This window comes from Tiliqua scincoides, chromosome 3 (assembly GCF_035046505.1).
Source record: "Tiliqua scincoides isolate rTilSci1 chromosome 3, rTilSci1.hap2, whole genome shotgun sequence".
NCBI lineage: Eukaryota > Metazoa > Chordata > Lepidosauria > Squamata > Scincidae > Tiliqua > Tiliqua scincoides.
This window is the reverse complement of record NC_089823.1, coordinates 106,565,396-106,709,574: the sequence shown is the minus strand read 5'-3', so window position 1 is coordinate 106,709,574 and position 144,179 is coordinate 106,565,396. Positions and strand designations below refer to the sequence as shown.

Here is a 144,179-nt window from a genome sequence, read left to right as displayed (position 1 = left end):
TGCTAAACCTGAAGGGTTGTTCTAATATAGGTCTGTGGAACAATATGCTATAGGTGTAAACAAACATGAAATAAATTTATCTTAGAATGCAATGCAGCACACTCTTGAAAGTCTGCAAGCAGCAACAAAAACATTGCCAATGTGCAAGGGTATGTCCTGAAAAGCTGAGGTGGCCATTGTTGGGAAAAGGCATTTATATGTGTAAATTTAGTGGAAGTTCCTGTTTCTGATTGCTATTCAAAAAACCCCACTAGTTTGCTTCTAACAGTAAAACAGGAACAGGCAATAAAAAGGTTTCAAAGAAAAATAGTTTATTTACAATCTGCAAATATGTAAATCTCTGATGATAGTACAGGTCCAAGACTTTGGAACAGGGGATCCTAAAAATATTCCCTCTGTGTGTGTGTGTGTGTGTGTGTGTGTGTGTGTGTGTGTGTGTGTCTGAGAGAGAGAGAGAGAGAGAGAGAGAGAGAGAGAGATCATGGAATGGTAGACTTCATGTTACTAGCAGAGCTTCATCAGGGAGTTCTTGCATGGTGCAAGATCAGGAAAAGAGGAGAGGAAGCAAATTAGGGACACATATCCCTAATATGTCGCCTCTGGGGTATCTTATCTATCTCCTGGAAAATACACTGCCCATGCAGTGCATTTTCCTGTAGTGTCCTCCAGATAGCATTATCTCTATTTCCGAACAGCCATTGCTTTTGAATGTCACATTTCTCCCATGTATCAATCTAAAGGTGTTCCTTTCTGGAGGAAAAACATGACACTGAAATTAGCCCTCAATCAACAAATTATTTTTGAGAAAGTTGTTCTGACCTGTAGAGGAAATACAAACGTGCAAACATTGTATGTTTTTCAATAACAGTTGCTGAGATCATAGGCTAGGATCCCAAGAAGTGTTGTGCTGGCACAGTGGATAACTATGCACTCAGATGAAGCTTCATGTGTTGTACTTTTATTGTGAAGCGCATTCCACTGAGGAAGAGATAAACTCACTATGCAACAGGTTGTCTGCTCAGCAGTATTCAGTTCATTTAAACTGAAGACCACCACTTGTTTCAGCAGTGAGAATGGCTACAGTAAAGCTACTTTACATTTTGGCCATAACAGAAAATATATTAAGTCCCCATGCTCTGGATTGTTCCTTAATTGTCAAGGAACAAAACACATATTGTCTTTTATTGAACTCCTTTTTATTTAAAAAAATACCACTAACAAAGCACAAATAATTATATATTTTATATAATTTTACATTTATATGTTTCCAGAAGCTAGAAAATGTTATGTGAATTACTGGAGACAGGTTTCTCTCCCTGCTATGAAGTTCGAATAAGATATGAGGTTTCACTAAAATGCCAAAATTAACAATGCACTACAGCAGAGGTTTTCAGACTGGGGTGTCGTGACACCCCAGCCTGAGGGCCCTGGCCTCTTTCCCCTTAAGGGGCAGGGGCAGCCAAGAGGCAGGGAGGAGGCAGGGGCGGGATCTCCAGGATTGCGCCGCTGAGGGGGCTGCAGGGGCTTGGCTGGATTTACCAGAGCCTCCTGCAGCCTCCCAGGGGTGCAGGGAGCCCTGCACGACCTTCTGCAGGGCTACTAGATGCTTTAGAAGTGAAAGTGGAGTGATCATGCCCCGCCTCCGCTAAACCGGAAGTGGAGCGTGATTGCTCTACTTTCACTTCTAATGGGCCTGTAGGGACTGGGATGCACTCACCAGTCCCTGCAGCAGCTGACCTGAGGTGCACAAGCCTCTGCAGGGCTCCCCAGGTCAGCAGAAGTGAAAGTGGAGTGCTCACACTACACTTCCGGTTTTGCGGAGATGGAGAACGATTGCTCCGCTTTCACTTCTGCTGACCTGGGGAGCCCTGCAGGCACTCACGCAGGGCTCCCCACACCCCAGGACAGCTGCTGCAGGGACTGGGGAGTGCACCCCAGTCCCTGCAGCCCCCCTGAGCGACGCAATCCTGGGGTTCATGTTGCTGCCTTCCCCCTGCCCCCACTGCCCCCCCCACCCCTGCAAGAACTTACTGTGGGTTTTAAACTCCGGGAGAGTTTGAAAACCACAGCACTACAGGATAAGAGAAAATTTTGTCATTAATTATAAGCAACTTATTGAGTTCTTTGAAGCCATGTATTCAATTTCTAATATAAATACACCATTCAAATATCAAATGCTTGATATTTTACATTTTCCATATTTTTATACTGCCCTTTCTCCAAGGAGCTCAGCATAATGTATATAGTTTTTTTCTTTTTGTCCCTCACAACACCCCTATAAAGTAGGTGAGGCTAAGAGGTTCGTCACCCAAGATCACCCTAGGAAGCTTCATGGCTGAGTGAGGATTTGAACCTGGCTGTTCTAGGTCTAAGTCAAAAATTCTTTGAACAAAAAAGTTGTTCAAAAAATTGAACAACACTCACACAACATCATGCTGAATTTCAAACAAAACTCACAATACTGCAGTCCTGATCCCAAACATGCTATCTTGGCTTTCCTCACAGCCTTCCCTTTCACACTTTGTTATGTCAGTTTGGAAATTCACACTGATCCTCTTAGTATTGGCAACCTTCAGTCTCGAAAGACTATGGTATCGCGCTCTGAAAGGTGGTTCTGGCACAGCGTCTAGTGTGGCTGAAAAGGCCAATCCGGGAGTGACAATCCCTTCCACACCGGGAGCAAGTGCAGTCTGTCCCTGGTCTGTCTCCCTGGCTATGGGCCTTCCTTCTTTGCCTCTTAGCCTCAGACTGTTGGCAAAGTGTCTCTTCAAACTGGGAAAGGCCATGCTGCACAGCCTGCCTCCAAGCGGGCCGCTCAGAGGCCAGGGTTTCCCACTTGTTGAGGTCCATCCCTAAGGCCTTCAGATCCCTCTTGCAGATGTCCTTGTATCGCAGCTGTGGTCTACCTGTAGGGCGCTTTCCTTGCACGAGTTCTCCATAGAGGAGATCCTTTGGGATCCGGCCGTCATCCATTCTCACGACATGACCAAGCCAACGCAGGCGTCTCTGTTTCAGCAGTGAATACATGCTAGGGATTCCAGCACGTTCCAGGACTGTGTTGTTTGGAACTTTGTCCTGCCAGGTGATGCCGAGGATGCGTCGGAGGCAGCGCATGTGGAAAGCGCTCAGTTTCCTCTCCTGTTGTGAGCGAAGAGTCCATGACTCGCTGCAGTACAGAAGTGTACTCAGGACGCAAGCTCTGTAGACCTGGATCTTGGTATGTTCCGTCAGCTTCTTGTTGGACCAGACTCTCTTTGTGAGTCTGGAAAACGTGGTAGCTGCTTTACCGATGCGCTTGTTTACTTTACTGATCCTCTACTGTAACGTATATGACCACAAAAGTTCAGCTCAAGACTGAGACATCTTACAGAATTTAATGCACTGCATTTGCTAATCTGACTCCAGGGAAGGGAGAAAGCCTGGAGTAGGATTAGATTTAGATATGATACTATCAGAAATTTCTGGAATAAATTTCTCCTGCCATCAAGTGGCCTTAGGGAAGCCTCTCTCTTAGTACTCTATTTGCAACATGGAGATTCTAATACCCTGCTAACTGGGCAAAGAGGCACCTTTTAAAGTGGTGTCCTTATACATTTATAAGGGCAGGAGGTCTGGTCTAGAGGGTAGAGCCTCTGTTTGCCTGAAGATAACATCCACAGGTCGCCAGTTCGAGGCCACCGGCACCGTGAATGGTGAGACCTTGAAGCAGCTGACAAGCTGAGCCGAGTTATTCCACTTGCTCTTTGGTGTGAGCGAAGAAGCATCTTGGCTGCCCTCCATGTGAGAGATGAAGGAGCTGCTTGTCAGCCTGCGTGGGAGGAAACTGGAGGCCAGAATGTGATACCAGATCAGAAAGATCCATCTGAAATTTTGTGGTTCTTGAAAGATAGAACCTTTCTTCAATTGTAAAAATCCCTACGGGGATTTAGAACAGTCCGCCTTTGTAAACTGCCTTGAATAAAGTCTGAGGAGAAATCTGACGACCAAGAAAGGCGGTATAGAAATACCTGTATTATTATTATTATTTAATTGGGGAAGAGCATCTGCCCTGTCCCTATTCACCCCAATGTGGTGTCTTTTCCAGGGGCTATTGCTGGCATTACTTCTGCAGTATTTTTAGAGCTGCATTGGTGCTGGAAAGTTGGATAGGATTGGGCCCTGAATCCTTTGGGAACAGGGAACCATTTACTATTTCTGTGTAAACAGCTTTGAGCCCAATCCTGGGCTCAGCACCACGGCTTCGTGGTGGGCTCCGCTACCGCCCGTGTTAGAATGTGCTTTTCATTAAACCAATTGTTTGGAAGTCAGACCTCTTACTATTGCAGGAGATTCTCACAATAATGAGGAATAGTATTCAGCATGACTTCATAGGCAATATTCAATGGAAGAGGTTTGCACAGTGGCGCAGACTCCTTCCCTGAGTGTGGCAGCGCAGTGGCATCTCCCAATGCTCAGCAATGACATCATTTGTCATCGCTGGACTTCCAGAAATGTCCAGCTCCATGGCGCTCAGTTTTGAGTTGCTTGGGAGGTGTGATCACACAGCTTAGAGAAAGCACTGTTTATAAGCCTAATTTATTGTGTAATTTTATTTGTATTCAAACACAGAAGAGTCTCAGACAACACTTCTGAGGCATTTATTGGCAAAAAGCAGGAGTAATTGTTAGATTTTGCGGCTTCATAACTTTCCTTTACATAAAAGACTGTAATTCTTCTCTCTTATTTTTTTTTCTTTTCTTTTAAAAAAAATGATTTATTCTTTTGCTGGGTTAGAGCTCCCCTCAATGGCTAATTTGTAGGATGCACCAAGAGTCTAAGAGTTAAGGTTTCCCAGTACAAAATAATGTCACAAAAGCATATTGGGCTATTTTTCAAAATGTATATGGATTTCTAAGACTATCTGTGCAAAATATATTAATGTAGTTTGTCTTAAAATTGAGTCACTTTGACTGAAAATCAAAGCTGATATATTTGCATACTGCTGCCTAAAAGAGTCCATTTTATAATAAATAGAACAATGGAATATTTTTAAAAAATCAGTTGTCCACTGATTAAATATGTTTACAGCATAATTCAGTGCATGTTCACAAAGAAGTAAGTTTCATTGAATTTAAGGGCTTTACTCCCAAGGAGCCATGCACATTGCTTTGCAGCCTCAAGGCCTAATCCTATCCCCAAGTTAGGCAAGTGTATCTCCATATACCCCAGCACAACAACAGTCCTGCCAGTGAAAACAAAAAACAAAAAACTGCTTGCCTGTGGATGCCAGTGCAATGTCAGAAAAATGCTATGCTGATTAGCTTAATGCCACTTGGACAGCAGTACAACTAAGCAGAAAGGGAGATCAGTGGCGGACCTCCCCAGCCCCACACCCTGGGGCAAAGGTCCGCAATAGCGCCCCCCGTGGGTTGCTGCTGCCACCCCCCGTGTGAATCCGCCCTCCCTGCACACTGCAACATTCCGCAGCCTTGCACAACTCCAGGACGCACCAGGGAAGTCTCCTAAGGTTCCCCCGCACTCTTTAACTGTGTTTCTGGCAAACTGGAAGCACAGTTTCCAACCATGTCTGGAGCCCCAGTGAGGTTTCTGCATGGTCCTAGAGGCGCATAAGGCTCCACGCCCAGGGCATTTGCTCCTTTCACTTAATGGCAGGTCCATCACTGAGGGAGATTGGGGCATGATGTGGGAGTGTCGCCCGGGCCCGGCCACCACAGTGTGGGTCTCCTCAGGAGTAGGGGAGCCAAGCGAGTACTGCCCGGATCTAGCCCCCAGGCAGAAGGTCTCTCTGAGGGTAGGGCCCAAGATCCCACCAGCTCTCAGGCTGGTCATATGGGGTTCCTTATGAGCCCAGCAACCAATCCAGCCACCCCTGCCCCTTCTGGCCATTGGGCTCCTTCCTGGAGATGGTGGCAGGGGGAAGGCTTGCCAACCCTCCAGTTGCTCGGGGCACCCCATTTTGTGGCCTCCAGGACAACTGAGCAACCTTCCCAGAAACACTCCAGGCAGCTTTAACCAGATGGGGAGGACCTGGATGACTGTCCTCAGCCCTTGCTGGCTCTGAACATCTCCAGCAATGCCCCCAGGGCACAACCAGCTTCCAGGGGGCACCCAAGCTGCCACAAAGAACAAGCCAAACCTCAAGGACTATGGCCCCTGGGGTCTATGAGGGGAAAATAAGTGGGGGTCTTGCTAAGCACTGTGTACTACCCTGGCTCCTTGATGTAACAGGGCCAGATGAATGTAAAGAGCCTGACCTGAATAGACTGCTGGTGTAGACCACTTTCAAGGCCTCTGCGACTTCTTCCAGGATTGGGTAAGTCCAGAAAACCCTGACCTCTCCCTCTAACATCCCCACCCCCAGAGCCTGCCAGGCAGACGTCTGCCATGGATGTGATAGGGAGAAATGAGGAGTTGCCCAATCCGCCTTCAGGCAATCGGCATGCTCTCAATTACAGAAAAATGCTATGCCAATGATAGAGCTGGTATAGGTAGGGGGAAACTCCATAAAGAACAATGGAAAAGGAAAAGCAGCAGAAGATTGTGTATCCTGCCCACCCTCTGCCCTTTTAACAAAGGGTGTTTTGCTAGCTGGGCTGGGCCATTGCAGTACACACCTTGTGTCACACCTAGCCCAGCGATTGGCCCATGCAGTGCTCCCTTTGATAGGTTCATGTGCAACAGACAGGTGTGCCTGTTTGCAAGGATATAAATGCCAGACAGGTTGTAACATAAACGTTAAATGAAAGGGAGGTTGTTTTTGCCTGTTTTCTGCTATGGCTGGCTGTTTATAGAGCAGCTTTGTGGAGCAGCAAATGTGGATTCTAGACCGACTTCCTCTCTTCTTTTGTCCCTGCAATTGATATTTCTGGCTAATTATGCAAAAGGGGAGTGCCTTGCAGGTGTAGGCAAGTCCTTTGGCTGGGATCAAACACATCTCATTTGGCCTCCAGCCTGGGCCTTTGTGTAGTGAGCCAGGAGCTCCCTGCTTTGCTTACTGTTGTTGAAGTTCCCCTTGTGACTCAACCCAGTCCTTACCCTGTCAAAAGGGCTCCTTCCAGCTGGCAGATGCTGCATGGGGACTCAAACCTTGTGTGCTTATTTCACATGGCTGCCCACTTCCAAGGAAGTTACCTTTCTACCCTTGCTCTAGTCTACTCAAAAGGTATTCCTTGAATGTATGAATGGGATGAAGGCACTTGATCCTGCAGGTCTTTGCTTCTCCCCCTTTTCTGCTGATGCCATTGTGACTCCTATTGGAGGTAGGGTTGCTGTGGTATCTTTGTGTGGAAGGGGTGACCCTGGGGCATCTCCCCATGGTTGAGCTGGTGTCTATTGCTGTTATTCTTTGTTAGTGGCTAGTGGGGTTAGGTGTTCCCCAAGCATTGTCCTCTTATTGCCATGCACCTGCCCAGTTCACCCTGGCAACCTCTCAGTTAGCTTCTCTGGCTGCCAACATAGGGCTGATTGGATGCAGGGTTGGCTACTTGGATGTCACACAGATGACATGCAAACTTCACAGCAATGACAGAAGGATATTACGTGGATGGCCTGCTGATGTCATGGTGATGACATGCTGCTGTGGATACAACACCACTAAGTAGATAATAGGTTGTGTTAGTGTTTCCAGGCACACTGGAAGGCCGAAGCAGTGTTGCTGTGTCTGTACAGGTTTGGCATTTGGCCTTTGTTACACTAGCATCAGTGCACTATTGGTGTGGCATTGCCAGGATAGCCTTACAAAATGGACATTTTGCTAGCATCGGTGCAATGTTGGTGCAGTATCCCATAGGATTGGATCATTAATAATTAATTTTTTTCTTTGACATTGATAAAGGTTTGAAAATTAAACCAAAAAAGCTGCTACCTACATTCCTTTCCCTCATCACTGCTCTTCCACCTTAATGCTTGAACTGTTAATAGGCAAGCCGTAGTTAATATAAGTGGGATGACCAGATTGTTTTCTTTTTTAAATACATAGAAAAATACATCATCAGTGTAGCCCAAAAACATTGTGGCAGGATTAAATCAATGTATCAGTGATATAGCTGGCACAGGTCTGAGAAGACCCAGCAGTTTGGCATGGGCTTCACCCAGATCAAGGAACAAATGTTCCCTTATCCCAAGGAGGCCTCCAGAGACTGAAACTCCCCCATGGGATACAGCGCATGCCACTTTGGTGCAGCTGCACTGCTGAGTGGGGATTGGGTTGTAACTCCATGTATCCACTCTCTGAACATCCCACTCACTTAGCAACCAGACTTCCTGGGAGATGTATCTCCATTGCCTGGATGACAGAATCATGCCCTCTTGTCATCTTGCTCTCCCTCTCAGCTAGCCTTAACTTTTATTCTACCACTGAGGTGAGCATAACATTGTTGGGCTATTTGGTCATAATAATATAATAATAATATACAGTATTTATATACCGCCTTTCTTGGTCTTTATTCAAGGCGGTTTACACAGGCAGGCTTATTAAATCCACGCAGGGATTTTTACAAATTGAAAGAAGGTTCTCTCTTTCAAGAACCACCACATTCAAGGTGTTACACTCCGATCTGGTTTAACATTCTGGCCTAACATGAGTGCAGGTTCCCATGATGTGCCAATAAACTGATCTTGGATCAACATGTGGCATTGTCAGGGAGTCTGACATAATTACGCTTTGCACAATTTGATCCAATTTTTGTTTGCAAAGCAACCCACATCAAGTACTCAAAGCATTTTATCTTGTTAGCTAAGTCCATGTGGGAATAAGGCCTTAAAGAGTTTGTTGTGATTTAATACAGCGAGGAAGATGATCCACAGAGTGGGGTTAAGATGAGGCACATGTGGGAAGGACTGTGGACCTGAGTGCATATTTAGAAATAATTACACAATCAAGTTTTTTCAACAGCTATGTCTTCAGATCACAGAAGTTGTATGATTGAATGCTTCCTCACTGCTCCCTGTGCATAGAAAGCTAGTGTGTCAATGAGAGAAGAATTGGCTAGAATGCTTTCTTCTGACATTCTAGTGGCCCAATCCTAGCTGGGCCTTACGCTATTGGAATGAGGGTTCTGGCAGCATAAGAGTCTTACTGGCTGCTGCAAAATGGGATATGTCTGTGTATGCAGCCTAGTAGCCACTCAAGCCGTGAGTGGTTGGCTTTGCAACGGATGCCTGTGTAATGGTAACGCGCAAGATCCCTCGAAGAGACAGGGCATGGTGTCAACGGTGGCCCCTTGTAGTGGCAGGCAAGCATACGGTTAACACTAGGGGAGGAAAGGGGACCTCTGCAGGTTGAACAGGTGAACTACCCTGGTGGTTGGATCTAGCAGTGCTGCAGGGCAGAACTAGGGCAATTGGGGAAAGAAGGGGAAACTCATTAGCTTAAAGTGGGCACAAGTTCTCTATACAAAGCTTGGAATAGGAATTTGGCAAAACAATCTGTCACCACAGGTAAGTTTGCAGAAGGGGTGAGAGGGAGGCAGTGGTGGACAGAATGGGGTGGTGATGGGGAAGGAAAGAAGATGGATTGGGACCAAGAAGGGGGCAGTTTCAGCAGCAGCAGTGCATGCCAAACCCTAACCCCCCTCCTGGTCTCAGTCCCCCAACTTGGTCCACACAGACCTGTGCCAGTTGTAGAGCTGGTGCAGGTCTGACTACTAGGCCCAGTGGGCCAGCATGAACTTAACCTGGGGCAAGGGAACAAATATGTTCTTACCCTGAGGAGGCTGAAGCTTCTCCACAGGATGCAGCAGGAACCACATTGGTGCCACTGACCTGCCGTGTAGGGAGTTGTGTTGGATTGGGATATAGCAGCGTTATTCAAACTGTGAGGCGCGGCTTCTTGGGGAGGCATCACGAACGCACAGGGGAGGCACAGGTTCTCCTCTTGCAGCGACACAGTCACACCACTGTTCCTGGGCCGAGCCCCTCCGTCTTCTGCGCTTTTTTTAAAGCAGAAGAAACAGGTTGCTCAGCTGCTCCCTCCGAGAGGGACTGCGAGAGTGGCTGCTGCTGCTGCCTGCCCTTTTCTCCCTCCTCTCCTTCTGTGTCCTCTTCACTCCAACCCTCCAGCTGGCAAATGTCGAATATGCTCAGTTTGCAGTCCTTACCCTTGCTGACCGTCAGAAAGAAACCCTGTTGATCCTTGTCTGGTTGGTTCCTAGTTCCCAGCCTGGGATCGCTTTTCACCAAAGAGAAATCTCGCTTTTCAACCCTTCCCTCTTCCACTCCCCCCTTTCAATCTCCAAACCTTCCCGCTTTCCTTCCCCTCCCCAAATAAAACGCTTCCTATTTTACCAATGACCAGGGCTCTTAGAGTTGTTTCCATGCAGTTGGCAAAGGGGGGGGGGGGAGAGAGAGAGAGAGAGAGAGAAGCACACACTTTACTTGGCCAAGAGCAGAAAAAGGGAATAGTTTTGAAAGTGATTTATTAATCTTGTTTGACTGAAGAGGAGAGGCTGTATTTTTGAAGTGATGAATCTTGCAATTTGAAGGGAATACTGATCAGCCTTTGATGAAATGATTGCCAGCCCAATCCTATCCACACTTTCCTGGGAGTAAGCTCCATTGACTCTAATGGGACTTACTTCTGAGTAGACATGCATAGGATTGAGCTGTGCATCTCCTAGTATAGAAGACAAATCACCCTCCTAACCAAACCCTTATCAGCTCTGATATATTTTCATGGTATACTTTTGTTTTCCCCACCAGCTGCTGGAAAAATTTAATTTCATTAAATTAATAAAGAGTTCTATCCAAGGAGAATGGGAGAAATGACTAGTTGGATTGGGGTCCACAGGGTGTGTGTGTGTGTGTGTGTGTGTGTGTAATGTTGGTCAGACTGGTTGTTCACAAAGTTCATTTGATAAAACAATTCTATAGGTATGCTTACAAAGTTTAAAAAAATGAGTCCTCCTGGACCAGACTAAATCTACCAACTCCAGCATCCTGTCTCCAACAGTGATCAGCAGCTGATCATTTATAAAGCATGTATATTGCTGTGTATTAATAATAATAATATATTTTAATATCTGCATTTAATTAATGATATGATTAATATGATTATAGTTAATATTTCTGGCCACTTCCTGTTTACTGATGTCACTTCCAGCTCTCAGGAACACGATGGGGAGTCATGGCCAACAGTCACGGGGGTCAAGGGAGCCACGGGCTGGAAAACTTTGAGTACCATTGGGATATAGGTTATTACTACGTTTGGGGAATTTTAACATGGAGAAAGATTCTAGCAATCCCCCTCTTGCACTGTGAAATGGTGCAGTTCCACAAATGTAGTGGGAAAGGAGATAAAGAAGAAGTAGATTGAAAGAAAAGCTTTGGCACCTTTGAAAAAGCATGAGGTGGCACCCATAAAGTCTTTCTAGCTCTTATGTTCTAATGCTTATCATCTAGCTTACTGTAGAACTTTGTAGAACTTAAAAACTATCTATTTGAAATTCTGTGATTTTTGGGTTGGTGGTAGTCCTCATAATGGCATTAATCTATTTTTTTAAAATTCTAATCAACTAACACAAGACCCAATCCTATACAGTGAGTGCTGGCTTACCACCGTCGCAAACATGCTATAAGGCATGTGCTGGCCAGCTCAGTGCTGGCTGGCGATGGGCTAGTGCTGGTGGACTTCCACCACTCTGTGGTTGCAAGGACTGCCAGGTGGTGCAGAGATCGGTGGGTGTATGGGAGGAGGCGGGGAGGAGGTGTTCTGGGGTGGGGAGAGGGCAGGGATGAGGCATGCTGGGCGGAGAGAGTAGGACGGAAGGAAGGCAGGACCAGTGAAGCTTCGCTCCACCTGATCCTGAACCTCTGTCTCAGTTCACTGGCCCGATACAGAGGCTCTTGATTCTACGGCAACCCTTGGGTCACCATAGAATTGAGTAGCCCCATTGCAGGGCTACTCACCAGAGGAAGAGGATAAAAGTTTCAGGCTGCTGCAGTCCCACACGCCGGGCAGCTCAGGATTGGGCTGACACTCCCCAATAATTTTGTGACTTGCAGAATGCACTGGAGACTGGACTGTGTAAGCTCTCCAATTTTATATTTTCAAAAGATGAGTATATAGCCATTGTTGGTGTTCTTTTTACAAGCAGTCCTCTGTGTGTGTGTGTGTGTGCGCGCCTACACAAATCTATGTATAACTACCTAAACTTCATCTTTAGATTTTCCTATCTGTACTATTGGGGCATTTCCATCATAGTATCATCACCCCCTCTTTTTGCTTACCAGCAAGGCTGAAGAAGAGTTAGATAGGACTAGAAAGCTCATTGTTCGATACTTAGTGAGTTTGGTGGTTGATTTTTTTTCCCCAAAAAGGCCAATGCAGTCATCCAATATATACCGCTTGTGCCTCGTTATCCACTGGGGTTCCATCTCAGAACCCTCAGTGGATAAAAAAATCAGAGGATACCAAATCAGTGGACAAATGGTTTTAAAGACCAGCTTCCAGGTTTCTTGCTTCTCCATTGTCACCTCAGAATGCATTGGTATAGGCGCTATACCACATTTGGCCACTGTATTGGCAACCTTCAGTCTCGAAAGACTATGGTATCGCGCTCTGAAAGGTGGTTCTGGCACAGCGTCTAGTGTGGCTGAAAAGGCCAATCCGGGAGTGACAATCCCTTCCACACCGGGAGCAAGTGCAGTCTGTCCCTGGTCTGTCTCCCTGGCTATGGGCCTTCCTTCTTTGCCTCTTAGCCTCAGACTGTTGGCAAAGTGTCTCTTCAAACTGGGAAAGGCCATGCTGCACAGCCTGCCTCCAAGCGGGCCACTCAGAGGCCAGGGTTTCCCACTTGTTGAGGTCCATCCCTAAGGCCTTCAGATCCCTCTTGCAGATGTCCTTGTATCGCAGCTGTGGTCTACCTGTAGGGCGCTTTCCTTGCACGAGTTCTCCATAGAGGAGATCCTTTGGGATCCGGCCATCATCCATTCTCACGACATGACCAAGCTAACGCAGGCGTCTCTGTTTCAGCAGTGAATACATGCTAGGGATTCCAGCACGTTCCAGGACTGTGTTGTTTGGAACTTTGTCCTGCCAGGTGATGCCGAGGATGCGTCGGAGGCAGCGCATGTGGAAAGCACTCAGTTTCCTCTCCTGTTGTGAGCGAAGAGTCCATGACTCGCTGCAGTAGAGAAGTGTACTCAGGACGCAAGCTCTGTAGACCTGGATCTTGGTATGTTCCGTCAGCTTCTTGTTGGACCAGACTCTCTTTGTGAGTCTGGAAAACGTGGTAGCTGCTTTACCGATGCGCTTGTTTAGCTCGGTATCGAGAGAATGAGTGTCGGAGATCGTTGAGCCAAGGTACACAAAGTCATGGACAACCTCCAGTTCATGCTCAGAGATTGTAATACAGGGAGGTGAGTCCACATCCTGAACCATGACCTGTGTTTTCTTCAGGCTGATTGTCAGTCCAAAATCTTGGCAGGCCTTGCTAAAACAATCCATGAGCTGCTGGAGATCTTTGGCAGAGTGGGTAGTGACAGCTGCATCGTCGGCAAAGAGGAAGTCACGCAGACATTTCAGCTGGACTTTGGATTTTGCTCTCAGTCTGGAGAGGTTGAAGAGCTTTCCGTTTGATCTGGTCCGGAGATAGATACCTTCTGTTGCAGTTCCAAAGGCCTGCTTCAGCAGGACAGCGAAGAAAATCCCAAACAAGGTTGGTGCAAGAACACAGCCCTGCTTCACTCCGCTTCGGATGTCAAAAGGGTCTGATGTGGAGCCATCGAAGACAACAGTGCCCTTCATGTCCTTGTGGAAAGATCTGATGATGCTGAGGAGCCTGGGTGGACATCCAATCTTGGGGAGAATCTTGAAGAGGCCGTCTCTGCTGACCAGGTCGAAAGCCTTTGTGAGATCTATGAAGGCTATAAAGAGTGGCTGTCATCGTTCCCTGCATTTTTCCTGCAGTTGTCTAAGGGAGAATACCATATCAGTGGTGGACCTGTTGGCTCGGAATCCACACTGCGATTCTGGATAGACGCTCTCTGCAAGTACCTGGAGCCTCTTTAGTACAACTCGGGCAAACAGCTTTCCTACAACGCTAAGGAGAGAGATGCCGCGGTAGTTGTTGCAGTCACCCCTGTCACCTTTGTTCTTGTACAGCGTGATGATGTTTGCATCCCTCATGTCTTGAGGTACTCCACCTTCTCTCCAGCAGAGACAGAGGATTTCATGCAGCTCAGTGACGATGATCTCTTTGCAGCATTTTAGGACTTCAGCAGGGATGCTGTCTTTTCCAGGTGCCTTGCCAAAGGCAAGGGAGTCCAGGGCCACGTGAAGTTCTTCTAGGGTTGGTTCACTGTCAAGCTCTTCCAGCACAGGCAGGCACTCAATGTTGTTCAGTGCTTCTTCGGTGACTACATTTTCTCTGGAATATAGCTCAGAGTAGTGCTGCACCCAGCGTTCCATCTGCTGCGCCCGATCCTGGATGACCTCGCCTGTGGCAGACTTCAGAGGGGCAATTTTCTTCTGTGTTGGACCTAGGGCCTGCTTGATACCATCATACATCCCCTTGATGTTGCCCGTGTCAGCTGCTATCTGTATCTCGGAACAGAGCTGGAGCCAGTAGTCGTTAGCACATCTCCTGGCAGTCTGTTGGACTTTGCTGCGAGGAGTTCGGAGGACCTGCAGGTTGCGCTCACTGGGACAGGCCTTGTATGCTGCTTGAGCTCTCCTCTTTTCCTCAATGACTGGTGTCAACTCCTCAGAGTGGGCTTCAAACCAGTCTGCCGCCTTGTTGGTCTTCTTGCCGAATATGGACAAGGCGGTGTTCTAAACGGTATTCTTGAAATGTTCCCATCTGTTGGATGCGTTTGCGTCAGCCGGGCCTGGAAGAGATTCCTCAAGCGCTTGTGCAAATTCCTCCACTTTTCTCTGATCCCGGGTCTTGCTGGTATCAATGCGAGGTCTTCCTTCCTTTTTCGTGTGATACAGTCGCTTTGTTTGCAGTTTCACTCTGCTGCACACCAGGGAGTGGTCAGTGTCGCAGGCAGCACCATGATAACTGCGTGTGATCTTGATGCTGGGAAGGCTGGAGCGTCTGGTGAGGATCAGGTCGAGCTGGTGCCAGTGCTTTGATCTTGGATGTCTCCAAGAGACTCTATGTTGGGGCTTTGTGTTGAAGAACGTGTTGCTGACACAGAGACCGTGATGACAGCAAAACTCTAGCAGGCATTGGCCATTTTCGTTCATCCTCCCAGTGCCAAACTGACCTAAGCAAGTGGGACATGAACTGTTATCAGCACCAACTCTAGCATTGAAATAGCCGAGGATGAACAATGGCTCTTTTACAGGGATTTTCTTGACAGTGGTGGCCAGGTCATCATAGAATTTGTCTTTGGCTTCTGCTGGAGACGACAGAGTCGGTGCATAAGCACTGATGAGAGTGACAGGTACTGCTGATGACTGGAGCTGCAGGGACAAAATTCTTTCACTTCCCACAGTAGGTGGGATGATGGATTTCAGCAGGGTATTTCTGACCGCAAAGCCAACGCCATGTTCCCTGGTTTCGTTTGGTGGTTTTCCCTGCCAGAAAAATGAGAAATTTCTCTCCTTGACAGATCCGGAATCTGGCAGCCTAGTCTCTTGAAGGGCGACAATGTCCATCTGCAGTCTGCTCAGCTCCATGTCGATGACAGCTGTTTTGCATGCGTCGTCTATTTCTTGCAGGTCATCAGAGAAGCCAGGTGTCATTGTCCTAACATTCCAGGTGCCCAGCTTTAGGGCAGTAGTTTTCTGTTTTCTGTTGCATGGTGCAGAGTTGTCGATCCGCTTGTCGGTTTTCACCCTAAACCCCACGCACCCCATGAGGTTAACGGACCGTGGCGAGGCAACACCTTACTGGCTGGGGACTGCCCAGCTTAAGGCGGGCGGTAGCTGCCCAATGAGATGCAATGACCTCTCCCACCGTCGGAAGCAGCCCCTGGCGTCATGCTCTACGCCAATCGAGCAAAGACTTATAACCGGTAAACTGCTGCTTCCTGTGTTGTGCCGACGCCGTATGGCGAAGTTGGAGTTCTAATTTGGCCACTAGATGGGGTGAATAATGGAATGTAATGGAAGGAAATTATGGCTGAATACTGTAGCCATGGTTCTCAAACTGGGGCACTGCAGCTTCCCAGCCAGAGAGCCCTGGCTTCTGCACCCTTAAGGGGCAGGCAGGAGGCAGCAGCGCAATCGCCAGAATTGTGTCACTGTCGAGGGGCACAGGGGCTTGCCTAGACTTAAGCATGCAGGCACTTAAAGTAATGATCACGGCCCACTTCCATTTTTCATTATTTTGACAGTTTGTGTGGTTCGGGGGGCCCTGCAGAGGCTGGTGTGGGGCTCCCTGCACTCCCGGGAGCTCGCTCCAGCCTCTGGTAAGTCTAAGCAAGCCCCGGGGCCCCTCAACAGCCTACGCCCTACTCCCCCACAAGAACTTACAGTGGAGTTCAAACTCCCTGAGAGTTTGAGAACCGCTACTGTATAGCTTTTACACCGATGCTTTCTGGGGCAACAATGGAGGAACAAGAAACCCAGAAATGGGTCTTTAAAGCTATCTTTAACCCTAGTGTGGTTTAACAGCATAAAGGAACGAAATGGGATTTTGGCACTTTTTTCCTTGCAATTAAAGGTGAACCCCAGTATCAATGTGAGTCAGATCAGTGGATAACAAGGCATGACCTGTAGTGTTTTCTAGATTGCTCTAAGCAGACTTCAATAACTTCAAAAACTTTACAGAGTTTCTTAATTAGTTTCTTATGAATTATTTCTATAACAAAAGCATTTTCAGCAAATTTTCTGAAGTGTTATTTTCTTTCAAAAAACAATTCCTCAAGCTCAGTGGTATTCAAACTGGGGCGTCGTGACACCCCAGCCTGAGGGTTCTGGTCCCTTTCCCCTTAAGGGGCAGGGGCAGCCAGGAGGCAGGGAGGAGGCAGCGGCGCAACCCCCAGGATCACGCTGCTCAGGGGGGCTGCAGGGGCTTGATGCACTTGCCAAAGCCCCCTGCAGCCCCCCGGGGTGCGGGGAACCCTGCGCGACCTTTGGCAGGGCTCCCTGGGTCAGGGAAGGTGACAGTGGAATGATTGCGCCCCGCTCCGCTAAACCGGAAGCGGTGCGTGATTGCCCCACGTTCCCTTTTGACCGGGCTGCAGGGACTGGGGTGCACCCTCCAGTCCCTGCAGCAGCCGTCCCTGGCTGCGGGGAGCTGGGTGCAAGCGCCTGCAGGGCTCCTCGGGTCAGGGAAAGTGAGAGTGGGGCAATCGCGCTCTGCTTCCTATTTTGCAGAGGCCTCCCCTCCGCTGCCTCCCCCCTGCAAAGACTTACTGCAGGATTCAAACTCCCTGCGAGTTTGAAAACCGCAGCTCAAGCTCCATGAAGCCAAGCCATACACTGTTCTCATTCCACATCTCCACATTACTGTATTTTCATTTCAGCTCATTCTCATTTTGACGTTTAATGAAAACCCTTCAGCACATCTCTTATTCAGGCAATAGCTTTTGGAAGTCAACTGAAGGTCCTTCACATAGACTGTTTATCTCCATAGTGTGGCAATTTTTAGACAGGTATTTAACAGTAAGAAATACAAGGGGCCACAGGTCAGATGTATACTCTTATGCAAACTCATAAAGTTGTTCTAAATGGATAATTCAGCAATAATCAAATACCTTTGTGTGCTCCAAAGCTATATACTGTAACTACAAAACAGGGAATCGTGTACGGAAAATTCTGCAGCCACCCACTTGATTTATTACTTCTGTGATAAGACACAGCCTTCTGGATGGAAAATATACATTTCGAGTTATTCAGCGAGTCATGGAGCCAGAGCAGTGCTTTCTAAAGCCACTTGTGATTTATTGCTTTCACATTCTCACTGTATATCCATATACTTGGTTATTTGCTCTCCTAAACATACACTTTAAGAGGCGATTTGTCAATTTAAGTAAAGAACAAAGTGTTCTTGCTGTAGCCAAATGAAAGGCAAGCATCTGGCCCCACGGTTTGACTTTGCTGAACGCTACCTTGCACATTCTTGTAGGTGGCTTTGCTAAGGGGAATGGGCAAGGAACATGGGTGGCCCTGCTTGACCTCTGACCAAGCTATGCTCTTTCCTCCTTCCTGCCACATGAAATATTAGTGTTCCATGCACCAGGAATCCTGGGAGATGTCATTTTCTTACTTTGGTTTACCAATCCCAAATCAGCCTGCATTGGGGGTTTCACCCATTACTATAAAGCAGTGCTTCCCATACTTTTTAGTGGTCCCTAGAAGCTGCTGCCTGGTTTATAAATGCCAAGGGGTGTGGCTATATTGGTATTTGGGCAACAGTGCTCCCCCCCCCCAAATAGCAGCTTGTTTAAGCCTTGCTGCACATAACCTAATCTGCCGTCAGTTTCATGAACCAAAAAAATTGGGTCAGGACCCACTGGTGGGTCCCAGACCCATAGTTTAGGAACTGCTCCACTAAAGTAAGATGATTGTATGAACCTCCTACCTAATGTAGAATGCAGTGGTCTTTATCTTGAGAATGGTTAGAAGTTAAATTAGCCTGCAGGTGTTCTCAGAATAATGTTTGCATGCTTGGACAATGGCAGCAATCCAGGAAGCCCATTTAGAAAAGCATATGCTAATTTTGTTTTGCCCATTATAAGCATTCCTCTGCTTCCCTCCTCATTGGGTAACAACATTGCAAACTGCATTTGAAGCTGCCCTGAGTTAAAAAGCAATCTGTGATATAAATGGAAATGGAATGACAATGTCCTCATCCACAATAAATATGTTCACATGCCCAATGTGATCTCTGACACCAGTAACTTCCTCAGAAACTTTGCCTATTTTTGTGCTAGTGCCTCCCCAAATCTCCAAAATGCCCCTGCAGTTTGCAGTCTGCGAAAAGGGTGGTGAAATTTAGAGAAGCATTTTAGCTCAGCTGTATTTGAAACTGGTTTGCAAAAGTCTAGTTAAAGCTAGCCAAAGTTAACATCAACGTAGATTCATGCAGGTTAACATTAATGCAGAGAAAATTTGCACAGAGGACAAAAGTAGGAAGGGAATATGTAAATTGCTTTTCCTTAGCCTAGAATTCTCAGCAGTTAAATGGTTGAATTAAATGTTCTGACATCTGCACATGAAATCCAGCTGTTTGTGACAGAAAGCTGAATTCCTAATAGACTGTAATAGATAACTTGCCACATCTCATAGGAGATATCCTCTAGTGTGAGAAATATCAGAGAAGGGAGGCATTTTCTCCCTAGGAGTCATATTTCCCTTGGTGGAACTGGGCTCTCTTCCGCACTTGGGTGAACCTACAGGGAGGCATCATATGTTAGGGTAATGTAGGGCATCAAAGTGAAATGCTGTTTTACTCCACAGTGTTTGGCTCCTAAGAGGCTTCTTCTCTACTCAACTCAACAAACCTTTATTAGGCATAGATTGGAAGCTTCTTTTCTCTTGATGTTTGGCCGGTATCACCTGCTCTGCCTTGCAGCTCATGTTATGTTTGTTATGCAGACTCCAGATGGTTTAATGCTAAAGATTCAGGCAGGACAGATCTCTTTAACAAATATAGCAAAAGAAGAAAGTTTGATCCTGTAATCTGGATAAAGCAATGGAATACACAGACACAAGAATCTGAGCATACGTAATAGCAACCTGTTAATCTTGATGTCATCAGCCAATAGCACAATTGCTAAAGTGCTTCTATCATAAGAACATAAGAAGCGCCCCGATTGATCAAGCCAAAGGCTCATCTAGTCCAGCTTCCTGTATCTCACAGTGGCCCACCAAATGCCGCAAGGAGCACACAAGACAATGACAAAACCTGCATCCTGGTGTCCTCCCCTGCATCTGGCAATCTGTGGTAGATTAAACCAAGAGCTTGTACATACCTACCATGACTTGTAACCCATGATGCACTTTCCCTCCAGCAATTTGTCCAATCCCCTCTTAAAGGCATCTAGGCAAGATGCCATCACTTCTTCCTGTGGCAAGGAATTCAATTAATTATGGGACAATAATATAATTTGAACCACAGATCTCATCATTCCCCCATAACCATCAGTTCATAGGATTACCAATAACGAGCTTTGGCAGAGAAAAAAAACAGTGTTGTCCGACAGTCTCCAATTGAGTTAGAAGTCAGAATTCCTGCCCTCTCTTGGAGAACAGAACCACCAGGACTTTGTAGAATGCTCAGCCTAGAGCGTTAATAGAAACTCCTGTCTCTATTAACCCAAATGTGGGTTATATCTCCCTCCTTCCCAACTCCCAGTTAGGATACTTTCCATTTTAAACTGCCCTAAAAACCCATGCAGATAAACATTTTATCAAGTGTCTGCAAATGCTGTGTGGTAAAGTTCTCCTGCTTACTTGGCAGAATGATGGAAACAACCAAGTTACAGACCATAAGCTATTGCATGATAAACTTGGTCACTTTTAAATGCTCATGGATCAGTAGGTAGAGGTGAAGTTGCAGATCACCTGGAACTTTAATGGTTCCATCTGGCTCTGAATTTTGCTGGTCTTAGAAATCTTTTCTTTTTTTACTTGGATGAAGAAGAAGATCATTTCTGTGCACATGTGGTGCTTTCAGAGCTCTCCTTTCTGCCACAAAATGCTGGAGGTCCTTACAAGCAAAGTTGATGAGTGGTGTTCCAGTGGGAAGAAGAAGATAAGAGGTATCCATCGCCTTGGCTCTTTGGGGGATATCAACTGCCACTAGCCATGATTAGCAATCAATCTAGATCAGTGTTTCTCAAACTGTAGATCGGGACCCACGAGGTGGGTCGCAGGTCGATTTCAGATGGGTCCCCATTCATTTCAAAATTTTATTTTAAATATATTAGACTTGATGCTCTCATGGTATGTGAATGCATTTGGGGAAATGTTACAGACCTGTACTTTTAACAAGCTACTATGTATATTCTTTTAACAATGGTAGTCAATAGGACTTACGCCTGGGTAAGTGTGGGTCGGACTGCAGCCTAGAATTGTTAAAAAATTTCCTGCTTGAAGATGTCACTTCTGGTCATGACATCACTTCGGGTGAGTCCTGACAGATTCTCATTCTAAAAAGTGGGTCCCGGTGCTAAATGTGTGAGAACCACTGATCTAGATCAATCTTTCCTATCCCAGATCTATTTCCATTTAATGGTGGCAGGATCAGAAAATGGAATGAGGTGGTAATCTCTGGGTCAGGAGTCTACTCCTCTTTCTTGCATGTTCACTACATTTGAAAAAGAGAATAGACAAGGACATTCTAGCCACCACTTTCTTCCACACTCCCTCTTCTGCTCTATCCTCCTTCTCTACAAATACAGAATACTTAAATAGGAGAATGTACTGTTGTCACATTATCTGTATACTGCCAGCAAGCCAGATGATGGAAGAGGGTAACAACTGGTGGTAAGTGAGGAGGTGGTTGGGAGGACAGGGGAAAGCATGTAGCACCATGCTTCAGGGAACCAAGGGCTACATCTGGATGCAGGTAAATAAAAGTATGTGCTTCTTCTGTGGATCTCAATCAAAGTCTATATTCTGCAATATTTTGGATTTGATTCCTTGGTTGTTTACAATGCTATTTCATACACGCCACTGCAGATTACTGTGATTGTTCCATTCTGACTTTACCTAGAAAGCAATTATAGCATCTTAAAATTCCAGCACTAGATGGATGAGAGGCAGCAGGTTGGAGGCAGGAGAGGCACTAAACGCATAGAGCGAAAGAAAAGTTGCACCGGCACATGAAAATGGTGTAACTTATCTACTTTTGTATATTTTTATGAGGCTAGTATCCAAGCAAAATTTCATTTTATTACATTTAGCAATTATGAAAAATCTGTACAGACTGGGAATAGTTAACATAGAGCTGCTTGGTCTTATAAGAGAACAGATGCCGCAATTAAATGTGTTTTCCTCCAAAGCAATAATAAAATTATGTGCAACAGCTGATACTCTCCAGTGTTTCATTTTCAGAAACTGTAATCCCATCGCTATAAAATGCCATGTTTCAAAGAGTAATCTGTGGTGTTCAGCACATTAAAGAGGTCATGTTCCTAACATGTTGGTTATATGGAGCAGTGATTGGATGGAGAAATACATGCCAATCAACAACCCATTTGGAAATGTTGTAGTGGACCAGCTGTGCTGAGCCCAAATACAACAATATTGTTGTCATCAGGGGACAGTAATCGCATCACCATGGGAAAGCCTGCACTTTAAATACATCCCAAACTAGTGCACAAAACTTCAGTGTAGGAAACTACAAGGACATTCCTAACTTTACTGATCATGCATGTTTCTAACTTTTACTGATCAGTACTTTACTGATGAGCATAACTGAGGTCAACATCTTAATATGTTTCATAAGCAGGGATGTGTGAAATTAACTGGTCTTATTGAAAATTAATTCAGAAATCCCTCCAATATAGTGGCCAAGCAGAAACTTCCAAATCCACATTGGCTTTTGTTTTTAAAAAATTCATGGTCTGATCCCTGCCTGTGCCAGTGCCAGTCTCTCTCACGCTGCCCAGGAGATGGCTGTTGTAAGCATGCTGCAAGGCACATCACAGTGGCCAGAATGAGGGAGGAACATCATTAGACCCTAGGCAGGAGGTCTGGTCTAGAGGGTTGAGCCTCCATTTGCCTGAAGATAACATCCGAAGGTCACCAGTTTGAGGCCACCGGCTCCGTGTGACCTTGAAGCAGCTGACAAGCTGAGCCGAGTTATTTCCATCTGCTCTGAGCGTGGAAGGTTGGAGGCCAGAATGTGTGACCAGATCAAGAAAGAAACATCTGAATGTTGTGGTTTCTTGAAAGATAGAAACCTTCTTTCAAATTGTAAAAATCCCTACGGGGATTTAAAAATTGCCTGCCTATGTAAACCACCTTGAATAAAGTCTGAGGAGAAATCTGAGGACCAAGAAAGGTGGTATAGAAATACCTGTATTATTATTATTATTATTATTACATAGATCTATTCAAACCTATGACAGTTATTGACCTGGTCCAGATCTGAGTAGACCCATAGGCGCTGTCAGGGCTCGACAAGAGGTAAAGAAACAACTGTTCCCTTACTCAAGGAGATCTCCAGCTGCCTCTAGGGATGTAATATGGTGGAAAATCCCATTAGGAAAATGTAGCTAGTCTTGTCTAAATTCTTTCAGCTTTCCTCAGAATATTTTCAGATGTTTCACCAAACAAGGAATTCCAAATTTACCTCAAGTTTCATTTTAGGTAGATGCTATTCTTTTTTTTCAGAGAAGTCCAACTAAAGTTCAATTCATAAAACCATGTTTGTTAACAGGTAACTGAACATCATTACTGATCAGATCAGCTTTGCATGTTAAAGTGTTGTGGGAAATTTGCCCATCCTCTTTGCTTCTCTCATGGAGTGAAACGCTGTCCAGCTGTTATTGCAATCATGGACAAATGAGGTTTGTGGGAAGAGTGGGGGAACAGAGCTATGGCGCATGTTGGCAGGACTTGCCAATATGCACTTGTTTAGGCTGTAATCATCAACACAATCTGTGGTTACAAAGTCTTAATAGGGCTCCTATTGCACCTACTGGTCCTGAATATATAGAAAGAGCACTTTTTAACAATTCCTGTCAAACAAATTTCCTTGGTTGTATCCTAAGTGCTTCTTCTGCACATGGAAAGTGTTCTGTTTGCTCAAGAGAGGAGAGACAATTTTTGCTGATCTCCTCCCAGCCCTGCAAACAGAAAATTAGCTAATCATGCAGAATGGGTCTAGTACAACTCCACTATCAGTGCTAGTTTTTGTTTTGCAAAGAGATTGTAAATGGGTAGCATTTAAAAAGACCATTCCCCATCTGCAGTCTGAAGTTATATAGCCCAGTCCACTACCTCAGCATCTCATTCTGCTGCATAAGTAGACCAGGCCACAACCTCTTTATATAAGGACATAATGATGGAGTGCGAGAATAATGATGTCTTCTGTGTTATTTATCATCCTTTCCTAAAAGCCCTGCTTTCACTGAACTGATGTCTTCAGGGACCTCTCTAAGATGATTCCCAAAGCTGACTTTAGTAGATAATAGCTTATCTGCCAATGGATTCCACAATGTCAATCTTGCGTCTCATGATTCATGTGGTACTGTCAGCTCTGAATGTGAAGTGACTCTTAACCTAGCTATGCAAAGCCTGGCAACCCACCACTCTGGAAGAAATTGGAAGCAAAGTCTCTCATGAATGTATCAATAATAAAGTAATAGTTTCCAAAGTACCTGGTGACCTAAGTACTTTGTACCTGACCAGGCTTTGGTGACACAAATAAATCCCCCATTAGAGATGTTGCTTATTTGACAGTCACACAGTTGATTCAATAACTGAGTGCTCTGACCCTGAACTTCTGAGACTGCATATGAAAAGAGGCCAGGGCAAAAGCAGTGAAAACCTTGAAATGGAAAGTGATTTTGTTAACTCTCAGTGGAGCAATGGTACATATCACTTGATGCCTTTGTTGGGGCATTGTACTGAAAATGGAATTTTTCTGCCCTCTTCCAAGAAAAGAAAGAACAAGGTATACAGGAAGATCTGTGGATCCCGTATCCGCGCATTCACTTATCCTTAGATTGGGTCCATGGCCCCCCCCCCACAAGCCTGGAAGTGAGTGGAACAGAGCTCCCCTCACCTCTGGAGAGTCCTCTGAGTCCAACAAAGGCCACACATGTCTGTCTGCAGCCTCTGCTGTGCTCAGACTGAGCCTTGGAGTTTGTTTGTTTTAATCACTTCTGTTTTTTTCATAAAACTGGAAGTGACTCTTTTAATGCCTTATAAGGCATTAGGAGGCCTGGAGAAGCCCTCAGGGTGGGGGGAACATAAATTTCATGATTATTTTCTGACCTTGCAATGTGGCCCTTTTTCAAAGATTCTTTTTTGGAGAGGAGTGAAGGAGGATTATTGCAAAGTGAAGGTGCACCACCCTTTCAGCACAGTTTCAGGTTATCCTGCCCCCCCTCCACATTTGGCATACATATTACACTATCGTGGGCCTCTTTGCAGCCCCAACTTGCTATAGCTTCACTGCCACTTTCTTTTTGAAAAAATACCCCTACTTGTTCCTGGTAGCAGCGACTTCATTCACACAGCTAGTCCCATTTGTCTATAAGGACATTGCAGAGGGTAAGCAAAGTTAGTTCGAGTGAGGACAGTGCTGCCTTTTCAGATAGCCCTGCTCCAGCTTTGAATTAGCTTTATTTGCCCTCAGTGACATTACCACATAGCCAAAACAGATGGGCTGCATGACAATGTCACTCCTGAATTTGTGAGCAAGAAGAGGACTATTTCTCAAACACAAATATGGCTTGGAAGTGACAGCCAATTGAGACTGCGGACATCATTAAATGAGCAGCAGCAAAAACACTCAGGTGTTCAAGGTCTTTTGGGAAACCTTCCTGTCCCATCCCCCCAATGTCCCAACGTGTGTGTGTGTGTGTGTGTGTGTGTGTGTGTTTTGCACTAACAATGTTTGCAGAAGAATATTGGGCTCAGTCATAGAAATGAACATTAATGGAAATGTGAAGAAAATTTAAACACTAAAATCTGTAGAAATCATCTATACTCAGTAGCCATAGCACTAGGATAGCATGAGTCAGAAAAAGAAAAAATAAGTTCATAAGGGGGAGACATCCAGGTATTCAGATCAGAACCATTCAACCCATATAGAGCTGCAGATGATGCTTTGCTCTTTTCCACTGTATTATGCTATTTACTAGTCAGTGACCATTGGACTATTCATGGGTTATTCACATGCCTATCTAGTTAAGTGTCAACAGTGGGAAGGGGTTTTGGTCAGTGGTAGAGTGAATTCTGCGTGCAAAAGGCATCCGGCAAAATCCTGGAGGTGGGCAGACGATCCTGTATAACTGGGCTGGGAAAGTCCCCTCACATAAGATCCTGCCAGAGTAGCTATTAATTGGTTAAAGGAACTATGATCTGATTCAGTACAACTTCAATTATTATCTTCATAATAATTGCCTGATGGCTATCTAATGTTGATATAACATTAGTATCAAAACCTCTACAGAATTGTCAGGACAGCTCTTTACATGGAAATGATAAGCTGAACTTTCAAGTGTATACAGATTTTTTTATGGGAAGAAAATAAATGGTCTATTTTTACCTCATGGTTTTATGCTTGCATGTGTACATGTATGTATGTGTACAATACACATCACCACTCCAGCTTAAAGCAAGGCTCACAGAAGCGTGGACCTCAGGCAGCCCTCTGTTCAGCTGTAGTCCTTGGGCAACAAGGAGTCATTTTCCCAGGGAGAATGATCATCACTCCTTATGGGCAGGGGTAATTCTGCAACACTGCCCAGTTTTCCTTATAACAGGCAGGTCCTCTCCTCAGGAACAGCATTAAATAGATTCAGATTGGCTTTAGAATCTTGGTACACTTTAGAACAACTATTTTCAGCCAGTGTGCTGCGGCACATTGGTTGCTAGAAATGATCTGCAGATGTGCAGTGGGAGTGTGGGGGAGGGTCATATATTATTAGGGCCATTGGGGAATGTGAGCCCCCAGTTGGCAATGTCTTGTGCCTTGTCAACTGTCAAAAAACTCATGGTCTGCATTGACAATTTTAGTGACTTCTTAGTGCAATGAGAGGAAAAGGGTTGAAAATCACTGGTTTAGATGTTTGCTTTATTCAGGAGATTTTTGTCCTCTAAGGAAGCCCCCAAGGCAGCTCATATCAACTGAAAAAGAACAACACCATGACAAAAAAATCAAAAGGCTCTTTTTTTCTCCCTTCCCTTTTTCTTCTCCTCAGGCAGTTGTTGCCCCATAGCCATTTGAGGGGGGTCAGACACCGTCTCAGTGTCAAAAGACAGCAGCAGGTTCCTAGTTCAAAACCTGGCTTAGCTTGAGACCATATCCTGCCAATGGCCTTTATGTTCCAGGTTTATTGAACCTTCTGTCATAAAAACATTAATTTTGTTTGAAAAGAGTCGAACAATTGACATACAAGACATCCTCTCATTGATCTGTGTGGTTAATAAAGCTAAATGTTAGGGAGACTAATGTACCATGCTGATGTTTTAGGAATTTCATTAACGGAGTTGAAAGACTGTCATAATTCACTCACCTCAGCTAGTTTATGAGCCACGGGTTTCTTCTGCTCATAAAATCATCTTGTTTTAACACAATACAGTGAGTGATAGCACCACAGATGACACTTTTTCACTTCAGAAAACAAGGTGACTTTTAAGAAATACAGATAAGATAATGGTGAGAAAAATACAGAATAGCAGTTAAGGATCTAATAAAAAATATGATTGTTCTAGAGTGACAGCTTCATTATATGCAGACGTTGGCACCCATCATTGAACAGACACCGTGATAAAGTTTAAAGTTATACGGTTAGAATAAATTGACTCGGTCCTTATAGGTTTAAAATATAGTAAATATGATTAAAACATTAACATTACAAATATTAATATTGCTATCTCTTGTTCCAGTGGTTGAACGCATATGGTGCCTTCATTCAGCAAATCTCAAAGCAATGAAAGACATCAATGCATTTGACTTCTAAAGCCTTCTTTTGGTTTCAGTACCTTGCTGGCAGGATTGAGTTTATCAGTCCCTACATTCCGAATAAGCAAATGAACATTGCAAAGGTCATTCGTCACGTCTCCATTCTTCTCGTTCAGACTGAATACATTTCTAGGAGAGATTAAAAGTTTGTTTTCTCTTTGAAACCATTTCTTTAGAGAAAAATATCATTCTCTTCACTATCTCCCCCCCTCCTTTCCAAAGCCAAATATTATGTTCAAAGGCATATTGAGTCCCTCCTTGATCCATAAAAAAAAAGAAAGAAGGTGGTCACTCCCATCTCAACCCACCATGTAATATTTTTCACTCTCCATTTTCAGCAACATAAAACTTAAAGCAGCATGCTATGATCCTGAGCAAAGTTTATAATGCACAGATTCCGCTGAGGCGTAGCTTTAGTTTTTTGTATAGAGAACAGATGTTCCCCATATCTAGCCTAATTTATCTCTCATATGTGAGGCAATGCCAGTACAACCCAAAAAAGAAATCATGACTAGCTTATTGGAACTGAACTAGCTTATAGTTGTTTGCACAAGAACCACTGAACAAGTTGAAGGAAAGAACTATATACAATTCTGGTCACTCCATCTCAAAAGGGTTATTAGAGAGCTAGGAAAGTTTCAGAAGGGGCTGGAGTTGGATCAACCAAAATGATCAAGAGGCTGTTGCACCTTCCTTACAAGCATAGACTAGAATGTTTGGGACTTTTGAGCTGGAAAAAGCAACTAGGCCCAGCACCAATCAGCGCTGGGCCCAGAGCCACCTGGACACAGCCCAGAGCACAGGAGGAGCTCCGGGCAGTGAGGCCTTGGGGGGAGGTGAGTGCTTGGAATGGAACCCATGTGAATAATGAGGCTCAACCTGTATATGGATCTGGCAAGATCTCTGTCTGCCCTTCACAGGACTATGGCCTAGACAGACTTTCCAGGTTGTGATTTTTTTCACCAAAAATCACTCCTACACTAATGTGTAGTGACAAACCAGCCTGAGAGAAGGTCTCTGACAACTGTGAGTCTCCCTGACTCAGTTTCCACAAGTCCCTACAGAGCTAAACCCCACCCCTCCATTCCCTGTCCAGCTAAACATCATAAGAACATAAGAACAGCCTCACTGGATCAGGCCATAGGCCCATCTAGTCCAGCTTCCTGTATCTCACAGTGGCCCACCAAATGCCTCAGGGAGCACACAAGACAACAAGAGACCTGCAACAACAACCAACTGTCTCTAAATTTCAGTTTAACTCTCTTTTTCTCCTGCTCTTTCCTCCCTTCCACTACAGAACTTTGAATGCAACTCTCTCAAGCTCTGTACATTCCATCCCCGAGTAGAAGGTGATTGGCTAATCACCAATCCTGCCTTCTGGACAGGCAGGACATTGCCCTGTTCATCACAACGTCCATCCTTGGAACATGCTGCTCCATGTGAGAGCTTTCTTGAATCTCTGCCTGGACAACGGGCAAGTCTTACAGTAGCACATCATGTAATACACAATGACAATTACAATGCAAATTACTCAAAGGGGTGGCCAGAGATATGTAGCTGGCATGTGACCTCTGTCCTTCTGGAGGAGTTGGTGAGATGATACCCTGACTAACTTCCCATGCCATCCTGGCTTTCTCCAGAGGAACAGCAGCATAGACAACAGTAGCGGCTGCTGCACATTACTTTCCGGCTTCCATCAATAGCTAGTTATTGTTGCAATTAACCAATCAACTTCCAATCTGACTTGGCTGGGTAGCTAAATTCCAGTTCCTTTTGTTTTTTGGCCTTAGCTTCTCCTCTCCTCTGGCTGGTGGATTAGTGCTATTGTATTCTTTAATTGTTCTGCAGGAACATTTAGCTGAGATTTAGCTCCATAGGAAAGCAGGCCCAGTCACACAAAAAAGCCTCTGAAGCAGAACTAACAAATTGCTAAGCCTACCTGTCTCTTAAAGTCACAGAACACAGCCTAAACTTATGACACTCTTGGTAGCACATTTGTTACTGTTTGCACCAGGTTTGAATTGTATTTAATAAGTTAGATCTCAGTATGGTTCTATGCATCTCTGCTTGTATCAGAACCCAAAAGGGACTTAGGCCATATGTAGCCAGAGTCTAGTTATGTAGACTCTGACTACATATGTAGTCTTTCACTTAGAATCCTTTTGCTAGGCTGTCTTTAGTGTTGCTTTGAGAAAGTTCCTGTGCACTTGGTGGGAAGTAGAAACAGGAGACACCTTGAAGTCTGACTGCAGGGAAGTGAGAAATGGGTTACTCATTTGTTCCAGCCTTAGAGTCAGGTCTCTACCTGCCTGACCCTTTGCCACCCTGGATGGGACAAGAGCCAATACAAAAAACAGGAAAGGCAGGGAGGGGCTGGAATGAAGAAAAAGGGTTTGCACCCTAGGTTTGGAGTCTCTCTCCTCCAACTGCCAGAAGTCTCACCTTGAGGTCAGGTGTCTCACCTTCTAATGGTGTCATCCCTTCCAAAGCACTGGCTGGTCTTGGTAATATCAATTCTACTTGTCTGTGTGCATGCGTGCTTGTTTCCAAGACCATAAAAAAGCCTTCCTGGCAAAAGATCTTATCTGTCTAACTGGTCTGTGTGATTTGTCTCAATAAAGCTGCAGCTTGCTGGTAATTTGAGTCTTACTGTATGTTTTCCCCACCGAGGCAGGCGCGATCTGGCGGCCTCTTACTTACAGAAGCCACCCACTTCCGTGCAGTGACAAGGAACAAGGGGATGGGGCTTCCTGGCCCACAGGCCCATTCATAGCAGTAGGCCCCATTTAATTCAATGGTGCTTGCTCCCGGATTGGTGAGTATACGATTGCAGCCTTGGGTTGACAATTCTAAATTCAATGATCTGGGGTTCCATTATTCCTCCCTTCTGGGTTAATAATGGAAGACTAGCCTGAGATGCTACAAGCATGTTTCCTGACAACATCCTGTGTGATTTTCTGGTTTGTTGGGGATTTGGGGGTGAAAAGATGTTTGAAGGGTACAACCAGGAGTTTCCCAGAGTACACAATAGTTGGTGGCCAATTTCGCTGGTGAACTTCTCATATTTACCTGTGCCCCCCTTTGTTTTGGCCTAGATAGGTGTGGATTAAAAAAGAAAGGCAGCTGCAGTGGTAACTTTTTGAGCCCCCTGGCCAGCACACTATTGGCCAAGAAGCACAATTGAGGTTTTTGTCTTTCCCTTCCTAGGGCAGGCATGTTTTCACTGGTCACCTATTGTGGGGCCCCCTGGCCTGGCAAGTACCAGTGAAGAACTAGAGGGAAGTTGCTGGTCTGACTCTTGCCAGGGCACACATGTTTTGGTTCCAAAGTGCCATAAGAGTATCTATGGGAAATTGACTCTAACTTAATGTTTTAGAGACAAAATAAATGTTTTTCACCTTGAAGATCCCGTAGAGAAGAAGCTTCCATTTTCTTGTACTTCCTGCTATGTATTTGAATAGGACTTCCCCGGTTTATGTATATCTGGTAGTTTCTTATATCAGTGATGGAATGGGAAGAATAAGGGCTATAGCCACGCAAAATAAGTGGTGTCTAGAAAAATCAGGGAAAGAATAAGAGGCAGGAATCTTGACAAAAATGAAACCAGGAGAGAAAATGAGCACAGAGGAAAGATGAGAACACTCATAATGATTTGAAATAGTTCACTAAATCTTTTCGTTTCATGTGCCTTTTTTTCTTTTTTTTTTGTTTGCACTGTATTGATTGGATCACTTGACACTTAGAATTTCATGATTTGATAGGGGTTGAGAAACTGTTCTATTTTCATCAAGAGTTCTTTTTATGCAAACTTATTGTGGCTAATCAAACAAACTTTATAGAGGGATAATCAGAAGCAGTGAAGTGAGATCTTATTATACCACAAGAATTTTCAGTATTGTAGCTTAGTGTAGAATGCTGGGAGGAGAAGCCCCTAGAAGCCATGAATTGCCATCCCGAAATGGCCTCACCTTTGTCCCTCTCAGGTATGTGAATAGCTAGGTGACTGAATAGAAGCACAAAGAAGAGTACAAAGAAGAGCAGAAGAGCTCAACTACATGATTTTGTAGTTTTTTAAAGAAGGGATTTTGGCAGGTGAAGTATTTTTTGGCCCTGCAATACTAACACATGATGAGTGAAAGATTCAGCAGTTTGATCTTCTGCCTTTTCTGAAAGGGGACTCAGTGGTCAAGTATAGGATAGACAAGTGTGCTGGATGAGTAGAATTTTCCCTTCACCTTTGCTGTCTTCCACCTTCCCTGCTATCTTTCCTAGAACAGTGTTCACTTTGGCACACACACCTTTCTATGTACCTAACACCATCCCACAGATCTCCCCAGCCATGGATGAGGATGGGAACTATGTGCGTGTTTAGGGAACTGGAATAGCATTTGGTGCTTTGCTTCAGCTATCAATGTGTATTGAGCCAGCTGTGCTAGACAGAGTGGCCCACTCTCTATTATTGGCCTGGAATCTCCAGGAATCAGCATCAGATGCCAGGGGGCTATTGAAAGCAATCCCAGAGGTTTTAACAAGGTCTGCTTGGCTTAATGACCTTAGCCACATCTCCAAGAGCAACAGCTATCAGAGTTGCCATTTCTAATGCTAAGGATTACATTTTTCAACAGCCCTGCCATGAATCTGATCTGGAAAATAAGAATTGTCTTTCATGCTAGGGAGAAAAGATGGAAAGAAGCTGGAATAACAATACTATGAGGGACTAAGAGCAGATCCGTGAGGACTGCTGAAGAGATACCAAGAGCTGGTATATCTATTAGCAGATAGAGAACAAACTGTTTCTCTGAACAAGTTGAAAAGAAGTAGCTCTTCGACGGTGGCACAAACTGCTGGAGAAGCCCTGGAACAGAAGGGACTGATATATTGCTGAACTTATGCAAGTCGACTGCTGAACAGGCTATAACACATCCATGTTGGCATCTTTCAGTCTCAGAAGACTATGGTATCGCGCTCTGAATGGTGATTCTGGAACAGTGTCCTCTCCAGTGCGCGAAGCCTGGGTAACGTAGATATGGAGGATAGGCCGTTACCCATACAGCAAATCCCCCCCACGTCGCTGAAATGGTCCAATGGAAAGGTAGAAGCCAATACGGTTGGTTCCAGCAGCGTTGCAGGAGTTGCCAGAACGTGACTGTATTCAGCCATGCTGCCTCAGGGACTCCGGCTCCGGATTTTGCTTTGACGTTGACTCCTGAAGCCTTTTCCATAACTGGATGTAGCCACAAGGCAGTGGAGGTTTGGGATCAGAGTTTTCCTTCTCTCAGATGAGCTGCCTTCCCAGGCTAACGAGTCCCATCTACCCAGTACTATAACACAAAAGTCTGGTTAAAGACTGGAAATATTCCACATTTGTATCTGGTTATCTTGTGCAACCCTCTAGATGGCAGTAAGTTTCCCTGTTTACATATCGGCTGTTTTCTCTCTGTGTTTCAAGGCCAAATGTTAAATGTATAGATTGGCCCTTGGGTTATTGGTGTCTTTGTTAAATATCAACTATGGGCAGGAAGTTCTGATGGGGACCAGGGTTTAGGGAGGCTTTAACCCTTTCCCTCTGCTGCTGTCTCAATCTGGTCACCTTTGTGGCTGCTATTTTCCTTTCAAGACAAAAACGCCCCCCTGGCAAAAGAAGTTATTTTGGTATCTTTTGCACGTAGAGTGTAAAAAGTAGGTGCTGAAAGCATATGACTGTGAATCAATCATGGTCTACAACATTTGGCATGCTTTAAGCACCTGAGAGCATCTGCAATAAAACAGTTTTTCCTAAGATATTTGAAAAGCTTTAAACCTTTTCCAAAAGAGAAAATATTTCCTAACAGCAACATTACTGCTGCCTTCCATGCACTGCAAGGTGTGAGAGATTGCTAGCTCTCAAGAGCAATAAACAAATACATGCGAAGTTATTTACGTCTTGCTTTTGACTGAACCATTTTAGCTGCTGCCTGACATGTACATCACATATTCTGGCTATGAACCTGAAGCAGATGGCAGAAAGGTATTTAACACTGTGTGTTTACTAACACAACATTTCTGCCAATATTGCCTTCTCCATGCTGAGAATAAGGCAGAAGCAATCCATCAATTGATTTTGATTGATAGCTGAATGCAATTCTAAAGAGACATCCCATAATAGCTGTACAGAAGTTTGATTAGCAGGAAAAATTTGTTCCATATATTTTCTGGAGTCCTTTTCAATCACCTGGTCAAACAACGAATACTTACAGCAGTGGTTCTCAAACTTCTAGGGAGTAAACTTCCTGAGATAAGTCTTTGCGGGGACAGAGAAAAAGCAGCAACATGATCCCCAGGATAGCGCTGCTGCAAGGGCAGGGGGCTTTTTAAAAACAGAACATACCTCCTGCCAGGGTCTGGGGGGGAATAGAGGGAGTCCTGCGGAGTGCTCTGCAGGGCTTCCTGCAGCTTGTAAAAAGTGAAAGTAGGTATTTTGACCCATTTCCAGGTTGCAATCATAAAACTAGAAGTGGGTCTTGACCACTACTTTCACTTTTTATAAGCTGTGGAGAGCCCTGATGAGTGCTCCACAGGGCTCCCTGCACCCCCCCCCAATAACCCCACAGGAAATAAGTTCTGTTTTTAAAAAAGCCCCCATTCCTCCTCAGTGGCGCTTACATCACTACTGGGGATTACATCACTACTTTCCCTCTCCCTCCGCCCTTTAAGGGAGCTGAGGCCATGGCTCTCAGGCTGAGGCATCACAACGCCCCAATTTGAGAACCACTACCTTACAGGTTTCTCATTTTTCACATTGATTTTCACATTGAACAAGAAGGCTAGTTCTTCCCAAAGTTCGGCCTAGGTACTTACAGCACAACCCTATGCATGTTTACTCAGATGTACATTCGGCTGTATTCCATGAGCTTCCTACTAAGTATGTATATTATTGTACTGTGCATGCACCTAAAGATCAGCAGTGGCAGCGCTGAATTCACTGTCCCTCCTTGGTGGCCCTGTGGCGTGAGGGGTTGGGCAGATTGTCCCTGGCCAGGACTGCAGGGGCTGCCTCAAAGGCTCAGTGGCATGGAGTGACCCTGAACAGTTCAGTTGCTTCAGCTCCTTTGAGGGATTGATGGGGATAAGCTGGAGTGGCCTGAACAGGGCTTGGAGACAGGTGGTAACGCCCGGCCTGGGGACCAGATGGTATTCTGGCATCTCCAGATGATCTAGCCTCTGCATTACAGTTGCTTCACTGCATTAAGAGCAGCAGGTCTCATGATTTCTGCTTCTCCCTACCTGTTAACATTAGTTAATAAAGTGACCCATTCCCGCATCTACATTATTTCGAGTGTTCATTGGGGGGTACACAAACAAAGTCATGAAACAAGGGGTTGTATCTATGAGGCCTTGAACTTATAGACTGTAACTTCAAAATGGGCCTACATGCAGTCTTGGGGCAACGAGAATATGGAAGCCATAATCTATATGTGCAACTAGATGGCCATGAGACCTAATGAGGCTCCGTGTCTATCAGCTGCATGGAAAGTGACTTTGGGGAATTTGGTCTGGGCATGCATCTATCTGTATTATTTATTCCCTCTTCCCAAGGACCCCTGAGTTATGCTATTATGTGAGCGAGGCCTGATGATGGACGCAATCCAGAGGTTCTCAGGCCGGTGCAAGTCCCTTGTGCCGGCCCAGGAGAGTCACAAACGTGCCATAAGGCACATTTGCGCCTTCTCAGAAGGAAGCCTCAGAAGGAAGCTCAGAATTGCACCGGCCTGCGGAGGCTGACACAAGCCTCCGCGCCAACTTCCTCGGCAAGTCTTGCATCGACCCGGTTGGGAGGACACAAGGCTCTGGGGTGGGCAGGAGGGAGGTGTTCCTGCGTGGGGGGAGGATGGGCAGTGGGTGACCCCAGGGGCAGGCGGGTGGGGAGCAGGATGAGGGGCTGGGATCCAGCAGTTATGCCGGATCCCAACCCCCATTCCCAGAGAGAATGAAGCTGCTCCGCTCTCCTTGGACTTCTGCCACCTCAGGAGGTGGTGCAAGTTCAAGGAGACCCATTGGGGCAGGGGCGCCTTACCCCAGGGTAAGGGGAAAAGTTTCCCCTTGCCTCTGGCTGACCGCCTTGGGCCCCTATCTTGCGCTGGATACAGCACAAGCCTCTTGGCTTTATTCCAGCGCATGGTAGGATTGTGCCCGATGTCTAACAGAGAATTCTCTGAATCTCCACAGCCCACAATTCTCAGGATTCTTCGGGAAACACAGTAAGAGTTGAAGTACTTTAAAATGTGTATTTGTATTTTATAGGCCCAGTGTCTGTGGTTAAAGACTAGGATCAGCACTGACATTTCAAAAAGGTTTGTAAGGGGACTGGGAGTTATGTGAACATTTTGAAGGGAAGACAGCATTGTATATTGGGAGTTATTGCGGTAGTTCTGTTTCTGGGAGGATCATGAGAGCTGCATGTTAGAAATATACATATACAGGTTGAGCCTCATTATTCGTGTGGGTTCCATTCCAATCACTCACGTGGATGGCAAAAAAACTCACTATAACAAATCAATTTAAAAAACAAAGTTTCTTTGCTCCTGTGATTTGAAAACAGCCTTGCTGACCTTTGTGATGTAAGGTAAGAGTCATTAAGAAGACAATCCATCAATCAGTTGTTCTCCAAGTGCTTCACTCAGTCCCTCCCTTCACCAATACAAACCTGCTCAGGGGGAAGGGAGGGGTCGCCTGAAGAGAGAAGGATTGATGGTTTGTCAGCCAGCTGCCCTATCTCTCTCTCATTAAGGAGGCTATTGTTAAAGGACTGTTCAGTTTTTTAAACTGATTTTAAAGGGATGCATTTTTCCCCTTCTCCAGGGATCAGCACTTCTCATTTGCAGTGGCCATTTGCGTTGAATCAAATCCGTGTATAAAAAAATCCATGTATAAATAGGCTGGACCTATTTAAAAAAAATAATCTGTTTTTTCCCTTCATAATGATGCTCCATGTTTTTATTTTATCCCTCAACTCAATGGTGTCTGGAAGGTGATCACAGGTATTGGAAACTTTTATCTGTGTTAAATGGGTTTAATATTAATTCCTGCTTTCCAGGGAATGCTCTAATTTTACTCTCTAAACCATCCTAACAGGCACCCTCTCAAAGTTCTGTAAAGACACATTCAAATCAGAACCCTGAGTTCAGTATTATTTATGTGATGTTGCCAGGAAAAAAAGGCAAAAAATCAGCACGCTGTGATTTAAACATCGTATTAAATTCTCAGCAGCTGCAAATTCAGTTTGTATCCAATTTGTTCCTCACCTCTTCAGACAGAGCAAGCATGTATTCGTATTTTTCCATACCTTAGAAAAATACTGCCTGCTGCCAACATTGTCAGTTACGCTTTACTGCTACAGGCCTGACAACATCAGCTTGTCAGCATAAAAATGAAAAAAATGCCATGCATCTAATGATAGGATGGGTGGATGAGTATCTCACAGCCCAATCCTATCCTCGAGATATACTAGCATATGTTCAAGTATGCCAGTGCAATGACAGCCTTGCTGATGCAGAAGTCTGCTTGCTGATGGATGCACCCTAGACACCGGTGCAATACTGGAAAAATGCCATGTTAGCATAACTCAGATGCTGGTGCAACTTTGCCAACAGAAAGGAGATGAGACAGAATGTGGGAGGGACATAGGAAGGAAGAGGAGGAGTGGTACACACTGGGGACTTGTTGTTGCAGTGTTCTAAGTGCCAGCAAAAGAGGGGACAGAAAAGAAGAGAAATGAGACCTCCTTCTCCCCTCTGTCACCAGTGCATCAGCCAGGTAAAGAGATGGATGTGTTGATGAGGAGGGCAAGGGTCACCCCTTTGCAGGTCCAAAGGGATCACCCCAAACATCTTCCTCTAGCCACCACCCCCTCCCTCCCTCAATCCAATAATGATCAGCTTCAAACTGGAGTGTGAAACTTTAAATACTGTGAAACCAGTGGCGGTCCTAGTGTTGGGCAAACACAGTAAATGCCCCAGGCACTGAGTCCTGCATGACTCTAGGACCATGTGGGAAACCTTCTGAGGCTCCCAACATGATTGGTTTTGGAGTCAAGTGAGGTTCTGTGTGCTAGGTAAGTATGGAGGGGTGGCATCGTGCGGGGGGCAGCATTGCGGACCTTTGCCCCAGAGTACCATAAGGGCAGGCCTGTTACTGTGTGAAGCTACTTAAGTAAGCTTCACACTACTGTGAAGCCTTAAGTAAGCCATGTACTTAAGCGTGAAGCTAATCATTCTCTACTTATTAGCTATTTGCAGCCTGCCTTGAAATCTGGAAGTGCTTGAATTCCGCTTTCAATGGAAGTTGAGCACTTCCAGGTTTCAATGCATGGATGAAGAGCACTGTAAGGGATTGTTTTAACATAAGCGTGGCAGACCTGAGCCTGCATCAAGTGGCGTTTTAGGTTGCTCTGCCCCTGGGAAGAAAAAGTTACAGTAAATTGAAATTAGGGGAAATTATCTTTTATTTAGTTTAAAAAAAAAAAAAAAAAGGAGTTTATGTATAGGCATATTTGTTGACCAAATGATTTTTTATATGAACAAGGAGTGCTCATGCCAGCTTACAAACTAACTTGTGGATGAAAATCTCAACAATGTGACCTTCATGAAAATTGCACATCCAGTAAAGGTAACACTCCAAACAGATAGTAATTTTTTGGTGATGCATAAAAGGAAACAGGAGGTTTCACACAATGCTAATTTTGGGGTCCATGGGGTTATATGCTTCCAGCTTTGACTATCCATAGATAAAGCTTTTCTCATACTTGTAGACATATCCCAGGAAGAAAGAAATTGGAACAATCAGTGTGTTGCTCTTGAATTGAGACGATTATGAAATGAAAGAGTGTGGTCCTCTGCTTTCACAATTTTACCCCTCCCAATAGATTTACATGAAAAAAGGAGATTAATTATGAGATGAGCAAGATTTCTGCAGTCTTGTCTTGAAGAAAAATACGACTTGCTTTTGCTCAATCAGTAAAACAAGAACCCCCCCCCCCTTTTTTTTAAACACATCACTTGTCTTGCATTCAGCTCATAATAATGCAATGGCATATTGAGATTTGGTGAAATTGTGTTGGAAAAGCTATTTACGTTCAATACTTTTATTTTGCTGGTAAAATGTATTCTTAATTATTTCAGTGTATTGACTCAGCCCTGATTGCCCTTTTTAAAAAAGTTCTCCCAAGTACAAATTCCATTTTCTCAGCACCTTTTGTTAACTCTGCAGATTGCAGGCTGTCCTAGATGGCTTTAAATTAGTGCGCTAGAAAGCTTTGAGGTGAACTATAATGGAATAATTGTGCCAGTTTTAAGCAAATGGTAATCTTCCCCTTATGTCATTATTGCATTTCCTATGATTACAGGAATGAAAAAAAAAAAAAAAAAATAAGGATACACTCAGGCACACCTCTTGAAAATGCTGGGGGGGGTGGGGTGAGGAGAAGACCCAGATATTATTTATGTGAGAAGTGGAGAGAGATATATTTTATGGTGGGGTCTAGGGACAAAATGTGTTGTTATTGTTATTATTAACTGAAATAACACCACGTGCTTGGGACTTTGCCAATTTGACTTCCAGCTGGACCCATTGTACTGAGTTGGATATGGCATCAAAAGGTCTTCTCAGGAGGGACCAAGGAACTGCTATAGGGTGGTGGGACCAAAGTCTCTAAGGACATGCAAGCAATCTCATGGGTCTTCCATGCCTGGTACCATCACTATCACTGCTACAGCAAGTATTCTCATGCTAATGATTCCTGTGTCAAGCAGTTATGAAAGTACAGAGCTGGTCAAAAACAAACAAACAACAACCTACAGTATTACAGTTCAATTTAACTAATTTAAATGCAGTACTCACAAAAGAGGAATGTATGTATTAGGCCCAAATCCTAATCAACTTTCCTGCACTGGCATAGCTGTGCCAGTGGGGCATGTGCTGCATCCTGACGTTGGAGGGCAGTGACGGAGGCCTCCTCAAAATAACGAAATGTTTGTTCCCTTTCCTCAGAGCTGCATTGCCCTATGTCAGTGCTGGAAAGTGGGTTAGGATTGCACCCTTTATCACAGGATTGCCCTCAAATATGCCATGAAAAACACTAAAGTCTTAGAAATTCTAATGCAGGGGATCTTCTATTTCCTTTGTGACAAAAACCAGACCACACTCCTTAACGGCCGTGTAATCTCTTTACTGCCCTCAGGGTGATCAAGTGGCCATGAACCCCTATGGTCACTTGGCACCCGCAGGTCTATCCGAGACCAGTTGCCGAATAGCTCTTAAACCGCAGAGCTTCCAATCCTGGTAGACAGGCCAAATTTGGGGAACCCTCCCCTGAGTTGTACCCCAGCCCTCCAGGGTCCACCCCAGACACACTGGATTGTCTCCCACAACCAGTCCCTGTGACTTCCCCAATCCCAATAATCCAGTCAATTGTAATAAATAGGATTTATTGAATAAATGTTTAAAGCATAGTTATACAGACAGCACTGCATCAGTCAAGAGTTTAGGAATTTAGAGAAGAGCACACCAATACAACACCCAGCACTCATAAAACAATAACAACTAACTCCTAGCTCTAACTATCACTCACCAAAGTCTTAGCTTTCCAAAGTCCAATCTAACCCATCTTGCTGCAGTCAAGTTGGGTCGCTCTTGCCAGGGTGGTCAAGGATCTCAGGCCCCCTCAGTCAGAGACAAAGCTAGAACAAAAGAAACTCTTCTCCCTCACCTTTATAGGTCTCCTGACCTATCCACCAATCAGAGCTCGGTTCCAGCCAAACATTCTAGGGGTCGACGTGCCACAAGCCTTCTTACTCATGATGGAATCCCCCCTCCCAACCTGACAAGCTTACAGCTGCACCCTGTTGTTAATCAAGTTGGCCTTGGAGCCCACTTGGTAACTTGGTACAATATCTGAGGGCCCTGTGAAGCGGCCTCCTCCACAGTTCTCCCAGGCCTGGTATGCACTAAGTAGAAGTTGGTTACAGCTGGGGCCCTGCACTTGGGCCTAACGACATGGCTACAAGCAGAAACTTTCCTTGTTCAGATGTTACCTGGTCATTGAATTTTCCCTTTTTTGTCACATCCTTACTCCCCACCTTCCTAATTTGTAAACTGGCTCTCATGGAGGGGGATAGCTAGGTCTCTACATGCCATATTTCATTCTCACAAACAAGGAGCATGAAATTAAAATACTAATATCATGTAGAAAAGAAGTCCAAATGGTTAATGCCCTTTGGTAGTTGCCCACCTAGAAGTCAGTGCTTTTGAATAGCAGGAAGTCTCTCCTGCAGTACAAGTACTTGTGGACTGATCTGTTTACTTGTTATACATTTCAGAAGTCCATACAACTGAAAATTAGGGAAAGATTTGGGAAATCGTTAGTTGTAATGTGTGTGTTTATATGTATGGTATGTGCTTTCCTGCACATGTGATTCTTTGATCCAAACTATTGAAATATGGGAAATGCCAGCTCATTTCTTAAAGCATACACATGATTATCATTCCAACAGCTCACGTTGCCTGGGACAATCCTATAGAATTCTGAACTGCATGTGAATGATGCAACTAAATGAGCAGGACCAATTACCTGGACCTTTTCCACCTATGCAACTCACAGTCCCATGGGATTGCATCCAAGCAGCAACTATGCTGCTATGTCTATAGAACTTCTTCTCATGAAGCCTCCCTGCATTCAGAAAACATACAGTGGAGGAGTGCCAGCATCCCCACTTTTGACATTGACATTCATGCTGACCACAACCCTCAATAGTCATGCATTTGGTTCCTCTCCCAATTCTCACAGTGACTGAATGCTGGCAAGATTTATGAGAGAGCAACCTTCATTTCATTGTATTCCCTCTATTCTTTTTGCTGTACCTGTTTTTGTGAAGCCCAACACTCTCTTTCTGAGTAAGGAATCCATGGCTAAAGATTTCTGAAAATTCAAAGATGCTATGAGAACTACTTGATCTTTGAGTGACTCATATCTATTTGTGATTACATTTATATCCCATCCTTCCTCAGGGTTGGATACATGTTTGTTTTTTTCCAATGTCATCTTCAGAGAAACAACCACTATCTCATGCGATCTCCTAGGTCAGTGTTGGCAAACCTTTTAGAGACCAAGTGCCCAAACTGCAACCCAAAACCCACTTTTTTATCGCAAAGTGCCAACATGTCAATTTAACCTGAATACTGAGGTTTTAGTTTAGAAAAAAACAACTCATACATTAACATATTTTACCTACTATTACTTGTAACCCATAATGAACTTTTCCTCTAGAAATTTGTCCAATCCCTTTTTAAAGGCATCTAGGCAAGTTGTCATCACTGCTTCCTGTGGCAAAGAGTTCCACAGACTAATTACATGCTGGGTAAAGAAATATTGGCAGGGATGGGGTGGCTGCAAGACCTTGCCACTGCTCATTTTCTCAAACAATAATATATATATATATATATATATATATATATATATATATATATATATATATATATATATATTTTTTTTTTTAAAACCCCACCCACAGAAGTGGGCTCTAAGGCTGCAATCCCAGCCACTCTTTCCTAGGAGTACAACTCATTGACTCTAATGGGGCTTACTTCTGAGTAGACACGCACAGGAGCAGGCTCTAAGGCTCTAATCCCAGCCACTCTTTCCTGGGAATAAGCTTCATCCACTGTAATGGGGCTTACTTCTGAGTAGACATGCACAGGAGCTGGCTGCAAGGCCAGTCACCCTTTCCTGGGAGTAAGCCTCATCCACTGTAATGGGGCTTACTTCTGAGTAGACACCCAGGATTTGTCTCTGGCTGCGCTGCTCACCCCCAGCTGCGCCTGTGCTGTGGAGGAAAAGCCTCTCCTGGCGCTGAGTGGGGAGCTGCTCACGGAAAGGCGGGCTGCAAAGGCTCGCAATGGCTGAGGAGGAGGGTGGCTCAGGATTGGCTGGTGGTCAGCCAGTGAAGGGCCCTAAGCCATTCCAACAGAAAAAGCCAGGAGCCTGCTGGATGCTGATTGGCTGAGCCTGCTGGAGAGTTGGGGAAGGGAAAAACAGGGACCTTAAGCCTGCAGAGCAGGCAAAATTGAAAGGGGAAACAAACTTGGAGCAGGTGGGATGATGGGAGAGGAGGGCAGTGAGCTCAGGGGGCGGAGGGAAGCAGCTCGCCCTCCCCACACACGGAATCTCGGAGAGAGCCTCCATTTTCTTTAGAGTGACAGCAGCTTCAGCGCCCCTCTCTAGGCTGCCTGGCTCAGCGTGTGTGCCCACAGAGACAGCTCGGAGTGCCCACTCTGGCACGCATGCCATAGGTTCACCACCACTGTCCTAGGTTGAGAAATAACAAATGGGCTAAAGCTACCCAATGAGCTTCATGGCAGAGAAGAGCTTTGAACCCAGTTCTTTCAGATTGAGGTCCACCACTCTAGTGACTATTTCTGCCTGTCTGCAATCATGTCTGTACTGCCTTTTGTTTTGAAAACTATACCAGTGGGAACTCAAAGCCTCATTTGGGGGATAGCAGCAACTTTTCAAAGCCTGTGCAGGGGAGGGTTTGGATATAATCTGTTAATGGTACTGCCTTATTAAAACTGAGTTCTTCATATAATCCTGCCCAGTCTCTTCATGTTCTCTTGCCCTGCAGCTCTGAAAACTGGCTCTGCTCAGGATGCTACCTCACAGGGTTGTTGTAGGGGGAAACAGGGCAGGTGAGGGCAGGTGGATTGGGTCCTAGAAGGGAATTGGGTTCGGTGGTGGGTCCCTAGTCCCATACTTTATTTATTTGTTTATTGAGGTTGTGGCATGAAAAGGTCACTATACAAAAAGCAGTTAAGCAAGTAAAAAGAAACTACAGTTAAAACAATTTAAATAAGCAGATATTTTCCTTGTCGGTAACATTCAAGGGAAGGTTGAGAAGTGATTGAAGTTTTGAATCAAATGGATGTGGACAGGCTAACAGCAGGGTTTCATTTTGATTGTTGTACCTTTGAAACATCATTCTAAGATGGATGAGAGGTTTCAACTATAAGACCGCTGGCTGTCAGGCAGTTTGAACTGTCAGCATTCAAGACCAGATGCATCTCCAATATTGTAAGATCAATAGGAGCCATTAAGCTTGGATGTCAACCTCTTGCTCTGAAGCATGAACTCCAGACCAGTAGTCATATATGTATCTAACAACTCAGTCCTGTGCATGTCTATTCATAGCCCCATTGAGTTTAACTAGACTTACTCCCAAATAAGTGTGTACAAGATTGCAGCCATACAACCCAATCCTTACAAACCCAACCCATACAAACACTGATCCAGTGTTTCTCAGACTGTGGGTCGGGACCTGTACTTTTAACAAGATACAATGTATATTCTTTTAACAATGATAGTCAATGGGACTTACTCCTGGGTCAGTGTGGGTAGGATTGCATCCTAGTACTGTTAAAAATTTTCCAGCTTGATGATATCACTTCCGGACAAGACATCACTTCTGGTGGGCTCTGACAAATTTTCATTCTAAAAAGTGGGTCCGGGTGCTAAATGTGTGAGAACCACTGCCCTGATCTATGGCAGTAGGACACAGAGGCCTCTGATGACTTTGGAACAAGCTCTGGAATGAGTTAGAATTTTTACAGTTTAAGTTAATCTAATAATTGCACTCATCTGGATATTCATTATATGGTTGTTTTCAGAAACAAATTACGTAGGTACAGTTAACAAGGTTATACTTGGAGTAAGCCATGTCAACCATTTGTCTGAACAATGTGCATAACGAACACTTCAGGGATTTCCTTCTTTCCTATGGTAAGTAAAATGCTCAACAGGTACAATCACAAATATCCATGCTTGCCCAAAGCAGACTGTATGAGTGAGGAGAGGGACTCCCCAGCATTACCACCAATGTATTCAGATGTCCATGCTTGACTCTAATCGCCCTGTTACAGCACAGTCCAAAACATGACTAATCAGAAGTAAATCTTGTTGTGTTCAGTGGGGTTTACTCCTGGGAAAGCATGTATAGGATTGCAGCCTTAGACATATTATGACAAGTTCTGGAATGAAACAGACACCTCTGTAATTCAATTAATTTCTGTACTTCTCTTCTGACATCCTACTACCGAAGAGTTTCAGAGAGGCAATATACTGAGCTAAATGGGCCACTGGCTGGAATCAATATGGTAATTATAAGCTTGTACAGTGTATCTTCTCCATGGGTTTTGTTATTACGTATGTTCATTACAATGTGTTTTTGACAGTGACATAGGGCGCAATCCTAACCCACTTCCCAGCACTGACATAAGGGCAATGTAGCTCCGAGGTAAGGGAATAAACATTCCCTTACTTTGAGGAGGCCTCGGTAAGTGCCCCCAACTGCAGGATGCAGCACATGCCCCATTGGCACTGCTATGCCAGTGCTGGAAAGTTGGTTAGGATTGGGGCCTTAGTTTCTTCCAGTACAGAGATTATTGTCCAAATGTTTCCTCTGATCATCCGACAGAAGAATGAAAGTCCTTGTGTTTGGGATTCCTCACTGCAGTCAGAGATGTTGTGCTCTCGCTCTCTTTCTCTCTCTCTCTCTCTTTCTCTCTCTCTCACACACACAGTGGCATAGTAACACATTAGCAAAATGCAGACTTTGTCACACAATATGTGATAGTATTTGTCACACAATATGAGTTAGCATATGCATACAATTGGAACTTGGACACGAATCACTTTAAGCAGAGAGGGCGGAAATATTGCTGCCAGGTACATAGGAAAAATAATGTCTGAAAAAGCATTAAGCATCTGTCTGGATCTGCCCTTAAAAACAAATAAGATCCAAAATGATAAGTACTAGTTGTTTTCCACTACCCTTCACTTTCCCTACTTAAACTTGTCATTGCTATAGCTCTGTAATAGCGGCATTGTCACACATTGCGCTGATTGTACTGTCTGCCTTTTTCTTTTTAAATGCTAATAATTATAAGCTTCACCAGGGCTTTTATGATCTAGTTCAAGCACTTATGGGTACTCTAGTTTAAATGAATTTTTCTGGAAATGTTTACTTCTACTTGTCTTCTGTTATTTGATTAGCTAGTTGTTATTGTATTTTAATTATGTTTTTATTGTATCTTAATTGGATTTTTTAAAATGTTTGCTGCTTTGGGAGCCCTCAGGTTGAAAAGGTGCATAAAAATAGGAGAAATACAATGAGCAAAAACAATAATAATATATATTTTTTTAATTGTGTTACCTTTGTTCTGGCATGATTTCATGTCTTTACATTGGATCCCCAAGTGCATCTGATATAGTTTTTGTGAACTGTGCCTGCATGATGATCCAAGATTGGCTTTTGCTTATGTGGCATTTCTCATAGCCATCAAACTCCTGAATGTATATATCAGGGGTGTCAAACATAAGGTCCGGGGGTCAGATGTGGCCCGCGGAAGCTTTTTATCTGGCCCTCAGGCTTTCAGCTGCTGAGCAGTGCTAAGGAGTTACTGCTATAAGGACAGCTGTTACGATACGGGTATAGTTTCTGCATCAAGCAGCTGTCCGGCTGCACTCTCCACCTATCTCTCAAGGACAGAGTGTAGGCACTCCCAGGAATAAAGACGACACACGGCAGAAGTCCTCCACCAAACGTCTCTTTACTATGTACAATATATACAGCAACAGTCCGGATAGCACACAATTCACGGATCACACTGACGTAGCCTTCGGCACAAACTCCACTCTGCATCTCCCACAACCCAGCTTGCCCTGGCTGGAGTATATACTTGCCACAGCCAATCAGAGTGAACTAGAAAGTGCTTCATCACTCTGATGGCACATGGGGTGACATACCTGGTGACAGTCACCTGGTATGCATCGCCAGACGTTGCATCATCTCTTCCCATGATGCTGTGCGCAGTCAGGCCAAGGCTTCAGGGCCTGATACTATCCAGCCTGCAAATTACCTGCAGGCCTGGGGATGATCCCTTCACAACAGCCCACATGAAAATTGGGTTCTCCTATAACATGAAATACGATAAAGATTTGTGTATTTCTCTTCTGTCATTTGCAGCTAATGAGTTCCTAAGTGAAAAAGTGCTTATTTTTGGTTATGTCCTGATTAATGACATCATTTCCTGCCTAATGACATCACTTCGGCCCTCAGCAGACACCATGAATGCTGTTTGGCCCTTGGTATGAAACAATTTTGACACCCCTGGTATATATCTTAAGTGAGCCAGAGCCCAATCCTGAGCTCCTGCCGGCGCTGAGTGTCACAAACATGCCGTAAGGCACGCCTGCAACACTCAGTGCCAGGTCAGCGCCAGTCCATTCTGAGCCAGTGCCAGCTGGAGGCCTGCCGCACATAGCAAGGGACGAGCTCCAGGAGGTGGAGAGGTCAGTTGGGGCAGGGGGGAGGCATTCCAGGGCAGAGAAATGCATTCCAGAGAAAAAATGAGAGGAGGAGACAGAAATTCCTAAGAAGAAAGGGAAGAGCAAAGATGGGCAAAACATGAGTAGCAGAAGGGAAAATGGTTTCCCAGAGGAACCCAAGGGAAGAAAGGGAGGGTTTTGCGGAACAGGAAAGCAGGGAAAGGGGAAAAAAGTTTGAAGAGATTAGTAGGAATGAAAGGAGAAGGGTACAGCCAGGCTGTGGCAAAAGGCTATGGCTGGGAAAAACTCTTTGTAGCCTGCAGTTCAGGCTACAGACAAGGGGTGAGTCTAGACTCTATAGACATGCTGTAAAACAATTCCACCCACTTGTGGTGAGGAACTAGTCTCTCCCATCAAATAAGCGCTTTTAACAGATGCCCCAAGTCTCCGGAAGGACTGTTTAAGAGTCTCCCATGTGCAAAGTCCTTGGTGGAATGGGTAAGGGAATTTGGGGAAGAAGGCTATTTTTGATTTTACGTTTTATGTAGCATACAAATCAGTTTAAGCTAAGTTTGCAATCTACCAAGCACTCATGCCAACCCTGTAAAATCAAAATACTAAATGCTAGCCAGATTAAACAATAGGCTTCTCACCCACAGAGATCTGAGGGCCATATGATGCAAGAATTGTTGCCCATATTGTGTCTTCTCATCCCACAAATGTCACTGTTTCCAGATCTGGAAGGGTTCTATAGTGCTTTAAAAAATCTGCAAAATCTCTTTGAGCAGATGCAGCAGTGGAACAAAAGAGATCATATATTTGTGTGTGTGTGTGTGTGTGTGTGTGTGTGTGTACACCATTAATATTAAAAATACCTCTACCATACTATTACCAGCAGTATGAAAAAAGTGTCTGTATCCAAAGTGTCTGTATTTCAATAGAAGTAAATATGGAATCGATTGTACTAATCATCAAGGTAAGAATAGGTGTGAAGGGCTATTCACCAAGCCAGCAATTTTCAGCCTTTCTGATCTCACGGCACACTGACAAGGCGCTAAATTTGTCAAGGCACACCATCAGTTTTCTGATCATTGACAAGGCACACTATGCTGCTGGTAGTGGGCTTAAATCTTCCAATTTCCCTACTAAAAATGACCCTTCCCAAACTCCTGCAGCACACCTGTGGACCATCTGTGGCATACCAGTGTGCCATGGCACAGTGGTTGAAAATATAGCTGCACCATGCTATATAAGGCTGGTCTTCCTTCTATGGGCATTTCAGGGTAGTTCATACCAGGGCCAGCTGAAGCTTTTGGGCTGCCTGAGGCAGCCTAATACTGCTGCTGTTCTAGATGCTGTACACTCCCCAAACCACACACTTCTTACCTAGTTCCCTCCTCCAGAGAGCCCTTTAAACAAAGCAGGAAGTTCAGCCTACTCCACACTTCCTGTTTTGTTTAAAGGGCCCACAGGAAGAAGGTGTTATAGTTCAATCTCTAGCACTGCAATCCTCTGCATGTTTCCTCAGAAGTATGTTCCACTTTGTTCAGTAGGACTTACTCTCAGATACATGTGTGTAGGACTGCAGCTTAAACTGGTTGAAAATCGAGCCCTTGGTTTTCTAAGTTTGCAATTCTATACACACTAACAGCCCAATCCTATGCATGTCTACTCAGAAGTAAGTCCTATTAGAGTCAATGGGGCTTACTTCCAGGAAAGTGTGGATAGGATTGGGCTGTAAACTGAGAGTAAATTTCACTGAACTCAATTATACTTGCTTCTGAATAGGCATGCATAAGATTGCACTGGAAGCTTGTCAGACTATACTAAAATTAGAATCCAGCGTCTTTGTATATAATCTTATTTTCATTTGTTGAACAAGCACATAGAACTTATTGTTCAGTTTCTGAGTCAGAATGCTTAGAGTTTACAAAATATGTGTATGAAATGTGCTGGCATTCATGGTTCTTTTTCAACTTGTTGAATCTTACATGTTTTCCAATCTTCACATATTCTTGCAATTTATTCTCATATGCTACTTAGTTTGTTCCAGAGAGTGTGCCTGATTAAACACATTGCAGATTTAAAATGTAATGGAAGCAGATGATTGTATCACTATATGATACATAATGCAAATGTATGCATGCACACATATAATTTACTTTAATGTTACTGCAGGATGTAAAAAAAAATTATCATTGCAAAGACTGACTTCCAGTACAGAATCTTACGCGCTTTTGTGCAATATGGGCTTACAAACCCATTTGATTTGAAAACCCTTTTCAGACCTCATTAAATTGATTGTTTCCTTTGAGATAACATAGGTAGACTGAATATGGATTTTATCAGCACACCATCCCCCCCCCCCCCACTAGCATCACAATTTTATGAGCAGGCCTTGTGTCAAGGACAAGAAAAATAGGGATCCAATAGAAAATGCTGACTTTATATTTCATGATTGAGGAAGCAAACAAGGAGTTATTGCCTTTGCAGGAATGGTGAAGTAGGATCTTCTTAAAGCTGAGATGGCAATCACCCCCCCCCCCAAAAAAAACAAAAAAACAAAAAAAACAAAAAAAACAACAACCAAGAAATGTTAACCAGAATAATTACATCAATCTCAGTTCATCTAACTGGATACATTAGCAGACATATGAACAGGCTCTGATTGGTTATCCAACCCTGGTACTGGTGTCAGAATGCTAGGGGACCTGGGCAAAGCCAACAATGGTATTCCCTTGATGGTGCATTGGGTACTACTACTTCCACTGGTACCAAGGGTTTGGGGGTCATCCCAGCCAGGTTGGCCTTCTGGCAGGCATCCACTTTGGGTCAATGCCCAACCTGGCTGATTTCCTGAATGCCACGCCTGCCCAGACCAACCCTCTATTCAGAGGAGCACATATAGCCCTGAGCACATAGCCCTGGACACCACAAGTTCTTCAGGATAGAAACAGGGCATTTGATTTCTTTCTTCTCTTTTTGCTAATTGGAGCTAATAAAAGTGTCTGATTGAGCTGAGCTGCATAGCCCTTGGATTGGGGCAATTCTGTCTGTATAATAATTTCCAATCCTAGTGCGGTGTTTTAGTGCTGTTTAAGCAGAAGCACACAGAAAGCCTTGGTGATATGGCAACGGGCAAACCCTCCCTTGTTACGGCATGCCGACAGGGATGCTAGTTCCCAGGCTGAAGTGTGACAATAGCTGATACAGCACTCTGTGAAGAAGCACCCATTGTTCTCACCCCTGTATGAGTTTCTAATGTGGCTTTATCTGAGAACTGAATGTAGCTGTTAATGTTGCAAGTACAATAAAAACGCAGGAGGAGGCTAGTAGAATCAGCTTTTCTCTCTCTCTGCTTTGAATCTAAAAGTCTGTCTCTCGTCTCTTCCTTGGCTCCTTGATTCTTTCCTGCACTTATCCAGCAACCTAGCCTGGGGGCTTGGTTGCTCCCCCAAGGGTCACTGCAACACCTAGTATATGGATCAAACATATTTACCAAACAGAGCAAGTTTAACATATATTTGTTCACTAGTGTTTGCATTAAAATGTAAAAAAGAAAAAGTGAAATTCAAAGTGAATGTCTGGATTCTCTATTGGGGTTGGCCCTGAAAGAGTCTTTCTGCCACTACAGAGGATGAGGTGGGGTCATGCCCTGGCTCATCTGGAGTTGCCCAACAATGCCAACCTGTGACGCTGGTCCTGCAAACCCCAGTTGTGTCTATGCAGACAGTCACAAAACACTTGAGGATTCTTGCAGCAACAATCCCACTTACATTCTGATCACATTTCAATGTGAAAAGTGGCCTGAAAGGAAGCTGTGATCTAAATATTTAATATTTACTGCCCCCAACATAACAATTCCTGGATGCTCTATACAGGCACTCAAATAGCAGATGCTACATGTGATCTATTTGGAAAGGACTTTTGAACAAGGTCCAGAAATTACCACTGCAACTGTAATTGCAGTTTAAAAGCAAAAGCTCTGGAATAGAATACTGTAGTCGTATACTTGAGACTCTTTCTGGAGATTCTCCCTCCTCTGTTCTTCCATTCCCTTTTCATGTTATAGGTTTCACGTTTTTATACAAGGTAATAATATGTAATCATTATACAAATTCTATCTACTCAAGTAATAAGTATAGGTTTTGAAGTGAAATATGTTTCTCTGCATTACTATAGAGAAGAGTGTTCAAAGATAGGGACTTCTGTGATGATGTACCTTGATCTGAGCATGTAATTTGCACATGTAAGATATGCAATTTTTGTATTTGTTTCATTTTTTTTTAAAAAAGTAAATCTATGCACCCTAAGCATTTATGACTATACTCACACAGGAACAGGGAGTATTTGTAGAGTATTGTGTGATTGCTGTGTTCTTAGCCACTAATGTGTTTATGATGTTATTTTCATCTGGGATGAAGGCATGCGTCTGCAACCATGGCAATGCTGATTTAGTAGCCCAGTTCAAAGTGGTTGTCACTTTCTAATTGCCAATTTGCCTCAGTCTCAACATGCATGGCATTGACTCATCTTCCTACCACTTTTCTCTTTTTAGTGTAATCCTTCCTGCGCGCTGTCATTTGGGATGCAGAATCAGCCTCTACGGAAGGGGCAATGTGTTTCCCCCCCAGAGCAGCCTGATTGCTACACTCCAGCTATGAGTCCCTCAGTAAACGAAGGCCTAATTAATCCGTGAATCATTGAAACTTGTCTGAGAACCTTGTGTGAGTAAGCATTTGTTTCCACTGATGTCTTAGAAGCTGTCTGGAGAGACAAGTAGGAGTTGGCCTCTAGATGAAAACAGCGGTAAAATAAAACTGTTTGAGGGAATAATCTTGAGACTCGCCATGGTAACAAACTGTACTTCAGATGAGTCGTAGAAACTGCCACAGCAGTGCTATGTAAGAAAATATAAAGTTCTGCTGGGACAGCATCATGGTTCTTTCATCAGTACATTGGGGGATGGAGGTTCTGGGTAGGGCCAGCCCACCCGTGCAGCCTCTAGAACTGACTCTAACCCACTGACTGTCTCAACCTTGAAGGTTTGAAGTGCAACCTTCATTGGCGGCAGATTTTGAGGGGTCGTAAGGGCAGTAGACGTGGGGTGCCTGTCACCCTGAGTCTGCTGGAGCTGTGTTGTAAGCCCACCACAGGATTGGGCACTAAGATAACCTCCTTAGGTCTTCTTCAAGCCTTCAAGGGTGAGGCAGTCAGTACCCATGCAAAGCCTTCTTAGTTGTGCCGCCCTGACTTTCTAATGTTTATATCAGTGAAGCTAAGACTGTATGGAGCCTTTTAGACACAAGGAGAAGATTTTTATTTGGCTGGGCCTTTCAGATACTGATGTCCCTACCCTATCTTTCATTTGAGACAGTGGGACTTGCATTCCACAAATGGCACACTGCTGCCAGGAGCTTTGGAGCCACTAGGAGTTTTGGAGTCACCATTACCATGGAGTTCACCTCACGCCAACCCTGGTTAAGTTGGCAGAGTGTCATGGGCACAGAGGGGAAATTTCAGTGGAGGTTCAGGGTAGGGAGGGAGAGTGGGGGCCAGAAACTGGCTGGGGGGTGGTGGATCTTATCCCTGATTTACTATTCCATCCCATGAACATAAGAACATAAGAACATAAGAACAGCCCCACTGGATCAGGCCATAGGCCCATCTAGTCCAGCTTCCTGTATCTCACAGCGGCCCACCAAATGCCCCAGGGAGCACACCAGATAACAAGAGACCTCATCCTGGTGCTCTCCCCTACATCTGGCATTCTGACTTAACCCATTCCTAAAATCAGGAGGTTGCGCATACACATCATGGCTTGTACCCCATAATGGATTTTTCCTCCAGAAACTCGTCCAATCCCCTTTTAAAGGCGTCTAGGCTAGACGCCAGCACCACATCCTGTGGCAAGGAGTTCCACAGACCGACCACGCGCTGAGTAAAGAAATATTTTCTTTTGTCTGTCCTAACCCGCCCAACACTCAATTTTAGTGGATGTCCCCTGGTTCTGGTATTATGTGAGAGTGTAAAGAGCATCTCCCTATCCACTCTGTCCATCCCCTGCATAATTTTGTATGTCTCAATCATGTCCCCCCTCAAGCGTCTCTTTTCTAGGCTGAAGAGGCCCAAACGCCGTAGCCTTTCCTCATAAGGAAGGTGCCCCAGCCCCGTAATCATCTTAGTCGCTCTCTTTTGCACCTTTTCCATTTCCACTATGTCTTTTTTGAGATGCGGTGACCAGAAATGGACACAATACTCCAGGTGTGGCCTTACCATCGATTTGTACAACGGCATTATAATACTAGCCGTTTTGTTCTCAATACCCTTCCTAACGATCCCAAGCATAGAATTGGCCTTCTTCACTGCCGCCGCACATTGGGTCGACACTTTCATCGACCTGTCCACCACCACCCCAAGATCTCTCTCCTGATCTGTCACAGACAGCTCAGAACCCATCAGCCTATATCTAAAGTTTTGATTTTTTGCCCCAATGTGCATGACTTTACACTTACTGACATTGAAGCGCATCTGCCATTTTGCTGCCCATTCTGCCAGTCTGGAGAGATCCTTCTGGAGCTCCTCACAATCACTTCTGGTCTTTACCACTCGGAAAAGTTTGGTGTCATCTGCAAACTTAGCCACTTCACTGCTCAACCCTGTCTCCAGGTCATTTATGAAGAGGTTGAAAAGCACCGGTCCCAGGACAGATCCTTGGGGCACACCGCTTTTCACCTCTCTCCATTGTGAAAATTGCCCATTGACACCCACTCTCTGCTTCCTGGCCTCCAACCAGTTCTCAATCCACGAGAGGACCTGTCCTCTAATTCCCTGACTGTGGAGTTTTTTCAGTAGCCTTTGGTGAGGGACCATGTCAAACGCCTTCTGAAAGTCCAGATATATAATGTCCACAGGTTCTCCCGCATCCACATGCCTGTTGACCTTTTCAAAGAATTCTATAAGGTTTGTGAGGCAAGACTTACCCTTACAGAAGCCATGCTGACTCTCCCTCAGCAAGGCCTGTTCGTCTATGTGTTTTGAGATCCTATCTTTGATGAGGCATTCCACCATCTTACCCGGTATAGATGTTAGGCTGACCGGCCTATAGTTTCCCGGGTCCCCCCTCTTTCCCTTTTTAAAAATAGGCGTGACATTTGCTATCCTCCAATCTTCTGGTACTGTGGCCGTTTTGAGGGACAAGTTGCATACCTTAGTCAAGAGATCTGCAACTTCATTCTTCAATTCCTTAATAACCCTTGGGTGGATGCCATCAGGGCCCGGTGACTTATTGATCTTTAATTTATCAATGAGGTCTGAAACATCTTCTCTTTTAACCTCTATCTGACTTAACTCCTCGGTTAGGAGGGGCCGTTCGGGCAGCGGTATCTGCCCGAGGTCTTCTGCCGTGAAGACAGATGCAAAGAACTCATTTAATTTCTCTGCCATCTCTAAGTCTCCTTTTATCTCCCCTTTCCCTCCCTCACCATCCAGAGGGCCAACCGCTTCTCTGGCGGGTTTCCTGCTTCTAACATATTTGAAGAAGCTTTTATTATTCCCCTTAATGTTGCTGGCCATGCGTTCCTCATAGTCTCGCTTGGCCTCCCCTATCACCTTCTTACATTTCTTTTGCCACAGTTTATGTTCCTTTTTATTCTCTTCATTAGGGCAAGACTTCCATTTACGGAAGGAAGCTTCCTTGCCCTTCACAGCCTCTCTAACTTGGCTGGTTAGCCATGCGGGCACTCTCCTGGATTTAGTGGAACCCTTCTTTCTTTGCGGTATACACCTCTGCTGGGCCTCTATTACTGTTGTTTTAAGCAGCCTCCATGCACTCTGGAGAGACTGGACTCTTTTTACCCTCCCTTTCAACCTCCTTCTAACCAGCCTCCTCATTTGAGGGAAGTCCGCCGGTTGGAAGTCAAGGGTTTTTGTTAGAGATTTGCCTGGTATTCTTCCCCCAACGTGCACGTCAAAACGGATCGCAGCATGATCACTGTTCCCCAATGGCTCAGTAACGTTTACATCTCTAACCAGGTCCTGCGTACCGCACAAAATTAAATCCAGAGTCACCTGTCGTCTGGTGGGCTCCGTGACTAGCTGATCTAAGCCACAGTCATTTAGCACGTCAAGAAATCCGGTTTCCTTATCGTGACCAGAACACAAATTGACCCAGTCAATATGAGGATAATTGAAGTCCCCCATGATTACAACCCTGTCCTTCCTTGTCACCTCCCTGATCTGTTTCCTCATTTCAAGGTCCCCATCAGATTTCTGGTCTGGAGGACGATAGCACACCCCCAGTATTACATCGCTGCTCAAGCCTGGTAATTTAACCCACAGAGATTCTACGGTGGAGTCGGACCCACCTTCAATCTCTACTTTGCTGGATTCTATCCCTTCCTTAACATAAAGGGCCACCCCACCTCCAACACGCCCCTGCCTGTCCCTCCTGTAGAGTTTATAGCCCGGGATTGCGGTATCCCACTGATTCTCCACATTCCACCAGGTTTCCGTTATGCCCACTATGTCAATATTTTCCCTTGTCACCAGACATTCCAGTTCTCCCACCTTTGCTCGTAGACTTCGGGCATTCGCATAAAAGCATTTGTACACGGAATGTCCCAGGATGGGCTGCTTATTCGCTCCTTTGTCCCTGCATCCTCTCATTGTGCCAAACCGTCTATCACATCCCATCACCCTACCTTTCCCAATTTCTTCTCCTACCCTGCCTTTGTCTTGTTGTTCTCTAACCTCCCCATCCTCATCCCATAGGGATGAGGAGTCCCGAACCGGATGCCCCTCGGCTCCTGTCGGCCTTCCCCCAGGGATCAGTTTAAAAGCTGCTCTGCCACCTTTTTAATGTTATGCGCCAGCAGTCTGGTTCCATTCTGGTTCAAATGGAGCCCGTCCCTCTTGTACAGGCCCCGCTTGTCCCAAAACGTTCCCCAGTGCCTAACGAATCTAAACCCCTCCTCCCTACACCACCGTCTCATCCACGCATTGAGACCCCTGATCTCCGCCTGCCTAGCTGGCCCTGCGCGTGGAACAGGTAGCACTTCAGAGAACGCTACCTTTGAGGTCCTGGCTTTCAGCTTCCTGCCTAAAAGCCTAAATTTGGCCTCCAGGACCTCCCAGCTACACTTGCCCACGTCGTTGGCGCCGACATGCACCACAGCCGCTACCTCTCCCCCAGCACTGTCTACTAGCCTGTCTAGACGAGAAGTGATGTCCACAACCTTCGCACCAGGCAGGCAAGTCACCATGCGGTCCTCACATCTGTCGCAAACCCCCCTCTCTATGTTTCTAATAATCGAATCCCCCACTACAAGAAGCCCCCGACCCCCCTCCTGCCGAGGAGTATCCCGAGTGCGCTCGGATACGGGCCCATCCCCTGGAGAAGGGATCCCCCCTAGGGGATTGTTTCCCTCCTCTCCAGGATGACGTCCTCCAGTCCCGAGACTTCCCACCCGGGCAGCCGAGGAGCTGCACGCCTGAGGTTGGGACGAAGCCTGATCGTCCCCAGAAGTCTCCCCACGGTCCTCCTCTGGCTGCCTGTGCTTCTCCAGGTCGGCCACCAAGGCTTCAAGGGAGCGGACGCGTTCCCTGAGAGCCTGGAGCTCCTTGCATCGAGGACACACCCATGACTTATGCCCCAGAGGCATATAATCATACATGTGGCACTCGATGCAGAACACTGGATAGCCCCCACCCTGCTGCTGGCTGTCTGACTGCATAGCTTTTTTGTTGTTGTTGTTGTTTTATTTAGGGGTCCTTTTAAAAACCGTACACTGGATAGCAGCCCTCTTCTCAAGGGAAGAGGAAGGGCAGTGTATGGGGCCCTGGCCTCCTCGCCCTGCTGCTGAACTCGCCCAGATGCTAAACTCTTGTGCCTTACCTGGCACTTAGTTCCCAGAGGCACTGGGTTCCCAGAGGCCACACGCGTCTGCAGAGAGCCTCACGCGATGGCCTGCCTAGCTTTATACTCCTGGCTGGCTCCTCCCCCCTCCTTCCTTCCTGATTGAAAGGGGGCTGGCCTTCCCAGGTGAGTTTACAAAAGCTCAGGAAGGCAAATGGCTGCTGATGGGCGTGACCTACTCTGCAGGCTCCTGAATGGACTGCTTGGATTAGCCTAATGGGGCTCTTAATGGGTTGGGAATTGGCCCTTCCTAGGTCCTTTCCCTCCTAGTTCTGTTCTCTTAGGCTGGACTGTTTTTGTAACCTCAAGCTAGTTTTTATTTGGGTTAGTTTAATTATTTATTGCTCTCTAGATCCTGTGTCCCAATTTACTGACCTGTTTAGGTTATGTTCTAACTTAGATTAGGTTTAACCTGGGTTAAGTATAGGTTTAATTTAAACAAGTAGAAAACCTGCTTTTCACTTTATCCTCCTCCCTTCCTTCGATTAAGTGCTACCTTAGGTGCAGCTAACTTTCAATTTTGATTTAAATGCCTGACCCTTGGGCACTTACTCACGAGTAGGACTCTGCTCTTACTCACGAGTAGGACTCTGCTCCTACTCACGAGTAGCCCTATGTACCTCCCTTAGGTGCTAACTTTCAATTTTGATTTAAGGTTGCTTTAAAGGTAAGGTTAAGGTTAGAAGACAGGGAGTTAGAAAGACAAAGCGTTAGAATGAGTACACTTACCTCCTCCTCCTGCTCCTCCTCCTCTCCTTCTCCAAAACTCAGAGGTCTCCTTGCCTTCTCCTTGCCCAGATGCTAAACTCTTGTGCCTTACCTGGCACTTAGTTCCCAGAGGCACTTGGTTCCCAGAGGCCACACGCGTCATGAAGATCTAGCATGTGTTTTTACTGCCAAGATTCACCTCTCCAACCTACTCCCCAATGTCTATAGCTGGCATGTGTCTGAGGAGATTCATAGTCATTCAGACGGCCTTCCAGGAGGTAAGTAAAAACATACTTTTACTTACCTACCACTGGCTGTCTGATCATTGCCATCCCCCACCATAACATGCAGTGCTTGCTCCAGCAGTATGGCTGCATCACATAAGGTGAAGGGGGAGAGGGTTGGACTCTGAGCTTGACAATGTTTTAACTGGTTATTTTGTGTCTCTGCTGCACTGCTTTTTATGCTGTTGCCTTATTACCTTTGTTTTGGTTCCGATTTTAAATGCGTTAGCTGCTCTGGCAAGTTTTTCACCTGGAGAGCTGGGCAAACATTTCCTAAACAACTACAGTATAATAAATATCAGCCACCATCTTGGAGTAGCCTGGGCAATATATTGAAGCAAAGACTGCTCCAGTCACCAGTTCAAGTGACAGAGGATATTTATAGCCAGAGATAGGATGCCCATTAGAACGCACTTAGGTGGGACATCTGTGAACACACAGTTTGACAGAGGGCAGCAGAGTCAACTTTGCCCTCAAAAAGTGTATGAAGTTTTACTTGCACTTATCACCAGAAAGCATCACTCTGCACTTAAAACTCTATTAAGAAGAGAAAAGGCTTGTCTTAGAACAAGACTACCTGTAAATATAACAGGCAGTTAGCAAGATTTCTTGTGGTACAGGGTGCACAAAATAAACTTGCTCTATTCCATAGAAAAGAAAAGTATCTGTTGTTTAAAACTTCACACAAAAATCTATCTCCTCCTTCTCCCTTCTCAGCCTCTTTCTTTCTATAAACAAAAACCATGCTAGCAGTAAGATTCTGTTGATAACTAGGGTCAACCTGAACTTGCTCAAATGTGCCTGAATTTTTAATGGTAGCCTCAAAAAACTGTCATGTCCAGAAATGCCCATCCTCCAGGTTTTCTGCCCACTAGCAGAGGTGTCCCATGGGTACATGTCACCCAGGGCAGCACTTACCTGCTTGAGCTCAGACGCTGCAGAAATTTGGGGATGACATAATAACATGATTATATCTCTCCTGACTTTCTGGGCTATCACATTGGTTTTAATGCGATCAGCCTGCCTCCACACTGCCTCTGTTCAGCAATCTTCAGCCCTCTCCAGGCCCAGTCGCTTCACATTCTTACGAGTGAGTGGCAAAAACACGCTCATTAGCGAGAGTGCAAGGTGAATGAGACCAGAGAAGACTGAAGCTCGTCAAGGTTTGGGTGGTGTGGTGTCATCCCCTCTTGAGGGTAACGCTAGTGACGCAATCTAAACGTATCTCAGAACCCCAGTATTTGTAGGAGGAATATGAACATGTAAGGCGCATGCTGCGTCATAATGGATATTCCCAACAAGAAATCAGGAGGGCGCTAATTCCACATCAGTATCACACGTCTCAAAGGACACAGCAGTTTAACCAAACAAAAATATTCCTGCCTTATAATAAAGGTGTAACAGACCATATTGGTAAAATTCTGAAGCAAGCAGATACAAGACCAGTATTTAAGTCAACATTAAAAAGTAGAACAGGTTTTGCATTCAGTTAAAGACCCTAGGCACCCCCCTTGACACAGCAGGGGTGTATCACATTCCATGCAGCTGTGGAAAAGTCTACATAGGAACCATGAAAAGGACTATAAAACCGAAATTAAAAGAGCACAAAAGACATTAATGGACCGTGGTCTCAAAACCCAGACAATTTTAATTCTAATTTCAAACTAGGAGGTTATGCTTATTTGTTCAAAGCTGTTAAAATCTCTGATCCTAAACCAGAAGCTATACAAATAAGCATTTGAGAATTGAAAGTGAACTGAATATGTTTGATCTTTTACCTCAGCCTCGATTTTTATAACTTGTGTGCATCAGTTATTGTATTAAAGTTTTATTGCTGTTTATGATCTTCTTAATTGTTACAAGTTTTAAGTCATTTCTGCCCCAATGCTGCATATAAGCAACAGCAACCAAATGTGTACACCTGTGGGTCAGGCAAAAATGGGTTAATGTATTTTCTGTTTTAATAGTGTTTTCATTGTGATTTTTATGCTCTTGTATTTTTACATTGAATTTTGTAAGCAGTCTTGGGTCCCTTCAGGGATAAAGGCAGGGTAAAAACACTGTAAACAAACAAATTAATTAATTAAATTTAATATTAATAGCAAGCAGCCTGGTGATAGTAAGTCGTTCTGATTACAAGAGGAGCTTTCTTCTTTCTGTGTCGCTGCGCTCTCCTTACCACCCACTCTGAGCTTCTGACTGCAATCTGTCCATCCTTCAGGTGCTAGGTAGCATCAAAAACAGGAATCTTGTGGTATTTTCTTTCAGCTTTCATAGACTACAAGCCACTTAATCTGATGCATCGGAGTGTCAGATGCAGTAGACATATGTGTATGTCTCACATACACTGCATGTGGGTAGAGAAAAAACAAACAAAATGGAAAACAGGAGAACCAGGTGGTAGGAAGTGAAAGCGCCCCGATCCTAGAGACAAGTTGTATACAGGATAAACATGGTGATGATCCACAACTGAGAAACTGGAAAAAATGTTAAGACTGGCAAAAACAACGTTATAAAGTGAAATTTTTCTCATCGAGAGAGCAATACCTAGTTTGTTTTTGAGCTTTACAGCAACCTTATTGATAACTAGGGGACAAGCAAAAGAAGTACACTTATCTATCCCCCACCTGTTACCAAAAAGGGCTATTATGTTTTAAGGGGAATTATTTATTTACCCTTTTCGGAAACCTCAGGATCGCAGGCTGGATAACAAAACAGCGTAAAGCAGAGAAAATCCCTTGTTTAGCTTAAAGAAGAGACTGGGAGAAAGATAACGTTCAATCAAAGATTATATTTTTATTACAAAACACACAAAGGTAAACATAATACACATTTCTTGGTTCTAGTACCTGAAAAATGTACCTAGTTTTTATGGTGGTTGCATGTGCTATGTATTTGGTGCATCCGAGAAGGAATCAGAAACAGATAGGTTGTAGGGAAGGATTTTAGGGGTCCCTTAATCTGCTAAACCCAGTTTGCTAACTAAAGATGGGGAAAAAGGGAGGAATAGATAGGGAAGAAGGGAAGGAATTTCAGAAACGCAAGATAATTACATGTCCCAGGGAGCAGTAGGGAAGGGGAGAGTCCAGTGGAGGACCTTTTGTCTTGGAGGGGGCAGCCAGAGAGAGAGCCATGTGGCGGAGTTCTCTCTTAAAAGGGGCTTGGCTGACCTGGAAGCTGACCTAGAATGACCGGAAGTATCCCAGAGCTGTGCACATGCTCAGTATACACAATAAGACACGTGGAGCATGCCAGAACATGATGACTGGGTATAAGCCATGACTGGGGGAGGGAGGCAGTTTGCATAAGGAGTTTAAGAGTGATAAAGCTACAACAATAGAACAATAGACTTCTTCCTCTGGAGGTGCATGCTTGTTTTGCATAATCAGGAGACATTCCTTGACTGGAGGAGGGGATGTAATCACCCTGAGCTTTGCTAAACTTGTGACTTTTACCAGGGCCTTGAAAAAGTGTACTGGGGGGAAGGGTGTCCTGTATTCTGAGGTTTGACCTGCATGAGTTTTAGTCCATAATACATACAAAATCACAACTTGGAAGGGAAAAGGAGATTTTCACGTAACACACCCTCCTGCCCCTGTTCCACCCAGAAACCCTCCCACTCCCTCCCCCATCCCTCCCACTGTCTGCCCCACCACATTACCCAGCACCAGCAATGAAGATACTAGCGTCAGGTAAGGCAGCAGTGGAAGGCAGATGGTGGGATGGACCAGGAGGGAATAGGAGGAAGAGGGTATGTTTCTGCACAGGAAGGAGGTGGGGAAGGAGGTAGAATGGAGGCAGGAGGTGTGGGAAAGCTGCCCAGCAGAGCATCAGCACAAGGTCGTCTTTCAGGATAGCCAAGATAGTGGTCAAGATAGTGCTCAACATAATCATGTGGTACCCTGAAGCAGACTCAAGCGCAGATGAAATTCATTTCGTCTTGCTGCACCCAAGCTGGATCCAAAATTATACGGGAAGGAAGATGTCTCCCCTGAATGTTCAATAATGATACTCTCTATTTTAGCACATTAGTGAAAAAGACAACCTCTTCTTTCTAATCTGGTAAGGGGTGGCAGTGAAACATGGGCTCCCAAAGCCTCAGGTCCCAACCACATCTGAACTCTGGTACAAAAAGGATTTTTCAAAAATCATTGCTAATTAGTTTTCTTCCATTTTTTTAAATACATGACTGAGAGATAATGTACCTGTCAGTAATCAGGAATGAAAGGATTCTGAGTAGTGGCTTCATCACTGCTTTGCAAGAACACTAGCAATGGAAGTTCAGCCTGCTCCCCACTGGACATCAATGCCGTTTTTAACCACATGTTGTTCAGGCATTGCCAAAGTGATATCCCTTCTTTATCTTTCCCCCTCACTCTCTTTCTCTTGTGGCTTGTCTTTTAGTTTGTAAGCCTCAGGACAGGGCCTGTGTCTTGCTTTCATTTCTGTACAGCACACATGCACCATGGCAACAGTGTAATTGATGCAAGTTGCTTTAGGAGATGATTTTGCATGAAAAGCCGGAAAAAGTTGATACAGAAGAGAGAGAATAGCTTGTTTTGCATAGCTTAGATGATTCCTCCCTCTTCAACCCCTTCCCTCTGGCAGTAAGGTGGGACCACTGAATACTATGGTCGCATCAACTCTAGATGCTATTAATGACACAATCAACCTGTTCAGTCCCAGAGGCCTCTACACAGAGCTACATATTGCTCCAACCACTGTCAGAATAGAGGAGGACTGACTAGAATCCCTACAATTGTATTTAAAAATCCTTGGGGCCTAAAACCCCAATCCACTGATGAATTCTGGTTTGGTTAAAATGCACCTGCATCCCCGCTTGTGGAACACTTTTCCCAAAGGTTGCCTACTTTTTGGTTTAGGGCAGTGTTTCTCAACCAGTGGTACTCATACCACCAGTGGTACTTGAGGTGGTGTTGGGTGGTACTCGTGGGAGCCCCCCAGACCCCTGTAGCCTAGCAGTGAGACCAGCAATGCATGCAGCAAACAGCAGTAGGACAGCTTGAAGTAGCTTGAGCTTCAGTGTGCGCTTTTCATGTGCTCGAAAAAGCTTTCCTGTCTGCCCTGAGCCTCTTACTGGTGTTTGATGCATTGCATCTGACCTCCTAATCTGGAAGTAGCTGGTGATGACATCATCGCCAGTTACTTCTTGTGGTACTTCCAACAGGTGGGTGATGTGAAGTGGGACAGCAGGTGGCAAACGTTGAGAAATATTTATTTATTTATTTATTTATTTATTTATTTATTTATTTATTTATTTATTTGTTGGATTTATATTTCACCTTCCTCCCCGAAGGGCACCCAAGGCCATTAACAATCAAGATTAAGAATAAAGATCCTATGATAAAAGACAAGATATGGCATGGAGAGCAACTGGGTTCTTGTAGCTATTGTCCAGAATACCATTCTATGATAAATCAGTTTGGCATTAAAAGGGCACAGAATTTGACATTTTTCTGCTACTATTAATTGATATGTTTGCATAATGACATTATCGTTTATAACTGAACTCTTGCTTTTTCATATAGGTCATTCCTTTGCTGGATCTTCAAGTTACTTTTGACATTCCATCTACAATTTCTCTGACGGTACTTAGTGTGTAACTACAGTTCTTGACCAAAAAGAGATTGATTTTCCCCTTCATAGGTTGTCCGCCTTGGCTATTCCATTTCTGAGTCCCACACCCTGTCTATTAACAGCTCACTCCAGACATATTTTCAGTACGTTTTTGGTTTTTTTCTGCCATAGTTCAGTATTCACAGAAAGCAGAGAGAATGTTTCATGCACTTCTAAATAATATAAAGGCCAAGCTACATGATACTAAATACTTCTGTGTGTTGTTGCAGGCTTAAGGCTGCTTGCGTGTAGCAGCCATGCAGGGCCGCAATTTGGACTGGAACTGCAGTGTAGAGGTAGTGAAGGATGAGTAACAGAGAGTAAAACAGGCCCTGCATGGTGCTTAGAAGCAGCCCTTTCTTCCTTGTACTCTGCTCCACTCATCTTACTGGTCACACTGGGAATTACTGGGAAATTGGTAGTTTTCCTGTGGTTGCCACCAACATTAGGGCATAGACAGGCAGTCACCTGCCTCTCCCCCTGTCTAATGAGGATCCTCTCCACTCCATATGCGGCAGGGGACTCGGCTGGCATCTGATTGGTGCCTGAGGCATCTTCTCTCTTTAATAGGCAACCATACATTTTCTCTTAAACTGTAGTCTAGTGGTTAGTGCTAGTCCTTCCTCCTCCTTTCCTTTAAGGGACACGGTAAAGAGCAAGGGCTTATAGTCCCCACACAGTGGTGGCTGAGTGGTTTCCTCAGTGGTGGAGGGATGGTGATAAGTTTGCCCTCCTTTTATTTTGCTCATTTAAGTCTCAGTTGCGGCACCCCTTCATTCACTAGGGCCCGGTGGGGATGAAGCTGTCTGATAAGTGGGGCCTGGGAGCTCTGTTCTTGGTGGTTTTGGTGCCTGGCCATGGCAAAATGGTTGGCAACTTTCAATCTCGAAAGACTATGGTATAAGCCTACAGCAGCCAGTATTCCCAGGTGGTCTCCCATCCAAGTACTAACCAGGCCTGATCCTGCTTAGCTTCCGAGATCAGACAAGATCAGGCATTTGCAGGGTAACAGTTGATGCAATTCCACTTAATAGGGCTTGGGGTTGTGGCTCATTGATGGAACACTGGCTCTGTGTGCAGCTGGTCCCAGGTTCATTCCCTGGCATTCATTCCCCTCCACACTTGAGGGCCAAAGAGGCTACTGCAGCTCTTTGAGCTCCTGGGTACAGTGCTTGGCTCTGCAAATGGCGGCCCCATATGTTCAGTTTACTTTTGCTTCTTTCCAGCCAGCATGGCTTCACAGGGAAGAGTGAGGTTTGCCACGCATGCAATAGCTTCCTCGCATCAGTCAAGCCATCGTTTACGACAATAGGCACCCTCAGATTTGTGTAGTGACAATTTGACATCCATTGCTTTCTGTTGGTCTGCCTGTGCTAATGCTGGTAGGGCATATTGCTAGTGGATTTTTTTTTTTTTTAATGATGAGATAAGAAGGGGGCTAGGGATGTGCAAAAGAGGCATCCACTTTTAATCAAGGAGCATGTGTAATGTGAGCTGTGAGCATTGCACCCTATTGCAGGGCAGGAATGTTATGGCTCGATGTAGTTGCGACAGGGAAAGTGGCCAGAAAGTGTTTTGTGGGTTTCATGGAACGAGATTTTGTGAGTCAGACAGCTTTGAGTGTGCACTCAGTACCCGAGGCTAATGCAACAATAACCATTATCTATTGTGTTTTTCATTTACAGGCTTAATCTCAATCACATTTGACAATTACCCACCTTTCTTGGGCTGCTAAGGTTATGACCACATGAACAACTACCATATGCCAGGCCAGTTTTAACTCTTTTGCCCTGATTCACTGAAATCTACAACCTGCAGTGTGGAAAGCTTTAATTTAGGTAAATTTGACCATGAGAAGGCTTGTATGCATGTGTGGTGGTGGAGACTCTAATTTAACCCTGTGATTGGTGCACTTTTTTGAGTGATAGCACAAACATGCATGAACAAAGAACAGGTACTGTTTTGAATTAACTTGAGTAAACTACCCCACCTTTGGCCACTAGGTGGCAACCACAGCGACCTTAGCTTTACCCATACTAGCCAAGGTCTGCGGCAGTCTGCCTTCAGTTTGGGAACGATTACTTGTAGAAAGAAGGTTTACGTACAAAATATAGATATTGTGCAGATCTTGGTAGCTGGCAGGCAGAGGCCCCGCACAGATTCATATTCTTTTAAATGGGAAGACTGTAAGTGTGCATAATTCTCCTTCTGTAACTGACATTAAGCAGACCAGTGGCTCAAGAATCTAAGGAATAATCGTGCAACATTTAATTAAAGAAATGTGACCCTTTTTATTCCATCACTCTGTCTTATGGGATTGGTGGTAGGGTACCTGGGCAAAGAGACCAGCTGAGGAAAACCCTTCCCCATGTTACCAAAGAGCCCCAAATCTAGTGGAACCCCTTAAAGAAAAACCAGCAGCAGAATTCGTTAATCTAATACATATTGCTCCCCTAGGGGCTGGGGGATAAGAATAGGCCCTCAGTTTGGCTGTACTTGTCGTAAAAGGCGACTAAACAGCCACTGAGTAGATGGGACTCGTTAGCCTGGGAAGGCAGCTCATCTGAGAGAAGGAAAACTCTGATCCCAAACCTCCACTGCCTTGTGGCTACATCCAGTTATGGAAAAGGCTTCAGGAGTCAACCTCGAGGCAAAAGCCGGAGCCGGAGTCCCTGAGGCAGTTCATGGCTGAACACAGTCACATTCTGGCAACTCCTGCGACGCCACTGGAACCAACCATATTGGTTTCTGCCTTTCCATTGGACCATTTCAGCGACGTGGAGAGGGGGAATTTGCTGCATGGGTAACAGTCTATCCTCCATATCTACTCTACCCAGGCTTTGCGCACTGGAGAGGACACTCTGTTCCAGAACCACCATTCAGAGTGCAATACCATAGTCTTCCGAGACTGAAGGATGCCAACAATACATATTGCAAGCCCACTCCCTCCTGAGTGAACTTGAGCAAGGCAGGTAAAACCATGAAACTAAAAAAGCTATATGAAAATGCTGAAGGAACAAAGCGAAGGCAGGGAAGCAAAAGGTCCAAACAACACATGTATCAAAAAGCAAACAGGAATGACAAAGGGAGGTGTTGGCAAAGACTGGTAAGAAGCTTAAAATGCAAGCAGCAAATAAAGCACATTCCCTGACATGATTAACTGAATACAGTCCTAAGTATTACTGATTCTAGGTATTCACACTATCCCTGGTCCCATACCCACAAGGCAACAAGATGAGTGGGTGTGCCTCTCACCAAAATAGCAATGGTTCTATAGCAGTGGACCAGGGTAATACATCTAAGGACTCAATCCAAACAGGCCATAGCTCTGGCACTGAGCTCCAGTGCTGGGTGTTGTAAACATGCCATAAAGCATGTTTATGGCACCTTCTGAGAAGGAGTGCCAACTTAGGGCCAGATGGACACCGCCTGGAGTAAAGTAAGAGCTCCAGGCAGCAGTAGGAGCTTTTGGGGTGGGGAAGGTGTTCCAGGGCAGGGTGGGGGGGGAGGAATCAACCTAGGAGGGAGCGGAGATGGCAGCAGGATCTGTCGCTGTATTCTATTCTCCCTCGCAGCCTGGGCATCACAACATGGAACTCCATGGGACTCTGTGCCTGCTCAAACATGGGTGCAGGGCCAAGTGACCCATTGCTGCTGCCTGCTGTCTGTTCGAGTTAAGGCGACAAATGCTCTCTTGCCCCAAGGAGACCCCTGGCAGTGTGCCGGTACCCAAAGCATTCAGTGGTCATAATTTTGGCACTGCTGGAGCTGTGGGCACCGGGAACCATAGGAATGGGCTGCCTGTATCCTTGGATATAAATGTAAAAGCAACATTAGGGTTACTAATGTCATAGAGCCTTCCAACTAAATGGTTTATGACCACCAGGACATCTCCTTGACCAGCAGAGTAGCTGGAACGTGTCCCATCTCAGGACACAGCTTCCAGGGCCACTCAGATATCTTGGCCACCTCCATGCATCTTCCACATGTGACCAGAGCTGTGCTTTAGTTGTGTCCGGAGGGTGTTCTGGGGCGTGGCCTCCCCATAAGGCCTTAGAACATCACTTCCAGCTTTTTGGCAAAACTAGAAGTGACATTTTAAGGCCTCCTGAGGCCTTCAAACACCATCAAAACACCCTTTGGTCCCTGGGATGAGTGAGGGGGTCCTGTGACCCCCCCAAACTATGCCCTTGTCTTTGTTCAGTGGGTGGGTTTGAATGCCCTTAGAGTCTCTTGCCTTAGCTAGGCCTAGATGATGAAGGCAAGCAATCCACAAAATGACTTGCCAGTTTTCACACAATCTTAGGCATGTCTGCTCAGAAGTTCAATTGAGTTCAGTGATACTTACTTTGAGGTAAGTATGTAGAGGGTTGCTGAATTCAGAGATTCTAAAGGGAGCTTTCCAGAACAAGGGCAACTCTTCAGGATGTCTCAGCAGACACCCTATAATGCTGAGACATTAAAGAAGCCTCTGTGGCTCTAGAGGGGTCACAAATAGAATAGAGAAAATCTGGAGGTTTTCATAGCAGATCACTCTTTACCTCTGTACTGTATTCCCCTGGAAATTATCTCTAGGAAATATGCCACTGATGCAAATGGTACTTTGAGGGCTACAAAGCTCCTTCAGGGAGGCAATTTTCAGTGCAAAACAATATGGAGGGGAAAAATTAAATGCCCTTTACTGTCATATTGCAGTCCCAGGCCAAACAGTGGACTCACAGAGTCGCCACATCAGTAAACTTGCAAGCACACAGTGATGCATTTCCCATTATGTGCAGCTAGATCTTCAGGTACTCTTTGATCTTCAACACCCTACCACGTCCTATTAAACATGAATGTAGGAGTGGACAGAGACCCTGTATTAGAATCCCCAGCAACAAGCCTGACTTTTCCATATCCTGAATAACATCATATACTGCGGTGGAGCATAATAAACCGGTAATGATATCTATAGCTGGGCTTTTGTGAAAAGCCTTGTAATTTACAGATGCTAAGTATGATTCTAACTATTATTATTGTGCTGCTTAATAACACAAATTGTTGCCGCGTTGCATTATTTATAGTCGTTCCACTGTCTAATTAGTGACTTTTCATCTCCCAGCCCCATGTTTAAGGGGCAATTGTGCAGCTATATTTGTCGTCATCACAATTAAGTTGTACTTTTATGATTCAGGCGGCTCTGTGTTTGTAGGTGTTTTGAAAGAACAAACAGTCGCTTTTCAAGGGCTGAGTGGGACTCATACCCACCTTCTTTGTTCGTTACACAGCCTTAGTCTGTCACCCATATATACGCAGAGGAGAACTTTATGTTACAATAAGACCTACCTAACTCCTACGTGCTGTACTTTGAGGGTGTGTGGAGGAAAAAAAACATGGCTCTATCCTGGGTAGCCCAGCCTAAGTGACACTTAAATCTATTTAATTAAATCCAGAACTTGCCAAACATAGGGATTCTTTTGCATAAAACAGCATTTAGTTCTGGTTTTGCATCCTCGCCTGCCGTGTTGCTGCTGTAAAAGTATGTCTGTCAAAACAAGTGGCAAACTTTTCTTTGCTTCCTGGACCTCCAGAGACCGTCGCTGAAGTGTTTCATCGTTCCCATTTGGAACCAGAAGGATAATAGGAAACTTAAAATCCTGCACTCAACTGCAGGGGGAAAAAATTGGCAAGATCTTGTAAGGTAAACTTCAGATAAGCATGACTTCCATGAGCTCAAGGAACATCATAACTACATTTCTCTAGAGCTAATGTGTTTTGCTAGCAGGGAACCACAGAGATTGGCCTGGTAATTTTTTTATTGATTTAATCAGATAGATGCTGCAATTTTTTATGGTTTTTCCCCCTCCCAAAAAACTAAGGGGTGAATTCTGCAGTTCACCTTGCCCCCCAAAAATGTCAAAATACAGATGGTGCCTCGATATCTGTGAGGCATTCATTCTTGAACCCCCATGGATACAGAGAACGGCGATAAGGAAAACCAGTAAGGAAATCTGAGGTTTCAGGGCCACTTTGAACCCTCTGAAGACAACTGCAGCTGTGCTCTGGTCACCTCTGCAGGGCTTTCTGAAGCCCACAGAGTCCACATGTGTCCACCCACAGCTTCTGCAGGCTTCAGAATGGCCCAAAAACGCTACTTCCGGTTTCTAGAGGGAAACCAAAGTAATGTTTTTAAGGCCTTACAGGGCATTGGGAGGTCCAGGGAAACCCCAGAGGGCTTCCCTCCCTGCTGCTGCTGTGATGCACCAGGAGGCACCGGAAGGCAGGTTGTGACTGTTGTCTGGTGTGCTCCCTGGAGCATTTGGTGGGCGGCTGTGAGATACAGGAAGCCAGACTAGATGGGCCTATGGCCTGATCCAGTGGGGCTGTTCTTATGTTCTTATGCACCCCCTGTCCGGTTGCGCCTCCAGCCTGCCTCCATCTTCAAACAAAAATTCCCCTGTCCCTCCCCCTACCAGTCCTGCCCACCCCCTGCCACTCTGTTCCCCCATTGCTGGCTTTCCTTCACTGCCAGGGATAGCCAGCAGTGACAGCAAGACTCTGGCACTTCCACTATTTGCAGTAGCAGGCCCAAAAGGGCTGCCAAAATGACCATTCACAAAAGCGGAAACGTGTTCAGTTGTTGTAAAGGGCAACCTATTTCTACTTAGAACTGAAGTGTTAGTGTGCCACAGTTCAGAGATGTGATAGGAATATTTCCAGCCACTGGTAATGGTGACAGATACGAAAGACTTTAGAAATTACCGTAAGGATTGCATTGCGATTGCATTTGAAACCCAAGCCAGGAACATTTTTATGTATGATCATCGTAACAAAAACATAACTGTGAACCTTTATAACCTCTGCAATTGCTGAGAATGATCTGTTACTGAAAAGAGCAATACTTGGACCAATTTGGAATCCATTCCAATACATATTGCAATATGTCATGCCTGAATTAACAACAAAACCAAACTGCCTATTTAATGAACTCTGAAAACCTGCAATCTCCTTCATCTCCCGGCTTAATAGAAATCAGATATAGTGATGTTGTTGAGTTGTAAACTGGAAATTCAAGAACATAAAGCAAAGCAGTAAATTTCTTTTCAACAGCATGCTATCGTCGGGGTAGTCAATAATAATTGTTTGTAGAAAATTGCTCAGGCTTTCTTCAGCTTCTGCTTAGGAAGTGATTTCATCTGAGTGTATTAGATTTTATCTGACACCAAGGAATCCAAGCAGGAAAGTCCTACTGGATCTATAAAGTGCAAAGGCATTTACTTGGAGGGCATTTTGCAAAACAAAACTGTGACTGGAAACTGTACAGTATCAGCTATGCGCATGAACAAGAGGGCTGTTTCTGCTTTGCCTCTGGCCTTATATACATAGCACAAAAAAGCACCATGTAACAAAATGTGCTGTAGAAAATAATGGTTCGAAGTTTCTCGGGGGAGGACAGTCACACTGGGAAAAAATAACAAGTGTACATTTCAATTACAAGGGTAGCATCATGACTTGTGAGACTGTCTTGTCAGAAGCATTCTCTGACTGGAAGGCTCATTCTCCTCATGCAAGAACACCTTGTGTGAGTGGAATATTTCTTCTACTCATGTTAAGAGTATTCAACAATGGCCCCACTTCACAGAAGGTTTCACTGCTATCCTAAGTTATTTTACATAAGCAAAAGAAATCTCTTTAGGGCAAGTTCCTTTCGCAAGCGATGTAGTTGTGCCATTGTTGTGCATGTTGTATCTGGAGGAGGGTTTGAGCCCTGGAGACCACCTTGGTTAAAGTCACACTTTTTCCTGGCCCAAGGGTAAGTCTGCACCAGACCGCTGGGTCTATTTGAACCTGTGCCAGCAACAGCAGGTTGCGTTTTGCGACAGTCGTAAAGGTTCTCATTCTTTGGGTAATGTAAGGTCCTAATAAGATTGGGCTGACTGTGTTACATTTGCAATAGTTTCCAAAATGCTGACTTCAGATCTAGACAGAACTTCTTGTCTGTCTAAGGGCTGGATCCAGACCCATGCAAAATGGCTTACTGCTGGCACGCACTGTCGCAAACATGGCATAAGGTATGTTTGCGAGCCCTTACTGCGGGCCCAGCATTGGAGCAAACCTGCACTGGGCCAGCTCTGGCGCTGGGCCCTTGTTCTGCTGCCCGGTGGTTGCCTGAATTGCAGGGTGGCGGAGAGGTGAGTAGGGGGTGTGCGGGAGGCAGGGGAAGGTACACGGAGGGCAGAAGGAGGCGTGGTGAGGAGAGGGAGTGGGGTGGAAATGGGGTGGGACCGGCAGAGCTCAGTTCCATTTTATCCTGAGCCCCGTGTCAGATCGCACGGTCCAAAACAGGACTCTCCAATTCCGTGGTGGCTCAAGAGCGGCTGCAGAATCAAGTGGCCCCACTGAAGGCAGGAAAAGACAAAAGTGGGCTGCCCAGTTGCATGTTGGATGCCACGACAGCCATTTTGGCACCATGGCAGCCCCGCACTGCAGGATTTGGCTGCCCATCAGCCTTCCATACAGTTTAGGAGATGGAGTTTTAGATTAGTTCCAGAAGATCCACATTCAAGTCTTACCTCAGCCATTAAGTTATTCAGAGGTCCTCAGCATGGTTTGACTCCTTCATTGCATTAAAAGGGGCAAGGCCCCATGAGGAGAATATAAAGACTGTAAAACAATTAAGTAGAAATTGTCTTTTGGAATGATAAGCAGTGTTCTCAGTAATTCAGCCTTTAAAAACCTTGAACAATCATTTGAAATGAAAAAAACAAAAACAAATACAGTGTGTGTGTGTGTGTGTGTGTGTGTGTGTGTGTGTGTATATATATATATATATATATATATAAAGAGGATTTTATATTTCATCATATAGCAATGACTTATTTGTTAGTTCATAAAATAGTAACTGGAGTGGAGATGTTTAGTGGACCCAAAGCAAGTGCAGAAGATCAATAACTGTCACATATTGTTCAGGATGACAAGATCAGCATGAACATACAGCGCAATAGGTACAATTCATATTGCTAAGGCAAAACAGAGTCCTTCAGAGTGAGCAATTGTAGACTTTAGAGACCAACATGCAGATTCTTTTCTTTTTTTCTTTTTTTTTTTTTTTGAGGGGAAGGCTATTCCCATTTTCAGGGGCAACTCCAAGTTCACTTCTCATCCTGGCCTAAGGCACAAGGAGCCAGGATCTGTTCAAACATGCCACGCGTGGCTTTGAAAACTTTCACCATGAAGAATGTTCTACAATGACAAGGCCGATGTCTGTCTTGATCATGCATCACCAGCAGGGATGTCTACAAATACCAATGAGAAGGAATGGTGTACTGTTGAGATGCCTCACCTAACTCTTCAGTGCATCATTTTGACAAGCCCAGATTTCCAAAGGAGGAGGGGGGTTGACAATAATGAACATGCCAGGGAAAAGGCAACGGCTTGACACATCTTGCTGTCAATTCAAGCCTTCAGATCCTGTCACCGTTCAGGTGTGCCGCTGATTAGAAGGCACAGTACTTCTGCATTAACACAAAAGGAAAGCGCAAAATAGCATCGCTTCCTTTGGAGGCTTAAGCTGCTTGAACAGTCACACAAATCTATTAATAGGCTTACAGTACTAGCGCTAATGAGCTCCCGCATAGCTCTGAAAAAAGGTAAAATACAAATACAGTATACATTCCTTGATAATAGTTATTTTAGCTGAAAAGACACTTTCTTCTCTTCATTACTCATGCTTCTTTCTTCCCCTTCATCCTCCCCCTTTGTCCCCTCCCTCTCGACTAAAATATTTTATACCACGTAATGATAGCGACGTTACCAACACTGTAGAAATCAACCCTCTCTTGTGGAAGGAAAGGGGTTTGTGCTTTTGGCTTCCATACCTAGAATATAGGCCCAGTTAATTGGTTATAACAGCGGTTCTCAAACTGTGGGTCATGACCCAATTTTGGTGGCCTGCAAAACTGACAGGGCAGATTAGGCTCTGTGCTTCAAGGGTCAAACAAGCTGCTACTGGGGGGTGCACTGCTCCTCAGTCACCATTATTGCAATACCTCTTGGCATTTATTAAATCAGGCAGCAGCCTCTAGGTCCTCTAAAAAGTTTGGGACCCACTGTTACATGGGCAGATTCAGTCTGCCCTCTTGTGTGTGTCATTAGAACGCGCAACTCTCCCAAGGGTGCCGGGGGGGCTGTTGACAGAGCCGGGTTTGTGAAGTTCCACATGTGAAGCTGCATAACTGGGAGAGAGAAGCATGGTGGGAACTGCATTGGTCCTTAAGTGCGTAGAACCAGTGAGTTGGCAAGAAAGACAGATATTCAGAACATCACAGGGGAGAAGATAGCAAGAGGATGCAGTGGCTCTGTAGTACAGCACAAGAGTTGTATGCAAAAGTTGCAGGCTCCATTCCTAGTATCTTCAGGTGGTAAGATATCTGCTTGAAATTCTAGAGAGTCACTTGTCAGACAGCATGGATAATGCTAAGCCAGATGGTCCAATTGTCTGTGTAGTGCAACCACCTTTCCCCTTCTATGATCTCTCTCCTCTGAGCTCACTGATGCTAACTTAGAACTCAGCATGTTATCTTCTCCATTCTGTCAAGAGCTCTGGAGCATATGCACCGGGTAGGCTCTATCTCAAGCGTGCATCCCATATGCCAGAATATATTGATATCACCAGGGAAACAATAGCATTGACCAAAACCTTCCTGAATTCCCACAGGGATATAACTGCTGGGTTTAGCCCACACTGGTTCATTGGCCTCATCACCCCCTTGACTTGGAAGCAGGAATTTGAGGGTCCATTAATTTCAAACCAGCATATCAGAGCTTAGGAGCTAGTCTCTCCAGAATTGAATAAAAGATTGCTGTCCAGTTCGTTTACTGTAAGTTGCATGATAGCAGCCAAGCCAGGATGAAAACTGCAGGGCCTAGCCCCACAAATGTAGTTTTTTTCAAGCATTTGTGTCGCTGAGCCAAGATCTGAATCCTGCATATGGTGGTGGATGCGTTCAAATGGTATGCCACGGGATAGTTGCCAACATGTCGCCTTTTCCAGCATTTGTCTTGCATCTACAATGTATCCAATGGCCATGTGAACAGACTACTTAAAAGGACTTCAGTGAGTGATGCATTAGGGGAGGGCCTTTCAATTCCTCCCCTTTTAATTACTTGATTGTCATAGGTTATCCAGTCTGAATGACAATGTAACTACATGTTGTTTTATTGTGTGTGGTTTTTTTGGTATTTTTATAGTGTTGAAATTCAATGGGAAAAAAAAAATATGAACATTGCCTGGAACTTTTTGAAAGGTTTTGGCAACATATGGTACAATATGTTTGTACCTATTGCTTACCATCTGCCGTCTGGGCTTAAATGCACATTCATTTTACTTATAATTTGTAAAGAAAATGAAGAATGGAAGTGACCCATGTGTAACAATTTGGCTGAGATTTAAGCAGGTGCAGCTTTAAACATAAAGCATATTTGTGACTATAAAATGACTGTTCACTTGCTCCCATGTGGGTATGTAGCTGTTACTGTCAAACAAATGTGTGCCAGCTCCTTCTGTTCCTACCCAGTATGTTGGACTGAAAACCAGGAGAAACGCCATTCTTTTAACCAATACAGTGTAAAAATGTGTATTCCAGTGCAAGTTTTACAGCAGACAATTAAAAAAAAATGAAGTATTTATTGGTGTGTAAAAAGACACACCAGGACACTTAATGATGGAACAAATTAATAAAATGCATGATGGTGCCAATATTTTGACACTCTCCTTATTAGGAACTAATGGCATACTGAGCCCACCTATTTGATTTTTCACACTGTGTTTCAGGAAACGGATAGGGCAAACAATTATTTCATAAATATTTTCATTTTCCCGCATGCTGACACTAGATAATCATACAATAGTTTGAATCTCTATGAAGATACGAACCATCACTGTGCATCCCCTCTTTTGAAAAGGAATTTTTCAAAAAACATGAATGTTCAAGTGCACGTGGAAGTAGTCACTGATTTAAAGATGCTTTGTGTTGCCAATTTGGAATCACATGTCTAAGCTACACTCTGACCCAGTGCTACTGAATGGTTGGCAACCTTCAGTCTCAAAAGACTATTGTATAAGCCTACAGCACCCAGTATTCCCAAGCGGTCTCCCATCCAAGTACTAACCAGGCCTGACCCTGCTTAGCTTCCAAGATCAGGGATGTACAGGGTAACAGTTGCTGCACTGCTCTAAACCCTAGTGGAGACTGAGTACACATACAAGACAATCTGAAATTGGCTTAAAGCCACATTATGTTCTCTGCTGAGAAGTACAACTCTGGGCCCAATCCTATCTTTCCCTGGATATGCCGCTTCTATATATTCTGTGGGACCAGGGAAGCTGCCAAAGGTCTCCTCAGGGTAAGGGAATATCTGTTCCCTTATCCTGTGTTGATAAGGGTCCCGATGGGGCTACTTGGATCTGCACTAGCCCTTGAGCTGGTACAGAACTGAGGAGACCTGTTTTGGGTGGCTTGGCTCAGGAGGGGGCATAGGATTCAGTGGTAGCCTCTGCCACCACCCCCACCCCACTCCTGGGCCTAATCCGTCCTCCAGCCCACCCTCCACTGTCCAGTTTCACCTCCTTCCCAACTTCCCCCTCCTTGAAAGGCTTTTACGACACCCAGTGCTGGTGGTGGGGCTGGAGTGCTGGTGCTGGACAATCCAGGATTGGGCTGTAAGACTGCAATCTGGGAGTAAGCCCCATTGGATATAATGGGATTTACTTCCAAGAAGACATCTACAGAATAGTACTGTAACAGTAAAATCATAAACACACTTGCCAACAAGTAAGTTTCATTGAACCCAATGAGATTCACTTCTGAGCACACACACATATGATCTTGCTGCACTCAGAATATGTTCCATGGGAATAAATGAATTTGGGCCCAATCCTATCCAACTTTCCAGTACCAGTGCAGCTGTAATGCAGCCTCAAGGTAGCGGAACAAATGTTCCCATACCCTGAGGAGGGCTCTGTGAGTTCCTCCCCACCATAGGATGCAGATCATGCTCCATTGGCACAGCTGTACCGGCACTGGAAAATTGGATAGGATTGGGCCCTTAGTACTGTGATTGGAAATTAAGAGTTGGGAAAGGCTTGAAGCAGTTCTCTACAAAATCTCTACAAAAACTTACCAGTGATACTGTTCATTGCAGCTACTGATTACACAGGCCTACAAAATTGAGGGTCAGAAACGTTTTTCCCAAACTTTATGGTGGTTTGTTATGAATTTGGGGTGCTGATTTCAAAAATGTCATCCGTTTTGCCCTATCACATCTAGTTTTGGAGATATAGCATAGCCTCATTAGTTAATGGTTCATGCAGCTTCCTCATGAGGAAGCCTACACCATGGCTTCCTCATGAGGAAACTGCTTGAACCATTCACTAAAGAGGCTATACTATATCTCCAAAACTAGACATGATAGGGCAAAATGGATACCATTTTTGGAATCAGCACCCCAGATATACCCAGGAATTGGTGTAACGTTTAAGGAAGCAAAATGTGTGTTGGTCTGTGTTATTGCTGTTAAAGGAGAGCTACTGAAGCCAGTTCAGCAGTTTGCAACTCTCCTGCGCCCCTCCCCTTCTCTCCAACATGCATATTCCAGATTTTCTGGAGATTCAGATTCCAGTTGACAAAACAAATCTTACCTTCCCAAGTTAGTCATCAAAAGTCGTCTTCTCTCATAGCAAAAAATGCCCAGAGATATCTTGGCTACATCATAGAAACAGCTAGAAGACTTGCAGTGTACTCTTTTATCACAATGATGATTATCAACAACCTTGAGAGGAAACAACTTAAAAAACAATTGGCCTAATCAGGTCAATTCTAGAATGTCTCTTATCTAGACACAGTGTCTAGATAGCAACTTCAAGGATGAGTGCTTGACATCTCAGTTGAACTCTAACAGAATTGTAATTATGAGCGTGAGCAGGTCATTTGCCCTCGGATCAACATTTATCCCAGCTTGGCTATTCCTCTTTTTATCTCCAGGTCCTATAAGGAAACTTGTTTGAAATTATTGAGCACCTTATAGTTAAATGAGTACTTTATCGTTAAAGGTAGAACCATGCTGGATAGAAAAAAGCAATTGATTATCAAGGTCTTAGAGCAGTGGTGTCCAAAGATTTTGGCAGGAGGGCCACATTGTCTCTCTGACACTGTGTTGGGGGCCAGGGAAAAAAAAGAATTAATTTACATTTAAAATTTGAATAAATTTACATAAGTTTACATAAATGAATATATTAAAGATGAACTTATATGAATGAATGAAAGGCCTATAAAAGGCCTTGCACAAAGCAAGGCTGGCCTTTCCTTTGCTGCCACTACTGCATCACAGACATGAAACAGCAAGCAATGGAGGAAGCCCTCATTCCACAGCTCACGCAAGAGGTCTCACGTCGAGAGCAGTTGCATCAGGCCATTGTGGGCTTCAACAAATCTCTGGAGGGCCAGAGGCTCATTGGAGACTGGAGGCTCCCTGAGGGCCGCATTGAGAGGCCTCGAGGGCCGCATGTGGCCCCAGGGCCGGGGTTTGGCCACCCCTGTCTTAGAGCACTGAAACTGCCACTTAATGGGAGTTCATGTATTCTTTACATGGTTGGTGTTTCAAAAGCTTTATAGCATGACAACCATGTGCCTGAATATAAAACCTGTTCATGAATGTCTCTATCGCCTGTCATTCAATTTCATAATTTATTGACATGCTAACTATGCTGAGATCATCAAGACATTAAACTTGAGCTGAGCCAGATGTGATGTCTTCATCCTCATCAAACCAAACTCCTTATTGGATGGCTAGGCTATGTCAAGGAGCAAATATATTGACAATAAATCCCCTTGAGTTTTGCTTGTATTCTTAGCCAATATTGATCTCGTTAATCTTCTTGCTGTGAAACCTTCAGCCTGGATGGATTTGCTGTAACAAATCCACTTGAAATAATCATCTTTCTGCACATTCTTTCAGTACATATGTTCTAGTCCTTTTATTCCTTAGAGAAGCCCACAGTGGGGACCCAGCTTATTGTCTCAAATAGAAGGCAGATAAACCCTTTGTTGTGATTGTGAAATTTATTGAATAAATGAAGTGAAACAGGAAGACTTAACCTCATTTTTGGGAAACCAGCAATATGATTCAGTGTTATGCCTGGTACATGGACGTCTCACCAAGGGGTCTTTCAGGAGGCAGATCTCAGAACAAAGTTGTCTAGAGATGGAAATGTTCAAATAAAAGGAGACATGAGTAAGTTTGCAGACAGAAGATGAAGCTAATAAAAGAAGGAAATTCCATGATAGAAAACAACGATCAAGATTACCTTTACAGTGGAACTTAAATTACTCACTGGGGCCAATCTCCTTGGAGCCAGCTCAGGCAGATAAGAACATAAGAACATAAGAACAGCCCCACTGGATCAGGCCATAGGCCCATCTAGTCCAGCTTCCTGTATCTCACAGCGGCCCACCAAATGCCCCAGGGAGCACACCAGATAACAAGAGACCTCATTCTGGTGCCCTCCCCTACATCTGGCATTCTGACTTAACCCATTCCTAAAATCAGAAGGTTGCGCATACACATCATGGCTTGTACCCCATAATGGATTTTTCCTCCACAGATGTCACCACAGGACCTCAGAGTAAGAGCAGGGAGGCAGTTTCACTCTGGTCCTCCTCTAGTAGGCTGGCTGACTTGCCTTCCTAAAGGGTCCTGTGTCTCAGGAGCAGTAATCCACTCCCATGTCTGGAGCCAGCAGCTTGTTCATCACATGCCTGGATTCTTATCGATCTAGCTCAGTGTTTCTCAACCAGTGGTACAGGTACCACCAGTGGTACTTGAGATGGTGTCTAGTGGTACCCCCTGGACCCCTGCTGCCCAGTAGCAAGACCAGGAAAGCAACACAATAAACAATGGTAGGAGGCTCAGCTCAGTGGGCAGAGCTCCAAAGCATGCTTTTCCCACGCTCGAAAAAGTCCTCTCATGCACTCTGTGTCTCTTACTTGTTTTTGTCACAATGCATTTGGCCTCCCAACTCAGAAGAAACTGATGATGATGTCATCACCTGTTACTTCTGGTGGCATTGCAAATAGGTGGACCATGTGAAGTGGTACAACGGAGGACAAACATTGAGAAACGCTGATCTAGCTGGCCTCATCAGGCCCCATAAACTACTCCACCCATCTCCCAGGGCAAGTTGCCTCTCCTATCCTGGGTTGTCTCTGTCATGCCTGAGCTCAATCTCTTTGCCAGCTCTCAAGAGAAGCATTGTCAGGACTCCCGGGGCGACAAACCACAGTGAACCGATTTGCTGCTGGTAAGTCTGGGGTCAGACATGCCCCAAGAAGTCACATCTGTAGCTGCAAGTGCCACATGGGAGGTGTCACATTTGAGAAAGACATTGCAGCTAAGAATCCTGAAGAAGCTTGTTGGTGGCTACGCATGATAATGCTTTCAACATGGCGTTTAGACATTTGGAAGAACGTCTGCATTGGGGGGAAAAAGATGTTGTGTGAAAGCAACCTTTCTTAAACCTGCTAAACCTGGTAGTTTGAGGGGCAAGTATATATAAATTCAATTTAGCCACAAAATGAGTTTCATGGGTACCAGCACCTAACCTTCTCTATTAGTAGTACTTTACACAAGCAATAATTTCAGCAGTAAAGTATTCTGTCCCTGTAGGTAAGAAGGCACAGAAGTGAATAGGACTGGCTTACAGCCTGCAGTGTTGGCAGCACAAAAGAGGTTGTATTTACTGCTAAACTATGGCTGCTTAAGAGTGGTGCTGACTCACTCTTTAGTAATACATTTCTATAGTTCAGTAACTCTTTAGATGCTGCTGCTGCTGCTCTGATTCCTACGTGGCAAAATAAAGAACCCCAAAACAATCTAGTGTTTTATGTAAGCAGGGTGGCTTCAATTATTTCTGCTTAGACTCTTGAAATTCAGGAAGCTAAAAAATCCATTCCTATGGCCACAGTCAAAAGTCTGCCAAGGGCTTCCCTTCTTCTCACAGCTATTTCATTGCATTTGGATGTCAACAATATCGAATGGCAATTTGCTCAGTTGCTTCCTGCCGCAGTCAACAGGCAGAAATCAATGGACTTATTATATTGACAACATTCTCCCTTGAAACATTTTTTTTTGACCCTGATAAAAATAGGTCAGTTAGACAAATGAAATCTTAGAACTTTACAATGAGCTTTTCCGCCACCTTCCTAACATAAAGGGGGGAAAAAAAGACATGTTTAAAGGGTTTCCTCCCTCTCCTCAATTTCCTTGTTAGATCACAACAAAATGGAGGTTTACCATTAAGAGGGGGGAAAAAGCTCTCAGTGTGAAAATATTTGAAACTGCCTGCCACAGAGGACAAAGCCCAGAAGACCTGCAAAATTAAATAATATACAATTTGGTAATTTCCTGAAAAGGTTTTAAAATAATAGGGTGTCACATAGTGTTTCAAATTTAGGACTGGTTAATTTTTTTCTTGGCTCACTGCTGATCTGCTGTTCTTCAGCGGCCTGGAGATACATGCTGGCCTTGAGTACTGTAACAAAGGCTAGAGGAAGAATGGGTGGGTTCACATCTTGATTGGTGTCAGATGTGGTGCAGGAGCAGCCCCTTTTCATGTTTTGGGCCTGAGATCTGATGAAGCAATTTGATAATCTGGCAGAGGGATGGGTAAAGAAGAGGACCCGCGGCTGGTGCCCATGCACTGTTGGTGCCCATGCAAATGTTCCCTTTGGGGCACAGCTTGGAAATGCAGGAATCACAAAATACTGAAAACCATTAAGGCAGATGTGTGAGTTGGAGCTACTCAGAAAATAGGAGGCCAGCTTTGTAGAGGTTGAATTTAGTCTTGCCTATCTCAGTGAATGAATGGTATGAAGTATTACTCTGTTAGACCAACAGCTCTGTAACCAGCGAGAGGGGTGGTCTGAGTGTCCTCCTGGTGTTAGAAGTGTCCCTAATCACAAAGAGGATCTCTCCCCATAGACAGCATTTGTTGCTGCACACAAAATGTTCTGCATGGGGATTTCATGGAGCTCGAACTATGAGATTGCTGCAGTGCCCACAAGGTATTGTGGAACTGTGACGATTCTCAACCATTTCAAAATGTCTGCCTCATGCTTTTGACTTCATTGGAAAAGGGGAGCCATAATTTATCTGGAGATACCACCTCTGAATATAGTTTGTCAAGGCAGGATCTTCTATAGATTTAGCCCTCACCACAACATGCCATGTGAACGGTCAATATGTCTCAACCTAGCCTACTTCACAGGCTTGTTGTGGGAATAACATGGGAGAGAAATTGTGTACAGCAGACCTGTTCCTTCAAGGAAGTGTGTTTTGGCGTCGCACAGTCTGGAAGAGTAGAAATACATGATAAATTTTCTCATCATTATCTTAGTGTTATTGTTGAATGTATGCCATTCCCATAAACATCTGATGAAGAGTTCTGCATACAGCCTTGGATATATCCCGTTAGACTTCCATTAGATGACATATGTTGCTACATTCCATTTGCGACATTCAGAGATGGCATCCGAGTCAGTCAAGTTGGGCCCTGGCCGAAGGACCACACCCATCAGAGGGACCATCTGACCAGGCGGACGCCAGAACCATCAGTGGTAGTACCCAATGTGCCATCAGGGAGTGGGCAGGGGCACCTTGGGGGGCCTCAGTGCAGTGCACCAGTACCAGCCACCTTGTTATGCGATAATAATAATAATAATAATAATAATAATAATAATAATAATAATAATAATAATAATAATAACTAGGTATTTATATACCGCCTTTCTGGTCATTGGATTACTTCTCTGACTTTATTCAAGGCGGTTTATATAGGCAGGTGTTTCTAAATCCTTCAAGGGGATTTTTACAATCATAGAGGTTCTCTCTTTCAAGAACCAACCACATTTCAGAATGGATCTTTCTGGTTTGGTCTCACTTCTGGCCTTCAGTTCTCCCACGCAGGCTGACAAGCAGCTCCATCTCTCACATGGAGGGCAGCCAAGACGCTTCTTGCTCACACCAAGAGCAGGTGGAATCACTTAGCCGGGCTTGTCAGCTGCTTCAAGGTCTTGCCATTCTCAGCCATTCAGGGAGCTGCCGGTGTCCTCGAACTGGTGACCTTCTGATGTTATCTTCAGGCTAACGGAGGCTCTACCCTCTAGACCAGACCTCCTGCCCAAGACTGCATTACTGAAAGCTGCAAGGTATGTTGTAGCCCAGGGTGCTCCAAACTGTGGTCCACGGGCTGGATCAGGCCTCCTTGCTAATCTCTCCCCCAGATGAATGGAGCGTACCATTCAGCGGGGGAGGCTTCTATTGTTGCCACCACTTGCCCCCCCATGTTCGCTCCTCCCCACTATTTCCACGTTTTGCTGTCCCAGCAGGCACTGCTCCAGGATCTCCTAGAAGACATGGCGACAGCAACAATGGAAGCTTCTCTGGTGAAACAGTGAGCTTTGGTTGCACTAGGGAGGCTGTTTGCAGCACACAGCAGTGTCCAGTTTGGGGACCACTGTTATAGCCTGTCAAAGCTGAGGAGTCACTAAGTTAAATAGCCTGTGATTTTCAGAGTTTTTTGGAGGGCTGGAAAAAAGGTGTAGAAACATCTCTTTTTTTTTTTACTTTACCCAATCTGTGGGAAAAGACAAAAGGCAGCTGGCATTTCAATTGGAATTGCTACCACTTAGTTGTTCTCTCCCTCTAGACCTACTACAAACAGCATCTACAACTCACAGCTTCAGTGCATGTCAGGGTCTTCCCTGGGGTATTGTAGCATTTGAGAGGGACATACAGTTTGTTGCAACACTAGGCTGACCATACTTTCCGACCGGCAAAAGTCCATTTTAGAAGAGGCTGTTGGGGGAAAAGGGGAAGTTACTTTTTAAGAACTCTTTTACTTTAGTTCTACTAAAAGATGTTCTAGGCATAGGCATAAAAGTTCAACTACTTTTTGTAAAGTGTAGCCAAACTGAAATACATAAAGAAGTGACTCCTGAACCAATAGGATCGTGCCAACAGAATGCAGTGAGTCAGCAGAGAGGTGAACTTGGGATGACTGGGTTGGGTACTCCCCAGGTGCCTCTGTTTATTACAGAACTGACTTATGTAGGCTTTTTCCTGCCTGATTGGGACTGTAAAATTAGCTGAGTCTCCAAGTAGCTGGCAGACTGTAATGGACAGCTGCTGGTCTGGGTTACACTTATAGTGAATGGGTTAAGAACTGCGCAGGCATGAAGTAGACTACTCTGAAACAGTGGGGATTTATAGTGCCCTAAGGCAGTGATTCCCAAACTTTTTTTGTCTGGTGGCTCCCCTTGAACTACATGGCCATGGCTCCCCATTAGGGCTAAAATTCTGTATAGGGTGGAGGGGTTTTCGTGAGGATTCCACGGCTCCCCTGGCTGGTTTCTGTGGCTCCCTAGGGAGTCATGGCTCACAGTTTAGGAACAACTGCCCTAAGGGAACCATAACTAGGAATAAATTACAGACCTCAAAGGTGAGGGCTGTCCTTTTAAGAAAACTTGTCACTTATGCACCTAAACATGTGAAAGCTTAGTAACATTTTGGCTTCAAAAGCCTGTACAAAAGAAGCAACTCCTCCTAACTACTGTGAACTCATCACTTAGATAACTTTTCAGTCCAAAGGATTCTGATATAAAGGTAACCTGAACAATGAGTGTATATGGGGGAGATGGTAGAGACGGAGCCTGGACGCAGAAGGAGGCCAAGTTAAACAGAGGCAGCTGCTAAAGATGAGCTCAAAATGTGGCAAAGGTGGCAGGGTGCCACTTCTTTCTCTAATCCTGGATGATGTCTTGTTTAATTTCCATTGTACTCGGTCGAGATTGCAACTCTTTTCGGAAACATCTTTATGAAAAATACGCAAAAACAGGCTTCCAGCTGCCTTATTCAGTCTGTAGCATGTACGGTAACATCATGCTGAGAATGAGTTATTATTATTCTTAAATTTGTTGCATAAGCTATATAAGTACAGGGGAAAAGCAAAAGCAAACTGTAATGAACTGTGCCTGTGGAATTAGCAAACTCTTCCATCCATTATTGCATAGGAGGACTACTAGCCTAAATGGCAATGGGCTTCTTCCTCAAATATCTGAAAAGCCAAAACCTAACAGAGCAAAGTTATCCCACAAATCAGGAGGAGCCGTAATTAATGTTCCTTATTCCACTCCAGATGGCTATCTTGCTGTTGTGATTTCAACACAAAGGCTCTGTTTATTTAACTTAAAAGTGGTGCATCACCATTAATATGAGCTCAAGTGAAAGAACGCATTCCAATTAATTCCACTTAGGATATTGATTTTTGCCAGACTTTTAAGTAATGTCATTGCTCAGGTTAAGCAAAAACTAATAAGCGGCTGGTTCTTTCACTGTCTTGTTAATAGGCAGCATGTGCCTCAAGATAGTAGCTTACAAAATGGAAATTAAGAGAGCCTAAACTCAACTCGAAGCATCGTTTTAGCGAGTGAACAGAAGTTTGGCTCACACTTATAAACAACAGACTGTAGGAGTTTGCTCTTGCTTGTCTTGATAGATGTAATTTTAAAAATGATGCAACATCCATGTATATGATTTTATTTATATACTGCCTTTCTCACAATCTCAAGGTGGTTCACATAGGCAGGTTGATCATAACTCCCTTTTTTCAACTGTGATTTTTACATGTGCCCTTATGAGAGAAATTCATAGAACCCTCCATTTCTCCAGATGCATAGGGCATTTATCATTCTGACTGCACAGCTCTTGCCTTCCGCAAATCAAGCCTCAAACAGATTCTCAAGATGTTATCCATTCCTTGCCAGCTGACACCTCCACAGTCCACACTCCTCCACATTCCTTCATGGCGCTCCCATGGCTACATAATGGCATTCCAGTCAAAGTAAATTCATTCAAAGTGAAACCCGGGCTGACCCTGCTTAGCTTCTTCAGGCAAGGTGGCAGCTCAATCTCCAGACCACACCTTCAACCCCTTATTTATCTATAAACATTTATATCTTGCTTTTTCAAACCCTTATGGGGAAGTTCTAGGCCAGGGGTGTCAAACTCATTTCGTACAGTAGACTAAATAGCATTCATGATGCCTGCTAAGGGCCGGAAGTAATGATGTCATTAGGCAGGATGTCACATCATTAAATAGGTCAAAACCAGAAATAAGCACCCTGTTCTGGTGCAGGGACTCATTAGCTGCAAATGACAAAAGAGAAAATACACAAAACTTCATCATATTTCAAGACATGGGAGAGCCCAATTATCAAGCCAGCTGCCCTTTCAGCAGTAACACCTCAGCATTGCTCAGCAGCTGAGAGCTCGAGGACCACATATAAAGCATATAAGTGGACCACATCCGGCCTGTGGGTCTTATGTTTGACACCCCTGCTCCAGGCACTTTATGTCAATAAAAATAAGCAATCAATAAAACAAGTTGCAAGCCACAACAAAGTCACATAAGCAGAAACAGAAGCAAAATAGTAACTTAACAATTCAGAACCAGCGAGGACCAATAGTGAAAGAAAACAATCAAAGCCCTGCCAGAACAGAAACATTTAAAGGACCTTTGAAAGGACACCAACCAGCAGTCTTGGAGGTCTCCTTCAGGTAAGGGAACATGTGTTGCCTTACTCAGGGGTAAGTCTCCATTACCCCAATGGATCACCTCAGATCTGAACAGCTGCTTTGGTGGTGCAGATCCAAGGTGTGTAAGGGAACAGGGAAAAAATGGGATGTGGATACGGGTGCAAGTTGCTGCCGCCAATATCCACAATGTTCTGCCCCACCATCTGCCCCTCCCCTCCCAGATGCTCCCCCATTTGTCTCCCTCCCCACCTGGTTCTGTCCATATACTGACCCCACCTTCGGCTCACTGTGTCTGGTGGAGGTACCGGGCTCCAGTGGCAAGACTGTGATGCCACTTTCTCTTGCAGTGGAGTTCACAAAATGGCTGCTAACGTTGTGTAGCCATTTTACAACAGTGGAATGCTGTTCTCTGTTGTAAATCCCTCTGTCCTCATTAGCACCAGGCCCCTAATGGTGCATTACTAGTTGTACTAAGGTCATTTTAAAGTTGGCATAGCATCTGTTATATCCTAAGCCCATTCAGAACAAAAGGGAAGTGGAAAACAAAAGTCCAGGCAATGCCACAGCCTTCCAAGTTAAAGTTACCACCTTGAAAATCTGGACACAGCCTATCAATCATGAGGTGACCATTTGACATCAGCCCAATATCAGCATGATATTGACCTGAAGTCAGCCCAATGTGAGTGTGATGCCAGCCTGAAGTCAGAGTGATATTGACCCAACATTGGTCCAATGAGCAAGCAGCCAATCACCACCCAGACCTAATACCAGTGGTCAGAGAGAAGCCATAGTGGTGAATCAAGTGGGGGGTAGGAACCAGAGCAAGTCCAGTTAGTGGGCACCACTGGGTTGATATCCCCACAGCCTTTAGGAGTAACACAGCGACAACCATCAGGGCCAACCATGATAAGATGCCCCAGTGACATATACCACACACATATACATGGCGCAAGGATGGCACAGCCCTAATAATAATAGATACTCTCTTTATTGAAGTTGCCCTCCCCTAGTGAAGCCTGTACTTTTTACTTTGGACAGAGTAGTACCAACTGATGCCTAATTTAGCATTTCTCCTGGAAAAATCTGAGTGACACCACAATTATACAGTGTTGAACAAAATTCTAAACTTTGAATATCTGAAATTTCGAAGTTAAATTCCAGATTATAAGTGAAAGTATTACAAAATTATTTACAGTATTACAGGAGCTGTGCCGCCGACCACAGTCGCAAACGTGCTATAAGGCATGTTTGCGGGGCTCACCGCCAGGCTCCTGCCAGTGCTAGCCCAGTGCCAGCCGATGCTGGGCTAGCGCGGGGCGGTCGCCCAGGTTCCATGGCTCGCTGTCTCCCAGCCCGCAGAGCTGCAGAACGGGAGGCGGGGATGTGGGCAGGGGCGGGGAGGAGGTGTTCTGGTGAGGGGGGAGGCTGGCGGGAGGCGGAGAGAGGGCAGGGGGAGGTGTGCCAGGGGCAGGCTGGAGGCGTATTGGGGCAGGGAGGGAGGAGGATCTGCGGAGCTCTACTCCACAGGATCCAAGGCGCTCCAAGACTATCGCATCAAAACTATCTCCACAATCCACTAAGCTTATTTATTTGATCCAGACTTGCTACTTCCTCCTTTTGCAATAGATCTTGTGTTTATGCTTTCAGTTCTAGTACAGCCACTGCCATGCATATTATAGGGAACATGCATCCTCTCGTGGTCCTCTCGTGGATTGAGAACTGGTTGGAGGCCAGGAAGCAGAGAGTGGGTGTAAATGGGCAATTTTCACAATGGAGAGAGGTGAAAAGCGGTGTGCCCCAAGGATCTGTCCTGGGACCGGTGCTTTTCAACCTCTTCATAAATGACCTGGAGACAGGGTTGAGCAGTGAAGTGGCTAAGTTTGCAGACGACACCAAACTTTTCCGTGTGGTAAAGACCAGAAGTGATTGTGAGGAGCTCCAGAAGGATCTCTCCAGACTGGCAGAATGGGCAGCAAAATGGCAGATGCGCTTCAATGTCAGTAAGTGTAAAGTCATGCACATTGGGGCAAAAAATCAAAACTTTAGATATAGGCTGATGGGTTCTGAGCTGTCTGTGACAGATCAGGAGAGAGATCTTGGGGTGGTGGTGGACAGGTTGATGAAAGTGTCGACCCAATGCGCGGCAGCAGTGAAGAAGGCCAATTCTATGCTTGGGATCATTAGGAAGGGTATTGAGAACAAAACGGCTAGTATTATAATGCCGTTGTACAAATCGATGGTAAGGCCACACCTGGAGTACTGTGTCCAGTTCTGGTCGCTGCATCTCAAAAAAGACATAGTGGAAATGGAAAAGGTGCAAAAGAGAGCGACTAAGATGATTACGGGGCTGGGGCACCTTCCTTATGAGGAAAGGCTACGGCGTTTGGGCCTCTTCAGCCTAGAAAAGAGACGCTTGAGGGGGGACATGATTGAGACATACAAAATTATGCAGGGGATTGACAGAGTGGATAGGGAGATGCTCTTTACACTCTCACATAATACCAGAACCAGGGGACATCCACTAAAATTGGGTGTTGGGCGGGTTAGGACAGACAAAAGAAAATATTTCTTTACTCAGCGTGTGGTCGGTCTGTGGAACTCCTTGCCACAGGATGTGGTGCTGGCGCCTAGCCTAGACACCTTTAAAAGGGGATTGGATGAGTTTCTGGAGGAAAAATCCATTATGGGGTACAAGCCATGATGTGTATGCACAACCTCCTGATTTTAGAAATGGGTTAAGTCAGAATGCCAGATGTAGGGGAGGGCACCAGGATGAGGTCTCTTGTTATCTGGTGTGCTCCCTGGGGCATTTGGTGGGCCACTGTGAGATACAGGAAGCTGGACTAGATGGGCCTATGGCCTGATCCAGTGGGGCTGTTCTTATGTTCTTATGTTCTTATCCCTGGTGTCTCTGATTTTATTAGAGTCTTTTGTCATTTATTTGCATCTGGAATGTCTCTCAGGTAAGAAACCTATGCTTGAAAAATATTTTCAACAATTATATTTAGCACTAGATGGCACTGCTAAATTTCATAGCAGTTCTTTTTCTATCTTTTTTCCATTGCATAAGAAAATATATGACCTCTGTTCTATAATTAAGATCCACTTAAAAAGAATAACTGAATAATTTTACTGTTATGGTGATGTATTTGAAAGTCTATTACTATGTTGTGCTTATAATAATGATGAAGATGATGATGCCAAATTATTATGAGATTTCCAACTACAGACAGACAAACATCTATTGCACAATACATCAGACATAACTGTAGCTGAGAAGAAAGAAAAACAAGTCAAAATCATCAATATTGCAAAAAAAAAAAAAAGAACTAGAAAAAAATAACGAAATACAAAGATTTACAAGTAGAAATTGAAAGGCTGTGGCAGAAGAAGACCAAAATGATCCCGGTGGGTGACTGGCGCCCTTGGTGCTATTCCAAAACACCTTGAAGAGCACCTGAACAGCATTGGGGCCACAGAAATTGCCACCCACCAACTACAAAAAGCAGCTTTACTGGGAACAGCTTACATCTTGTGAAGATATTTATAACAGCAAAATAGGATAAAAGCCAAGCATCCCAGATCCTTGGGAAGGACTCAGTGTCTGAATAAAACAAACCAGTCAATAATTGTGCAAAATTATTGATTGTGCGAAAATCTAATAATGATGATGAGGAGGATGAGGTTGATGAGGATGATAAGGATAAGGAAGTCCAGATAGTAGACTTTAGAATACCTGGTCACTGTAGAATAGACGATAAAGAACTGGAGAAAATAACCAAGTATATAATAATAATAATAATAATAATAATAATAATAATAATAATAATAATAATAATAATAATAATAATAATAATAATAATACAGGTATTTCTATACCGCCTTTCTTGGTCCTCAGATTTCTCCTTAGACTTTATTCAAGGCGGTTTACACATGCAGGCAAATTAAATCTCCGTAGGGATTTTTACAATTTGAAAGAAGGTTTCTATCTTTCAAGAAACCACAACATTCAGATGTTTCTTTCTTGATCTGGTTGCACATTCTGGCCTCCATCCTCCCACGCTCAGAGCAGATGAAGCTCAGCTTGTCAGCTGCTTCAAGTTCACACGGTGCCGGTGGCCTCGAACTGGCAACCTTCGGATGTTATCCTCAGGCAAATGGAGGCTCTACCCTCTAGAGCAGACCTCTTGCCCATATAAACCTGCCCATATAAACCTGCAAATAGAAACTGAAAGACTGTGGCACAAGAAAACAAGAGTAATACCAATTGTCTTGGGAGCTATACACCTGGAATAGCTCTTGATGACCATCAGGATGAGCACAAGTACCATCAGTCAGTTACAAAAGGCTGCCTTACTAGGAACAACATGCATACTTTGATGGTATTTGTAACACAACGACATAAAAACAAAAAGTAGCTGCCTATCCTAGGTCCTTGGGAAGGACTCGGTTGGAAATATACAAAATCCAGTCCGAAACAACATGACTGTGCGAAAATAAATAATAATTGAGAATACATAAACAAATGATATTGCTTCTAAAATTTGGGTAATAGGAACAATCCCTTGTGGAAACAAAAAAACCCTCTTAGTGGTGTATTACATTTGTTGTGTAAAAAGTCAGTGGCCAATAGGGGCCATTTTTAAGCTTTTTTGAAGGGCTTTTCTCTGCACTTTCCCAGCCCATCAGGTATATCTTTTGGGGTGGCATACATATTCTGATGCCAAAATATGTTTAATGAAAATGACGTTTAAAATTTACTGGCAAGTTTATTATTGTTGTTGTTGTTGATGATGATGATGATGATGATGATGATGATGATGGCTTATTAATTAAGGGATCAACTTGTTTTGGTCCTGTTCCACTCCAAAGTGAGTTACAGCATTCAGAATCTTTCAGAAGATTGCTAATGAGTAACATGTTGATTGCATTTACAGCTGCCATTTCCAGTGACTGAAAGCAAGAGAGATTTTCTTTTTTTTCCCGTCTTTTGTAAGCAGAAATCAACCAGTCAACTGAAGAGCATGCCATTTGCAAACAACCATTTTTTTTTGTTTGAGTACAATCATAAGTAATTAGAGTGTTGAGCAGAGATGTTTGCTCTCCTAAATGTGGCTATGTTTAAAACACATATGGATGAATTATTTTTCCCATTAGGAAAAAAAATATATATATTTTCTAATTAAGAAGGAGCAAGTCATATTGCTGGGGAATGTTGTTTCACTCAGGTGTTAATGGTAATGATAAGTCACAACATTCAGAGATGGTGATAACCTTGAAGGAGTTTCCATGGCAGTGTTTTGTTTTGAGTGGGGAATGTGGCATGTATAAAAAAAAAAAAGTGATCAGCCATGACGAACAGCAGCAGATGTTAGAAGAGAGAGTTGGATGGTTGCAGCAGCAGAATTTCTTTGTCTGTACAAGCTACACTAGATAAAAGAGAGATGTATGGGGGAGATGCAAGTGTGACTCCTAACACTTGAGAAAGAACTCAGTGTTTCAGCAAGGAATTTATTCTGGTGGAAAACTCAGGCATTGTCAGCTCTCTTTGTTTCATGAATTCAGGAGCAGAGAGATCCACCTTGCTTACTTGTAGGATCCTGTCAATGAGGACTGAGAGCAGAAGCCTCTGCCTGTTAGAAGTAAGTTCTCTTGCAGTGATTTTCAACTACTGTGGCAGGGCACATTGGTGTGCTGCAAACAGTCCACAGGTATTCCACAGGAGTTTGAGGGAAGGATGTGAGCCCCCCCACAACAACATGGCGTGCCTTCAGTTGTCAAAAAACTAATGGTGCGCCTTGACAATTGTAGCGCCTTGTCAGTGTGCCATGAGACGAAAAAGGTTGAAAATAGCTGCTCTATTGTATTCGTTGGGGCTTACTCCCAGGAAAGTGTGTATAGGACTTCGGTCACTCAGAGTCAGTGGGTGTCTGGGAAACAGCAGGTTTTGTCTTAGGTGCAACAGTATGCAAAAGTGTATACTGTATGCAAAAGTATGCAAAAGTGTATACAACAGTATGTGACCTGTTTGAATGCAATATTTTGGGTAAGTTGCCCTGGCAACTGCCAAGTTCTATGCCTAATAAAGGTCATCTGTCTGTCTGTCTGCCTACAACAGTATCCAAAACAGGTGCAAAAGTGCAGTGCTCAAAGGGGAGAAAGGAAAGGGGCCTGCTCAGGGGCATTATAGTGTGTGTACTGTACATGCATGGGCGCATTAAGCAAGTCCTGCCCCTGGTGGCCTCAGTCACTGAAATTCAAACACCTTGTGCAGCTTTTGACAATTCTTTGCCAGGGAGGCCTAGCCTGTGCAATGCACAGAATTCTTAAGTTGGAAGCCATGGTAGTCAAAAAGATATGAAACTGGTTTACATTTGTATTAAAATCTAATATTCATTTACTCAGAATCCATCTTTGCTGATCAGACAAGAAAACGCTAATTGAACAAACACACAAGTTGAATACTGATTGACTGTGTAGGCATAGCAAGTTGTACTTGTTGGCAGCTTGAAATGACTGTGGCCATCTGCATAGGCCCTAGACAGAGATGTCAATTTGCAGATTCACTCTTTATGTAATACTCCACAAACCCTCTGGCAACTCCAGTGGCGGACCTCCCCAGCCCTGCGCCCCGAAGCAAAGGTTCGCAATGGTGCCCCCCACAGGATGCCGCCACCCCCCGTGTGCAAATCTCCCCCACTTATCTGGAATGCACAGTGCCTCGACTGACTCCAAGACACGTGGGGAGGCATTCTGAAGTTTCCCTGACGCTTTAAACTGTCCTTCTGGAAAACCAGAAGCACAGTTTCTGACCCTGTCGGCAGCCTCAGAGAGGCTTCTGCTGGGTCCTAAAGCTGTGCAAGGCCAGGGCATTTGCCTGAGCAAATGAATGGGAGGTCCACCACTGGGAAACTCCACATGTTTCTCCAAGGGATCAAGTGGAAGCCACCTATGAATGAATTGTGTCTACATGGTATATCAAAGTTGTGTTGTGTAGTCAGGATGGAGGTGGGATGGGGGGGCTTGTCACTTTATTTTGGATCATACTTTTTGCTTTTGCCTTACTAGGAGGTACAGTACCCAGCATGTTCCTGTGTATGCCAAGAGAGGGACAAGGCCCAGCACACCACTGGAGGCTGCCCAGTGCAGGACTTTGCTGCAGCACCTTCCCGTGTAGCCTAGCCTGTTGGTGTGATTGCTTCATTTGCCAGCCTGCTAGGATCCTGCTCAAGTATTATTTTTTCATGGTGTTTTGCCCAATATTCTTTTAACAACTTCACAGATTCAACACTGGGATTTGTTGTAGGAGTCATATATTCCTAACCACCCACTTGTTTAGAGGGAGCATCTTGCAGCAGTTTCTCTGTCTGAATGAAATAATTAAATGTTTTATAGTATAGTATTGGCAACCTTCAGTCTCGAAAGACTATGGTATCGCGCTCTGAAAGGTGGTTCTGGCACAGTGTCTAGTGTGGCTGAAAAGGCCAATCCGGGAGTGACAATCCCTTCCACACCGGGAGCAAGTGCAGTCTGTCCCTGGTCTGTCTCCCTGGCTATGGGCCTTCCTTCTTTGCCTCTTAGCCTCAGACTGTTGACAAAGTGTCTCTTCAAACTGGGAAAGGCCATGCTGCACAGCCTGCCTCCAAGCGGGCCGCTCAGAGGCCAGGGCTTCCCACTTGTTGAGGTCCATCCCTAAGGCCTTCAGATCCCTCTTGCAGATGTCCTTGTATCGCAGCTGTGGTCTACCTGTAGGGCGCTTTCCTTGCACGAGTTCTCCATAGAGGAGATCCTTTGGGATCCGGCCATCATCCATTCTCACGACATGACCAAGCCAACGCAGGCGTCTCTGTTTCAGCAGTGAATACATGCTAGGGATTCCAGCACGTTCCAGGACTGTGTTGTTAGGAACTTTGTCCTGCCAGGTGATGCCGAGGATGCGTCGGAGGCAGCGCATGTGGAAAGCGCTCAGTTTCCTCTCCTGTTGTGAGTGAAGAGTCCATGACTCGCTGCAGTACAGAAGTGTACTCAGGACGCAAGCTCTGTAGACCTGGATCTTGGTATGTTCCGTCAGCTTCTTGTTGGACCAGACTCTCTTTGTGAGTCTGGAAAACGTAGTAGCTGCTTTACCGATGCGCCTGTTTAGCTCGGCATCGAGAGAATGAGTGTCGGAGATCGTTGAGCCAAGGTACACAAAGTCATGGACAACCTCCAGTTCATGCTCAGAGATTGTAATGCAGGGAGGTGAGTCCACATCCTGAACCATGACCTGTGTTTTCTTCAGGCTGATTGTCAGTCCAAAATCTTGGCAGGCCTTGCTAAAACGATCCATGAGCTGCTGGAGATCTTTGGCAGAGTGGGTAGTGACAGCTGCATCGTCGGCAAAGAGGAAGTCACGCAGACATTTCAGCTGGACTTTGGATTTTGCTCTCAGTCTGGAGAGGTTGAAGAGCTTTCCGTCTGATCTGGTCCGGAGATAGATGCCTTCTGTTGCAGTTCCAAAGGCCTGCTTCAGCAGGACAGCGAAGAAAATCCCAAACAAGGTTGGTGCAAGAACACAGCCCTGCTTCACTCCGCTTCGGATGTCAAAAGGGTCTGATGTGGAGCCATCGAAGACAACAGTGCCCTTCATGTCCTTGTGGAAGGATCTGATGATGCTGAGGAGCCTGGGTGGACATCCAATCTTGGGGAGAATCTTGAAGAGGCCGTCTCTGCTGACCAGGTCGAAAGCCTTTGTGAGATCTATGAAGGCTATAAAGAGTGGCTGTCGTTGTTCCCTGCATTTCTCCTGCAGTTGTCTAAGGGAGAATACCATATCAGTGGTGGACCTGTTGGCTCGGAATCCACACTGCGATTCTGGATAGACGCTCTCTGCAAGTACCTGGAGCCTCTTTAGTACAACTCGGGCAAACAGCTTTCCTACAACGCTAAGGAGAGAGATGCCGCGGTAGTTGTTGCAGTCACCCCTGTCACCTTTGTTCTTGTACAGCGTGATGATGTTTGCATCCCTCATGTCTTGAGGTACTCCACCTTCTCTCCAGCAGAGACAGAGGATTTCATGCAGCTCAGTGACGATGATCTCTTTGCAGCATTTTAGGACTTCAGCAGGGATGCTGTCTTTTCCAGGTGCCTTGCCAAAGGCAAGGGAGTCCAGGGCCACGTGAAGTTCTTCTAGGGTTGGTTCACTGTCAAGCTCTTCCAGCACAGGCAGGCACTCAATGTTGTTCAGTGCTTCTTCGGTGACTACATTTTCTCTGGAATATAGCTCAGAGTAGTGCTGCACCCAGCGTTCCATCTGCTGCGCCCGATCCTGGATGACCTCGCCTGTGGCAGACTTCAGAGGGGCAATTTTCTTCTGTGTTGGACCTAGGGCCTGCTTGATACCATCATACATCCCCTTGATGTTGCCCGTGTCAGCTGCTATCTGTATCTCGGAACAGAGCTGGAGCCAGTAGTCGTTAGCACATCTCCTGGCAGTCTGTTGGACTTTGCTGCGAGCAGTTCGGAGGACCTGCAGGTTGCGCTCACTGGGACAGGCCTTGTATGCTGCTTGAGCTCTCCTCTTTTCCTCAATGACTGGTGTCAACTCCTCAGAGTGGGCTTCAAACCAGTCTGCCGCCTTGTTGGTCTTCTTGCCGAATATGGACAAGGCGGTGTTGTAAACGGTATTCTTGAAATGTTCCCATCTGTTGGATGCGTTTGCGTCAGCCGGGCCTGGAAGAGATTCCTCAAGCGCTTGTGCAAATTCCTCCACTTTTCTCTGATCCCGGGTCTTGCTGGTATCAATGCGAGGTCTTCCTTCCTTTTTCGTGTGATACAGTCGCTTTGTTTGCAGTTTCACTCTGCTGCACACCAGGGAGTGGTCAGTGTCGCAGGCAGCACCATGATAACTGCGTGTGATCTTGATGCTGGGAAGGCTGGAGCGTCTGGTGAGGATCAGGTCGAGCTGGTGCCAGTGCTTTGATCTTGGATGTCTCCAAGAGACTCTATGTTGGGGCTTTGTGTTGAAGAACGTGTTGCTGACACAGAGACCGTGATGACAGCAGAACTCTAGCAGGTGTTGGCCATTTTCGTTCATCCTCCCAGTGCCAAACTGACCTAAGCAAGTGGGCCATGAACTGTTATCAGCACCAACTCTAGCATTGAAATCGCCGAGGATGAACAATGGCTCTTTTACAGGGATTTTCTTGACAGTGGTGGCCAGGTCATCATAGAATTTGTCTTTGGCTTCTGCTGGAGACGACAGAGTCGGTGCATAAGCACTGATGAGAGTGATAGGTCCTGCTGATGACTGGAGCTGCAGGGACAAAATTCTTTCACTTCCCACAGTAGGTGGGATGATGGATTTCAGCAGGGTATTTCTGACCGCAAAGCCAACGCCATGTTCCCTGGTTTCGTTTGGTGGTTTTCCCTGCCAGAAAAATGAGAAATTTCTCTCCTTGACAGATCCGGAATCTGGCAGCCTAGTCTCTTGAAGGCGACGATGTCCATCTGCAGTCTGCTCAGCTCCATGTCGATGACAGCTGTTTTGCGTGCGTCGTCTATTTCTTGCAGGTCATCAGAGAAGCCAGGTGTCATTGTCCTAACGTTCCAGGTGCCCAGCTTTAGGGCAGTAGTTTTCTGTTTTCTGTTGCATGGTGCAGAGTTGTCGATCCGCTTGTCGGTTTTCACCCTAAACCCCACGCACCCCATGAGGTTAACGGACCGTGGCGAGGCAACACCTTACTGGCTGGGGACTGCCCAGCTTAAGGCGGGCGGTAGCTGCCCAATGAGATGCAATGATCTCTCCCACCGTCGGAAGCAGCCCCTGGCGTCATGCTCTACGCCAATCGAGCAAAGACTTATAACCGGTAAACTGCTGCTTCCCGTGTTGTGCCGACGCCGTATGGCGAAGTTGGAGTGTCCTCTCCAGTGCGCGAAGCCTGGGTAAAGAAGGTATGGAGGATAGGCTGTTACCCATGCAGCAAATCCCCCCTCTCCACGTCGCTGGAATGGTCCAATGGAAAGGCAGAAGCCAATACGGTTGGTTCCAGCGGCGTCGCAGGAGTTGCCAGAACGTGACTGTGTTCAGCCATGAACTGCCTAAGGGACTCCGGCTCCTGATTTTGCCTCGAGGTTGACTCCTGAAGCCTTTTCCAGAACTGGATGTAGCCACAAGGCAGTGGAGGTTTGAGGTCAGAGTTTCCTTCTCTTAGATGAGCTGCCTTCCTAGGCTGACGAGTCCCATCTACCCTGTGGCTGTTTAGTCGCCTCTTACGACAAGTACAGCCAAACTGAGGGCCTATTCTTAGCCCCAGCCCCCAGGGGTAAATTAAATGTTTTAATGATCTAATATTAGCAATTTGCTTAGTCAGATTTCCATGAAGATGAAAGCTGTTTGGAAATCTAAGCCGAATTATTTTATAATATAAAACAGAATCTCTCCCATAGCAGTTTCATGTACATTCTGCTAAACTGTGATGTTCGGCTAATCACTTCATAAATATTTCGCTGTGGGAAATATTCTAAAACACAAGGAGAGGTTGATACTTGCTACTAGGATTTTTAATAGCTCATTAAAGAAAGAAGAGAAATAAAATGGAAGGATCATAAATACGGTGTTTTTTTCTTTAATAGGCTCCACTTGTAAACTTTTACTTTCAGAGCAGTGATATGATCGAGGTGGGGATGGGGTTGCATAATCTGTGAAAGCAGGACTGGCCTTAGAAACTTCAGGGCCCAATGAAAGCACTTTTGCAGGGTCCCCTCTATTTTTGCGGGGCCTCCCTACTAATGTTTTTTTTAGCTCTTCGCCTGAATGGAGCTAGACCAAGAAAAAAAAAATCTGTTATTTCTGTGCAGGTGGATAGGACTCCTGTACCTTTAATGCTACAGTGCGTGTCCAGCCCGCAGCGCTCCCCCACTCTCGCCCACTACTGCCTTATCTGCAACAGCCTGCTCCAGAGCAAGAGAGGATGGCTCTGGGAGCTGGAAGGGTGGGGAAAGAGCAAGGCACGCACGCTGCTGCCTGCATGCCACCCATTTCAGGTCAATTGGAAGCAGCAGTGAGCAGAAGGGCAGTGCAGGGCCCCCACCACGCGCAGGCTCCACCATGCACAGGCCCAGTTGGGCAAAATTGCTCCTATTGCCTAAAAGCCGACCTCGTGTGGACGTACTGAGTTCTAGAGACTACTGCAGGCATGTATTTAATTTCATTTTAAACATAAATTCTGGGTTTGATCTGAAGAACTTTGAGCAGACAAAGAAAAACCAGCAGTTGCAGAAACGTTCTTGCACTATTGTGCCCCAATTTCTGGAGATCATATTTAGGGATGGGTGAACGGAAGACTTCCTGACACACAAAAAATGAATGTTTAAGCTAGAACCACATATTGTAATTGCTACCTGTAAGCCTACTCGAAAGACTATGGTATAAGCCTAAGCACCCGGTATTCCCAGGAGGCCTCCCATCCAAGTACTAACCAGGCCTGACCCTGCTTAGCTTCCAAGATCAGACGAGATTGGGCATGTGCTACCTGTAAAGAATTCAGCTATACAGATGGCCCATTTCAGGAACACGCCAGATACTGGTCTCTGCAGATAATGACATTCATGGCGGGGGGGGGGGAGGCTGCTGGCAAACCAGAAGAGCCTCTCAGAAGCATCTGGGAGGCCTTTCGAAGCATGCAGAAGCTGCACGCAACCTCCCTGCGCTTCAGAACAACCTTTCAGACACAACCAGAAGGCACTTCTGGTCTCAACCAGGAGGTCCTTAAGGTTCTCCAGATGTGGGCTCGGCACCCACACTGAGTCAATGGATACTGAACCTGCAGATAAGGGGGCGGCCACTGTATTATTAAGGACAATCTATTTCAAAAACAGATGGAAACTGAATGATACATTTCAACTAAAACAAGCTCCAATTTCCCATAATTTACATTAAATCCATAATGCAGCCCTAGTGATTAAATTCACTGCATGCTGCTTGATGAGAGACTTCGAGTGATGAAAACTGAAGAAGTATGTCATTAGCAAGGAAGCCGGTCTTGTGATGACAGCTGTCTACCTTGACCTCTTCCAACTTTTTTTTTTTCTGTCTAGTTCCCACAAATGGCTCTACAGAGCTTAAGAGACCAAGTAAAGAGGAGAAGCGAAAGGATGCTATTTTCATAGCTTCCTTTTAAACAGAAAAAATCCTAAGATCCACAATTATTTACCTTGATATATGCTGTAGAATTTTTAGGAACGGTTTTGCTCGCCTGGAGGACATACAGTCCAAATTGCATAATTTTCAAAGTTTCACAAAGAAATGTTCCCTCCAGGCAGTTGAAGGCCTTTGTATCTCGGGAAAGGATTGCCAGAGGCTTTACTAAACATTTACAATAATGAACTAAGTTGCGAGATCTGTGCACATTGTTAGCTATTTGGTGGTGTGGAATAAAGCCCAAAGATCCTCTTTCACATTCAGTTGAATAAATGCATTGAATGTTTTAGCTAAGGGGAATGTGAACAGTTTATATTCTTGGTTAGAGAGGGAAATCGGAGGATGGGGTTTTTTTTCCTCCCAAGGATGATGGCATTCTCTTACCAGGTTTGGCACAATAGTGATTCTAGCTTCCTTCCATGCACCAGATATGGGGCTTTATGAACAATGGTATAAAAAGATTGAATCAAAGTTTCCACCTGTGACTCACAAAATTTCTTATAAAGGTTGGCAGGAAAACAGTCTTTCCAAGCTCTTCAACCTCAAGCATTGTGAGATTATAGTCTGTGTGCCAACAGGTAATCAGTATTTGCTTCTTTTTGGATTGCATGAATATATTTACATACATAACTGGTAAGTTACTGTACAATCCTAGGCATATCTACTCAGAAGTAAGCCTCACCTGACCTTTCTCTCACTCTTTTTCTCCCTGTTTCAAATATTTATACCCTGCCTTTCCCCTTGAATAAGGGAGGTGTTCAAGGTAATTTAAAATAGTTTACACCCTGAAAACTGCATTTTAACACAGTATCAGAACAACAGTGGAAAACAGAAACCAATTGAAAGACAAAACACAGTACAATAAACACAATGTAACATACTGTGGTGGCAGAGAGCAAGCAGAACCAAAACCACACCACAAAACTAAAGTAAGCACCCAAACACTGAAGAAAATGAATGAGTTATGCTGGAACATAGGCAGAGGGAGTTAATCTAATTTCCAGTGGCAGTGAGTTCCACATACAACGTGTCCCTTACCTATGTTGCCACTTAATGGCAGTGGTACCTGTAGGAGGCCTTGTGCTTACCTTAGAGGAAGGCCACTCCATAAGGGGGAGATGGGCCTTCAAATACCTTGGTCCTCAGCTTTCCAGCACTGACATAAGGGCAATGCAGCTCCAAGGTAAGAGAAAAACATTCCCTCACTTTGAGAAGGCCTCTGTGAGTGACACCCAACTGCAGGATGCAGCACATGTCCCATTGGCACCGCTATGCCAGTGCTGGAAATTACTGACATAAGGGGTTAGGATTGCACCCTTATTGAAATATCTCTACTAGAACAGAATCCCTAGTCAAATCCAAGACAATTTGAATTGTTACTGCAAGAGTTCATAAATTCTTCCTAAATTTCTTAACAGTATCAATGTTATATTATGTAGTATAATCTTTTCATACTTCAGTCTCCTCGATATTGTATATTCTGTTCACAGTTGATTGTGTAAGAGCACAATCCTAACCTGGAGTTAGGCCTCCACAAGTCCCTTGCGCTGGCCCAGGAATGTCGTGAAAGTGCCATAAAGCACTTTCATGCCACTCTGGAGGCAGCTAAGCCATTGCGGGCCCTGGGGAAGGTGAGTTTGCATCGGCCAAGCTTGGCCGACGCAGAGGTCTGCGGAGGGCGGGGAGGTCCATGTGACCGCTGAGCAGCAGAGGTCCAGTACTCCATTAGTGCTAGGGCCTGCAAACATGCCTTATGTGCCTGCAAATGTGCTGGCGGTGAGCCAGTGCGCAGTCTTGAGGATTGGGCCAATAGACACTGCAATCCAAATTTGATGTTGCATATCTGTTGGAACATGAACCCAATAAGCCCCATAGCTGTGAAACCCTGTACGGCATCCCCTTTATACAAAGCCTTGATTGGCACCAAAATTGGTACCAATTGTCAGCATTGTTATGGCTTCTGACAACTTGTAAGGAGGGACAGTTTATATGGAAAAAATATGACTTTTCACAAGGCACTATCTAGATAGCAAAGAGAGACTCCAGTGAGAAACAGCTGAACTAAAATTTATCAGGAAATGTGATCCTATTCCATTGACTTGAACAAACGTGAAAGCCTCTTGTCCTACTACATCATTAAATATCAAAAGTTCAGCCAGAGACACTGTTCTCTCCCTTGATTGTTGCTGATGGAAATGATCGTTGTCCTTGGCTCATGACATTTTGTTTCACATAAGAAAAGCCGCCCACAGCATATTTTCCATTCTATGGTCATTTAGTCCTTTTGTTCACAGGTGTTGACTCACCCATGTAGACTCTAATAGGAAACCATTGTTCCTGCCTCTGTACTGTACTTGATGAACTGAAGAACAGCTTTCTCTGCTATACTGTTGTTGAGAATCATCACTGTACTTTAAATAATAATGGAAGCAGACATTTAAATTCTCCCCAACCTTACAGATTAATATATGGTCTGTTTGACTGTATGAGCTGGTAAAACGAGGGTGGCAGCATTACCAGGAGTGCTTTTGAAAGCATGTGTAAGAAGTGTACATGGGGAAATTGAGTGCTACTGCTGGAAGCAACTGTTACCCTGCACATGCCCGATCTCGTCTGATCTTGGAAGCTAAGCAGGGTCAGGCCTGGTTAGTACTTGGATGGGAGACCGCCTGGGAATACCAGGTGCTGTAGGCTTGTACCATAGTCTTTCGAGACTGAAGGTTGCCAACCTTTCCTGCTGGAACCAAGCTCAGTGGCCAATAGTGGCAAGTCAGTGCAATGGCATGAAGAGATGAGAGGTGAGGGTTAAAGGTGTAACAACAGATAACTTTTATTGTGTGGATAATCAGGAAATAATGGAGAGGGGGAATCGATCATAAAATGCCCTAGAGACTCGCAAACACAGAGGAGGAAAAGATAGAGGTACAAAGTGAGTTATCAGTTTGATTGCATGTGGGACACATAAGGGCCTGCCCAACACTCAGGTTAACTATCTGTATCTGCTGAGGTGGTTTGAAGTGTTGCAGAGATCATGGGGCAAGAGTGCCAAAGCACAGCAGTCTCCAGTTGCAAAAGTGAGGAGACAGGCAGTAAAAGGCTTGAAAAGCAAACCCAGGTTGGCTAGGCAGTAGCCTTAGCGAGTTCCAAGGAGGGAAGCAAGGCAAGGATGCTGAGGTTGCTGAGCCAGGGGAGGAGGGATTCCTTGCAAGGTGGTTCACCAGGCACTTAAGCAGCAGCTTACAAATGGGATGGTGGCTGCTGAGTAGGCACTGGAGCTGTCGCTCCTGGCAATGCTATTTTTTTTTAAAGGTACAATTCGGGCAAGCACCCAGCACCAAATATATATGTTTACATGTGTGTCTCCGGTGTGCCTTGATTCAGACAGAAATAAAATGTGGCTTTAGGTAGTGTGGAGAGAAGGGAAGTGGGAAGAGAGACTGGTGAGAAAGGAAGAGAGCAGACTGATACTTCTCCTTGGTGCTGGCTGACATAGTGGTCCTTGGGTAGTGGAGGGAATTGGGGTGTTTGACACATCACCAGCAGTTCCACAACAGCAACAAAAAGAGCAGGACCAGAGCTAGATGCATGGAGACACAAAGATGGACAAAGGCACAAGGGATAGGCACAAGGATATAAGGGCAGGAGGTCTGGCTCAGTTGGTAGAGCTGCCGCCTTGTATGCCCAAAGTTCTGACACTGCCAGTTTGAAACAACCGGAAGTACCTGAGAACTGATGACACACTGATATACTGATGAGCTGACCCTCGGTGGCAGAGAGGAGTTGCCGTCAAGTGGAGCATGGGAAGCGAAGGGCCAGAGAGAGGCCAGACCAGGAAGGAATCCAGCTGGAAGGAGGAGTTCTATGAAAGACGAGAACTATTCAATTGTAAAAATCCCTACGGGGGTTTAGAACAGCCTGCCTATGTAAACCGCCTTGGATTAAAGTCTGAGGAGAAATCTGACGACCAAAGAAAGGCGGTATATAAATACCTGTATAAATAAATAAATGTGACCTGGCTTTTTCTATTTTCAGTTCCCATAAGGAAGCATAAAGGCTATTGTGGGGTACACTAATCAAGGAGCCATTCTTTTCTGCCTTAACGTTTCTTGATGATTCATTCCCCCAGTGCAAGGTGGTTGTTTCCATTGTTTCCCACCCTGCCAAGGGTGTAGCAACAAGCTCTTGACTTGCTCCACAGGCTAGGGACTTAATTCATAGTTCCTGATTAGATTCGACCATGGAGTCAAACGGTGAGAGAAGTAAGGTTGGGGACCCTTCTTTTGCTAATTACTTTGTTTGCTCCAATCAGGAAGTTTCCAGAATGTGGCTTTTGTTGTCACCAGCGAATTTCAACCTTTTTCATCTTGTTGACACTGATAAGGCACAATACACTAAAATTGTCAAAGCTCACCATCAGTTCTTTTTTTTAAGGATATACAGAGGGACCCCATATCCACGGATCCTGTATCTGTGAATTCACTTATATGTAGATCAGGTTCACAGGGACCTGCCTCATGTGCCTCCTGGGCCTCTTAGTGCCTTATAAGGCATTAAAAACTTCACTTCTAGTTCACCGAGAAACTTGAAGTAACTTTTTTTTTTTTTAACTACGGGGCTCAGAGGACTCTCCAGAGGTGAGGGGAGCAGAGCTCCCCTCACCTCTGTAGGGTGGGGGGTGTTCAGTGGTATTACTGGAGGGTGGGGGTACAGCATATTTACGGGGCTTAGCGCCGGCCAAGCACCAGAGCTAGCCCAGAGTGAACCCACACTGGGTCAACGCCAGTGGTTCACCACTCGGCGGTTACCTGGACTGCCTAGCAGCAGCGAGGTCAGTGGGGGTGGGGGTAGGCAGGGAGGAGGCATTCTGGGGCAGGGGGAGGTGGGGAGAAGGCAGGCAAAGGGTGGGGAGGAGGTGTGGCAGGGTAGGAAGGGGCAGGACTGCTGGAGCTTGGCTCCACTGGAACCAGAGCCCCATGTCGAGCCTCTCAGCCTGACACAGAACTCTATAACTCTATGCCTACTCGATAGCAGGCGCAGAATTGAGTAGCCCCATTGCAGTGCTACTTTCCTTATATAGGGGAAGGGGACAACAAAAGTGCTCTTCTCCCAAAAAGGCAGTGGCAGTTGACCAGGATGTATTGGGAAGCTGCAGCTGCCATTTTGGCTTTGTGGTAGCCCCATGCTCCGGGCAGCTCATAATTGGGTTGTAACACAACAACAACAACAACAACAACAACAACAACAACAGTATTTATATACCGCTTTTCAACAAAAAGTTCACAAAGCGGTTTACAAAGAAAATCAAATATCTAATGGCTCCCTGTCCCAAAGGGCTCACAATCTACAAAGATGCAACACCAGCAGACAGCCACTAGAAAAGACACTGCTGGGGTGAGGTGGGCCAGTTACTCTCCCCCTGCTAAATAAAAGAGGGGCACAGTCCACAGTCCATCTGAACAACAACTGACTGAAGAATGATAGTGGTTCTGCCCTCCCCCAAACTGTCCAGATGGTCCTACTAATAAATGACCCCCCCCCCCCAATTCCCATAGCACACCTGCGGATCATTTGTAGTGCACCAATGAGCCATGGCGCACTGCTTTGAAAAGCACTAGTTTACACATTCAAGTTTGCTGTCCATGTAAGGTATGACCAATCATGCAATTTTCCAAAAGATACGAAAGACAAAGTTCCCTTAAGCCAGGCAGCTAGAAGGGTGATCTCGGAAGCTAAGCAGGGTCAGGCCTGGTTAGTACTCGGATGGGAGACCACCTGGGAACACCAGGTGCTGTAGGCTTATACCATAGTCTTTCAAGACTGAAGGTTGCCAACCAACCATTTAGAAGGGTGTGTGTGGGTCTGCGTGCATTTGCTCTATGAACCAATGTTTTTGCCTTCTTTGAGGCCTATGGAACTGGAATTCTCTTGCCATCAGTACCACTCAAGTGTTATGAGCCTGGCCTAGGTCTGCTTTCCTGGCAGGCACCCAGCATTGTGTACACCCAGATGCTCAGCAGTATATCAGGCAACAATAGTGACTTCTCATAGTAAAAGGCATGAAGCTTGCACAACACCATGACATCTCCAGTCTGGGCAAGTGTACAAGAAGAGAAATTGAGGAAAAATAAATCCCCTTCTGTTCATTTTGGTTTGCATGGCAACATTGCTACTTATTTGTCTCAGAACTTTTCAAGATCAGCGAAAAAGGTCTACACGGAAAGGTGATAAACTAAAAGCTTGTGACTGGCAGGGGGTTGGCTAATAGAGTGAGGAAGCATTAGGTAGAGAAGATATAATGGGGAAATGTTTCTGGCTGGCAAATGTTTTGTTAGCCGTCTTCCTTTGTATAACAATGCTGTTTTATACCCGCTGGGTTAGTGCTTTATGAAAACCTTACAAAAGAGCCGGCAGGGAAAAAATTCAAGGGATGGAACAAGTACAGCCAAACTGCTTTACTGAGCTGGAAAAGGTGGGGGCATGTTTAAATCCAATTTTTTAATTGTTGTTGCTATCATCACTAAGTTTGGTTACCTTTAAATACTCAACATATAGGTATTGATTTGCACGCAACATCTTAACCCACATTTTTCTGGTGGGCCATTGTGAGATACAAGAAGCTGGCCTAGATGGGCCTTTGACCTGATCCAGCGGGGCTCTTCTTATGCTCTTAACCATGGTCCAAAATTTCACTTTTTATTTATTTCTGCATTTTTCCACATGAGAGTGAGGGAAGCCCTGATAGTTTTTTATACTCCAATATATTCAGATAATTCTGCTGTGAATTCTGAATAGAAACTTCAGGGCAAGAAAAATATTGGATGATTGCCCAGGTTACTATGTGTGTGAAAGCTTCTCAGAGCACGATCCCACCTAAGCAGAGTTGCATGGAATAATGTTCCATTGACCTCAAGAGATTTTTTTTTTTTTTTAATTAGGGTCAGCACTGAAAATTTAAACAAATGAAATTGGAAGGAAAATGTCAGAATTATGGGACTTCTGTGGAAAGCCAAAAAAACGTTTCTATAAAACAAGTGAAATCTTTCAGAGGGGGTTCTTCCTCATCCCTAAATTCGGTATATATGTTATCAGTTAAAGCACAAACAGATTAGAGCAGTAACTAGCAATAAGCATATCAGGGTGCACCTGAAGAGTGTGCCCTGACAAATAATGTAATTCAATAATTAAAGGGTCCTCTGATCCAAATTAACAGCCCACAGAGGAAGATGTCCAGCATATTTCTGCGTGATTCACTCACTACTCTGGTCTTGCTGGTTGCCAAGAATTCTGCCATCTCTCTGCATCAGATATTACTGGATCATTCAACCACTCCTAGTTCAGAGATCAGGCATCAAAGGAAATTGTCATCTATTTGAATGAGTTTTCAGCCTTGCTTCTTTCCAATCAGGATGCACACCCAGAGCAGTCACTCATGCAGATGTCCAGAGGAAGAGCTCCTCTGTGTGTGTGTGTGTGTGTGTGTGTGTGTGTGTGTGTGAGAGAGAGAGAGAGAGAGAGAGAGAGAGAGAGAGAGAGAGAGAGAGAAATGGGACATGTTTAACTTCTTACTTCCCCAAAGACTGACTTTTAGGGCAGGTGCCTCAGTTATCAGAAGCTTGGTAAATTCTGGGTTCGAATTTCATACAGTTCAGTATGAAAATTCATTTTTAAGACCTGGTATAAATGTGATCAAAAGGAAGAGAAATGCACAGTGTGTGGCTGTATTTGAGGACTGTTCAGAATCTTTGGCTGGTGGAGAAAATGAACTCCTCAGGTGAATGGTGGGTGAGACTAAACCACTGAGAGTATGTTAACCCTATTGCAACTGTATTGGCCTCCAATTGGCACAAAAGGCACAAAAGGAAAAGCTTGGCACAAAAGGAAAGCTGTTTTCCCCCTAACTTTGCAACCCTTAGTGTCCACAGACTGAGGGAGAGGAGAAAGAATGAGTTACATTCTGCCATCCCTGCAGTGATGACCTGACTGCAGAATGATTGGTTCATGTTGTGCGAAATTGCTGGGTAAGTTTCTATGGACTATGTTGTAGTTCATGGAGGGCCTTGGGGGTTGCTAATGGTGTCATTGGGCCTATTGTCAAAGTCCCTGCATTTATTTAGCTAATATGTAGTTGAATTACTGTTGAATGAGGATAAGATACTGACTAGCTTTGTGCTATTGCAAGCAGTGGTGCTGTCGCAGCCATAATTACCTGTCACTTTACATTTGTCTCTAATTTTATTTTCTTTCCCTTTTGCCAGAGTTCATTTTATCCTATAGTGGTGTTTTTGTTCAATCACAAATGAATTGCTCGGGATTCATGCTGGAAAAGTCTTTTCATATATTTGCCCTGACAGCCAGTGCTTAGTTCCTTTCTGTCATTTCTAAATTAAATGTTTATTTGAGACCATTAAAAAAAAAAAATTGGTTTGATTTGCCTCTCATTTTTCCATTGAAAAACTAGCAGGCACATCCAGAACATCAACACCACTAATGCTGTTCTTGTTAGTGAGGAAGTGATCCAACAGAGAGAAGGAAAAGCAAAGGAAACAAGATTAATTTAGACTGGAAGAGGGTTGCCAGCGAATGGCAGTTTCTCCCCTGCATCAGAGCCATTATGGTAGAGATACACAAAACATAGCAAAGAGCTTAGAACTCAACTTTAGCTGTTCTGGCCAAATGCCCAATTTGTTTGCCCTTTCTTTGTTCAGCACAACATCCTAAAATCCAGTGAGCTGGGAGAAAACATGCAACAGGACAGAAAGCATCCATATTCCATCTTCATAATTCAAAGAAGCCAAGAAATGATTGTGGCTTTTCACTATCAAGGGGAGAAAATGGAAACATAAATGGAAGTCGTTAGATAATTCCTTTCTTCCGCTCATGTTAGGGCAATGGATATTAAAGAATTGGAGCAACAGCCTGGAGAATTCCACCTCTCTCCATCTATCTTCCATTAAGAGGGGATTAAGAGGGGATTGGATGAATTTCTGGAGGAAAAGTTCATCATGGGTTACAAGTCATGGTAGGTATGTGCAAGGTAGAGGTAAGCTGCCTCTGATTACCAGATGCAGGGGAGGGCACCAGGACACAGGTTGTATCTGTTGTCTAGTGTGTTCCCTGAAGCATTTGGTAGGCCACTGTGAGATACAGGAAGCTGGACTAGATGGGCCTTTGGCCTGATCCAGCAGGGCTCTTCTTATGTTCTTATTACTGAGGTCCGTATTATTCAGAATAGTTCACTTATTCCAAAGGGAGAATGCAGGACAGCCCTAAGGACCACTGTACTTTAAACACAAGACTGCCCCAATCACAAATAAAGCAGGGAGCTGGATTTAAACTGCCAATGGACATCATAGTCCTTCCATCCCCTCCATCCATTTCCCAAGGTCATTTTCCCTCAGCCAGGATCTGTGACTTGAAACAAATCTAGATGGGGAAAATGTCCTTAAGACATGGACTGTGTAGGGAAAAGTAGTAGGTGGAGGCAATTTAAAGGTGATTTAAAGATATGGGCCTCCTGCCATTCATCATGTGTGGCTTGACCCCCTTCACCTTGGTTTTTAGGAAGGGCATCAAATACCATTAACTTTTGAATTTGTCCTATGAATTTAAATATTTGCTGGAATCTACTGCCAAAATTTCCGCAAATCCTCCAATTCAGTGCAGTTTGAATAAGAAATGGCTGCTGTTCATTCATTTGCTTTTTGTTCTGTGATTGTCACCTTTGCAAAGGATTTTTCAGGTAATTCTCTCTCTTTTTCTCACTTTAAAATATTCATTGAGCATTGATTCAAATGTTACATGACTTAAATGCTATACAGCAGCATTAATATCCAAGTAGATGTGGATTTCAGCTCGGCGTCCTGCATATATAATTTTAACCTCCACGCCTTCCTTTCACTTTCACATATGATTTATTAAGTGTATGCATTATCACCTTCAAATAACTCCTGTGACCCTCCTGGGTGGCACAGCATCGATCATTTGTCAACAGAACTGCAGCTGAGTGCACTATGCTTCTTATTTGCCCTTATTACAGAACTATGTTGCTGCCTACAGGGGTTTTCTTATTATTAAAAATAAGCCCATTGGCATCTCCCTCTGCTGTTGCTAATCTCAATGTTAATGTGTGACCTGAATTACCAAATACTACCCTTAGCTCTGTGACTAATGATGCTGGATGCCTTACTTAAAATCCTAACGTGTGTCACACCGAGGGCTGGCCCATCCCTCCAACCACCAACACCTTCCTCCCTCAATCAAAGAATGATTGGAGTGAGCACAAAGCTGATCATTCCCCAGTGAGCACCATTGCTGAGCACTTCTGAGATACAGATACAAAGAGCCTGATAAGCAAATAAGGTTTTGTGTGTGTGTGTTTTTTAAAGTGTGAGGTAGTGTGCCCAAGAGCACAGCAGGTGATGTTTAGGATCAGGCTGACTCTGGTCACCACCACCACTACCACCAGTATCTTCACCAACACATGCTTCTTTTTCTTCTCCCCTTTATTTAAGATAAGGGGGAGGGGGGGGAGGAAGCTGCTATCCTACACACAAACACTTGGAAATAAGCCTCATTGAACAAAGTGGTACTTACTTCCAAGTAAGCGTGCATAAGATAAAAACATAAGGAGAGCCCTGCTGGATCAGGCCAAAGGCCCATCTTGTCCAGCTTCCTGTATCTCACAGTGGCCCACCAAATGCCCCAGGGAGCGCACAAGACAACACACACAACCTGCATCCCGGTGCCGTCCCCTGCATCTGGCAATCAGAGGCAGCCTGCCTCTAAAACCAAGTGCTTGCGCATACCTACTATGATTTGTAACCCGTAATGAACTTTTCCTCCAGAAATTTGTCCAATCCCCTCTTAAAGGAATCCAGGCAAGATGCCATCACTACTTCAGCTGCATGAGAGGAAAAGATCACCAAATTACATTAGCAGCACAAATCCTATCCTGCATCTACAGTGACAGATCTCACAATCTGCAGCCATAAGTCCAGTTCCAGTAGTCAGAAGGCACACTGCCATCAGGCACTCCAGAGCCACTGGTGCAAACAGCCAGAGGCTTTGTATACCTGGCAACTGCTCACCCAAACTGCAGTGGAGCAGGTAAGATGGGGGGCAGAGTGTGGATGATTTGGGGAGGATTGAGGTGGTTCCGGGAACGAACTGAGGCAGTCCAGGGGTGGGAGTGGGTGGGACTTTGTAGTAGCAGAAGCGTGCACTAGATCTTATCCCTCTTTCTCAGCCCAGAACTGCCCCTGACTCTCCTTGGACTTATGCCAGCAAAAGAGCTGGCTTGGGTCTGAGGAGTATCATTGATGGCCAGGCAGCCGAAGGGGAGGTAAAGATAAAATATTTTTACTTACCTCTTTCTGGTTGCCCCACCCACCATAGCATGCAACATGTGCTCTAAAGGCAGCACCCAATATATATACCCAACTGTATCCATGGTAATGCTTGTACAGAAGTGGCCCAGTACATCCAAGGTCCCTCGAAGAACAGAAGGAATGTTCCACTTGTGCAAAGGTCCCTTCTGCTTAGGCACACACCCTGTGTCGTCCATTCACAAAGGGATCTGAGTCACAAATTGGGTCACAAATTGGGTGCCACTCATGGTGTTTCAAACTGCCAGTTTCATCTATGCCATGTGTTCCTCTCCTCTCCCCTCCCCCCACTTTTTTGTTACAGTGTCTATTCTTTCAGTTTGATTAAGCTTAGATTTGTTTCTTGCTATTAGGTCTTAAATCAGGATTTTGTCCCCCTGCAGGGTACAAATTAGCTTTGCATCATTTGGGAAAATTGTGGCTTAGATCCTGATTTTCATTGTGTGGATGAAGTTTCTCCCTCCACCGTTTGTAAACCCCCGCACACCAAACTTTTTTCTTGCAATTCCTTATGGAATGTGTGGTATTTGTAAGAGGTAAGTCCTACTTTTTCTGTATTTTCCAAGACAAATGATTTGAGTGTCCTTGTGAAAGTGGGCCCTCTACCCCCTGGAAATTGGCACTCTCATGGCCCTTTGAAGCGGCGAGTCCTTCTGTCAAAGACAGCCAAGTGTCAATTATAATGAACATAAGAACATAAGAACAGCCCCACTGGATCAGGCCATAGGCCCATCTAGTCCAGCTTCCTGTATCTCACAGCGGCCCACCAAATGCCCCAGGGAGCACACCAGATAACAAGAGACCTCATCCTGGTGCCCTCCCTTGCATCTGGCATTCTGACATAGCCCATTTCTAAAATCAGGAGGTTGCGCATACACATCATGGCTCGTACCCCATAATGGATTTTTCCTCCAGAAACTCGTCCAATCCACTTTTAAAGGCGTCCAGGCTAGACGCCAGCACCACATCCTGTGGTAAGGAGTTCCACAGACCAACCACACGCTGAGTAAAGAAATATTTTCTTTTGTCTGTTCTAACTCTCCCAACACTCAATTTTAGTGGATGTCCCCTGGTTCTGGTGTTATGTGACAGTGTAAAGAGCATCTCCCTATCCACCCTGTCCACCCCCTGCATAATTTTGTATGTCTCAATCATGTCCCCCCTCAGGTGTCTCTTTTCTAGGCTGAAGAGGCCCAAATGCCGTAGCCTTTCCTCATAAGGAAGGTGCCCCAGCCCTGTAATCATCTTAGTCGCTCTCTTTTGCACCTTTTCCATTTCCACTATGTCTTTTTTGAGATGCGGTGACCAGAACTGGACACAATACTCCAGGTGTGGCCTTACCATAGATTTGTACAACGGCATTATAATATTAGCCATTGTGTTCTCAATACCCTTCCTAATGATCCCAAGCATAGAATTGGCCTTCTTCACTGCCGCCGCACATTGGGTCACACTTTCATCGACCTGTCCACCACCACCCCAAGATCTCTCTCCCGATCTGTCACAGACAGCTCAGAACCCATCAGCCTATATCTAAAGTTTTGATTTTTTGCCCCAATGTGCATGACTTTACACTTACTGACATTGAAGCGCATCTGCCATTTTGCTGCCCATTCTGCAAGTCTGGAGAGATCCTTCTGGAGCTCTTCACAATCACTTCTGGTCTTCACCACTCGGAAAAGTTTGGTGTCATCCGCAAACTTTGCAACCTCACTGCTCAACCCTGTCTCCAGGTCATTTATGAAGAGGTTGAAAAGCACCGGTCCCAGGACAGATCCTTGGGGCACACCGCTTTTCACCTCTCTCCATTGTGAAAATTGCCCATTGACACCCACTCTCTGCTTCCTGCCCTCCAACCAGTTCTCAATCCATGAGAGGACCTGTCCTCTAATTCCCTGACTGTGGAGTTTTTTCAGTAGCCTTTAGTGAGGGACCGTGTCAAACGCCTTCTGAAAGTCCAGATATATAATGTCCACGGGTTCTCCCGCATCCACATGCCTGTTGACCTTCTCAAAGAATTCTATAAGGTTCGTGAGGCAAGACTTACCCTTACAGAAGCCATGCTGATTCTCCCTCAGCAAGGCCTGTTCGTCTATGTGTTTTGAGATCCTATCTTTGATGAGGCATTCCACCATCTTACCCAGTATAGATGTTAGGCTGACCAGCCTATAGTTTCCTGGGTTCCCCCTCTTTCCCTTTTTAAAGATAGGCGTGACATTTGCTATCCTCCAATCTTCTGGCACCGTGGCTGTTTTGAGGGACAAGTTGCATACCTTAGTCAAGAGATCTGCAACTTCATTCTTCAATTCCTTAATAACTCTTTGGTGGATGCCATCAGGGCCCGGTGACTTATTGATCTTTAATTTATCAATGAGGTCTGAAACATCTTCTCTTTTAACCTCTATCTGACTTAACTCCTCGGTTAGGAGGGGCCGTTCAGGCAGCGGTATCTGCCCAAGGTCTTCTGCCATGAAGACAGATGCAAAGAACTCATTCAATTTCTCTGCCATCTCTAAGTCTCCTTTTATCTCCCCTTTCCCTCCCTCACCATCCAGAGAGCCAACCGCTTCTCTGGCGGGTTTCCTGCTTCTAACATATTTGAAGAAGCTTTTATTATTCCCCTTAATGTTGCCGGCCATGCGTTCCTCATAGTCTCGCTTGGCCTCCCATATCACCTTCTTACATTTCTTTTGCCACAATTTATGTTCCTTTTTATTCTCCTCATTAGGGCAAGACTTCCATTTACAGAAGGAAGCTTCCTTGCCCTTCACAGCCTCTCTAACTTGGCTCGTTAGCCATGCGGGCACCCTCCTAGATTTAGTGGAACCCTTCTTTCTTTGCGGTATACACCTCTGCTGGGCCTCTATTACTGTTGTTTTAAGCAGCCTCCATGCACTCTGGAGAGATTGGACTCTTTTTACCCTCCCTTTTAACCTCCTTCTAACCAGCCTCCTCATTTGAGGGAAGTCCGCTCGCCAGAAGTCAAGGGTTTTTGTTAGAGATTTGCCTGGTATTCTTCCCCCAACGTGCATGTCAAAACGGATTGCAGCATGATCACTGTTCCCCAATGGCTCAGTAACATTTACATCTCTAACCAGGTCCTGCGTACCACACAATATTAAATCCAGAGTCACCTGCCCTCTGGTGGGCTCCGTGACTAGCTGCTCTAAGGCACAGTCATTTAGCACGTCAAGAAATCCGGTCTCCTTATCGTGACCAGAACACAAATTGACCCAGTCAATATGAGGATAGTTGAAGTCCCCCATGATTACAACCCTGTCCCTCCTTGTCACCTCCCTGATCTGTTTCCTCATTTCAAGGTCCCCATCCGATTTCTGATCTGGAGGACGATAGCACGCCCCCAGTATTACATCGCTGCACAAGCCTGGTAATTTAACCCACAGAGATTCTACGGTGGAGTCGGACCCACCTTCAATCTCTACTTTGCTGGATTCTATCCCTTCCTTAACATAAACAGCCACCCCACCTCCAACACGTCCCTGCCTGTCCCTCCTGTAGAGTTTATAGCCCAGGATTGCGGTATCCCACTGATTCTCTGCATTCCACCAGGTTTCCGTTATGCCCACTATGTCAATGTTTTCCCTTGTCACCAGACATTCCAGTTCTCCCACCTTTGCTCGTAGACTTCGGGCATTCGCATAAAAGCATTTGTATATGGAATGCCCCAGGATGGGCTGCTTATTCGCTCCTTTGTCCCCACATCCTCTCATTGTGCCAAACCGTCTATCACATCCCATCACGCTACCTTTCCCAATTTCTTCTCCTGCTCTGCCTTTGTCTTGTTGTTCTCTAACCTCCCCATCCTCATCCCACAGGGATGAGGAGTCCCGAACCAGATGCCCCTCGGCTCCTGTCGGCCTTCCCCCAGGGATCAGTTTAAAAGCTGCTCTGCCACCTTTTTAATGTTATGCGCCAGCAGTCTGGTTCCATTCTGGTTCAAGTGGAGCCCGTCCCTCTTGTACAGGCCCCGCTTGTCCCAAAACATTCCCCAGTGGCTAACGAATCTAAACCCCTCCTCCCTACACCACCGTCTCATCCACGCATTGAGACCCCTGATCTCCGCCTGCCTAGCTGGCCCTGCGCGTGGAACAGGTAGCACTTCAGAGAATGCTACCTTTGAGTTTTGCATCATCTCAACCTTGTTACGACTGGATAATGGAGCAAGCTAAAGTGTGCCTGAGAGTTACCTAGGGGTCAGGGTGAGCTTCTCATCCGATGGTCGATAAGAGTTGGGAAATAATTGGGGTGCATCTCTCAACCGAGTGACGGTTCCCTTCCCTCTGCATGATCCATGACATATTATCAATGCTCTTTGAATTGACCTCCCTCGTTTTCTAATAAGAGTTTGTTTCTTGCTTGTTAGTGAAATTTCAATTGGAGGCCCTCATTGAAGTCTGCTGTAGGCTCTGTTTTCCCCTTGCTTTTTGGAGAGCTAATAAAACCCCCATAAAGGAGAACCCCCATAAAGGAGAATCCCTCTTCCCCAAGAGTTCACGAATGGGAGCGGAGATGCATGCAGTGTGTGCGTGCAAGTGTCTGTGTGAGAGGATGGCTTCAGCCAACTTCCCTCTCCCCCTTGGAGCTGAATTACTCATTAACTTCAAGAACAAGCAACATCCCCCTCCTGTTATGTGCTGCCTCTGCCAAGAAACCTCTTATTTTTTTCCTATGAGACATTTAATCCGAATACTTAACAATCATCTTCCTGGTTCTTTCGTTTATAATTATTAGTGATGTTTTTCTTGTTGTTAACTTTTTGCCTATTGTCATCAGCGGAATAATTGGACACTGCTTTTAAAATATTTGATATCATTGTTTCTGGTCATATTAATTGTTCTCAGTAAATTACAGCCCAATCCTATCTCCTGCAACTGAGGATGGTGCAGCTGTGCTGGTGGAGCCTGTGCTGCCCCCAGTGGTGGGGGATGAGTGGCCAAAAGACCAACCAGGGGTAAGTAAAAAACTTTTTTGTTTACCTCTGGGTAGGCCTCCTGGCAAAGGTTTCCTTGGACCCATGCAAGCTATGTGGTCTGAGGAGAGACCAATGAAAAATGGGGATAGGATCTGGCATTCCCTTTTGCTGCCAGGGTTATATTCCAGTTCGCTCCACTCTCCTACCCTCCTCTTCCCCACTCCAGAATAGCCCCAAACCTCTCCCTCTCCATCCCTGCCACCAATTCATTGATATATTTTACTATGTAAACCACTTTGCAAACTATCCTTGTTAAAAAGCAGTATACAAATATTCATCATCATTATCACCACCACCACCACCACCACCACCACCACCACCATTACTTCCTAACACTAGTGGAACCTCTGGCCATTTGAAGCAGCAGTCCAGAATGCAACAGCACCCGGGCTTTTTGGCACTGCAAGGGGCTTTTTTAGCTTGCTGCCTCATTGGCGCTTGGTGGAAGGTTTTTTCACCTCTCCCAGACTGTTTCCTGAGATAAGGTGTCTTTGGGCACAATCCTAATCCCTTATGTCAGTGCTTTCCAGCACTGGCATAGCAGTGCCAATGGGACAAGTTCTGCATGCTGCAGTTGAGTGTCACTCACAGAGGCCTCCTCAAAGTAAGGGAATGTTGGCTCCCTTACCTCAGAGCTGCATTGCCTTTATGTCAGTGCTAGAAAGCACTGACATAAGGGGTTAGGATTGCACCCTTAGCCCATTTGGTCATTTCTGGCAAGTATACTGCAGGGCTGGTAGTAGGAGTAGGGATCCCGTGCTCATGCTAAGATATGCAAGGTCCAGTGGAGAGGCCAGCATTGATCTTCTGTCTAGCTTAAGGATGTAGGCTGATGCTCTTGAAGGCCTGAATTGCTAAGTCCATCCTAAAAGGCTTTCCAGCTTGGGATGAACCGAGTAATTTGGCTGCATTGTTTCCATCTCCAGAGGTTGTTAGAGAAACCCGGAGTTTGATGTGTTCTGATCTCTGGTTGGAGCCAGGATGCTAAAGCCCAAAGGGAAAGTGAACAGTGACGTCTGTCACCCTCAGGGTAGGTGAGGCAGGGTATTGGGCTAGAGAGCCTACAAGGCCCTGCTCTTGCTAATTGATTCTATATTTCCTTCATCTGAGGATATTTCATGCATCTGCTGAAGGAAGGTCTAGTTCCTGAAAGCTGGTGCCACTGTAAATTTGGTCATCGTTAAAGCCCCTTGTGACTTTGAGCTGCCCTCCGGAGCACGGCTTTCCCTCCGGAGTTTGCTTTAAGCTTGTTAGTAATGGTGACATATGCTTTGTGGAAAATCCTGAGCACAGAGACAGCTTTCAAGGTTGCCTCCTTTAACTGAAATTTTAGAAAATCCAACACGGTGTCTTGCATTTTTCAAGGAGCATTTTTCAAGGCATTGTCTTATTGTGTGCTCCTCTGCATGCAAGAGATGAGCATCCAGTTGGAAACAAAGCACAGCATGCCCACCAAACCGAAGTGAGTCAAAGAAAGGCGGAAACAAGAGAGCTAGGATGGAAGCCTACAAAGAGACAACTGCATCTCTGTGGAGAGACCACCAGGCCTTTGTAAAGCAGAGAGCACTTTTTTTTTTACTTTGATTCTTTCCTTTGTTTGAATGACACGGTGGGAAATGTACATTTGCCAAAATTACCAAGAAGCAAACTTGCAAATGCTGCGAACACCCTTGTCATGTCTGCGAGCCTGTATCAGATCTTGATGGCTGTTGTTCCCACTTTCTTCTTTGCAGTCAGCTTTCATTTGAAATTATCTCTCCCACTGGGTGGGAAAAAAAAAAAAAAACAGTCTCTTTTTCTCTTGCAGTAGAATGGAAATGTATAGCAGAATCCATTGAATGGCGCATTGAGCTTGATTTATGTAGACATGATAGCGAATCCTAGCCTTGCCAAAGAAGTGGTAAATGACCATGGGCAAGTCAATGGCATTGAGACTTAGGGCCTTATCCTCTGCCTGGGCCGTGCTGGCATTGTGCAAGTTCTGTAAGGCACATCGCTGGCAGTGGTAAGCAGGTGGGCGCAGGGCCTCAGAACTAGGAGAATGCACCACAGGAGCGCCGGCTGGTAAGTTGCCCCGAAAAGTGGTGGGGAAGCATTTCAGGATGGGAGAAGGTGAAGGAGGGTGGAACTGGGTGGAAGAAGGGTGGATCGAAGGGAGGATCATTCCTGGGAGTGGGGCGAGGATGGCGGCAGTCTGCCACTGAATCCTATCCCCTTCCTGTGCCTGGAAGACTGATACAGGCCTCCGCAGTTCTGCACCCGCTAAATAGTGGGTGAAGATTTGAGGCGACCCATTGCCAACCACAAAGCTTGACATGGGATAAAGGAACATTTGCTCCATTATCCCAAGTAGACTCTGGCAGTGCCTTGGCCTCACAGGATACAACAGTGGCCATTTCAGTGCCGCTGTACTGCTGGGCACTGCCAGGGCATGGGATTGGGCTGGTATTTTCTAACATGGTGGATGAAAAGTGATCCATTTTCTCAAATGGTAAATATATTCTTAGCAAACTATCAATTGATGAATTGCATTTGAAAAACAGGATTCTGTCCTTTGATTTTTATGCACCCTGGTACGGTTAACCATTGTTGGTGCTACTAGCTTGCGTGGCTGAACAGAGATGCAGAAGCGCAAAGGGCATAAATGAAGAGGGCCATGCCCAAAGGAAGCTTTAAGCATCACTGGATGAAAACAGTAAATGAGAAGTTCTGATTATTTAGGAATAAACCTACATTTTATTCTCCATCTGCTTCATTCCACAACAATCATTACTGCATTCATATGGGCAAAGATGGGTGTGACGGTCCCTTGAAATGCAACTGTACAGAGGCAGCTACATGGGACTATATGGAGCTGTAAGTTTCCCTCTGTGAGTCTAGCAATTTCAGCCACAACAGAAACCATCTTAAATGGTGCTTTATGGCAGTCCAGATGTAATCACAGGATCTGCACAGATTTTGCACAAATAGCTTTGCAAGTAGCAGTGGTATCAACAGCTGGGCCCAGAGCATGTTCATAAGCTTACTTAGCTGACTTCCTCAGAGGGATTTAAAGAAAATCCTGGTTTAACTCTGCTAGGACACGGAAATCTAACACGCCTAGCCTTCTCAATAATTTAAAATAGAATTGACTGTGGAAAGACTAGAGATTAGTCCCTAGCTGACACAGATCAAAGGAAAGTAGGGGAGGAGCCTTACCATAGTGGTAGAATATTTGGTTTCCATTCAGATTCAGTTCCTACTATTTCAAGTTAAAAGGATCCAAGCAGCAGTGGACCTCCCCAGCCCCGCACCCTGGGGCAAAGTCCATGACGGCACCCCCAAGTCCATGACGGCACCCCCCCGCACAAAAATCTGCCCCCCCCGCTAAACCGGAAGCGGAGCGCAATCTCTCCACTTTTACTTGTGAAGCTTCGGGGAGCCCTGCAGACATTCACGCAGGGCTCCCTGCACCCCCAGGAGACTGCAGGAGGCTCTGGTAAGTGTACCCAAGCCCCTGCAGCCCCCTGAGCGGTGCAATCCTGGGGATCGCACCACTGCCTCCTCCCTGCCTCCTGGCTGCCCCCGCCCCTTAAGGAGAAACAGGCCAGGGCCCACAGGCGCCCCAGTCTGAAAAGCCCTGCTATAAAATGTGCTTTCAGGAAACCATAAGCAGTTTCCAACCCCATCAGAAGTCTCAGAGAGGCTTCCACAGGGTCCTAGAGGTTTGCACCTGGGGCGTTTGCCCCATCTAATACAATGGGAGGTCCATAACTGGATCCCAGCTTATCATGGTGAAAAAGACCCTTGCCTATAGCCTTGGGGAGCCACTGCCTGTGAGCACGGAGAGTATTAGACTAGAGCCAATTGCTTTCTGTTTACAGAATTGGAAGTGGCCATAGTAGCTTCATGATAGAGCACATCTTTGCATGCAGAAAAAGCATTTCAAATAAAGTTTTTTATAGCATGATCCCATGCATGTCTACTCCAGTCTACTCCAAAGCAAGCCCCATGGAGCTCAGTAGCCCATTTTACCTATAGCTGTTTGAAGAGATTCTCTCCATTGTATGTATGTATGTATGTATGTATGTATGTATGTATGTATGTATGTATGTATGTATTTCTTTATGTTCTGATTACGGTGTGATGCCCTACCCTAGTTTGGTGATCACTCCCAAGGACTACCTGGAAGCAGCTGCAACGTTAGTTTAGAGGAACAATACTATTTTTCCAGGCTGTCTAGCTTAAGTTATCCGGGCCACATGTACTTTTAACACACTTGGTAATTCTTCAATGCTTTAATTAAAAAAGAAAGAAAGAAAAAGATTATCTGAATATGGAAGAATATGGAGAGAAGGACAAGTCTCTTATGTACCAAGACCACCTGAATAAAACAAGAATTTTTGAAAAATTTCAGTGAATACTTTTATGTTCTACAAAAGTGGAAAATAGAGTTCAGCAGAGCTTGCTGGTGTTGTATGGGATGGCGTTTTGTTCTCAGAATTTTGTCCCTGTTTAAAAGCAATTAAGCACTTAACTCTTTACCACTTATTAAACACACATGTGTTTGGTAATTTTTCCATTCCGTTTACTAGCCTGCCTCCACTGTTTCATAGTAAAAAGCGGCATAGGTGTAGCTTCCTGGAAAAAAGCCTAGATTTGTACCATGCAAGCAAAAAAATTATATATATCAAGTGCAAAATGAGGTATTAATTGCACTCTACCTACTGCTGACATGGTGCAGCTAAGGAAACATGGAATTATCTTGCCCACTGTTTAATAAATGCCATTTTCACTGAAGAAAGGATCATTGTTTAAAATTTACATTGACTTACATTTACAAATGAAAGAAACTGAATTTTGATGTAATTGTGCTATTTCCTCAATTCATTGATTGCACCCTTGGACATGTTTCATTTATCCTAGAGTTTGGTATTTAAAGCCCTGGACTGGCTTTATCCTGGATAAAGATTTCCCTTTTCACAGCCATAATAAACCAGGAGGTCTTTACTATCACTTGAATTAGACATAGAAAGCGCGTTCACCATGTACACACAATGGCTTTCCTAAATGGTCATGCTACACAGATTTAGGGCCTGATCCTAAGGACTTGAGTAGCTTCATTGTGGGGCTTCTTTACCTGGGAGCACACCCCAGGAATATCCCCTTCCTTTGAGGAGCAGGTGGCTCGCAGCTCAAGAATTGGATACATAAGCAGCCATTATGGTACCGCTGTTCCTCTGGGCACCAGGCAGCTCAGGATTGGGGTGCCAGGCCACAGTCTTACACTTTCTTGGGAGTAAGTACCACTGAATTCAATGGGGATTATGTCTGAGTAGACCTGAGTATGGCTGTGCTGTAAACCACCTTTCTTAATTTCCTTCTGGTGAACCTCTGCGTGCCCATAACATTTGCTATGTCAGGTCCTACCTTTGCTCTGATTTGCCACCATCTTGAATTGTTTATAACATGTTGAATTCCAACTCTGAATGTACTCAGAATAACCCAAGATGGTGCTCCATTAGTTGTCAAAACCTGACTGTCTCTCATCAAGTCCAGGTAAGACAGGAATACAGTGTTCTTGTGCACATCAATTACAGAATTCAAACTTGCTGCCCATTTCACAAACATCTCCTAGCATGATAGTCCTGCAGACAAACTACCACCATGATGAATAGTAGCGCCTATGTACGAGTGAGGGGCATGCACACAACTCCATGTGGATTGTGCCTTAGCATGCTGGGAATGACTGATCTTGGGGGCCTGCTAAATATCGATATGTGCAAAGTTCCCCATACACTGCCATCCTCTAATGACCATTTTCACACGTTGCAGTGGTGGCAAGGTGGAGCCCTGAACTGGTCGTGAAAATAGGTTCTAAACCTCACACCTCCAGCTCATTCCAATTTTAAAGTTGAAACATATTTCCAGTCCTTATAAGGATTTGAATGAGTAGCTGAACCACAGAACCTGGCAGCTGCTAAATCACCACCAGTCCAGGCTAGATTGCTTGGATCTGTACACTGATGAACAGCTGTTAATGGATGTCATAGATGGGTCCAGGGAGCATAGATGCTCTGTGGACCAGCACAAGGCTTTTATGTGGCAATGTAGGAACATGTCCTTGGTTCCCTTTGTCATTTGATGCAACCAGCAGTTGTTCCCTCCAGCAAGCATCACAGTGATTGCCTGTTATCATGGCATGTTCGCTGACATTTTTTTTCTCATCCTCTCAGGAGATGCCAACTGTAGAGCTTCTGTATCTTTTTATGAAAGTTAATGTTTGAGGATACCTGCAAGTGTTGGAGGATACTTGAATTCAGTCCGTGTGATGAGGAAAGATTTGAACGATAAGATCAAATTCCAAACAGACCCATCTGGTAACAAACAGCACCAATGTGGGGATGACATATGACTGTACAGCTCTTGCTATTCCCAGCTGTGTAGGGCTCCAGAACAGAGGAAGAGAACAAAATGGTGTCTTAAAAAGGACCTTTTTGCAATATATCCATGCAGAGATAAAAAACAAAAAAGAATAGTATTTAAATCCCCAAAATACGCACATGCAGTGGGGTTCCATTAGGAAGAGATTTGAATTTAATGCATTGCTTCTGATGTACCTATAAACTTTGGGACATTTTGGCCTATCTTTAAGAGCTGTATCCTTTCAAAAGAGATTTTAATTAGAAATTTTGTAATAATACTGTAAGAGTTCACCTGGACCTGGAGTTCACCTGGAGTTCTCCTGGAGTTCTTGAATGCATAATGTGACCCTGGGTGTTTTGGTTTTTGCTTCGTAAACAGCATGAGGTGGAAAGTACATAAAATAAGATAACTTTGGCAGGAGTCAGGGATTTTTATTTGTCCTTCTGGAATCCTGAACATGTTCCCAGTTCCACATGTCAAATGGACTGAAATCCTGTGGAAGTAATTTTCATTGCAAATACGTAGCATAGCGGGGAAAGGGGCATGATCAGGATTCAGAACTGTGGCAGAGACATGGTACTTAAGCATCTCTACCCCGCTCCCACTGTGGTTCCACTCTGTTTTCTGACCCCTCCCCACCTGCATGCTATTTAATGAAAAGGGGGCAAAAGCACCCAGGGTAACATTACATGCTAAACCGCTCAGTTCGAAAGAAACCCCTTCCCACCCACCCACTCCCCCGCTGATGGAGCTGTGCCACCAGACTGTGCACTGCATCTTGCAAGGGGACAGTCCTAGACGTCTCCTCATGTTAAGGGAACATTTGTTCACTCACACAGGAGTAAGCCTTCACTGCCCAAATGAGTCTACTCAGACTTGCACCTTTGCTGTTCAAGTCCAAGTGGACCTGGGAAGGCAAACTGAGGCAGAGAAGAGGGCTAGGTATCAGAAGTGCCACAGCTGTACTGCCCCCTTCCCTGCCTTGATTAACCGCCTTCCCTGCCCTGGTTTCTGCCCTGTTCCTCTCCCTCCCTACTCCATTCTGCCCACCCTGCTTCCTGCTTACCCCTGAGCAATGCTGGGGTTCCTTGGCAGTCTGGGCACATTCTATGGTATGTCACCTTTTGTGACAATTCTAACACATGCTGTACCAACAGATCATGAGTTCCAGCAGTGTAGCAGCTCAGTAGGATTTTCCCCAAAATTATAATATCTGGTTTGGTCCAAAGTTCTGTATACAAAATGGTTAAACTTAAGACCAAAGTTTATTCCATCATCATTCATGCCAATGAGAGAAATAAATCACAGATCTGTACCTTCCTCATATTGCATCACTTCTGTTCAAAGAAGTGAGAATATCAAAGAAGGGAAAAATGAAAATATCTTTGTTACAGTATTTTGTAATGTGCTGTTCCAATACACAATAAACAAACTCCGTTTTTCTCCACACGTTCAGTATACATTCCTTCACAGATCTTTTGATCTATGTTAGCCGTGTCATAAATGCAATCAGGCATATTTTATGAAACCACTCCAGTATAAAAGGAGACTCAGAAGCTTTCAAAAGTGTATCCTTTTACTATCATGTGTTGATGCAGAATGTCCATTTCAGCAAAAGGTGCGGATACAAAACATTCAGCATACTTCCCTCTCTCCTACTGCTTTTGAGATTGCATCTTGAACAATCTCAAGTGTGGTCAGATTTGTGTGGTGTCAAATTATTGTCTCTTTTTGTGTGCTAGCCTTTTTGAGTTTTGGACACTTGGCGACTGGTACTTTAAGCACACTGCTGATTATAACAAGGGCACATTTCCAAGTTTAGGACTGTCCAGATACTTAACGTGGGCCACAGGGTACATCTGTGTTTTTGTTGTTGTTGTTGTTGTTGTTGTTTTTTCTGGTGTTGAGAGATTGTTTTGCAGTTCTCAAGTTCTGAGTAAGAAAAAGCTGCCAGATGGAAATCAGAGGGACTGCAGAGAATTTTCCAAAAATTAAGTGCCTCCGTGGCAGTCCTATAATTCCCAAAAGCATTCTGAAGCATTGCGTATCTGAGCCACTGCAGTCAAACAGATAGTGCACCACAATATGCTGTAAAGGGCAGTATGTATACTACTTGGGGAATTGTTAGTATGGTAGAGACCAACGGGTTTCTTAGCATGCTCAGATTAATCCAACATGATGTTCCCTGAGACTGATTTCATTATGTATAAAACTAGTAAACATGAAGCAAGGTGGTGATTAATTGGCGGAGGTGGGTATTGGTTCCTCATTTTCTTTTCTTAAATGATTTTAGCAACAGATTGGTGAGAATTACTCATGTCTGCTTGCCTGCGATCTTGATATTTCCTGTTTTGACTGGTTACTCTTAACTACGCATCAGAAAAGCAGAAGCTGATTTCTAGATGTCTGGGAGATGGCCTGTGAATACCAACACTCATTGCAATTGACAAGGCACACTGCACCGCTCTTAGGAGGCACCCCCCCAATGTCTCTACTAATAAATGACTCTCCCCTAAACTCCCGCAGCACACCTGTGGATCATTCGCGGCACACCAATGTGCTGTGTCACACTGGTTGAAAACCCCTACGCTATGGAGTGGACAAGAGATTGAACTCCTAGTGCTGTGTTAGATCTGACTCAATAGAAAGGCACATTTATGCCAAACTTCCACTGAACAGGCTGCCCAAGACCTGTCCTGTTGGTTAGAGTCTGCCCCCTAGCTTTGTGTTCCATTCTCCTAAAGCAGGGGTCTCTAAACTTTTTGGCAGAAGGGCCGCATCAAATATCTGGCAGTGTCAAGGACTGGAAAAAAAAATTAAATATAAAATTTAAATAAATACATTAGAGATGGAACTTAGATGAATGAATAAATGAATGAATGGGGTCAAATGTCTAGGATTTCTCCAAGTGCCAACACAACCCAACTTAAATGGACTCCCATTCCCTCACCTCGCAAGCACAACTCCGGTTGTGTTTGGTCAACTGGGCCAGAGGCTCTCAGGAGATCAGAGACTGGCCACAGGCTAGATAGAGGCTCGCTGCGGGCAACATCTGGCCCCTGGGCCAGGTTTTGAAGATACCTGCCCTAAAAGGCAGAAGCAAAGCCACTGACACCCTGTATTCCATGGGTCTGGAAGAATTGTTTCTAAGTTGCAAGTCTCCATGCTACTACAATGATAAATATGGCCTACATCGACAGGATAGGCAGAGTTTCTGAAGTGTCAAAAATTTTCATCTGTGTGAGTGTGCATGTGCAATATGATTATATAGCTTTGGAAGGTCTCACCATTAATTTGCTTTTAATTCCTTCCTCCCTTCATCTAAAGTAATGGAACAGCAAGAGACATCGGAGCTGATGCCAAAAAAGCATATAATTTGTAAGGCCAGTAAGTGCTGGAAATTGCTGCACTCTATCATTGTGCTTACCAAAAGGGGAGAGGTGCTTATGTGCTTAAATTTTTTTTTTATAAAGCTATATAATTTATACATGAGAAACAAAAGGCACCAGAAAACATGATTCCCCCTCCGCAAGACAGATAGATATATTGCACATGAAAGGAAGAGAGATGCTTTTTTAAGATTTAAGTGTGCAATTCTAAAAGGCAAATAATTAAAAATATATATAAAAGAATCAGAATAATGGAGAGTTCAATATTTAGCATCTGATTCAGTGCATGCTTATTAAAAGTAAGGGCTAAAACACATGCTACTTTTATTGCATAAGTTTAGTGTGATTTTTTTCTCTTTTTCTTTGTGTGTGTGTGTGTGTGTGTGTGTGAGAGAGAGAGAGAGAGAGAGAGAGAGAGAGAGAGAGAGAGAGAGAGAGAGAGAGAGAGTTCAAAATGCAGCAAAACTGTAGTAGGGGATAGGGAGGCTTTATCACTTTGCCTCCACTCTGATCTGGATCTGGGATAGGGAGGCTTTATCACTTTGCCTCGGTTCTGATCTGGACTAGGTGCACCTACTGCATGGAGTGGAAAATAACGCTTCACTCAAAAGCCCACTGAAGCTTCTTTTCTGCTGGAAATAGCACACCGGGAGTGTGTGTGCATTCCAGAACAGAACTGCAGTGAGGGGCAATGTGCTAACTCCTCCCTCAGCCCTGCCAGTTTCACCACACTTCAAACACCTCCTCACTCACTTAAAAAAGGGAAAAAGAGATAAGCCAAATGTATGCATTAAAAGGAGTATGTGATTCAGCACCAAGTCTTGCTGCAGTCAGTCGGCTGCGCTTATGGAAGTGCTTATGAGGTTACAGACATCACAACACAATCCAGTGCTGACACTCCACCAACCAAAGGTGTCCTTAACAGCCCATAAAGACATTCGCACTGCCCTGAGAGTACATCACCAGCCGGGAGGCCTGGACCACCTACCAGCGCTATATCCAGACCCCTGGCTGCTGGTGGAAGTAAGTATACCTTGGAGAGGGTGGCAGAAGGGTGGAATAGAGGTGGGAAGGGTGCATTTCTGGGCAGGGGAGGGCAAAACTGGGATGGATTGAGCTTGGAAAGGGGTGGGATCAGTGGAGGCCTTCTTGGTTATATCCTAAACTCTGGAAATAAATGCAGCCCCTTGCTCGTTCTCCCAAACACTCGAACAGTAGCATTTCAGCCTTGTTTAATGGCCTCTGCATGTGCATCCCTGGACGCTTTATTAGGAAGAGAAATTTTAGGAATTACATGTGCAACACTAGTTTATTTTCAACTTGTTGAAAACAGAACGGAAAGCTCTTCAACCTCTCCAGACTGAGAGCAAAGTCCAAAGTCCAGCTGAAATGTCTGCGTGACTTCTCTTTGCCGATGATGCAGCTGTCACTACCCACTCTGCCAAAGATCTTCAGCAGCTCATGAATTGTTTTAGCAAGGCCTGCCAAGAGTTTGGACTGACAATCAGCCTGAAGAAAAGACAGGTCATGGTTCAGGATGTGGACTCACCTTCCTGCATTACAATCTCTGCACATGAACTGGAGGTTGTCCATGACTTTGTGTACCGTGGCTCAACGATCTCTGACACTCTTTCTCTCAATACCAAGCTAAACAAATGCATCAGTAAAGCAGCTACCACATTTTCCAGACTCACAAAAAGAGTCTGGTCCAACAAGAAGCTGACGGAACACACTAAGATCCAGGTCTATAGAGCTTGCGTCTTGAGTACACTTCTGTACTGCAGTACAGTACAGTACAGTACAGTACAGTACAGTACAGTACAGTAAGAGTCATGGACTCTTTGCTCACAACAGAGAGGAAAATGAACACTTTCCACATGCACTGCCTCCAACGCATCCTCGGCATCACCTGGCAGGACAAAGTTCCAAACAACACAGTCCTGGAACGAGCTGGAATCACCAGCATGTATGCGCTGCTGAAACAGAGATGCCTGCATTGGCTCGGTCATGTCGTGAGAATGGATGATGGCCGGATCCCAAAGGATCTCCTCTATGGAGAACTTGTGCAAGGAAAGTGCCCTACAGGTGGACCACAGCTGCGATACAAATATATCTGCAAGAAGGATCTGAAGGCCTTAGGAATGGACCTCAACAGGTGGGAAGCCTTGACCTCTGAGTGCCCTGCTTGGAGGCAGGCTGTGCAGCATGGCCTCTCCCAATTTGAAAAGACACTTGCCCAACAGACTGAGGCAAAGAAGGAAGGCCCGTAGCCAGGGAGACACAAAAGGGACAGACTACATTTGCTTCCAGTGTGAAAGGGATTGTCACTCCCGAATTGGCCTTTTCAGTCAAACTAGATGCCATTCAAGAACCACTTTTCAGAGTGCGATACCATAATCTTCCGAGACTGAAGGATGCCAATGATGATAACTAGTTTATTTATGCATCTTCTCATCCGCTTAAGGATATCTATGCAGATGTTTGCCTCCAGGCACAGTATAGTCCTGAGCTGGACCAGGCCAGCAGGATACCACCCACTGTCCATACATTGAAATGAATGAGAGCTGGGCAAGAGCACTGTAGTCTGATGCAGTTCCTACACCTTTCAGTCAGGCCACGGTGGTCTTGCACAGTTCTGATGCCTTTCCAGCCGGCCTGTGAGAGAGGATCTCACAATGGATATCACCTTTCTTTTAATGGTGGTCATGCAGTCTCAGAAGTAGTACTGATGAGACCATGTTGGAGTGATCAGGATGCTTAGAGGGTTTGCCCAGCATTTTCTATTATACACTGTAAAATAGGTCAACATAATTCTTTCACTAGTGGATCCAGCTGCTTTTTATTCATTGGCAAGTGACAGACTTCTGAAGGGTCATTGTTTCCCTGACATTTTGCTTCTCTTCCTTTCTCTCACTCTAATGACTGATTTTTCTGCTCTTCTGGAACTGTGTAGATACCTTCCAAGTACCCATTACTAGAATAATTCCACCTGGACTTGAATTTAATGAATTACAGTGATGGAGACTGGCGAACAGTGCACAAAATCTTCTCTATAAAAGTTAATCTAATAAGCAAGAAAAGTCAAAGTTATATACATATTTGTTTTCAAATACGTGTATAGCTATGCTTACGCATACAGGTTGCTTTCCATAGAAAGTTAGTTAAGACTAGTCCCACTGAAGTGATCAGGAACTTAAGGGAGCAATCCTATACAGTCATACCTAGGAGTAGGTCCTACTACACTCAATGAGTGCTGATGAGTTCTGAGTAGACATGCAAAGGATTGGGCTGTATGTTAGTCACACAATTAAAATGTCTCATTGATTTTGATTGTGCTTTAATTACTTCGACTTAAGTTTCTGGATACAAAAGGCTTCACGAAACCTCATGTAACAACAAATATTTTGACTGAACCCTCAGCCAAAGCAATGATTACATTGGTGTGTATCGGTCTTGTGACCCCAAATCAACTGTGTGTATAAACAGAACTACAAAACTGCTGTGACACATTCACTGAGCCAAACTGTTGTGAACGCAAGAAGAATCCCTCTGCAGGGCTGTTTTGACAGGAGAGCCATTCAATAGCCAAATTAATTTCTTCCTTACTCTTGGAATGGCTTCCCTTTACGTTCACATATTTTAAAACTGTGCACTTACTGACCCCATATTTAAAGAAATATGCATATAATACATAAATATGCCAAGGTATCATAGGATTTATACTACTTTGGGAGAGAGCTACTCCCAGGGAGCACTCTGTTCACATGATTGGGTGTGTATTGTTTATCTCAATTGGCAGTTAGAATCTGCATTTGAAGGAATTATGCCAAGTCACCCCGTGAACGCTTCAAGATGAGCTTGTCCTATGATAATACCTGCAATTTCCACAAGATGAATGTGGCCATTTGAATCCATTCACAGCAAGCATGAGGAACCCATTTGCAGAAAGCTCTGCTTCCTAATACTCTGTCACCTGGGTGGTCATGCCTGGAAAAGGCTCATTGCAGATAGGCAGAATAAATAAGGATTGATTCTACTATATGAACAGTTGGGTCCAGTAGCGTTCCAGGGGACAGACAAATGGTAAGTTTTGCAGTTGCCTCAATGTGCCAGGTAAGCAGCCCCTCCCCTCCCCTTCAGAGCCATTCTGAGCAGTGAAAGCAGCATGGAGGAGATACCTTCACATTGCTCTTCCACCTGGAGGGGGAAGGGCCCCTTACAGGGTGCACTGAGGTGCCTGCAAAACGTACCACTACCCCCCGCCCCTGGAATGCTACTGGTTGTGCCATTGGTCAGGTTACTGTTTTCCAGCTGCTTATGTCTGAAGGAAACCTAAACTGGGTGGCATCCAAGACTGAGTCACCCCTGGTAAGGCCAGGGCAAGTAATCATCCATCAAAGCAGTGGGTAGCCTGTTCAGGCTACAAGGTAGTATGGACACGCAGGAGGTCATTTTCAGAAGCCTTTTTCTAGGTACTCCTGCTCATGGAAGGTGATTATCAGGGAGAGAGTCTTTTTGATGGTGGCACCAATGCTCTCTCCAGGAAGTCTTACCTGATGCTTACTTTGATGTCGTTTTTATACCAGGAAAGAATTTTTGTTTTAATTTAATTTAAAACAATTAAGTTAATTGTTTTAACTTTAATTTTCTAAGTTTTAAAATTTATTTTTGAGTTGTGTTTAAGATACTTTTATCTGTTGTTCTTTCTTTTTCTTTCTAATTGTTCTATATTAGAAAATTTTTTATCAAAAGGTGGCATATCTTTTTTTTCAAGATAACATATGGCCAAGTCCTATTCACCATTGCAAATGTGCTATAAAGCACATTTGGGGCAGCCATGAGTAAGCAGTTCAGGTGGGAAGGCCTATGGTGTCCCACTGGTACTGAATCCAGGGCCACGACCTGATGGTGCAGTAAGCTCCTGCTGAGTGGCACAGCCTGAGGGTAGAATGGGGCTGGGGAGAAAGTGTAACAGGGCAGGGGAGGGTAGAGAAGTTCAGACCCGTGAAGGGGCAGGATTGGCAGCTCTGGTCTACACAGAATCCTATTCCTCCTCCTGGGCCTGAAAGCCCGACCTGGGGCTTCTCAGACTTGTGTCAGCAATTTTGCTGTGCAGATCTGAGTAGCCCCATTGAACAGTCTGGGACTGCGCATGGGATAAGAGAACAAATGTCCCCTTACCCAAGGAGACCTCCAGGCTGCTCAACCCCTGCCCTGGATAGAGCATGGACGATGAGCCTAGATGGAGCATGCAGCCTTGCTTTGCCAGCTCTGGATAGAATTGGACTGCCCAACAAAGATTTGATATCTCAGGACACACTAACCACTCTGGCTAATTTTCCCAGTCACCATGTAGGTATGACTGATCTCTGCCAATACTCTTTGCAGTAGCAGATCTCTTAGAATGCAGAGGGAAGGCTTTTTTTACACATAGCTGCTGAACCTAGCTGAGATGGATGGTCACAAATGGATTTGGCTACAGCAACTTTAACACCTCCCACTAGTACTCGGGTGCTGAGGGTTGGCTACATTTTTCTACTCGTTTTGAAGAGAAGTTGCCATTCCACCCACAGTACCCTTCAGTAAATGAGTTTCTCCTCGAGAACCCAGAATATAGCCATGACAAAACTGCAGTATTCGGCAAAAGCTATTGTCGTTGCTTTAATCAGTTCAGTTCCACTTATTACTGTGTCACACTTCTTGACTTTAGTTCAGCAGCAGATGTGAGTCACCATGATGAAGAGAGAAGCCAAATGTGATGGGCTGCTCCCATGACTAAACTATAACCTATTGCTACAGGAGACAGTCAGAGACAGTCCCTAGACAGACATTTCAAAAGACGTTGGTTGTGTGGTGCATGAAGATGGCAAATCTTGTTTGGGAGATACACAAGACATATGGCCTGCTGAGCACAACAGTCATGTGAATCCCTGCATCTTGGATAGTGGACAGTGCCCAATGTTGTACGTATTTAGGATGAGGACATACTAGCTGGAAAGCAGGGTTAGCAAGTCAGCAATCAGTGGAAGCCCCTTTTTCCTACGGTAAATTTCACAAACCTGCTAGTTTGCTGCTATCAATAAACAGGCAGGAGCAGAGGCAGTTAAGGTTTCAAAAGGTACTTTTCCATAAGAACAGCCCCACTGGATCAGGCCATAGGCCCATCTAGTCCAGCTTCCTGTATCTCACAGCGGCCCACCAAATGCCCCAGGGAGCACACCAGATAACAAGAGACCTGCATCCTGGTGCCCTCCCCTGCATCTGGCATTCTGACATAGCCCATTTCTAAAATCAGGAGGTTGGGCATACACATCATGGCTTGTAACCCCTAATGGATTTTTCCTCCAGAAACTTGTCCAATCCCCTTTTAAAGGCATCCAGGCCAGATGCCATCACCACATCCTGTGGCAAGGAGTTCCACAGACCAACCACACGCTGAGTTAAGAAATATTTTCTTTTGTCTGTTCTAACTCTCCCAACACTCAATTTTAGTGGATGTCCCCTGGTTCTGGTGTTATGTGAGAGTGTAAAGAGCATCTCTCTATCCACTCTGTCCATCCCCTGCATAATTTTGTATGTCTCAATCATGTCCCCCCTCAGGCGCCTCTTTTCTAGGCTGAAGAGGCCCAAATGCCGTAGCCTTTCCTCATAAGGAAGGTGCCCCAGCCCACATCTGCAGTTTCTTAAAACACTCACATCTTCAGCAATGGCTGCCTGCCATTGACGACAGACCTCTGCAACCTGGATGCTTCTCTCTGGTAAACAGGCAGCGAGAGGGGTGTAAAATGTGAGAGGAAGGAGGTTTCTCAACGAACAAAACTACAGGCACCACAGAGAGCAGGCAAGGGCTCTCAGGTGACTGGACAATGCACTGCCCTTCAGAGTCCTGCAGGAGGTGTTGCACCCATATTCCAGCAACACTGAGATCCTCTCTCCACAATGACGTCCTTGTTTATTTCACTGGAAGAAACAAATAAACATTTGCGTTCCTTTTGCATGATTAGACTTGACCCTTCCATTGCAACATATGGAGCAACCCACAAATGTACATAAGTCTCTGACTCAGAGTGCCTTCATTTGTCATTGGACTGATCCTTTTTCCTATGTCTGTACTCAAATGTTGCTCATCTTAATTTCTTTCCTGAGAGTTCACTTTTGTTGTATCCTAACCCCGTTTCTTTTGTGACAACCCACACATTCATTGGGCCCAAACACCATGGATATTTTCAAGATATTATTCAAGATTGCTCACCATTCTCATTCAAACAAGCATGAGGTATTAAATCCTGACTGACATTTCTCTAAAATAAAAGGAAATACTTGCTATCTGCTATGAGCACAGAAAATGCAGCCACTAATCACACAAAATTCGTCTTCTTCCCTTGCTAAATCTACCATCAGATGAGTCACTCTGTAGTCTAAATCTGTGACACATTCAGCTGGTCTGCAAGAAGTAATTGATTCACACAGCAAGGTCAATGATATTGATGCTTTGAGGCTGCTTAAGGCGGGGGGGGGGCGGGGGAATGCACATGACATGTCCACAGTCATTGGAGTCATCTTCAATCCCCATCCCACCATGGTTATCTCCTAAGAGCTATTATAGTGACAAAAACACAGAGTGGGCCAACTTGAATGCTGAACGCTTTAGAAGTGGAACAACAAAGAGCAGATAGAGCTGACTTTGCTTGCTCCAACTACAGTCAGCAAAACAATGCATGTGTTCCATTTACTCAAACAATTTTGACATCATAATCAAAGAGGGGTTGTTTTAGTACTGAAGCTGGACCTGTACAGAATGTTGGAATTTGGATGCAGTGCTGCCTGCAGGTCTCTGGAGGACACTGAACTCTCCAGACACCTGAGACCCTTTGCCTGCCCTCTATGATCCTTGCAGGAGGTGTGGTCCTTAACACTATTTCCTTCCTGCCTTTTCTCCACTATCTCTCTCTCTCCCACATCACTGAAGCAGGAGGGTGGCACAGCACCTTTCCCCTCACACATCCATGCAAAGAGAACAGTTCTGGGGTTCTCTGTTCCACAAGTAGTTGAAACCTCTGACCACTATGAAGATATGTAATCCTGAAAACCTTAACCAGCCTCTGGTCCTGTGTATGTTTCACTGATATATGTTTTAGGTTAGGAGGTGTGGTCTGGACATTGAACAGTCACCTTGCCTTAAGAAGCTAAGCAGGATCAGCTTGGGTCTCATCTTGGATGGGTGACTAGAAACCTCTGGCAAGAGATGAGGAATGTGGATGAGTGCAGCATGTGGAGGAGTCAGAATGGACAACATCTTGAGAACCAATCTCCGTTATGATTTGCAGCTGCCGGTGGAAGCTTACAGAGTGGTGCAGCTTAGGATGATGATTGCAGTGTGAAAGGAAACACCTGAAGAAATGGAGGATTCTAGGAATTCTTTCATATAATACTTGTAGAAAAAGAAATGGAGTTTGTGGTCAGCCTGCGCAATTCAACCCAACCTTCCAGCATGAATGCAGCCATGCCAACAGGGCGTGCACTGCATTCTGTGGTGGAGGAACAGTCATGGAGGCCTCCTTAAGGTAATGTTTGTTCCCTGTGGATACATTGGCATTTGAAAGTTGGATAGGACTGGGCCCTGAGTTTATGAGAAAGGTGGTATACATGAATGAATGAATGAATGAATGACAGAGTGATTTTAACATAGGAAAGGGTTGTTCCCCTCTTTTCCAAAACAGAAAGCTGCAAGGTAACTGTCTATCACAATTTATAGGCCACTGTCCTCAATAACATGGGCAGAGCAATCCTAGCAATCCTAGCTTGCCCCTCAGCCTGTGCAAGTCCTGTGCACTGGCTCCTGAGTGTTGCAAACATGCCATAAAGCACATTTGCAGATACTCAGGAGCAGACTAGGTCAGTGCAAGGGCATGCGCTGGTGTAGTGGCACCAGATCTGTGCTGGGACAGGGTACATGTGTGCCAGCCTGGGCAGACTGGATCAGGGGGTTTGAGAGGGTGGCAGGAGGGCAGAATGGAGACAGGGAGGAGGTGTTTTGGGAGACAGGGGGGAGAGCGGACCATGAGGCAGACTGGACCCAGAGGGGGGTAGCAGCACAGGCCAGATCCTAACCTCTGCCCCTTGTCTGACCTGCTCTGAATTGTGCCCGCAGTTTTGTGTGCATAGGTCCAAGTAGCACCATAGGGGTGACTGGTGTGTGACACAATGTAAGAGGACAAAATTCCCTCACTCTAGCTTGCACCAACCATGCACTGGATTCTGTGTAGGCAAGTTAGCCTGCCTGTTCCAGCACAAAGTTAGGATTGCACCTTAAGTAACAGTCAGGAAGAACTATTCAATTGAGGAAGGAATTTCCTACATACGTGTATAAGCAGACTGACACACAGTTCACCTTCTCATGCTTCGGTATGATATATGGTGCCATCTCACAATGCCTTTCTGCTTTCTACACAGGACAACTGAGTCCGTCTCAAGGAGAGAAATACAAGTGGACGGACACCAATCTGACCTCAAAAATGACACAATCGGAAACCAGTTGGAGAACACTGCGGTCTCCCAAGAGAGTCTCCAGCTGATCTGCACATCGCTATTCTTGGAAGAAAAGAAAAGAGAATTTTTTTTTAAAGTATTCCAAGAGAGACTCCAGCATGAAATTGCTGAACTAAAATGCCTCAGCAGCTTTGATTCTGTTCTTTGCGTTCTTAATTGAGGCTATGGATTTCTCTTCCAATACAAGTGTTAGATTAGCATAGCAGAGCTGAAAAGGCTGTGTTATCACCAAGTGACATTGTTGTGAATGGGGTATTCTTTATGTCTTGTACTGCACAGAACTGTCACACACCTACAGTATTCCTTCCATGTTTTCCCTCACAACCGCACGCCTGCGTAGAATTGGCCAAATGAAGACGTGCCTTCCATGTTGTCATCCTAGTTCAGAAAAGTTCATGTCACAATAAATTGGGTAATGTTCAAGATGCCACAGGACTTTTCCTTGGTTTTGCCCCAACAGAGAGACAGCACAGCATTTCTCACATGGTTTCTTCAGTTGTGGAAGAGCAGTACTGGTTTGATTTAAAAGGATTACTTACTTATTTACTTGCAGCGCAATCCTATCTTGCGCTTAAACAGGCAAGCCAGGAGGCTTGTGCTGTATCCAGTGCAAGATAGGGCTGAAAAGTGGCTCATCCGAAGGAAACTTTTCCCCTTACCCCCAGATAAACAACTGCAGCCTCTATGGGTCTCCTTGGACTTGCACCACCTCCTGCTCCTGAGGGGAGCAGAGCGGCTTGAAGTTGCTCTGCAATGCTCCGGGAATGGGGCTTGGATCCGGCATAACTGCCGGGTCCCAGCCCCACCTCCTGCTTCCCACCCGCCTGCCCCCGGGGCTGACCACCACCCGCCCTCCCCTGCCTCCTCCCTGCCCACCCCAGAGCCTTGCATCAGCGGAGCAGGCCAATGCAAGGCTCGGTCCCTCAGTTGGCATGGAGGCTGAATTCAGCCTCTGCATGCCAGCGTAACCGACTCACGAGGAGGTGGGCACATTTGCTACCCTCCTGGGCCGGCGCAAGGGACTTGTGCCAGCCCAAGGGCACTTCAGGATTGCACCCTTTCTTACTTACTTACTTTCTTACTTAGGCCCAAATCCTAACCAACTTTGCAGCACTGACACAGTTATGCCAATGGGGCATGTGCTGCATCCTGCAGTTGGGTGGCAGTCATGGAGGCCTCCTCAAAGTCAGGGAATGCTTGTACCTTTACCTTGGAGCTGCATTGCCCTTACCTTGCTGCTGGAAAGTTGGTTAGAATTGTGCCCTTACTTACTTACTTTCATTTTCCAAAGGTTGAGGAGCCCTGCAGAGGGTTTCACAGAGTTCCCCGCACCCCTGGGAGGCTGCAGCAGGGACTGGTAAGTACATGCCAGTCCCTGCAGCCCCCTTAGCAATGCAATCCTGGGGATCGCGTTGCTGCCTTCCCCACTTCCACGCAAGCACTTACTGCGGTCCTCAAACTGTTCTCAGTGAGCAAGAGGAAGACCAGAGAGCCCAGTGAAGTAGCAGGGTGGATGGCAGGTTGGAGAGGGCATTCAACAAACATGGGTGAAGAGAACATGTCAGTTCACTACCTCTTCCACGACTCAAAAGTGCCATTTCATTTCTTCTTATGTCTGGGCAGGCTAGTTCCACTCAACACCTGCTCCCCAAATGCAATATGGAGATAATACTTCTTACAGAGTGGTTCCCAAACTTAACTCTGTAGTTACAGTGCCCCGTCGTGGCAGAACCATTGCCCATTTCTCCCGGGCACCACCATCTTGAATCACACAATTCAAGATGGTGCCCAGCTCTCCTTGAATTGTGCAAGATACTGTGCAGTCTCTCATGATTCCAGATGGCAGGACCTGGGAGAACCAGTAAGAAGAGACCGCCCCATGGTGCCCCTATGAGTTCACCACGGCACCTTTAGGTGTCGTAGCTCACAGTTTGGGAACCACTGCATTACAGGGTTGCTGTAAGTATCAACATATGTGATGCATTCTGCATACTCAGAACATGCTATGAAATGCTATTACCATTAGGTCCTCATCCCTTCTTCCACTGCCAGAACAGCCAAAGCTGTAAGGGAGAGGGAATGGGTTGAAGGTAGTTAGTGGGTAGTTGGATAGGAGGTTGGGATAGAGGAAAGGCTTCTGTTCAGCTTCTGCTGGAGAAGAACCTTTGGAGTTGTATTGCTTCTCTTGTACTGAAGTAACCATTATGAGCCAGCTGGATTCATATTCTTAGCTGAAAGGGGAATGACTTCTACCTTTCAAATTGCTGGAAATGTCCCTATAGAGGATTCCTCATCTGTGGCTTCAATCCATTTGCTTTCTGCCACATTGTAAGGGGTCATGTCTGTGGTTAGCCAGGTTGGGTTCCGGCCAAGAGTTAGCACCGATCAGAGTTCCCACTAGGCCAGACCAACTCCAGAACCCTTAATATCAGTGGCTGCAGCAGTGCCCACTTTACCATTGGAGTGTGAGTGGGGTTACCATGAGAGCTTTAGTACATGACTGCGACTCAGGGCAAAGGAACCTGGCTCCAGCACTGCACCTTGTGAATTGAAAATGTATCATGCTGAGGAATTACTCCAGCACACAATAGCGGAAGTCATTGCTATGCGCTCATTCCACTCACTAAATGTGACATCAACACCATGTGGGTGGAATTCAAATGACTCATATTTTAATATACCAAGGATTGATATTTCTCTACATTGATATCCTGGGACATAATATATGAACACTTCATAAAAATAGCATACCGGTTAAATGTTCACTTTTGATGTTGGAATGTGATACATAATAAAAGCAATTAAAATGTGTACCCTGCAAAGTGATCGTATTCCTGTCTTTTTCTACAACATTCTGTGCAAGCAAGAGACTAGCTTACGAAAGAACCATTGACATTATAGATGGAAAGAACATGTGAAGTCATCTTGCCCAACTTCTCCACCTGCGGGGATTTCCCCCCCCCCTTTGTGTCTATTGTAATAAGTCTTCAGATTTTTTTAAAGGATAGTAGCCACCATTAAATCATGTGGGGGAGGCGTGTGTTGTGAAAAGCCTAACTTCCAGGATGGGCAAGTAGTTCTGGGTAGACCACTGATAGGACAATTGCTTTGGAATCAAATGAGGAAGGTACCTGATGTTCTCTTGGAGGGAGAAATATGATCCAGTTCAAAGCATAGTCATCTTGTTTGCGTGTTTACACAGAGGGTCAAGATTGCTTTACAGTGCAAATCTATGCATCTCTGCTCAGAAGTAAGTGCCACTGTGTTCAGTGGGGTTTGCTCTTCCCCTCCCTCCACCTGCAGGTGGGTAGCTTGTGCCAGGCTAGGCTCTCTCTCCTCCCTCCAGCCACCGATGGATGGATAGGTGAGCAAGTTCATGCTGATGTGCATGCACATTTTTTCCTTTAGGGGGAGAGGGCAGTGGAAGGGGTCTGTTCTTGCTTGGCTTGACTCACTCCCCCTCTGCCTACTTGCAGACAGGTAAGATTTTAAAAATATATATATTTGGGAGGGAGGTAGTAGCCATGGTGGGTTCATGTGGGGTTTGCATGTGGGGATGGCATTATGTGTGGCTGGCTCAGGAAGCACTGGAGCTCTGGACAGGCTTGGACAGTGAAATGGACCAGGAGACGATAAAGAGAAAAGGAGGGAGTACAAGAGATTTGTTTTCCCCTTTCTGCCCACGACTCTTTCTGACCGCCAACTTCCTGGCACTGATGAAACCTCCAGGAGCCCCTGCCACATGCATCATGTCTCTTTTGCTGCTGCAGCCTGGAAGCACACAACAGCGGACCAGCTTTCATACTGCTGTAAAGGGCCTTTTGCTGCTGGAATAGGAGTTCCAACAACACTAGACCCAGATAGGATTGAGGAAATGAGCTGAAGTTCTTGGTGGCAGATCTGGCTGGAAGACTGTACCAGGCAGAAGTGGACACAGGATGAGTAATTGCTGACCTTTCTGGAACACTAAAAGTCAGTATAATTGGATAAAAATATTAAAGCAGCACATGCTCCACTTTCCCTCTGATATCAGTGGGACATCACCATATGAGCTAAACTGGGGGATGTCTTTGCTTTAATCTGGTGATATGGTGTTTTTTTTAATCCAATCATAGAGGTCTGTGAATATCATGACATACAAATTATCATCTAAAAATGGAATATGACGCACCCAATACTATTTTTAAATTGGCCCTTTGGAGGTTAATTTCTGTCCATTTGACTCAGTATATTTCATATTTCTGTGAGTTGATCTTTACTTTTTTTCTGAATGAATATTGGCAGCAAATTTTACTATTGTAACTGAAAAAGATGAATTTGGACAAACTCTGGAAGTTAGTGGTAGACAGAAGGGCCTGGTGGGCTGTGGTACATGGGGTTACGAAGAGTCAGACATGACTTAGTAGTAGTTGGCAACCTTCAGTCTCGAAAGACTATGGTATCGCACTCTGAATGGTGGTTCTGGAACAGCGTCTAGTATGGCTGAAAAGGCCGATTCGGGAGTGACAATCCCTTCCACACTGGGAGCAAGTGTAGTCTGTCCCTGGTCTGTCTCCCTGGCTATGGGCCTTCCTTCTTTGCCTCTTTGCCTCAGTCTGTTGGGCGAGTGTCTCTTCAGACTGGGAAAGGCCATGCTGCACAGCCTGCCTCCAAGCGGGCCACTCAGAGGCCAGGGTTTCCAACTTGTTGAGGTCCACTCCTAAGGCCTTCAGATCCCTCTTGCAGATGTCCTTGTATCGCAGCTGTGGTCTACCTGTAGGGCGCTTTCCTTGCATGAGTTCTCCATAGAGGAGATCCTTTGGGATCCAGCCATCATCCATTCTCATGACATAACCGAGCCAACGCAGGCATCTCTGTTTCAGCAGTGCATACATGCTAGGGATTCCAGCTCATTCCAGGACTGTGTTGTTTGGAACTTTGTCCTGCCAGGTGATGCCAAGGATGCGTCGGAGGCAGCACATGTGGAAAGCGTTCAGTTTCCTCTCCTGTTGTGAGCGAAGAGTCCATGACTCGCTGCAGTAGAGAAGTGTACTCAGGACGCAAGCTCTGTAGGCCTGGATTTTGGTATGTTCCGTCAACGTCTTGTTGGACCAGACTCTTTGTGAGTCTGCAAAAAGGGGTAGCTGCTTTACCAATGTGTTTGTTTAGCTCGGTATCGAGAGAAAGAGTGTCGGAGATTGTTGAGCCAAGGTACACAAAGTCATGGACAACCTCCAGTTCATGCGCAGAGATTGTAATGCAGGAAGGTGAGTCCACATCCTGAACCATGACCTGTGTTTTCTTCAGGCTGATCGCCAGTCCAAAATCTTGGCAGGCCTTCCTAAGCAAGACATGACTTAATGACTGAACAACAACAATTGAAAAAGAGTTACATAAAAGAGAAGAAACTTCCACTCCCCCCCCCCCCCATACCTAGCAGACCCAACCCCTATGATTCTGTGTGAACCACTGTTCTCTGTATGCCCTCTCTGAGAGCAAGAAATTTTGCTGGATCTCTGCATTGGAAGCAATGAATATACCCCCTCCCAAATGCAGGCCAATTGAAAAGACACAAGGTCAGAACAATGTGCAAATGCAGAGGCACACTGGACAGCCTCTCCTGAAGCTGGTTACTTTAATGACTAGTTAGAACTAATGGGTTTATTTTTCTGGTGTACCCATCTCATAGCTAGGCAATTTTTTGTCTATCTCAACAATGCTAATTTTGAGATACCCGGGCGAATCAAAATGAATACTGTCATGACAATAGTTCATCAGTCTGTCAAAGGCAACTAAGCAATCCACGCCTCCGACAAGTGCCAGTCATTGCAATTCATTTGTGTGTGTTTGTTTGGACAGATTAAATAATTGTCTTCCGTGGTGTTCCGGTGCTCCTCCATGAATATAAATGCCAGAAATCTGAATACAGAGTGTAATCATTTTATGATCAAATTGTGCCGCTAAATATCACCATGGCTCGGCATCCTTTGATACACAGAGCTTACATTCAAACAGTACCCAGAGGTTCTGGATCTAATTAACAAAATCCATGGCTTGAAGAAATGCCTCAGGGCCGTAAAACGTCTTGATTAGTCCCTTCTCACCCTACAGGAAGCCTAATGCACAGGTTCAGCACTGGTATATCTTCTGCAGCCGCATGTCTAAGAGAACAACACAATTGTGTGAAGCCATCATTTTCATCAGCAGACTGTTCGGTGGTTTCACAACGGTCAATTCAGCAGCAGCATCTTTTTATATAGCTATAGAATGTCCCATGTTTTCTGCAAGCAGTATCTGAGTAATTATGACAATATATGATTACCTTCTGTATTAGACAAAGGGGGAATGAGGCTGAGAGTGTTCACGCACCATTTTGGGCATAGTTCTTTACATGGAATGTGATTTCACTGTTTTATCCTCCTCCATTGGCTTCTCTTCCTTTTTCTCTTTTTGCCTGTGATTCTCCTCTTTGCTCACTAAGTGAAGTTTGTATTGATTTTTACAACAGAAGGGAACAGAGCAACAAGTAACAGGGAAAAGCCTATGCTAGACTAGCTGGACATACCACTCACTAACTGTTAAAAAAAAATGTGGCAATGAACAAACACTACAGAGCAAGTTGAAACACAAAACTCTTTCAAACCTGCAGGCAACATTAATTGCAGCTGCTCAAATATAGAAGACAAACAAGGATGCTGATTTTAATCCTGGAGGGTTGTCGGCCCTTATGGTCGAATCCACAGATATAAAATCCGCAACTATATATGTTGATAGGATGTGGAGATGACATAGTTCTGTCTTACTGAAGAGACTTGCTGTAAGGGCTATATTACCTTGGTATAAGGGCTGTTTACCCTCCAGGATTGGCCTGGAGTTTCCAGAAATCAGCATCAATTTCCTGATGACTACTAAGAGCAATCCTGGAGGTTCCAACAGGGCCTCCAGTTTTCAACCATACATCATGTTAAAGAAAAAGAAAAGTCAAGGAAAAGCTTCAGTCAGAATTAGCAACACCTCTTGATCCCTTAAACATGCATCACCAGCATGAGACCTTAGAGCCGATGTAGTCGTCATCATCATCCCCAGTAAGAAGATCTGATTCTGTAAGTGGGTTGAACTATGAGCCACAATTAAAGGCTCAACCCTATCTAGGGCTAGCCCAGAACATGTAGTAATGCCAATGCAGAGTGACACTGAGGGAACCTAGGAGATGTAAGTAAAACACATTTTACTTATTTCTCTATAGACTGCCTGGTCCCCAATGGATCTCCTCAGACCTACACCAACTCTTTGGCTGGCATAAGTGGGAGGAGTCTCTGGGAGCAGGTCTGGGACATGAAGCAGAGACCCATCCCCCTATCCCCAGCCTGGACCAATATGGCCATGCCACCAACTTTCCAGTGATAACGGAGGTTCTGCAGGCTGCTGTTGCATGCACATGAGCCTTTTACTGGTGGCAGCTTTTCACAGATGAATGGAGTGGCTGTGGGGTCAGTAGCCTACATGTTATGGATCCATCAGTATATGCTCTTAAAGGATTGGGATGTTAACTAGTTAAAGCAACGTTCCTGGGCATATCTGTTCTCAGGTGCAACCTATGAAGGTAGGACTAACTCCTGCACCTTAAAAAAACTGTATAAATTTGAATCTTGCTTTTAAGATCTGTTAGAAACTGAAATACTGCAAAGACCTCCAACTCACAGCTTGATGTTCTAAATACATCATTTCTTTGCTAGCTTCCAACCTCTCTAGACCAGTGTTTCTCAACATTTGTCCTCCACCATACCACTTCACATGGTTCACCTATTCAAAGTATCACTGGAAGTGAGTGGTGGTGACATCACCTCCAGTTATTCTGGGTTGGGAGGCCAGATGGGATGCAACAAAAACCAGTAAGAGGCTCAGGGTGAAGGGGATGGCTTTTTCAAGTGCAGAAAAAAACAAACTGGTACCACAGTTTGTTATGTCACATTCCTGGTTTCACTGGTAGGCGGCAGGTGTCCATGGGTCCCACAAGTACCACCAGAAACCACCTCAAGAACCACTGGTGGTATCCATACCACTGGTTAAGAAACACTGCTCTAGACCCTTTGATTTTGCCGGAGGTACACATAGCACCCTACTTTCATGGCTGATATCACTGAGTTCTGTAACTCTGTATCCTTACAAATCATGCAGCCCCAGACTGTTCTCCATTTCCCTTATCCGTAGCACATAACTTCTAGGTCTGACAGCTTCAAAGCAACCCTGGAGGCCAATATCCCTGCTCCTTTGCCATTCTATTGTCTCCGAAGCAAATTTGTAAGTGGCAGAAAAACAGGGGATTTTGATATATGCAGAGACCTTTCCTGCTAATCTGCTAGCTGCCTTGACTTTCCTCTTCACCAAAAACATATTTATAGGTCTATCAATTAACGCAGGACAAGTAGAGGCAGTCAATTATTTAGAAATTAATAGCACAAGAGCATGTGGCTACCCTTTGAGAGCAGTGAATAGATGTATCTCCCCTCCTGTTTCTTATAGCAGATAAGCTCTCTCTCTCTCTCTCTCTCTCTCTCTCTCTCTCTCTCTCTCTCTCTCTCTCTCTCTCTCTCTCTCTCAGAGGGCTGCTTTTAAAATAAGCCATACAGTTCAGGATCTCATTCTAGTTTGACCAAGGGGAAACCATTTACAGTCACTATTGTTGCGTGGCAGCATTTTATTTAAGCCTCCCCGTTGGTCTAAAATACTTTTTCTGCACAAGAATAATTTATTACTAGTAAAAAGTGGTGATAGAAAGAGTGTCCTGAGCCCTCTCTTTGGGACATCAGGGAGTGGGAATACTAGAGACAGAATGTATGTCTCAGGGACGAATTTCAGACTTGCTGATGTTCCTTTGAGAACTGTATGGGTGAGTTTTGTTCATGCTAAGAATGCTGAATTAATATCATGATGTTTTGGACTGACAGGGCAGATGCAGTTGATAGTGTCTAATCTGTGTGTCCCCCGCTCCCAACTTCAAATAAGAATGTGCACAAGTTTGTCCTGTGATCCTCAGCCCTATTTCTCCTAGTGCAGGGGTCTCCAAACCCCTTTGGACTAATCATGCACCACACAATTCTGAGAAAGGGAACTGCACTCCATTTGAAGGATTTGGAAATGCTCATGTATATCTCTATTTATGGGGGCTTGCGGAGTGGATGGTATTGTCTGAACTGGCCCAAATGTTGTTTTTCCCCCCACCCCTAGTC

At 45.0% G+C, this 144,179-nt stretch overlaps 1 pseudogene; it reads left to right on the top strand.

The window, feature by feature from the left end:
• Positions 1 to 101,824: 101,824 nt before the first annotated feature.
• Positions 101,825 to 101,944, top strand: LOC136647045 (5S ribosomal RNA; annotated as a pseudogene).
• The last annotated feature ends 42,235 nt before the right edge of the window (positions 101,945 to 144,179 follow it).